Here is a 144179-nt window from a genome sequence, read left to right as displayed (position 1 = left end):
TGATGCAATGAAGCCAAGGGGGAAAAAAGATAAAGAAATACACAGCATTACTGAAAGGCCTTGGAGACCTTTTCACCTGAAGCAATACGAATTGCCTTGTTGTAAATTACTGTTTGGATTTTGAGAAATCATTTGAATTGTTACATGTTGTAATTGTGACTGTCATGAACAGAGCAAGGATGATGCTTCCAGGTGACATGATATCCCAGACTCTGTAGTTTCCATTAGTGGACTCCACTGTGCTTGTGTTGAGTTCAGGCAATTTGCTCATTAAAGAGAAATCAGTTGTAACATGTTATTGTCATTCCACAGCAGTTAAAATGGTAGGACTAAAACAGTATTTTATGTTTCTAAAGTTCTCTTAGACAAAGCTGCAGCAAGGAAAGAAAATAGAAGGAAAGTTTTTCCTGCCCGAAGAAAGTGCTCAGAGAAAACATAAGAAAATCCCGCTACAAAATATGGTGTCAAGTTGCACTTTGACTTTAGTACCTTTTGCTTCAGTCTGCAGACTAGAACAACTGTCTGAGAAATAATTGTGTTTTGGTGCTCTGTAGAATCTGTTGAGACTTATCTTTCCACATTCTGTATAAGTGGTTCCCTATGAAAATCATTATTTATTTAGCCTGTAACTCTTAAAAGATTAGCTTTTAAGGACGAAGTTAGTTTTCTATCCATCAAGAAGCAATTTGTACTGGCTTCCAGATGACGAAATGTAGGGCAGAAGCCATTTCGTAACAGTTTGCTAATTTCTCTTACAAGACAAAGGATAAAAGAAACTTGAAAAATGTGATGTGGAATCATTGGTGAAAGAGGGACGGGCCTTTCAGAGGAGACTTTCAAGAACTCTAGACTTCATAAGCATGTATTTAGTGAGCAACCAAAACCATGGAAGCTTTTCCCTCCATCCTTCAAATGTATGATTTCTGTTTATACAAGTTAGTAGTCCTTTTGAGTTCCAGAGACAGCCCCACATATGCAGCCATTCCTGTGAATAAATACTTTCAGAACTGATATTTCATTTCATACTAATTTGTTCTCCTAGAGAGGGGAGTTTTCACTCACTTGCTTGTTCATTGCTCGCACTGCTAACATAATGTCTGGTACTTGTAAGTCTGCCTCCAAGCTGAAATATGCACCCCATGAGGCTGAGTTAACCCCATTGATTTGTAACCTTTCTCATGAAAATACTTTGGCCTTTCCTTTTCTAGTTCTTTTCTATTTTCTTTTTTTCCTTTTTTTTTCTTTCCTATTGTGAATAGAGAATTTCTTATCTAGTATTTGCAATTTGTTAAAGACCATGTGCTGAAGAGTTGCTGTAAAATTATGTGAGCATGAAAGGAAGGTATGTTTAGCACAGTGACAAGTGACAAGGTGCAGATGAGCTACAGTAGTAGCTTGGTTTTAGGACAGGGAAGCAGCAAGTCCTGTCAACTTTCTCACACTCCTTCCCTCTGAGGCACTGAATAAATTGCTTCCCTGCCTCAGTTTCTCTATCTGTAAAAATGTAAGAACAATGTGATGACGATAGTTTGCTTCCCCCAAAGGGGTTTGAGTGAATTAGTTAGTTAATATTTTTAAAATGCTTTGAAGATGAAAAGTGTAGTGTAGATACAGTCTGACCAAACATTCATATTCATGAGAGTATTATTGTGGAAGTTCAGCACATGCAATATAAAAAAGTGCATTTATAGTGGTGCAGTTAGTTAATATTCGTGGCTTTGTTCTCAGTTCATAACTTTGCAGTGAGAATGCAAAGATGGGAAAAAGAATAAGGGATTATTGTAGAACAGGGCAGAATGCATGTTGTGGACTAATATAACAACTCGTTTTATCACTATGAAAATGTAGTCAGACAGCTGCAAGGATTTTCATGTGCAGGAGCTGGAACAGGAGAAAAGGAACAGATCTTGCTAGATTTGCTGCTGTAATAATGATAATAATAATAACACATTTTCCCTTCCAGGCAAAGCCTCAGGGCCAGACCTTGCTTGTTGTGGTGTTTAGTCACCTTTGCACTTTATCTCACCTGCAAATCTCAGGCTGGGAATCAAATTGCAGCCTCCTCAGCAGGTTAAGTCACTGTGATCCACCTTCTATTGTTAAGGAGTGATTGCTAAACTAAATGTAGGAGAAAAATTACCTGTCCTGGGGTGAAAAGCAGAGGCAATGTCCTTCCATCTTGGAGAACCTGAAGGCAATGAGGTAGGAGAACTCTGATTTTTTTTTTTTTTTTTTTTTTTTTCCAGCTTTTGGAACCAAACATGCTATTTTCTTTTGCTTTTTTTTTTTTTTTCTTTCACAGCAATATTTCTTTACTTGCCTAATGTATGGTCTGAAACCATTATGACTTCTGTGCTTTCCTTTGAGTTAATATTTAATTCCTTCTTAAACATTAACCTTGGCTAGAGTTGCTTTTGTAAAAGAGGACTGCTGAGCTAATAACACGAATAATTTCCTTTGAAAAGCATGGGAACAATAAGGAGCACTGTACATGTCTGAAAAGTAAACTGTCTTTTAATGACACGTTTCTGTTTTGCAACACAAATATTTTTTTTCTCTTTCTTCTGATGTTTACAAACTCTTCCTGCCCAAACTGCAATCCATGAATATTCTGTGGTGAACCCACCTCTTGTACCTACACCTTTGTTGTGGAGCAAAGCAGTAACGCAGAGATCAATGTCCTTTTACTCTCACCAGTTCATGTGGTATTAAGTCAAGTGCAAGTCAAATATGAATATATATGTAGCTGTAGCGACCAGATGAATGGCACTTGGCACAAACACTTCTCAACCACAGACCTCAGGAAGAGATTTATTTATTTATTTATCTATTCATTCATTCATTAATTTTAAGTTATCTGGTACCAAAGACTGCATAGTCAAATGCATATTAGCTGTTTCTGCAGGGATGCATGTGTGCGGTACCTTTGAAGTAGGACCCCAGCTGGTCTGATTCCCCCTAGGAAATGGGTATTCAGGGCCCAGGACTGTGGGCAGCAGATCCTAGAAGAACAGGAGGAGCTATTTCCAGGTACTCGCAGCAGGCATATATCTAGGGGAGGTTTGGGCTGGACCATGTTGAGTGCCTCTGTTAGGGCCCAGAAACCCCAGCTGAGTGGTATGAGGCAGGCAATAGCGCAGACCTGAATACAGGGCATTGCCATGCAACTGGGAAAGCTTTTCCCACTCGTGTCCCACTCAGAATTTAGTTATCTTTCTTGTCTGAAATATGAAATAATGTCAATTTTCCTCCATTTTCTCTCCTTGTTGACTAATGAGGTTCCTCTATAAGCAGCATTTTAGGTAATTAATGACATTAGAAGAACAAAAACATTTTTCCCTTCAAAAACCAGGCTGCATGTGAGCACCTTAACTCTTGGTTGATTTCAGGGATCAGTTCTGAAACCGATACCCTCCCTGTCTGGGTTTCGATTTCATTGTGTTACACTGGCTGTGTTGGGGAGGGACTCGGTGTTGGTCAGGTGAGTGCAGCAAGGGGGGCAAGGCTTGATGCATGCCCTGTGAAAGCCCCTGCCCCATGGAGCTTCAGCAGGAGAACAGCAAATTTAATTGCATTTGGGGTTTACATTGCTATGAACAGGAGTGAAGGGGTGTAAAACAGTGTCCTTAGGACCGAGACCCAGTCATGGCAGCTGTGTTGGTTGCTGCTGGCAGGCAAAGGCTTAAAGTCATCTCTACTAACATAACTGCCTGCACTATCCTGGACACCAGTGCTTTGGGCCACGAGAGCAGAGTGGGTGAGAGGTGCCAGAACCAGCACTCAGTGCTGCCGTCACCCCAACTCGCAGGGCCACATCTCCCATGCACGCTGCTGCCAGCAGTGCACCTGGCTGAGCAAGGGTGGCAGCAGCTCTGGACTAGCGAAAACACTGAGGACTGAAGGATACACTGCCAGGGTGGGCAAGGAGAAAGATGTGGTGTGACAAAATTTTTTATATAACTACTGCTCTGTGGGAATTTTTTCTGAAAGAAGGGCCATATGCTGCAGTCATGCATCCTTGCTGGATGCTGATAAGGGATGTTGAGATGCCACCAGGGCCTTCTTTGTGAAGCTATTAAACCCGCATATTCTGGGTTATTTCTCCTCTAGAGGATGAACGGAGAGCCTCATCAGTGCTGCAGTTCCAGATGTCTCTTGGCTGCCCATGAATATCTCTGCCTACACTACAAGCATGGGCAGTGTTTTTCTGTGAGGAACAGTGGGGCTATTGCCTGGGCTGAGAGAGGACAAGACCTCTTCTCCTGGAAAGAGGCACTGAGGGCGTGGAGGTGAGGTATGAAGGTGTATTCTGGGTGGCGGGTAGAAGGAATAAGAGAACTCTCTGAACATCCATAGCTGATGTACCTCTGCTCCTTTTATTGATGTTGTTATGAGTACAGTTAGTGTAGGCTTTCAGCCCTCTGCTGATGCAATTAACTTCTCCTAGATACCTTTTCTGCAGGGCAGGAATTGTCCTAATTATTTTGCGGTTCTGGCAAAATCAATTTTTGTTGCCTTTGCCCCTACATTTGCATAGTGAGCCGTGCTGACCAGTCAGAAGCTCTGCAGAAAGCATCCCAGAAATGCTACTCCTCCAGTTCTGCCAGCCTGGGTGACTGCTCAGTTTAGGTCCCTGGATGTGTCGGCCGCACTGAACTCCTCCATGCTCCTCTTCAACCTTTAGCTGTCCTAGGAGCAGAAGAGATCTTGGAACGAAGGGCTCGTTCAGGAGTTTGGTGCATACTGTTTTGCAGGATATGCGGGAACAGATTATGTATTTCAAAAAAGAGAAGAAAATGTTGAAACGTCCTTCTCCAAAAGAGCCCTGAAGCTTGTGCATTGCTTTGCTCTCTCCTCCTCCTTCTAGCTTGTGAAAATCATACCAGTCCAACAAGCTCCTTTACTCCTCCCTCTTTACTTCCTGGAAAACAAACACACACACAGAATTGGAAAGGACCTTTTGGATTAATGAGTCTAGGCACTCCTGTCTCAGCAAGCATGTTGTACTTGCATGATCCCTTTCTTAAACTTATGAGGTTTCTTCTAAAAGCCAAGTATGTTTTTTTTTGGAGTCAGAACCCTACTGGGAAGCTATTGGGCTAGCTTAGTGACTAATAGCTTTCTTATAATTTGTAATCTAACACCCCACCCCCACCCCCCCCAACATCCAGTTGGCAACAAATGTCAGCATTGTCCTGCAGTTTCTTCTGCCTGATGGAGGTAACCGTGCTATCTTTCAGCTTCCAGGAGTTGTTTTGCAGGGCTGTTTTTCTCCACGCCTAGTTGCACTTGGTGTCTGGGTGCCCCTTGCTCCCTGTGCCTGCTGCCTAGACGGGCTGACTCCCTGCCTGACCGAATTAGTATGTCACTGCCTCCACCAGCTCTCTGCCCTGACAGGCTTCCCCTTGACTCAGACTAGCCTGGTGCCCAGAGTAACAATAGGTAGGAAGGTGTGGAAATGTTTTTGAAGAGACTGGCATAAGAAAACGTCTTAAAAAGGACTGGAATTCGCAGGAGATTGAGGTAGGTAGAAGGAGAGAGGCCACTTTACCTACTGGAGAGGGCCTCTGCAGGATGTGCAGAGAAAAAATGAGAGAAAAATAGGAAAGAAACAGGAAACCAGAGTGGAAATAAGGACAGATGGACCTAAAAATCAGCCTTGGGGAAGAGCGGGCAGACTGTTGTTTATCAGAAAGGGACAAGAAGCAGAGGGGTGGCACAGTCAAATCAGTCAGTAGGCAAGGAAAAGGATTTTGACAGTTAAACCGATGTGTTCTTGCTCTGACAGATAGATTACTGTCATAGAGCGAGTTGTGTTTGTGTTAGGCAGCAGGTATGAGATGACTGTGCGCTGTGCAATGCTGAAGTATAAACTTGTCTCTTTCTTTGTATAAAAGTTCCAAGGATATCCCAAACACAAGATCCTGTATTGCAGATTTCTCTGTTTAGTCTGTATACTATAATTTAATCTAATATGACAAAATATTTGTAAGCACACATTTGTTTTGTCATGTGTGTGTCTTACTTCTGATCCAAAGCAGAATTAGCGTCTCACTTGTGATGCTCTTTCTTAAAAAGAAAGAAAAACCTTCTCCTCTCCGGTGTTGGCCTGATCTTTTGCTAATCCACCACGATCAAGCTTTATGACCTGGGGTCACACTAATCCCCAGTGGTCATGTAGTTACTATAGTTTCGCTGATAGAACAAGGTTTGTGCGCTGCAAAGCAATGCAGCGTCTGTTTCTGGCTGGGGTAATTCTGGATGCCTGCGCGGGCCATGCTCCGACCTCTCGGCCTCCTTTGTAAATAAATTCGGTGACTCTTTGAACCAAGCAACGCCCCTTTTCCGCTCATTCAGCTCTTTCTTCCTTGCTTGCACACTTCTTCGGTGTGTGTGTGTGTTTTAGTGTGGTTCTGGACTTAGTGTGACTTTGTAGTTTGAAGTTGCATGTTGAGGGAGGAAAAAAAGTTTGCTCAGGTTTTGTCTCACGCTTCATAAAAAATCATGTTGCTATTGACTTGCAGATAAGTAATCTTCCTAGAACAAAGGTTAAAGCAAAACTGTATAGCTAGCAAACTTTATGGAGTCAGTGGATGGACTCTGGGTGCAGGTGTTAGTAATTCAGTACTGTCTTAAAAAGTCAGCTTCTGCTTTTCTTTCTTCCCCAGTTAATCTCCATATACCTTTGGTTTCACTATGTGTCAGATAGGAATACTGACATTTTTTACTTACTTTATAAATCAGACTGATTCGTAGAAGACAGAATAATATCATTTAATTTGGGGCACGGCAAGATAAACCCTTGGAGATTCCTATCTGAAGGGCTTATCGTCTCACTAACAGATACACTATTATTCTGTTTGTTTGTTTTATGATTGTGAAAAGGAAAACTCCATCAAAAAGTGTGATATTGCTTACATAAGTGCTGCCATGACTCTGCTGGTGATGGAATGTTATTTATTAGAAACCCATACAACTTGTAGAGTTAAGTTGTGTTGATTTCTTGATCTGTTGCCTTAAAATATTTTCAAATTCAAATTCAGTGATTACAATTGCACTGAGATAATAAATATTCTCAATTGGTGAGCAATTTCCTTGTGCACCTTTTACCCACAGGAGGAAGAGCTGAAGGGCTTGGTGTGAAGCAAGGCAGGAATGATATGATGCATGACTATTTAACATGAAGATCCTGCTCAGTGCTGGGCAGGATTTACGGATGTTCATGTTCTCACCTTCTGTCTCTGCTCCGGGACCTGTGGAGGGGGAAGCTGAGCAATGCCTCCTCCTGTTTTATCTGCCCTGCATCTAAAGGATGTCAGTCTCCAGAAATGTCAGCCCAAGTCAAGCACCTTTCAGCAGCTCTAAATTTGCTAATGGAGTTAGTTTGCTTTAAATGCTTTTCCCTTTTCAGAGTCTCTGCCCTTTCTCAATGGGTTAGGACAAGACGGGCCTCCTTTTGAGTTTGAATTGTGAAAACCTTTCTGCTCACTTGCTAGACAAGCTTTACCTTCCATGCAGTAAATGCAGTTTGATATCTCCAGCAGACTGTCTCCTCTCTGTTGTGTATCTTATCCTGTAAACCCTTCTCAACCTTGAGGCAAAAGCTGAGATGTCACAAAGTAGGCAGCAGCTGCTTTTTCCTAAAACACCTGTGAGTCAGTTCCCAGTGGGCATGAAGATGAAGATAACCTGGAAGGCTTGCAGGGACAGGCTTCACTCATCACCTCGAAGTTCCTTGCTAATCTGTTTTAACCCTCCCAGACACTTTTTTTTCATCAGTCTTACAAAGCATTTCAAACTTCTTGTCAACACAGGAAGACTGTGTTGACCACTGGATATAGGTCTGGATATATGTTGGGTCTGGGAACATCTGACCTGAATTTTATATGGGCATGCATTTAAGGTGTTTATGAGCTTTGATTTTGGTGAATAATGGCAGCTATTCTTATTTCCATTACTGTGAAAGCAGCTACTGATAATGCATGTGGACACCTGGCAGTCCACAAACTGATATCATTGTACGTTGCCACCTCAGTGATGCACTTACCTTTCCGTAATAATTACACAACACTAACAGTGAAATAAAATTAACTGATAAATTATTTTGAGTATCTTGGTAAAAGCTCCATAATTGTCCTAGAAGCAACAGAAATAAAGTGTTCGTCTAAATAAGAAAATATATAAGGAGATTCTGTGCATGCACACCCACACCTTTTTTTTTTTTAAATACAGCATCTTCCATACTCCAGGTAAATGAAGGTGACATACTGATTGTTGGAGAAGAAACTATTACAGGTTGTAGAGTTACACGTTCAACATGAGCTCGTGCGTAGCTCTAGAGGCAAAACCTATTTACTGAGGATTAATATAATAATCCTTGCACATTTGTTTTAGTGTCTTGTCACTGAGCTGTCTGCTGGAAAGAGTGAAAAGAATTTAGGCAAAAGAATGAAAAAGTCTGGATTGCTTCGCCATGAAGCAGGAGCAGGCTGATGGAGAATGCCACTGCCTATTATATCTCTAGGCTGCAGCATCAGGCTGAGAGTGAGGTGAGCTGTAGTTTGCTTCACTTCGTGGGGCTTGAGGGGTTTTGTTTTATAGCTATACTGTGCCCATGGAAAACTTGATAACATTGCTCATATTTCCCATATTTCTTTTCTCTATGTATTTGTATTGTCAACCCCCCCATACAATTAAAAAGCAAAACCACCTCCTAATTATTTTTTCTGGTTTTTTTTCTTATTTTAGAGACTGTGAGGGTACACTCTTACTCATGTTTTTCAGTTATTTGCCACAACCACAAAGGCTATAGTTGCATTTGTTTAGAAACAATCTATCCACCCCCTCAAATGAAAGCTGAGTAGTTCACCTCATCATCTAGGTTGAGGGTTTTAAGACACTCCTGGAATAACACGAAAAATATTAAAACTGGGTAACTAAAACGAGTTTTGTAGTCAAGTTCATGACAAAACACCTGTTCTTCACTGTGAAGGCCCTGACAAGCAATAACCCAAATAGCCTGTACAGTATGAAAGATGTATTATAAATGTTCTTAAATAAAGTCAGCTAGAAGCGTGAATATTTTGAAGATTTTTTTTTATCTCGCGTTGCATTATTATATATGGAAATAAATGCTTTGTGATTTGTTCAACTGTTTTGCATTAACACTTTGTTAGAGAGTTATTTGGTATTTAGTTCCTCTTGTAATTTGGTTTCCTTCGCTAATGCATTCAGGGGGATGTGTATCAACAGAGCAGTTATATTATAAGCTTATTAACTGTTTATTTTTAAGGACATCTAATATTTTCCCGATGTTTGTTTCCTAATTAAGAATTACTGCGCTAAACAGAGTAATTGAATAAAAGTAAATACTCTCAAGAACAAGTAAAATGACAAAATTTGGTCATCATTCTTCTTTAGCTCTTCTGCTTTAGTCATGAACCTAAAGATATATTTAAGTTTTAACTTGTCTTAACAGTATGTGTGTTTCGGGAATGTGTGTAGTTACATCACTTACTCAAAAGTGTAAGTTAAATGACAGTGGATTTGAGCTCTCCTTTCCCTGAAGCTTTTTCTGTTTTAGAGCTCAATTCAATTTCCTTCAATATTAGTGTCTTTGGAATGCATTGTGATGTGGCCTCAAATGTTTTTTTGAAATGAGCCATGATTTTAGCTCCTAACATATATGTCCATGGTATTCCATAACTAAATGTACTTATTTGCTACAGGAAGAGTTGCTTTAAAAGTCAAGATCCTTAATACTTTGCTATAAAGTAAATTGCAAAGGTTTACTTTTTGTTTAGATCTGTCTATTTAGTTGCATTACTATGGAAGAAAGGAACATAATAGAATTATACCAAAGCTAAGTACAGAAAAAATGGTATGTTCAGGGTTGGTTCTTCTGGTTCTTGTTTGTTTGCTTGGTTCTTTGAAGATGGAAGATTTATCAACAAAATAGTAAGTACTGTTGTCCATTAATGAAAACATTTGATGTTTCTGTCATCTGAGTGGCTTCCAGATTGATAGACTTGGCAGATATATTGACTAAAAAAAGATTTTAAAACCTGGAAATGACTGCTGTAGCTAATGTAGCCTTTTTCTGTACATGGAATTTTGGGCCATTTTTGTAGCTCCACTAACAAGGACCTTCAGGTAGGTTGTAATTTCCTAGATCAGCATAGCTTACATAAGAGTAGTTTGTCCAGTTGACAAAACTAGGGTCCTACTGCAGTTGGCAATGATGATTTTTTTCCTGGAAATCACTCTTACTTTTTCAATGGTAGCAACTGCTAAAAGAAAGAGTGAGTGATATATTTAAACTCTCTCAAGCATTCTTTCAGACTAAACATAGCCTTGCAGAGAATAGTGAATCTGAAGGCATTCATAAATATTCCCTTTTCCCCTTGCTTTCCCTCCTAAATTAGAGAGAGTCTTGGGGAAAGGCAATAGGAATCATGAAACACAGGAAGAAGCATCTGAACAGTGCCTGGTTATAAGTAAATTCTTGACACTGCAATTGTCTTGGCTTTTTTAAAAAAGTATCAAATCACACATCAAGTACATATCCATCAAAATGAGTTATAGCGACTAAAAGAACTGTGACAAAAGGTAATCACAATTTACAAAGCACCTACTGTGTGGGAGGGTGAAGGAAAGGACAAAATTTCACTGGAGATGAGGCTTGCAATTTATTTTGTAAGAATTAATATAGAAGAATCTTTATGAGTTATGAAAAATAATGAAGTTCATTAAATAACAATTGATGCTAATAAAATATAAATGATCACTTATTATTGCTTTTTAAAAGTATTACCTGTGAGAATTTTCTATAAGCATATCAACTGATCTACAAAATACAGGAATCTTTTACTAACTAGTTACTCAAAGCCACTGCTTGTGACCCCAGACAACATGTGGACCATTTCTAGAGTGCTCTGCAATGAACCATTACTATTGTAAGCCCCTGGGCAGGACATGCCCTGGCATTATCACTTATTTATTTCATATGACCTGCTATGGAAACCTTCCTTTATGATATGAGCCATGATCTGCTCTTAAGGTTGTCCTGAAAATTCACTTTTGTCTGATGAAAACATACTGTTTGGGAGCAGCATAGGAAATACTTAACCACAGTCATTGCATTAGATAAAGACCTAGTCACAAAATGGTAAGTTTTTTCTGCAAAAGAAATAGCAGATATTGACAGGACAGCAGCTTACAGCTTTCTGTCACCAACATCTCACAGATGGGCAGATAGTATGGTGGTGTGTACCAGAGAGGATGCTTGGGACTGGTGGCAAATTGGAGACTGATTAAAGCTCTTGACCATCTCCTCCTTTGCTTGGCTGTCCCTATGGTTTCAAAATGATGTTATTCAGCAATTCCAATCAGGTGAGGATGGCCTTATGAGGGGGCTTAATATGTTACACATGATTGCGTCAGCTTGCATATTCGGCAGCCACCTATACAAGGAGTAGGTACAGAGTGTGGCACAATCCAAGCGATAAATTTAAAATACGGATTGCCAGTGGTGGGCCTTCGGTTTAAACTTGTTTGGTAAAAATCTGCTCTGTTGACCTCAGGATATTGCCTGTTAGTTGTAGGAATCTTCTCCTTTTGAAGAATTGTGTGCCCAGGTAGAGAAGGAGGAGAAATTGAGAGTCGTTAGTGGTGTCCTGCAGTAAATTGTCCATCCCCAGATTATCAGGTGTTCATTCCATTTCATTTCAAACTTCTTTCCTCTCTGCAGCCTTCTGCTGATTGCCTCTAATGATGTTAGTCATGGTAGATTTTCTTGAAAACAATTCTGCTTTTGTGTTTCAACCTGCTGTTTCATGTTGAAGTAAGCAAAAGCTAAAGGAACATATGAAAAAATTACTGAAGACCGTGAAGACAGAGGGGAACTTCCCTCTGAAACTCTGTACTTTGTGAGAATCTCTGAGGCACAGCAGGTATACTGCAACCAGGGGTAAGTCATAAGTTTTTCTCAACAGTTCTTCTCTAGTTAGACTGGCAGCTATCAGATGAAAAAGTTCAGACCTTGGTACCTTTTGGTTACAGCTGGTCTGAAATGCATGTTTCTGATGTTGTTCTGCCATGACTCTTGCAGAAATAACAGTCAATGTGCAGATACACTTGGCATTGCTGTATGAGCTGTGCTCTGCATCTGCAGTCTGTCTTCCAGCACAATTCAAGTGTGTGATGCTTTCTACTGAGCCCTTTGGCTCATTCCTCTTGTTTATGTTTTCTGTAAAACTATCTAAGGAACTTCTATGAGATGAGGTTCACGATGTGGGTTTTGCTCTCCTCCGCTCCCACTGCTCCACAGGTTCTGATCCGATTCCAAGTTTGCTGCAGCACAGAGGCTTTATCAAGGGAAAGCATGCTCTATGCAAAGTTGTTGAAGTGCCTTCTTATGAAATGAGGTTTGACTTTCTGTAATATCAAAAAGAACATTAAACCAGAATTTAATATATCCTGGGAAATCATATTTCACAATCTAACGCCTGGAGCCCTTTTCTTTTTAATTTGAGGATCAGAATTCTGATCTCTCTCATGGTTTGCCTAAACATTTTATATTAAATGACAGTTAGTTAATAAGTACAAAATAGTGGGTGTGGTTAACTACCATTTAGCAGGCTAACACTTTGTCTAGATGGAAAGCTCTTGGTATTAGATAAGGAGAGAATTTAAAATACCAAAACTAAATCAGTGTAGCCATGTCTTGTAGACACTCCTGTTTTGGTATTAAACTAGATGGGGTTATTTTAGCTTACGGTTTATGAAGTCTTTTAAACTAAAGAGTAAGTCTTACTCTGTCTTATCCTGGAACAAAGGTCTATCCACGTGAAGGAGTTGCGTTAACGCATCTCTAGCTGCTCAGCCATCTTGTTAGGATTGTTTAAAGCCTTTGAGGCAAGGAATGCTGCTGGAACTGTTGCCAAGTGACTTACTGAAAAGAAAAAAGCCGACATGTGCTAAATGTGCAGTGACTCCTCTGATAACACGTGATAGCGTGGAACAATGGAGTGGGCAAGCTCGATAAGAATTTCCAGTAGCTTTGCACTGAGGGAAAGGAACTGCGATAGTCACACAGAAAGCACTTTGTCATAGCCTGATGAAATGGCAACTTTTGTGAATTGAAAGGAAGGGAGTAAAAGCCTTTCACCCAAGCCAGTAGTAGGTTGCTGAAACCAGAGTGGAATTATTACGCTGAGACACTGCTGCAAAAGCTACTGTGAGCATTGCCTGCTCTTCCTGCAAGAGTAATGGTAATGATCGTAGTAAGATATATTCAGATGAGGGTGATGGTAGTATAAATGCTAATATCGTTGTTTCTAAGGGCTTTGTGAAAAAACAGTAAAAGCACTCTTGTAGAAGAGTTTATACTATAGGTATCCTCATGAAGACATTATAGCATCTCCTGTGGTCATACAGCATGACTCTGCATCACCTTTTCTCCATTATCAGAGGCTTCTGTATGGGATTGATAATAATTGCACATACTTTGCTCAGATATGAACCATGCAATCCTGCCTGACCTAGCAGTTAGCTGCAATTAAGTCTTTTGAGCGGTTTCTTTAATGAGAAAAAAATGGATGGTGAAGTTGGGTATGTCTTGGATTCAGGCAGTCCATAAACAATACCTGTATATCTCTGAATATGTTGTGTATCAATCAGCAGGAGAAAACTTCTTGGCTTTGGAGCTAAGCCTGTTCAACAAAGATCTCTGTTATTTTTTTCCCAAAGTGTTGCCACAAATCCTTCTCTGCTGTCTATTGGTTACTGTGCTTTGCTGATCTTCTCTCTCATACGTGCAAGGCTCCAGCAATCAGCATGCAGCTTCCAGCTTTACCCTTCTCTTTCTCTGCCTGACACACATACGTTTGTACTTAAATCCCATGGAAAACTCCTCAGGCTGCCTGGCTTGATTCCTATTTGTGCCTTTTTCACAGAATATTTTGCTGATGATTCCCATCACCTGAGTTTCCTGTTTCATTAGACAGCTTAACTGCTTGCCCTATCTAGACTGGCATTGCAGTCATCAGATTCAGTGGGCATACCAACCGTGTGCTAGTATAGCATAGCTGTTCAAGGTGAAAAGGTGAAAAATTCAGACCGTGGAAATACTTGAAGACCTTTCCTAGACTAGACAGAGAATTGTAGTGTCCTTGATTAAGGTTAGGGCAATCATGCGGGAACTGAATTTTTATAGAGACTACATCGCTACAGTGTGCAATCAAAATTTGCCAGAACATACCAGTGCTGTTCATGGGTATGAAAAATGAAGTGGCATTTAGGAAACGTTCATATTCTCTGTGCTTCTGTGCTGCATTGTGGAGTGGAATTAAAAGGTTCAGTGCAGCTCCATATCTGCTCCTGGGATAAATTTGGCTAGCTTTATGGGACTCCGCTCAGAAGGAAACACCTGGATCTGCTGTTGTGTATGTATAGATTAATTATATAAAGACTGTGATATCAGGGTTCTTCAAGTGTCCATGCCATGGTGCTATGTCTTGACTGACTCTGCAATTTACACCAGCAGATTAAATAAAATAAAAAAAAGGCATTATAAAAAGCAAAGTAAAACATTTTCCATATATTCTTTTCAAACTGCCTCAAGAAGGTCTAAATTATATGAAGCTGGCAGGTTCAAGTGTGACTCAACTCATTGTTTTCATTCTCTCCCTTTGGCAGCCTTCAGTAATTCCAGATGTTATTTCTCTAACCACATGGAAAAATTCTTATTAAAAAAGGGGGGTGGGGAAGAGTGAGAAAAACTGTTTTGCTGCATTTGGTACATTTTTTTAAAGCAATGATGATATTGCGTAGACAGCGCTCATATGCAGCAGGCATTAAGGCTAGCTGGAGGCATGCCTGGGAGGAGACAGCCCCAAGATAAAAGGCTCTGTGTTAAAGGGAAAAATGAGAAGAAAGCCAAAAGCAGCTAGTTAGTTCAATAAAATGGTGTTCTGTCATTCTAGGACTCATTTGTTGGCAATTCTAAGGACAGGACAAATGGGGAATTAACCCACTATATTGAGGAAGCTTGGAGAACTATAGTATCACATCAAGGCAAGAATGAATGTTTTTTCTTGCACTGTGACCACGGGGGAATAGATAGTTAACTCACAAATAATGCCTAGCTCTGAACAGAAAAAGGATTCATGTCTGTTTTGATGGTGTGCTTTTAAAGCACATGAATCCACTTACTTTGCTTGGCTCATCTAGCATTGCTCAGATTAGGGAGAAATGGAGAAAGCACTTTCTAATTTAATACAGAATGTAGACTTGTGTGTTGTGTTAACACTGCTTTGCAAGATGAATCCAGCTTGTCCTTCTGCATTTTGAAGTCTCCTTCAGGATCCAGGAATTCCAGAGGTCTGAACCAAGCCGCCCCTGTGCTAAAGGGGCTAAAAGGCAACCCTTTTCTGCAGCTCACGGCCCAAGATGAAAGAAAAAAAAAAAGCAGTGGACTGAATCACATAGCGATACTGCCTCTTGACAACATGGGATAATCCTCAGCTGAGCAAAGCTGAGCTCCCATGCTTGTGTCCCACCACGAGAGAGCCCTCATGGCGTGTTCAGAGCCCCCCCTATGGAGCCAAACTGTACCTTTTACCATCATTGGTGCCTTGCCTTTCTAATCCAGCAGGATGCTTAAGAGCATAAACACGTAAGCCTAGGACCCTTCAAATTTCTTAAAATAGTAACTTGTGCATAGAAAATCATCTGCTCTCTCCGAGCTGGCATGCAGAGTACCACATCTTATTAATAAACACCAGTCCAGTGAATGCACATATAGTAGCAGGCTCAGAACCAAACACAGGAGGAAAAAGCAATGTGCTTTTGAGAACTGAGAGTTTTCCCTGTTAAATGCAGCTTTAACATAAAAGGCCTCATTGACACCTCCTTAAAAGACTAAGTTGTAGAGTTGGTTTTTTTTCACTCTTGGCGAGAAAAAGAAAATCCTTTCACCGTGAAAAGAAAGGCCAGCCTTTCTAATTGATTGGCTTGTCATGGTTTACAATTTTTGCTGATGATGCTTTTTCTTCCCCCTTCAAATCCACAAGATGAGGCAGAATGGTGTGGTGCTGGCAAAAATAAAGAGAATGTTTTTCTATCTGTAGATGGTTCAGTACAGAGAGCCCAGAAAGGAAAAAAATAAAAATGCTCTGTTATGTCGTTTGTTGATAAAAGTGAGAACTGTTACTGGAAAATATTTTGGTTTGAGATTAGTTGGTGGTAAGCTATTACTAATGCTCATTGTGCCAATATGTGCTTGAGTTTGGGTTACCATGTCTCCCTCCTGGCTCCCTTCCTTGTTTTATGGAGATGATGGAGCCCACTAAAACTCATACTGTAAGGTCTTTGGTGCAGGGACTACTTCTGTAGTGTTTGTGTATTGCTTAATGCAGTGGGGGCCCTGGCTTAGGACTAAAGCCTTCAGGCATTACCATAGCAAAAATAGTAAATTCAGTGGTGGTTCTTGGTTGCAATGACCTTTGCAGCATCTGGGTCACTTCAGTTTGGGGAGTCTGGGGACCCAGGGCTGATGCTGGGTTTCAATCAGGGAGTGGAAGCCAAATCTCCAGCCATGTTCATTGTGAAGTTTTCAAATGGAAAACAATTGTTGATTCAAGTCCAAGACATTTTCTGGCTCTGGTAATCTTGTGTTAAGCATGATCACAATTAAATACATTCAGTATTGGTTTTAGGGGCTTAGCGGTATGTATTGTATTAGAAGCAAGAGAAAACAATGCATTTGTTACTGGTTTTTGTTTTATTTTAGGCATTTAGTTACTTGGTGTTCTCTGGTTTGTGGTAACCCCGAGGATCTTCTTGCAAAGCATTGATTGCTTTACTTTTCAGTAAAAACAAAAATGAGAAAGAAGGCCACATGTAGTTTTTCTCTCCTTCAGGTATTCCCAAAGGAACTTGCTCTACTAAGATCCATCTGGCAAATGAACAAAAATTTCTGTCCCCAGATGATCAGTGATAAGACACTATGCTGGGAAGTGCTGTGATGATGCAATTGCTAACAGCTAAGAAGTGCTTGTTCTAGTGCTGATTCTTGGTGACCTACACTGGACCAGATTCAGAAAGTACTGCTGTAGTTAACAGCAGCTGCAAAGTTATAACAGCATACAGTTTCCAGAGCATATAAAAGCCTGCTGGAAGGATTCACTCAAAATGAAAGGAAAGATGCTTGGCAACATTGCCTCTATCTTGGGCTTGTTTCCTTCTGTATATTGTAGGGAGAGGACACAAAAACTACACTGCTTGAAAGCAAGATTTGAAGAAGCAAGTGTCCATATAGAAAGGATTGATATTGCTCTGTTCCCAGGGAACTACTTAAAAAAAGGTATTTGTATATCTTGGTGACATAAATTAATATCAACCATTAAACATTGTGGGTTTTCAAGCTCCTGATGCATGAGACAAGGTAGAGAATACACTGAGGAAGTCAAATGTGCCTACCAAAATATTGGACCAACAAGCCAGGGAAAAGATGACAATATTGTTGTTAGCAGTATTTTTTCCTATAGGTTCAAATACCTGTAATCTTTAAAAATCTCTATGGATATCTTATAACGTCGGTTGTTAGGCAAAGGTCCAAGCTTTACTGAGTTCCCATCATTTTGTAAAATCTCCCAGAAGGAAGTTAAATAAAAAGGACTCCAGTTTAGAGTACTGTTGGCTGGCCTGCTGACTTCTGTTAAAGAGTAAGTGTTTGGCAGGCTCTGATTCATCCTGGTTGTTTGTACTTGGTTTGTAGATAGATGTTTGCTTGAGTAGCAATCCTGAACAATCAACACTCGCTGATTAGCCAGTTATACTTTTCTGAAGCAGCTGGCTGTCATTTTTCTACTTCTTCTCAAAGTATACCAGCAAAGTCTGATATCTGTTTCTTATACACAAAGCAGCTGTAAGGAGCAGCTCCTCAACTAGACAAAGGGTTTGACTGGAGAACAATAATTTGTAATTTACAGAATATGGTAAGCTTTTTTGTGTCTTTTCTTCGTGGTGTAGTGATGCCAACATATCATTCATGAGGTAAAGGTAAATAGGCAATGTTGTACCTTTAGACAGTGATTAGACACATTGCTAAAAATCAATATTGTTTTACTTAAAACCATGAAGTTGCTTCTGAACTGCTGTCTAAGATTTTTCTTGAGCCAAACATGCTTGTTTTTTCACCCACGGGGGAAGTTGCCATAACTTATAGGTGAAGAGGTAGGAGGATTGATAGTGCCAAGCACAGAGAAAATATTAAGTTGGGTAGTGTGGAGATTGAAGGTCCTTGAGGACTGTGTATACCCTAGTGGACTCTATTTGATTCCTTCATGTAGCTTTCCTTACTGCTTGCTTATGTAGAAAGCTGGTCTCCATCTCGAAATGGAAAGACTGTAAGGAAGAGGGAGTCATTGAGAAAGTAAATGCCAAGTACCTGTTTGCTAGGGATAAGTGAGAATGTAGCCAGTTTATACCCAAATGTCATAGGCAGAGGACTGGCCCTTTGAAAGCCTCTTAAAGGTATAATTGTAACTCATTATGGTGTTATACAGAAACAAGTATTATCAAATTCTAATGACTATGGAGGATAAGATGGAGAGTTTAGTTTTTGCATTCAAGGGATGCCTGCCAGAAGTAAGATTGTCTGAAAGCAGTGTGACTGTTTCTGGCAATAGTTAGTTTTGAAATACTTGACGTTTTCAGTAGTTTTCAGTTGACTCCAGCAGAGAAGTCTTAATTATGAAAGTGTAACTGTAGTTGGGGAAGCTCCATGCAGCAGTGAATAACATTCCAGCTTACACTGAATGTAAAGCAGGACACTTTTACACAGAAGAAAAGAGAAACGTGGCCACTGTACGGCTGTAGTGTTACTTTTGTCAGCCTGGGGAGCAGATGAGCCTGGTCAGAGGCAAGATTATGACTTGAGAGAGAGATACTGAGAGAAAGAGTATGTGAAATGGAAGATGCAGAATAATTCTCACTGACCAGACTCTGGTGCCAACAGAGAAGTTGAGCAGGGACTGAACTTGCAAGCTCTAGTTTGTCCAGCATCAGTCATTTCACTGCTTTTAGTTGGAAGTCCTTCACAGTGGCAGCACATCCAAACTGAGGTTATCACAGTTGTTTCTACTTCAGCAGATGTAGGAAGCACAAGAAGAATGGTGAAAAGCTGGGCTCTACTTAGAATACAGAATGTAATAACAGTATAAGAACAGCTCCCGTTGCCCTGCCTCTGACAGTGGTCAGTAATGAGCTGAAGGAGCAGGACAGGCTTAATGATGCTTTGTTAGTGCATTCTTCCAATTTTCAGCAGTATGTTGCTTTCTGGAGCCAGAGGTGGTATCCTCAAGGTTAGTAGCCCTTGATGGATCTCTCTTACATGGCTTTGTGCAATTGCTTTTGGACCATTTTCAATCCTGATATCTTATGGTATCCTGTGGCAATCTCAAAAATAACTAGTGCAAGAAAAAGTCTTTTTCCTCTTTGTTTCAGAGTAACCTTCTGATAGTTCCATCTAATGTGCCTTCTCTTATGCATTATTTCTCTTAGTGGTAAAAAATGGTTTGTTTTCAGATGCATTAATACCTTGATATCTTTTCCATGCAGCCTTCCAGAGTCTGACACTTTAAAGAGTTTGTCAAACAATACTTCTAGAAGGTCAGTGATGTTCATCTATCGTGTTGGTTGTGTGGTGAGATGTAGCAAGAATGATGGGACTTATTGCTGCTGACACCTGCAGGTCCTCATGAGAGAAATATTAGACCTAAAGGGCCTAGTAACTACCTCTAAAGTGGTCAGGCTGACCACTTGGGTATTGTTACATGTAGCTGAGAGAGGGAGATGTGGAATTTTAAGAGGACTTCCGTACTGTGCAGTTAGGATCCTCAATAAAACCAGCATATCTTAGAAATCTTCGATCTGAGTAGTTAGTGACCAACATGGTTTATTTAAAATCTGCAACTATGTCTCATCTGAGTATTTGTAAGAGGAAACAACTCAATCTGACTAAGATCTTACCCACTAGTATATTATTTAATCAGCATGTCAGACTTCAATTTCTAGAGAACTACAGTGGAATAACTGCTTCAGTGATTTCTGCCTGCTTAATACTGTTGCTTTTTATCACAGACAATGTAGGTCTTCCTGTTTACTTTCCCAATCAACAAGTCAGTCAAATAACCTTTTAAGAAACACTGCAGGTCACTTCTGAAGCATGTCTCACTTCATGGAAACTTTTATTGCTGGAATGAATGATATTCTTAGATATTCATGGGAAATAAACAGCAATAATCCTGACAGGAGGTGTTGGCAGGATGAAGTGTGAACAGGAAGCGATTAAAGATAAAAGGCAATCTCAGGAGTTACCTGTAGTTTGCTGTGTGATTATAGGTGTGGCTGGAACAGGTCACAACACGACACAGCACCTGCCGACAGCCAAGTGAATTTGGTTCCAACGTTTGCTCCTTTCCCAGGCTGGAACTGTGTTATATAACAAGGCTGGTTGCACCAAATAAAATACTTGGTGCTTTACACATGCTTTTTAGCTTTGACTGTGTATGTGTCTAGTAAAAAAAAAATTGTAGTGACCTCTAGATTAAGCTTCCAAGACATTTAACATGAAAACATTTACCTTTATTTTCATTATAATTATGCAGTGAATGAGGTAGGAGTCTAGGCAAAAACAGTGTGTGATCATATAATAAGGACTGCCTTATAATGACAAGGCAGGCATATGATTGTTGCACCATCCACCTTCATTAGTCTGTTTCCCAACCACTGTGAGTTTTGTGGGTTTTTTTTTCTTTTTTTTTTTACTTCTAGTTCCATTGGCCACCTTTACAGATATAGTGTAACTTTTAAATAATACAGAAGGCCACCCATATTATCTGTGTGTTTACAAAGTATCATTGGCTGGTATCAATTTTTTATATTTTTTTATTTACCTTGGGTTTTTATTTATGAATTACACGATATGTGTGACAAATGTGGGCCATCTATTTAGTGTATGCTATCTTCTACCATTTCTGTGTAAACAAAGCCTGAATCCTTGGACTTCCGAGAAGAAACAGAAAAGATGAAATCATGAGTAATACTTAGTGTTTTGATGGAACTCTACGAAGTTTCTCTTCCAGTTTACAACCTGGAATTGATGCCACTCTGCACCAGTTATGTAGCTTGCCTTCTTCAGCTTCCACAACCCTGACCTGTCTTCAGAGGAATCTTCTAAGTCAATCCAGAAGAGAGACGTTTTCCCGTGAGGAGCAGGATGTGCAAGTCTTGCATAGGGCATGCTCTTCCTGCAAATAAGTAGCCTTTATCTGAAACCTGTCATTTACATTTCAAATTATGTGGTCAAGAGGTGAGTGGACTACCTGGTGTAATTAGAAACTTATGTATGCAGGAGTTGGGTTTGCAGATCTGAATCTGAGCATCCCTAAACCAGTGGAGGTGGTGGTGGGAGGGGAAGATGGAGGTAGATCTTAGTGCTACATACCAAACCCTCTCAGGTCTGTCTCTGGTCCCTGCTCTCTCAGATAGTGGGTGATTATCACTCTCCCTTATTTATTCCTACCCTTGTCTTTCCTCTTTATGATTCCTTTGTGCTAGTGTTTGCCTTCGTTGTCAGATCTCAGCTTGCTCAGGCTTTTCAATTGTTTGCCTAGGTTTAGTCTTCTTTGAAAGGTCAATCTTCTGCTAAAGAAGGACGATCACTGAGTCAAGCACGGCAGTTTTGGGTATTTTGCAGCTCTGCAGTCTAGGGAGTTTACAATGTATACTCCTAATTTGCTAGAGCAACCAAATTTACTAGGAGTAGAATGCATTACTTATGCAAGCCTTGTGTAAGATAGTCGGCAGAACAACTTAGACTAATCATTGAGGTAAGAGGGTGGTTCCAGGATGTACCCACTGTTCTTAAAATATTAGCTCAACAAATCAGCAGTAGGTAAGCAAAAGGAGCAGACTAGTTAGCTAAGCAGATTTTTTGTGATGAGTGTCTCTAAGACACTGCCCCGCCTGTAATGAAAAAAGGCTGGTCTTCCATCTTTCAAACTGCTGCAGAGAAATTTGCTTAGACACCAGAAATGTTGCTGTGTTCCCTCACCTGGAGAGGGAGTAATTGTTTGGGATACACATGATTTGCAGTTCAAATTCCAGCTCCTCCCTGGGTAGGTCTGTTTACTTTAAACTGTTGCCTGGGTTTGGGTCTAAGGGCATTCACACACACAAATGGCAAACAGGTTTGACTTGACTGAGGACTTCACAGCGGGGAGGTTGGAGGCAAATTGCAAAGCTCTGGCAAATGAAAGACATGAAAAATGAAGCAGACTAGTTATGCTGAAAAAGTCTTACGTATCCAGCCTTTTGCTTCATTTACTCACAGCTTTGAGGGGAAACTGGCTTACATGAAAAAGAATAGCTAGACTGCTCCCAGTAGATGTGCATCTTCACCCAGGCTGTGTTGAGCAGAGCTTCCCCCTGTTGTTTCACTCCTGCATTGCGTAAGGCTAAGTGTCTTTACCCTTGGAGCTGTCAACTCTGGAAAGGATTGGGACCATCCAAACAATGACTAAACTATTTTTTCAAAGCTTTTAGGATCAAACACTGGTTGTTGGTCATGCCTCTCAATTGTTTATTACAGATACGAACATATGTTCTTTGAAAACACGGAACCGTAACTGCATGAGTTTTTAATTGCTCATGAAGTTAAAATTTCGTTTGCTAGCACCTTTCAAAACAATTTTTCTGTATTCTTTCTAATGTTGGGGTAGAATAGTCCTTACAGATGTAACCCACACATCTGAATGTATATGGCTTTAGAAGACATCTTTCACCAGCAGGTGGATGGAAGTATTTCTGATGTGAAGGAAGGTGAAGGAGTTTGCAGAAAGAGGTGAGCTCTGACTCACATCTTCAGAGCTCATCAAGGCTGTATTTCAAGTAGCCCCGCCAAGTATGCACTATTGAAGGCTTTATGCTGCTCCAGGGGTTCAGTGGAAGCCATGCCCAAGAAGAGCTTCCACTCAGGCATCAGGATATGGAAGCTGGTCAAAACACAGCTGTGAATCCCAACAGCATTCAGCAAAACAGTGAACTGCTGACTCGTCTTGCACCTACACTGACAGAGCTCTGCACCGCTGCAGTACCTCCTCGTGCTGCCCCAATCAACACCTACACCTCTAATTAGGGCTAGGGCCCAAAGTTTAGCTAGGAAAACAATGGTTTGGAAACTTCTGCTCTCAGATGTGAAGCAGAATGAAGACAATATCTACGTCTAAAAGGGCATGGTATGTGAAATAAAATGAGGTGTAAGATAGCGGGGGAGACGACGCTAGTGTTATTTGATGTAAATCATACAAAGCAACAAAAATATTGAAGTCCATCAAAAATTCATACAACTGATTCTGAGTAAAAGGTACATGAGGAAAAGCTATGTTGTCTAGTGTAAAATTTCAAATTAATTGACTTCAAGTGTTTTTTGGACTCTGTACCAGCCTTCAGTGAACATGCCTGAGTTTGAAATATGCTAAATTGAAACCCACAGCACAGGACTTCATATACAAATTTTGGAAGTGAAATGTAAATTTTCTTTCTACAACAATTAATATTCAGTGAAAAGAGCGGTGCTGTGTCCAGCACTGTTGCTATAGATTGTATGTTGACACTTGAAAAAAAGAAAAACTACCAAAACCAGGAGAACATGCACTGACAGTAAGACACAAAAGTTGACAGTCAAAGTGCTTTCTAGAGACACCGCGTTGAGAAAAGAGAGTAATCATGGGCCTAAGACTAGAAGTGGGAAGGTAAAGATAGATCCTGGGGTATGATCTGTAAGGTAATACAGGATAGCGATGCTACAAAAAGGGAAGGATCCTGCCCCCACGTCAGAGTTTATTCTGGGCTTTTGTGGTACTGGCAGCTCTTTTTTCTTGGCTGTTTGGTTTGAGGTATTTTTTTGGCTTATATTGGCTCTGTGACGGAAGAAGTGAATACCAGAGATGGTGCCCTTTGGGAGGTGACTGGTCCACATGGCTGGGACAGGGACTGGAGGGAAGTGCTTTCTTTCTGCAGTGTTAAGCTGTTACTTTGGGGCTGGCCCAAGCTAGAAACCACTGAAAGAGGCAACAGCAGCTGAGAATGCCTCTCTCCCACATCTGATTCCAGAGATATACCTAGAAAATAAGCACTGCAAGCTGGTATTGCAGGCAATTCACAGGTCCCTCAAGGCCCTTCATATGTACCTTTTGCTCTCTGATGTCTGTGTGCTGCCCTCATATTCATTTGTGAGGCATTTACTGAAATCACTATGCTTTTATTTTAATCCCGGGAAACATGGACTGATGATTTTAGGTTTGGAAACTAGTAGCAGAACCAACATCTAAGATACGTGCAATTTTCTTTGGGGAAAAAAGGAGGAAACGATCATTTATAACTTATGTGAGTCACTGCTGATATTCAAAACCATGTCCTGTAAATGTTTCTATTAAAGAAAAATTTGTATCTATTCACCAGAAACACTGCAGGCCATCCAGCAGCAAAACCAGTATTTCCGCTGAGGAGACGGAGGCTCATCTCCCTGAGAAGCCTTTCTTTTTTCTGCCGCAGTATGTATAAAAGACGTACAAAGCCAGCTGGTCAGATGGATTAGAAAGCACAGCACCACGTCAATGGGCACCCTTGTTTGTGTTGTTGAGAAGAGAGTCTTAGTTAACAAAGAAAGAAATGCCTTCCCTGTAATCTCCACTAACGAGGAGACCCTAGTGAAGTTTTTGTTTTTTAAAAGGCTTTGGCAAAAGAGGTTTTGGACACTTGGATTAGTTTATGTTCCCTCCCCCTCCCCACTTGATCGTTAAGGATTTGTCCGAGTCATGGATTTTTACTGGGCTTGTTAACTCTGTTGTTATTTTTTTTTTTTCAGCCAAGGGATAAAGAAGTCTTTCAGCGAGAGCCACTCACTGGGGATTAGCTGCGAGTGGACCGAACAACTCGGTGACTCCCCGGAGGGGGTGACCCCTGACTCCCGGGTCAGGTGGTGACCCATCTCTTGCCTCCGAGCTGAGCCAAGCTGAAGGCTCCCGACAAGTGTTTGCTCCGTCCTCACCCATCTCCCTCTGCACAGTGACAGGCAGCGCAGAAGATGGCCTCTTGTGTTACCACAGCTGCTATTCTGCAAAACCGGGGAAAATGTAAACTAGATAGAATATCAAAGGATATGGTAACTGTTAGTGGAAGGAAACCATAACCTCTTTTACCACCTGAAGGGACCTGTTTGCTTTCCTCTATAATTTTCAGAGCTGCCTTTCCAGCAGAGATTTTCCCTGCGCAGCAGCGGTACTTAATTCATTGAGGAACTGAAAGGTGGCAAGAGTGGCTTTTGGAAAATTTTCTGTTCTAGATGGTAATTCTTCCCAGTCCTGAAGGTATCACTGATGCTGCGGTGGTGGCAGTGGAGAAAGCTTTCAAGGGAGCTGTTTGCACAAGCTACAAGAATTGAACCCATTTACTTTGGTAGGGAAATTACAAGTGATGCATTTGGGATGGAAAACACAGTAGGAAGAGGAGCCAAAAAATTAAACTGAAACTTTACACGTAACAGAGGTCAGATTGTGTGTGTATGTAAGGCTAATATGTACATCAGTATCACTGAATAAATGAGTTATTCAGATTAACTCTGCTTTTGAGAAAATATGTTAAATACTATCCCATCCACTGTTTTCCACACTTTGAAATCCTGGCTGGTTTACCCAGCAGACAGCTGCATCTTTTATCAGGTTATCGAGGGCTTGGATCAATTAATGATGAATAAGTGTCCAACCTATCCTATTGAAAGGTCTGTCAGTCACTATACTGTACCAGCAGATTTTCAAGAAACCGCTGTGGCAAAAGAACTTTTCCCTCCAAGCTCTTATTAGAGGAAAAGTACAAATCACTTTCATTGTTGGAAGGCAGTGTCAGGTCAGACAGAGTCAGGTTTAGTGATGTGTTTTATTTTTTTATGCGAATAAACTAGAGAGAATTAGATGAACTTCCAGTGTATTAAAGCATTGCTCCTTAAAATGAGTTTTCCCAATAAGGCTAATGAATTAAGCTTCAGTGCAACTTAGATGCCCTGGCATACAACAAATGAAGAGGGGAAACGGTGATAGTAAATATACTGTACATATTTAAATATGTACTTATTTAAGTATTTGATACATATTCTTGTGCAAATACAAATGTTTTAGCTTTTTGCTTCCCAGCTATTAATTAGTAGTTGAATAAACGTGCATGGCAGAGGAATGCTCTTAGAAGCTTTATAAAATGAACAGGCTGTAGCAGCTGTAGAGGTATTTAGGGAGAGTATCTGTGCAGGAGGAGGCAGGTAAATAGGAAGAAGTTGTGCAAAAAGCTGGCAAAGAGCAGGAGTAATAAAGGAGGAGTAGGTGATCTGCAATAAGCATAGAAAAAGGAAGGCCTATAAGATTAAGAATCAGGCAAGCTTTGTGCCTTTCCAGCATCTCCTTTTTTACTCACTCTATGCAGACCTGTTTTTTTTTTTTTCCCAAGTTGGTTGCAGGTAATGAAATACCTCGTCAATACAAGCACTTTTAAAACTGTTGGCCGTTGGGCAACACAGAAAAGTGCAGTATGTATTTCTCTAGCAATGGCAGCTGTCGTGAGTGCATCAAACTTACTCTGTGGAAATCCCGGGGCAAAAATTATTAGATTAGGTTCAAAATCTCTCCTCTGGCTGTTGGGGTCCTTACGGATCTGAAGTAAGGGTCTGTAGCAGACTGCTAGGAGGAGCTTGAGGAGTAGAGCTGCAGCTGGTGTTTTCACTTCTTGGCTGAAGAGAAACCTCCTTCAGTTCAGATTGCTGAAGGTAAAGCATGTTTCCGCTAATCAAATCTCTTTGTACTGGAGACATCTGGTACCCCATCCTCATCTTATTCCTCTTCTTCCCTGCACTTGGCTGTCTACTCCCTCTCCCAGGCTGGCAGCAAATCTAGTGCTGGTGCGGCCCCGAGTAAAATGGATTCAACTCACTGGCCTGGAAGAAACTAACATGACAAAAAAAGTGAATTGTTTGCTCCTGGGTTAATGAACTGAATCGACTCAGTGAAGGCTCTGATGAACATTAGTTTGATGCAAGAGAAAGGGTGCGTTAGCATGACTGGGATGGAGAGAAGCAAAGGCAGGGCAGCAGTGCAGGACGTGCTACTTCTGTCAATGATGAACTAACTGTGAGAATGACTCAACTCTGACATGTAACTTCCGCCGAAGGGTTTTAATATGGGACTGTGAAACAGGAACTGCTTTTTTGCACAAGCTGTGCCATTGCCTGTCGTTGTCATAAACAGCCAATGTGTGCTATAACAAGAGATTAGAGTGCGCAGGCATGACTCCCATGTTCATTCAGAGGGAGAGAAAATCACACGTGATAATGTTGTTGAATGCACCACTGCAAGTCACTCTGCTACTGTAAAGGTGAAGGTTGTATCAGAATTTACTGGAAGGGGGAATAAGTAATCAAGATGAAGGGAGATTTATTCTCAATCACCCAATAACCATCACAAAAGCACTTCAAAAAAGAAACACCAGGTCTGTAGAATATGATGAAAAAGTGTTAATCATAGATTAATTTCCTTAGGTCGGTCTTGCAGGGTGCTCCAGGGTTCTCATTTATTTTGGTTCTGAAAAGCATTTATCACTGCTTTATTATGCTTGTCACATGAGCCTTTTTGGAAGCTCTGTTTCACATCAGCTAGCCAAGTTCCTTTTAGTCGTTGTGTTGTGCTGGAGGTCAGGGCTAAGACCTTTGCCTCACAAGATGACCCAAGAATTTGGGCAGAGAATTATGTTCTAATTTGTTGAAAGTACAAAGGAGAAGGCTTGCATTTCGTAGTGTGTTCACAGCTCCAGTGAGTTTGAACAATCAGGTCTCTAAGGAATATCGGTAGTAAGCAGTATGAGCAGAGGAAAATTTTTCCTTTCCTTTAGTAAAGGAAGAAGGTTAGAGATTTTACTCTTAAATGTGTTGCCCTTATGTCTTTTTTTCTTTTATCATTTCATCCCCACCTTGCATGCTTTCTTCTCATTGCTCTCTTTTGTTCAAAACATATAGCTAAAGTTAACAGAGAATAAACATGTTGCTTTATTTAGAAGGTTTTCTTTGCTCACAATGTAAGGTCAAACCATTTTCCAAGTAATAAAATTTTGTAGATGGTGAATTGTGGAAGTTCAGATGTGTATATTACTCTGGGACACGCCCTTCACCCCTTCCTAGCTTGCACCTGGTGTTATTGACATGCTTTCCAACACATCTGTGCTTCATTTGCAACTCTGTGTGGTCTTTGGCAGAAGAGGTGCAAGTGCTCTAACTCTGGGTTGACTGCACAGAGAGATGTATGACTCTCTCTGCTCTTCCTTGGAAAGGCTGTTGTACAGGTCAGCAGAATATGATGGGTCAGTCTGTGGGCTGGAGTTAGCTTTATCTGGATAAACCAGGACTGTTGGTACCAACTGACATCTAAGATTGTGAAATGGCAACTGAGGACTTGAGGTCATGACGTATTGCAGCATCACCCTTCAAACACCTAGCAGCTTTCCTGCTGAAACAGGACATCACACAAAGGTCTCTCAGCCCAGATCATATTACAGAAGGAATAAACCACACATCTCTGCGCTGGTCACGCTTCAAGGGATAGTCTTTAAACTTCTAAAAATAAACATTTTTGCATTTTTGTGCATTTTAATAAAGAGTGCATCTTCAATACTGTTTCAACTTAATTGCAGTATTTATTGGTATAACTCAATAACTGGAGTGTTTAGGGTAGAGACATCATAAAGAGCCAGAAACCATACAGTTGTCCCTGATACAGTCATTTCTGGCAAATTCATTATTTAGGTGTCTCCTGAGATCTTGCTTTGTCTTTAGGAAACCTTGGGCTTTGCCACAATTTAGTCACATTTGAGAAGTTCACGAAGTCTAAAGAAGAGTTCTGCTCTGTCCTGAGCTGGTTGTTATCTTTCACACATTATTGTTATTAGCATTGCAACTTCTTTCCTCAAAAGAAGTAACAGCCTTTCTTCCCAGGAGGAGAACTCAGTGGAAATTTAGACTCTCACTTCAGGATTTTCTTCTTTTAGTGGCAAATGCCCTTTGAAATAAATCTGCAAGTGTAAGATATAATTCAGATCAGCTGGAGCAGTACATTCTATGGGTCATGCACAGAAAATTGTAGGTGTTCCTCATATGTCATCCAGACTTCTTTTTTTTTTAATGTTCTTGGCTAAAACACGATGGTTTTGTGTGGATAGCAGAACTAACGTTCTGTTGACTCCCCAAACCGCTGCTAACCACCTGGAATTAAGTTATTTTTATAATTGGTAGATTTTCTATAAACAAAATTGTTCAAATTTAGCAGCTGGATAGAAATGCCTGGCATGCTTTCTGTGGTCATCCATGATTGCAGACATTACAGGATAAGGCAGATGTGCTGCGAACATGTGGTATGTTTGTGTCTTTGTGAAGGAATTGATGGCTGGCCTAGCTAAGTTATCAAGGCATAGGCCACCTAGTCTCCACAGTTAAGCCTTCTGTATGTCTTGAAGCTGCAAACTGGGTAAATTTGTGTTGAACTGGAAGTAGCCTCAAAATCTGAATGTAGAGCCCAATGGGACTTTTAGTCTGGCAGACTGGTTTAACCAAGAATTTCTATAAAATGCATGATGTACACTGATATTAGTTTCTCCAAATATCCTGTAGTTTTTCTTCAGCATTGTTAGAGAGGACTTTAGGACACTGGGGACCGTTGTGTGTTTCCTCACACCTATTTGCGAACGTGAAAATGGTCTGTTCTTCTTTCCTGCTCTACATGATTCCTTTCTGTTTTGTCTAAGCTCAGGCAAACTAAATAGAGAGTACTTTAGGTGTTTTGAGACAGGTTCCCCTGGGCCAGTGTGATTTCTGTGATGCTGTGACACCCTTGGATTTCTGCAGGAAGAAAGCAAATTGTGGCTTCCTGAGGTGCAATAGAAGGAGCCTATAGGAAAACTGGGAAGGGGCTCTTTATCAGGGAGTGTAGTGATAGAGCAAGAGGTAATGGTTATAACCTGAAAGTGTGGAGATTAGGTATTACGAAGAAATTTTTTACTGTGAGGCTGGTGAGGCACTGGAACAGGTTGCCCAGAGAAGTAGTAGATGTCCTGTCCCTGGAGGAGTTCAAGGTCAGGTTGCATGAGGCTTTGAGCAGCCTAATCTAGTGGAAGGTGTCCCTACCCATGGCAGAGGGTTTGGAACTAGATGATCTTTAAGGTCCCTTCCAGCCCAAACCATTGTATGATTCTATGTTTTTTCCATAGTCCACACAGATTAAGACAACTTTCTGCTTTTCATCATGCAAGAAATAAATTCTTTGGGTAAGCTAAGTGAACAGGGCCTCAGTAGAGTGAAGACATGGTGTCACCTTTGGTCCTGTTGCCTCCAGAGGAGCTGATCCTGAACGTTGGAGACTCCCATAGGTCCTTTTGGAGTAAGTCCTCAAGCTTGTGAGAGGCTGGCAGGTTGCTCTGTCCCAGCAGGCTGCAAGTCCTGGTGTTCAGCATTGACAGTATATGGTTTTGACTTTGCTGCGAGGCGGTCAGTCTTTGATCTTTACACACATTTTCAACAGCAGGGACAGGGTTCAAATGATGTTAAAAGAGATAGTGAGAAGCTGACAACTGAGTGTCAACTGAATCTCAGTGGTTGCCAGCCTTTTCCAGAGTCCAATAACTGTTCTGGTGGAAGCAAAGTCCAGCCTGTATATCCAAGTGTCTCAGCCTCTTGATGTTTTTCTGGATATTATTTACCTGTGCTTTATGCCAGGAACCAGGAAGAGTGGGGCCGTAGGCTGAGATAATTTCCCCGTTTCTCTGCGTTCGGCCAAAGCTGTGTGCACGGTCCTCTTTTTTACGTCAAGCTCCAGCAAGCCTTTGAACATGGGCACTGTTAAAGGGACAGGCCCAGAGTTTTAGCCAGGCATTTTTACATCTGAGTATGAAATCTGCTCTGAGCACCTTCAGGGAGCACTGCAGTTAAAAATGCCTGGACAGGTCTCCACAAGTTTTGTCCCTGTGCCGCATTTTGTAGCACTGTACTGATGTTACACGTGGCAGGGCAAGGAGGGTGACTTTCAGAGCAAGTATTCAGCAGATAGTCTTCAGAGCTCTGGGACCAGGCCTCGTTTCAAATCATCATTTTAAGTGGTAAAACAGGGTGTTGCTTACTGGCCAATGCAACATGCATTTGCCTGAGGCTGCCAGCACCTGCTTTGAGGCTTTGCAATACTTGTACAAACAATTTTCCTTCCAGCTCTCGCCCTTCATCAGTTCTTTACACTTCTTCCTTCTCTACCTTCCTGGTTGCCTCATGTGTCAGTGGTCTCTGCTCTGCTTGGGTTCAATTCCTGGGAGTGCTGCACTTCTGCACATTCCTGTATTGTTAGGAAATATCTAACCCATTACCTTTAAGAAATGGACATGTACAGTAGGAAAGACATTGATTTCAAAAAAAAAAAACACAGCACAGAGATCCAGACCTGTTCCTTCCTTGTTTTTTTAGGTCTGGGGCTCTGCTTTGATCCAGCCCCACAAATGCTAGGTCTGAACTTGTGCCAGTGTCTGATCTAACAATGTTTTGATTTGAAAAAACATGCCAGTTTCTTTGATTACTTTTTTTTTAAATGATTTTTTTTCCATAAAAGAATTAAACTTGAGCATTTTGAGGGAAATGATTTTAACTATTTGGAGCAGTGTTTGTGATATGAAAATAGTGCGGTCGATAGCTGTTGACATGCAAGTGGCAGCCAAACCCATGTGTCTGTGCTCAGAAAAGAGACTGAGCCCAAGACAGCTGGGACCATCCTCCCAGGATTTGCAAGCCCCTTCAAGTAAGTTCATTAGCAAGTAAAACAAAGGTAAATAAGTTTAAATAGAAAGCTAGGTTAAGGTGCATAGTTACAGAGGTGCCCTGGAGAAAGGTGTTCCAGCGCTTTGCGGTAGACCTGTGTTAGTCCCCCATCTCCAGAGCTGCACCTGCTGAACTTCCCACTCTCTGCCGTGTGCTAATAGAAACTGCTTGGACAGACTGCCTGGATCAAGGAGATGAGCCTTTTGTCCCCAGAGTCTTATTTCTGCCTCTTTTTCTGATCTGCGTTGGCAACATTTTGGGGAGATTTTCTAACCTCTCGAAGTGTTACTTTGGCCTGGCTTTGTTTGAAGGAAGAATTCCTTGTACTTAAGACTTTCCTTAAATAGCTCCAAGTGTTTTGGCAAATATAAATCATAGCCTGGTATTACTTACACCTTTTCATTGCTGTCTGCTCTTGACAGCTATTTCTGCTAAGAAATGCATTTTGAGAACCAAACAAATTTATGTACAGAGAAGCCTATCAGTAAAACTATACCCAATTTTATTTTTGGGTGACTGGTGTGTTAAGGCCATGGGAAGGCTTTGCAGACAAGAGAGTTGTATTTGGAGTCTAGAGTATGCTTGGCAGTAATATGAGTTGCCAAAGGTGTCTGAGAGAAATCAGTTTCCCTTGGTGTCTTGCTGATCTTTTTTGGTATGTGACATGAATCTCTGACCAGCACAGCAAGTGTTTCCAGCTGGCTGCTGCCCCCAGGCCTCACAGGTGCTGACCCTTGTGCAAAGGAGTTGCATGTTGAACAAGGAGGTTGTCGGACAATGCTCAACTACCTCTAAATTTCTAGGGTCCAAACATAGTCTCTGCTGTTTTATGAGTAGAAGGAGAACAAGTCCTGTGTGTGGTTGTTAATTTCTGGTGCTGTTGTCTTTTTAATTGCCTGGAGCTGCTACGCTCTACCAAGTACATACCCATCATGTCAGTCTGATCTGCCCATTTCTCCACAGCCTCATTCTGGAAATTTTATTTTTTGAATTTTTTTAAAGGAAATTTTGGGATGGCAGTTGCTGAGGCTGGGACCATCCAATTTTGTGGCCTAGAAAACCCCTTCGTTTTATGATGGCCACAGCCTTTTCTCTTAGTCAAGAACTAGGATATACTCCAAGTCAGATTATCCATCAGTCTCAGCATTTCCTTACCTCCCCTTTGCAGGAATATATGATTACCCCTTCTTTTGTACCATCACCAATGCTCACATAACTCTGCTGTACTCTTTCAGGGAGCTGATTCAGACAGAAAGAAATGTGAAAAAGAAGTGATGAGCTTTGTGAACCTGCTCCTCTTGACGTCATATTAAGTGTTAGTGCGGGTGCATGAGGGTGGGGAACATATATGCCAGAGTGAGGAAAGAGCTCTAGCTGTGAGTTGGAAGAGTTTATTGTGCATACAACCTCAGTGATTTGGATGGGAGTTATGAACTTATAACTGAGAGCCTTATCTCAGTCACTGACTAATTTTTAATATTACCATGTTTGCCCTGGAGTAAGTAATATCAGGAGGCTGCAGTCATGATAGGAGCACTGCTGTGCCTAGCTCTGTGTACACGCCAGTAGGAAAGCTGCACAGTGTTTGCAGTCTCCATAGATGTGACAGAAAAACACAACCAATGACAATACAAATGTGCTTTGTTCAGAAGGGCCATGCTGTTCCTGACGACAAGCCGCTCTCACCCCTGTTGCCCTGTATTCTGTCCAACAGGGGCAGTAGCTTTGGAAAGGGCACAGAAAATATGGCATGTATAGTGTTGCTATAAGTAGTACACTCTTGTATCTGCATGGAAGCAGGACCTCTGGGCTGTAGGTTGTCTACAGATCATAACAGTTAATAAGGAACTTGTCCTACAGGAGTTTGTCTGAGCTGAAAAAGTCCTGTCCTGAATGCCTCTGCAACAACTCATTGCAGTGGATTTCTGTCTTATCCAATGTTGTTTTAATTGTCTGCTCTTAAAAATTCACTGGATGTTCCTTGTTTCTTGTGTCTGAGATAAGATGAACAGTTACTTCTCATTCATCTTCTCTGTGCCAGTCATAACTTTGTCAAACAATGTAAATTGAGCTATATTAATTTTTTGAGTGAGAGGTGACCCGATCTTTATGACCTGAGCTGTTAGTTGGGAAAAAGTACAGCTATAAGGGTGGGAACTGCATGGTCTCCTTTTATAAAAGGGCTTGGATCTCATCACTCCCATGGTATGATCTGCTCTTAGTACTTCTGGGATTAGAGGTACGATTGCAGTTATATCTGCAAACTGAAGGAGGTAATCCTCTACCCATTGCTGTGGTTTTTGCTTTGCTCTATAGTAGAAGATTCTGAAACAAATGTATTTATCAGCTTTTCAGCCACTACTGCCTAGTGCCTCACATTTTAACTTAGCTACCACCTATTTTATGTTGTTACCCTGCCCTGTGAGCTGCAGTTAAGGAGCAGATATATATATAGACCCCATGACCGGGCAGAAACCTTGGGTGGAAGGGACAAGAGTAGGATCTGGTATCCTTTTCTTTTAAATCAGTACTATAATTTCTTTATTGATGAACCGTTTAAAATGAAAAGGAGTGAACTACAAGCTTTAAAGGAGTGTACCCTTCCTTCTTTTTGTGAGGAGCATGGTCACATCTCAGTTTGTGTCATAGATTTAGGGGCACACTGCATCAGCTGCTGCTGCTGATCATTTCCCTCCCCAGTCTTTGGTAAACTGGATTTGACACAAGACAAACTCTTCCTGCTTCCCACCTCTGCTTCTTGTGGCTGTTCCTGCACTGTAGTTTGTCGCTGATGCAGCTCTTTGTGGGGCTGTGCTGAAATGATCCAAGTCCACATGCAAAAGTATCCATCAGTAAAACCTTTTTCTTTTCTTATCAGCTCAGATCCGCAGATGCAATCTATTTTGTTTAATACACATCCCTCCACAAAGTTGCACTGATGTTAGTCAGGTGGCACTGAACTGTGGCATAGAGTACAGATGTGTGGCTTTGTACCCAGGGAAAAGAAGTGGCAAAATAGGAGCTTGTTTGAACAGAAGTGTGTAAACCTATGATACTGATAATTCCTGATGCACGCTGTGACCTGAGCCAGCTTCTGCTTGCAGTTCATATGCACACACAGAGACTACAGATGGAAGTGGCCTCAGCTAGTGGAGTCAGTATAGTAAGTCACTGGACATGACATTTAGGGGACCTACATAATTTTGAGATTGTTTTATACCTGTTTTTATATTTAGCAAGAAAGCACCTGTAGCCTCTCTGAGAGTCTGGTTAGGAACAACTGTATTATATATAAAACCCAAACTCAATAGAACCCTTTACATTGACAGGAAGGAAAATACCAAGCTGAAAAACTATACTACTTACTTCAGCTCTAACTCTCTGTGTGTAGTTGTGTTAAGTTCTCTGTTCATGCCTCAGCAGTAAAGCCAACTTAGATTTTTGGAAACAGCTAGAGGCTCTGAAAGTAAAGGATGCTATGTAAACAGAAAATACTATTACAAAATAGAGACAGCTTCTTCTGAAGACCACTTAGCATTTTTCCCTCCTTTGGTTGCTAGTGTGAATGATTTTTTGGAGGTGTAAAGCTTTTTCTCCCAGACAATGCAGTTTCTACCTCTAGCAAAGTGCAGTTTGTTTGACTATGCTGCACAGTGGTTCCAGCCTCTGTTTGTTTGAGTTCTGCACTGACATTTAATGACCAGAATATCAAGATGGTTTGGGTCTTTTAAATGCCAGGCCATGAAAAGCCATTAACTGTCCGTGCATTTTTGGATTGCATCCTGGTACCCTGGAGCTTGCTTAGGAGAGACTTCTACTTTTCCTCTATCCTCCACAGAACTGGCTAAATCTGGTTAACTCTGAATTTTGCCTGCTATGAGCATTGTCTAGAATTGATATGTAAAACCTGAAACACTCCAGAGCTCAACTAATTAAGAGAGATAATTATGAACTGGGTTTCAGCAAGCTCCCCTTCACTTGCAGCATTCTCTGTTTTTAAGTTCCTTCAGAGGAGATGTGGGGATAACACTCCAGGGTGGGAATACTTCCTTTTTAAATTACTAAGCACCATTATTGTCTTAAATGTAAATTAGATAATTAGCAAGGTCAAGAGACCACACAAAAGATTTTATTGGTTTGAATAAGATGCAGCCTGACATCAACTAGTAAAGTAATAATGAGATTTTCTGAGTAAGTATGAATCACCATATTAGATGCAATTCCACCTTGTGTCTTTGCTTACACATTCACTATGTTTCAAATTTCTTACAGGGCTGTAAATATTTAAATACATCTTTGCTTGCTATAGATACTGTATTACCTACTCCATTTCTACCTTAGGCCTTGGCTTACATTTCTTTTCAGTCTTTATTTTATACTTGATTTTAATTTGACTGCTTAGTGCTTTGTTTGTGCGTTTCGCATGAGGGTTTAATTATAAGTTATGCAGGTTATTTTTTAAAAAACATAAAGGCATGAGCTTAACAGATTGTAAATTATAAAGCTTGAGTTGTCTTTTTGGCTATCACCCATGTGTTTTGGCTTTTACTATCCATTTGGCATGCACTATTTTTTCGTCCAGATGTAAGTAGTGCTACTAAAGTGAAAAAGCTGTGGCTGCGTTATAGTGGTGTTTTTCTGTAAGTTGTTCTTGTGCTAAGGGCTGTAGATCCTCTTAGCAGAAGAAATTTGTTATTCTGAGTAGGTAAGAGACAAATGATGAGAGAAAAGATGCTGTATCATCTGGATCATGTGCAAAAAGAACAGGGTTATTGGGAAGATGAGGTGAGAACATATGTGAAGTTTATAGTAAGCTGGAAACTCAATCCAAGTCACATTGCTGCTGTTTTAGTGCATTACAAGTAAGAATTACCTCCCTTTCCTCCAGATTCTTCCATCCCAAATTTTGGACTAGCATGGTGGTTACAGAGTACTTCAAATAATAGTCTGTACATTTTTTACCTAAAGAGAACATGGAAAAATTTAACTAGATCCTATTTTCTGGGCAATGTGGTTTAAAAAGCATTGTCTTGCCTTTATTTACACATGAGAGACGGAGTTCCTGCCAGCCAGCCATGAGAGCAGGGCTTCTCCCAAGTGAAATCCACTGTGAGGTGTTTAAAGCAGCAGAGCTGGAAGGGAAGGGAGTTCTGGCCCTGCCAGTGCTAAATAAATTGAGCGCTTTATGCACTGGCAGGAGCTGAATCATGTGCCAGACAAAGCAGACAGCAGGCGTAAAGCCCAGTTAGCATCCACCAGTTATTAAGAAATATCTGACCACAGACACGAAGGTTGGATTTTAATTCTTCTCAGGTCTGTGAGGTTGCAACCCCATGGTTTTACTTAGACCATGCCTCTTTCAGGCTAGAACTGGAGCACAAGGCTGATGTGAAACCTCATTGTTTTCATCCCTCTTTGCAGCAGTATAGCTGCCAGCTTTAGCAGGTATGCTAGGTGTCCTTGTTACACTGGGTACTCAGTGTACTTGGTGAGATAGGGAAACATTATTATCTTGCATTTTATAGACAGTTATTGCAGCACAAAACAAACAAGGCCCAGACCCTCAAAGGTACTTTGATGCCTGACTGTAAATTATTTCAAGGGCATTCAGGCACTACGCATTTCTGAGGCTCGAGGCTGATGTGATTTTTGCATTGACACCAGCAGCACCGGCTTTGTCACAGACAGCACTGGCAGAGCCAGGATTTCTAGGTCCCAGGCTGGTGGCTTAACTGCTGGACCAGACTGCCCTTCCTAATCTGCTGTTCAGATCTTTGCCTTAAACCTGTCTGTTCTGCATGATGAAAACCACTGTGGTTTTTATGCTGAGGCTGTGCCTCTGAGCTCGAAAATACTATGTGCGTCTTGAGTATGGTAGGTCTGTTTTGTTGAACTTTGCTGCTGTGGGAACAAAAAGCCCAAGTTACAGTGCAGTAGTCAGCACACACTCACCCCAGCCCTCTTTATTGTTTAAATCCCACATTGTGAGATCATAGTGAAATAATAGCACAAATTATCAAAAAAAATTGGAGTGTTTAGGCAGTGTTTAGCAGGAAAATCTTCAGAAAAGAGTCCCCACAGCAAATAAACAGTGAAATAAAGAGAAGAGCTTTTCTACAAAGTCTTTGATTGCAAATACACATATTACATATGCATATTTGTGTTAAAACAGAGTTTAATAACAGCTGAGGTGAATTCCAGGTAGTTAGCAGACTGAATTTTTCCTTGGTTAGAGAATTTTGCTGAAGAATTGTTCTTTTTAAAATTATTTTTTCTGCTTGATGCCATGTGACTGGCTTTAAAAAGAGTGCAAAGCTACCCTTCGCTTGCTTTGAACCTGCCTGTGAGTTAAAGAAGACAACCAGTAGATAATTTTGATTGGGATTTAGGGAAGGAACAACAACAACAACAAAGATAAAGCCAACTGGGCACTGAGTATCTCTGTTCCCTCCCACTGCAAGGTTTATTGATGCTGTCTGCAGATTTCTGTTTGTTTTTGGCTGGTAGTTAGAACTGATGATCAAAGGCTACTATAGCCGTACCCATGAAAGGACATAATTGGCTGGACTCTTTGAGTCCTCTGTAACAATACTCAGTTTTGTTGTGTTAGGCAGCGCTCCACAAAGTATAAAACACTGTATGATTGCTGGGGCAGTTGGTCAAATGTTTTCTTCTCGTCTCAATTCATTTTATACAGGAAACCAACATAGCTCAGAGCCCAGGGGTGAAAGCTTTAAACCTGGAGGGTGCCTGGTGCTTCCTAAGAACCTCATGGGGGATACATACGGTCCCAAAACAGCTTTGCTGACAGATATATTTTTATAGCCTATTATTTTCTCTCCTTATTCTTTGCTTCATTTTAATATAATAGCCTCTTTGTTTTTAAATGCTCATCTGTTCCTGCTGTTTACATCCTCACTGAAAAATCATAATTCTCTAGGTTATTTTTGGGGTGTTTTTAGACATAGCATTTGGTTACTGTTGAACATATGTGCTACAATGCCTCTATAGAAGGGGCATTGTTTGTTTATTGAGTAATAAATTTTCCATTTTCCCTTCTGTCTTTTCAAAAGAATCCCATATTCCAATTTGAACCAAAAGGTTATAGATGTATTTATAGCTCTGAATTTTGGCAATGATGTAAGCGTGTTGTGTGGTTTTATGACTTCATGAGAGAAAAAGCTGGAGTTGCAGATGAACATGTAAAAATGTTATTTTTCTGGTTCCTTCTTTAATACATGAAGTGGAGAAAGTACTTCTCATGCAGCTCCTCCTGGGTATAGCTTGTATAATATGAGGACCGCTCCAGGTTCCAAGCAGAGAGCTGTCCATGTCTGTAAGCTACTGAGGCAAGTTTCCCAGTGTGTTCAAACATGATCATATTCAATGAAATAAAATATATGGAATGGCTTCATTGCCTGATAATCTTTAAATGTGGACTATGAGCCCCTTGCTACTAGTGAAGTTATTTTTCTCTTCCATACCTTCAAAATTAATTGTTTTGTTTAGTCACTTAAGAAGAACAAATAAAACTTTCCGATGTGATAGTTTTCAATTTAGACAAATAAGCTGTGTAGGGTAGAAACACGAGGTTTTAGAAAACATAACATTGCATACATACATACTGTTAGTAACAATTTGCCCAGATGTATTACAGAAGAATAAGCCTCTAAAGTCAGGTGATCTTAAGGCTGTAGCACACAGAGCACTATCACAAAAGTGACACAGTTACCTAAGCCACATTTGTAAAGCCATCCCACTGTGTAAAAGTGTTCAAAAAGAGATTTAAAATCCATGTAGGAGGCAGGCAGCATGCCTGATACTTGCATTCTTCATAGAAAATCCTTTTTAGGGCGCTTTCTGCGCTAGCCAGCCTCCCTCTGCTACTCCCCCATGCAAGCTCCCATCCTCTAGCCCTGGGGGACTAACCGGTGGTGTTTGCCCAACTGCCCTTTGCACATAGGTGAGGCTGCACAATATCAGGTCAGTGTGACATAAATGCACCACCTCTGACATGTTGCAGCAAACTTCATTATGAGTTCCTGCCCCTTGAAAGCAAAGCAGTTGGAGAGCCAGAGTCAAGTTTTGCTTTCCCTGCTGCCACTAGTTCTGAATTACTTCTGGACAAGTTCTTAATCTGGTTCTCACTTACCTATCTATAACTAGTAACTGCAGCATTTGTCTTGGAGGGTAGAACTGGTGGGGAAAAAAAGACTGATCTCCCAGAAAATCTGTCGAGATTAAAAGGCTATATATATGTACATATGTAATTAATACAGTTGATGCATATATGTAAATATATAAATTTAGTCTCCAATTGAATCATAATGAAAACCTAATAATGAAAATCTTCATTACAGAATATTTCCTCTTCACCAAATTTTTTAAGGTTCAGTCATAATGTATTTTTTTGAGACAGTTAAGTGCTTCATTGGAGTTTTGATATTCTGTGGAAAGAAATGATTTTGCTGAAGTGGGATTTGCTGCTCAAAATGCAGCAAATGCCTTTCTGTTGCGTAACTTAATGTAGTACCTGGAAATTATTATAAGCTCCTTACAAAAGAACAGCCAGAGATCTATTACATTATAATTAATAATTATAGTGCAATTAATAATTACTGTTATGGTTACTTAACCCTTTTAAGTACGCATGGTCATTTTGTGTGCTTTCCTCCTTGTGGATTGATCACCTTAATTGTGATATTTCTGTTTGCATGTGATTTAACGCCTATTAAAATGAAACTTAAAATGCATTCTGAAGCAAATCAGAAACTGCTTCCTATGTTTGGAGGACATCTCAGTGGGAATGGACTAGCTTTATTAATCTCCCTGGGCTGATGGGACTTGGACTTTGTGTTATGTCTTTTTCCCAGACCTTTGACAAAAAATGCTTTCCCTCTGTTCTCAGTATTTTGAGCATTACTGGTAATGGACTAATGATTAACTCCCGGTGTGATGGGGAACCAAATTTGTGCCATCATTCTAACATATTAAATTCTGCCAGCTCCCAAAAGAAGGAAACCTCTAGAAGTTTGCAGAATTAATACATTTTGTAACAACATAATGCATTTGTCTTTTAATTTTTCAGTCAATATTAAGGGTTATAGACTGTCACAGTTCACAAGCCCCTTGGCAACTGTTTATTCCCTTGTAGAATAAGTAACAATATAAAAGGATAAAACAACCTGTGTGGAGTGGTCTCCCAAATCTGGTAAGATTAGGCCTAAACTTGAATCTTACTATGCTGAGGCCCTGCACTGTTTGCAAAGTTCTGTCTACACAAGAAAGATGAGTTGAACTTTGTGTGCTTTGTTTCTTTTTCTTTTCTGGATGCAACAGGGTCATCTGACACAGTTACTACCCACATGCATACAGATGAGCTGTGCAGGAGTGGTGTATCTCTCCCCACGTGAGTGTTTGCAGGTGCATTTGTGTATCTGCAGGAGTGGTTCATGCCTGTTGAGCTGTGTAACTGCTGTGGATGTGCTGGAAGACTCGAGGGTCTAAAGCGTTATGCCACTCTTCCTCACATAAGCCCTTGCTAGCTGTGTTTATATTGGTACCTCCTGGGCAGCTTTCCCATTCTGCTTCAACTGCTTCTCTCAGCACAGCCTATTATGGGTAGGTCTCAAAACTTTTCCTTTTGCTCTCAGATTCAGATATCTGTGTTATTCGGGAAGGACAGCTGAGGCTTTGGAGACCTGGATAGGGTTTTTTTTCTTAGTTTTCTTCTGAAATCCTCTTTCTTCCATACTGAAGTAAACTACAAATACGAGCAATACTATTTGGCTGTCTCACTGGTCCATGCACTGGTGTCTGTAACAGTTTTTGAGATACTTGTAGGAGAGCACCCCTAGAATGTAAAGTGCTATTGGTGGTTGTAGTGTCATCCTATAATCGTGTCTGAAGCTTACATCATTTAAACATAATTCTTGAAATTTTCTGTACCTCAGCCTGAAATCAGTCATTATATCATCACTGGAATCCAGGTCTCTCTGTTCATCAGTAACATACCAGTTACGTGTCCTTTTCTTAGGCTAAAGGACAAGGAAGGAAAAAGCAATGGATGAAAGCTTCTGTCATGGATCAGAGCTGATATTGACCAGCTATTGCTTTCCTCCCTTTAGTTTGATAAGATTTTCCCGTTTCTTCAGCCTAGTTGCTTTTATGCTGCCGTATTTCTCATTATATGGTTGTTGGTTTTTTATTGCTGATAATAGCTTATTGAAACTTGAGGAACTTTATTTGCTTAACCTTGGATCTCTGGAAGAGAATTTAGTTACTTTGAACCTTTCAGCCTTTTGCTCTCAAAAGTGTTGAAAGAAGCAACTCTAATTTAGGGCTTTTATTGCAATTTAAAGCACACAAATAGAAGCCTTCACTCTTGCAATCAACATCAAAAGGCCAGAGAGTCTGGAGTGTATCAACCATATATTGGTCATTCACCATTAATCAACTTACACATGCCTATCTCTCTGTTGGGATCTCTTCTCCTTCCAATGTGTTCACTCAGCCCCACTGTTGGAGAAGTACAAAGTCAGGAGGAATCCCAGCAGACTCCAGTTACGTGCTATAAGTAAGGACAACTTAGCTTCCTGACACACTTTGGCACGCACATAGTGTTTTGTAACATGGATGAGTCCCTTTGCTTATTTATATACAACGCCATTTCACTTTAGCCATGGAGTTTAGAGTTTCTGTTTGTGTTTCTCACGAAGATTGCTTGAAATAACGGATTGTAGCTGTTGCAGACTAATTAGGCAATTTAATAACTGATAAAACCAATAAACTAATAAATATCAAAGTGCTTAGGTTCAAAGTCCAAAAGATGTAAAGAAAGAACAAATGTCTAAATGTTTGACAGTTAAATTTCCAACCCCTGCATACATGTGTATTTGAGTGTGTTATGACCCATCCCTTTTTTGCGTTGTACAGTCTGTGCGTCATCACTGCTTAACTCCACTCTCTGTGTTATGCAATTTGTTTGGGCTTGCATCTTACAAGTCAATATATTGGTTTTCATTAGTGCTCTGGGTCCATAAAGTAAATTATCTTTTGGACGGGAAATACAGCAAAAGAACTGATATGTTTCTTTGGAAGGACAATGTTTGTGTTTGTGCGCGTATTACTTAACAGAGGTTGTGTATACTAGACTACATGCCTTTTTTTGTGTTAGCCAAAATAAGATTTGAATGCATGTGTAATACATGGAATAAAACTTTAGAAGTACACTTCTACTTAAAGAAATGGAGTTAAAACATACATCTTTATTCTTCCCATTCTGATGTTTTCTCTCAACCCTATTATTACTTTTTTGTACTACTCTTATTACTTTTATGCAGTAAATATAAGCTCACTTGTCATATAAATCTAGTGACAGGAAAACCTTACCCTTGTACAAGGGCTCATATTCTTACTAGACAAGGTAATTATATGGAAAAAAAAAGGAAATGTTATTAGATCACACATCATCTGGAGTCATGCAGGAAGTATTTAAGAAATACAGAAATTAGCCCAAATCTCCCATATTCCAATTAGTACGTTAATCAAAGAGCAACTTTCCTCTGTTGATTCCCCCTTTCATGCTCTTCCTCATCTCAGATACACATTGTATGTTATTAGTCCCAATAATAGTGCATGACATTGAGATAATATATGAGATAACTGGTGTGGAAATGTAAATTCTCTCTTTTTTTTTTTTTTTCCTGCCAGCAGTCTGCATTGTGGCAGAGAAGGGAGAAGCTGCTGGGTGCTGTGGCTCAGGAGTGTTGCTGAGCAGATCTACTTACTCACCTTTGAGAAAATGGGCCCATCTCTCCCCTTTCCCTCATTGTAGCTCTGGTGTAACCAGGGCAGCCTGCTACACTCATTCCATTCACTGATGTGGCAGAAGACGTGTCCTGGGTAGTTTTTTGTGGATTACTGAACCAAACTGTTAAGGTAAGGGAGCCTACCAGTTCAAGAAAAGCCTAGGGAATTTCCCTTACGCAAACCTTTCCACTTCTCTGATTCACTGTCTAAATTTGCCTCTGGAAACAACCAGGAACTCTGAGAGAAATTATTCCATGGTGATAAATGTGGCACAACTGTTCTGTAATTTTGCTTTTATTCAGTAGATACAGATCAGTGTTGTTCTTTTCTCCTAAAGTCTCCTTTATGTTGTCGGATTGTCTAATGACAAGCTCTTCAAAGGAGAGAAACAATATTCTTATGCACATGGAAGACTTCCATTGTTTCCCCTGCTGCTCCTTTGGCTCTATTCTGTATTCAAGGAGTAATTGTGGGAAGTCAGTGCTCTTCTTCCTAAACATAAACTAGGTTGAACTGCAGTCTTCCTGTCTGCTATTGTTAACAAGAGCATTAGAAAATTGCTGTGTGCCATCAGTCACGGAAAATAAAAAGTAGGACAATTAGTGTTTTTCATGGCTGAATGCAGTGCCTATCTTTTCACCCACTGTACTAAGATTGTTTGTGCTAAGACTCTATCAAATAATCTTAATAAGAACAAAATAAAGCAAATAGATTTAGGTTCTGTTTTGTATTTTTTTTCTCAGCAATGACAGTCTCTTTCAGGCTACTGTTAGCTCATGAAGGGAACAGTTGCGTGATTGTTCAGCAAGCACTGTAAGAACTTTTTTGAAATGTTATAGTCTCTTTATCTAAGATAATTATTAAATAACTTGTCCTCAGCCTTCTCCGTATTGCCATAAAAGAAGTCAGTAAAATATAATCAGACTTAGAACCACGTAAGTAACTAGCTGCTATATTCCTTGGCGCCTTCTTACTTCATGCTGAGATTCTTAGGTCACAATCAGAGCAAGTGGAAAAAAACCCAGCAAACAAACCCCTCCGAACGTAGTGTTTATGGATATATTTATTTGCAGCAAAGAATTAGAAAAAAATATGTGTCAGAGAAATGCATTACACAGTTGCATACTATTAAGAAGACTCTTACAATAAATTTGTTCTTTTCAAGCCTGGATAGTTGGAATGAAGCTCTTCCTGCTGCTAAAATTTTCTCCATTGATATGTCCTGGGGATTTAGTTATTCAGTCTTCTTTCCAATGCAAGGAATTTTCACTGAGGTCAGAAAAATTGTTGGCTTTAGGACAAGTGTGAAATGTCACATGGGAATTCCTAGTATGGAAGAAATAATTTAATTCTGTGTTTGGAATTAAGTTCAAGCTTTTGTTTTTTTGTTGTTTAAAAGATACTTCAAGAACAATAGTAATTTTCTGAGCAACACATCTTGTTGCCAACTCTTTTGAAGACTATCAACTTTTAAAACATTCATCTTGTGACATGGTAGTATATTTCTAAATCTCAGCCATGGCTGATTTAGGCCTACGAGATTAGTCGACTTAATCTAATGTAACATTTTTGTTCCTTTTGTTCCCACTTCTTATAAGGAAGGAGATTTATATAGCATCCATATAAGGTGGAGACATGTATTGTTTAACAACATGATTTAGAGGATCATTTCATCCCTTTGATTAGGGTAAGAAAAATTTTCTTTTCTTAAATCAGAAGACAGTGAATGATGATAAGCATGCTGGAAAGATTTTTAGGTTAATGAGGCATGAATAAGTGTAAGCTTTCCATGTAGAGATGAATAAAGTGATTGTATTTACTGTGGCTGAGCAATGTACTTAAGAATATCTAGTACAGCTATTCAAAACTGCTCTTTTAATAAGCTTTTGGTGTAGAAAACTGTAGGCCCATGTGAATATCGCAGTCAAAGGTAAGGAGTCCTTTTCTGCATAGAAGTACCAGATTTAGAGCTGAGTTTGAAACTGCAAGTCTTCTGCAGAAGAAATGGCAAGACAAGGGTTCATCTGGCAGAAGGGGTGAAAAAGTGTTGACCTTGAAATGTGACCAAATGGCTTATGCTACAACAAACTTTACTGAGATACTCGGTAAGTTGAAAAGACTAGATGAATTTTGGAATAGATGCCCATCTTAAGCATGTGTGTTTTCATGTCCTTGTGTTCTAGAACAGTAATTGTTCTGGGCTGAAAAATGGTTTAAAAAGTTGAAACCGATTATAATTTTCTGCCAAAGCAAAGATTTGGCAGGTTTCAATCTAGAGAAATGAAAGCTTGGTCAAACTGAAGCATTTCAATTCAATAAAAGTTTTTGAAGTGCTGTTATTCTAAAATACTCTGGCCATCATGCATGAAGTTGCTAATACGATGTAATTGTGCTCAAGAGTCTGTTTTTCAAAGAATGATTTGAAATATTCTGATAGCTAAACAAAACTATCTTCCTTATTGTTCATGCTTTGAGGTGACATTTGGTCTTTGTGTCTTAGGGCCTAAAATGAACACTCAGCTGTTTTTGTAGGGATTGGAAGTAAAATTCTGGTCTAACTGAAGTCAGAGGTTTCACATTCGTCTCATTTTTGTGGCTCAAAGAGTTACAGTCTTTCCCAGGTGGTTAAATTCTATGTAAGCTGAGCTGGAAGAGCATTTCTTGGCATAGGATGAATAGTTCTGAAGACGTTTGTCCCATCTAAACTTCCTGGCCAAACTGTAAGGAACTGGAAGGGCAGGGAGAGGGTCGAGGGACTCCAAGATGAGCTGTTGGAGGCAAATGCGGTGCTTTCAGTGGTGCTAAAGTAACACCAGTTTTACAGCTATGGGACACATGGGATTACTTGTGAAATCTTCCTGACATTGGAAGATTTCAACATTATGTAGGTCAGATTTGCATGAGAGCATGTTTTATGTATGGGTCCTGTTGTTTTAAAGCCGGAGTGTAATGACTTACCCATTGCCCAGTTGAAGGCTCTTTTTTAATGTTAAACACTCATGGAACTGCGGTGGAAGCAGCCTCTGTTGGCCACTTTTCTGAGAAAAGTGAATAACAATAGCACATTAGTTATCCTTGCTTGCTAAAAACAAGAAGATGAATGAAAAAGCTAGCACAATGTAGAGCTCTCAAGAGCAGCTTATATTGAAAGAGCTGCCTTTTATTTTCCCTTTCTCCTCCCCCCGGCCCTCAAGTATGTGTGTGTGAAGACACTGTCACTACTTGAAAGCCTCTCGGTTTAAAGTTTGAAAAACTACAGACTCCTTGGGACTGCAGGAACTGTAGCCGTGGTTGATTCAGTCCTTTATCCTTTGGAAGAAGAGAAACAAAATTCTGGCTTCTGCCGTGGCATGAGTTATCTGACGTGTCCTTGAAAACAACAAAGTAGAAAAGGTCTGTCTGCTCTGTGTAAACATTCAAGAGCACATAGCATTTTCTGGGTGAGCTGGGTTTTTGTCCTGAGTCACTACATTCTTCTTTCTCCACTACTGTGCAATTAGCTGCTGCCTTCCAGCTTGTTACACAGTGCAGTTGCGTTGCATGTGAACAGTGTTTGGAGCACATAAAAGACTCTTTAAGTAAGTAATAGTGACCAACTGCACTACAGTGAATAAACGCTATTAGCCTTTCTCTATTTCAGTGTGCAACAAAGGGCGGTTTTCTAGGATTGATTAAATGGTCAAATGTCAGATGTAAGGATCCGGTGGGCAGTATGTAGATCTCAGGGAAAAAGAAAGACTTGGTGACATATGGGAAGATGCTTATAAAAGAAAAACATAAAGATGGTTTTATAGTCTCATAGTTGTTGACAGAAAAAAATATAAGGAAATCTAGACAAAAAAATTATTTGAGCACTGAGTATGTCAGCTGGGCCATCAGGATGAGAATGATTTCTGTTTCTTCTTGTAAAATAACATATCACTCAGATGTTAGCCAGCATTGCAGGAAAGTGGCAAAAACACAGCAGTAAAGTAACCCCAATATACGTACCAGGTGATGCTTATAATGCTGAAGGCACAAAGCTCATACCTGTAAGTTCAAAGGCTTAACACTTGGTCCTTCATTCCCACATTTGTTCATCTAGGTGCTTTGGTTGTCTGGGCAAAATTTCATTGTGGGAGTCGCTTAAAACTGGCTCATGAATTCACAGGGATATGAGGAGTTCTTTAAGAATTATAGGGGTTTTACATGTAATGTGATTTATAAGTTTGCTTTTTCTGTATTACTAATTTAATTACAATTTCAAGCTGTGATGTTACACAACAGAGAATCACTCTCTGCTGTTGTAGTCCCTTTTATTCTCTGCCTTTTATTTGGTTTGCCATTGAAACTTTAGGACAAATGCCTCAAGAAATGGTGCAAGAGTCTCTCTAAGGCTTTGGAGGCCTGGACAAAGCAATGGAGAGAACATGCAATGTGCAACTTATGCACTAGGGAATCATGAAGAAGACATTCAGTTATTGTTTTTTGTTTTCTGAATAAAATTACAGTTGTAATTAAATTAAAATGCAGGACTGAGTCTTATGAGGTGTTCAACACCCTTTGTTCCTTCTGACGAGAATAAGTCTGAAGACTGACAGTTCAGATCTTTTCTTTCATCCTCTCCTATGGTTGCACACCAGTGACATTTCTTCCAGTCCTGAGATGGAATTTAGATTAAATGTTTGGAATCCAAGTCTTGCTAACTCTGCTTAAAAGACTAACTCCAAGACAGATAATAAGGCTATGATGATAAGCTGATGCTTCAGATGAATGGAAATATTGTTTTCAAAAGACCTGTGTGTCATTGGAATTCAGGACTAGGTTTGGGGCTCCTTCCAACTACCTTTTAAAAAGGCTGGGTTGTTATTGGGCATGGTCTGTGTTTGTGTTACACTAAAATATAATTGACTATAAATGAATCTTGGCACATCAGGTTTTTTTAGGAGGTCACTACTCTTTAAAGAAAACAAGTTACAAGTGATGTGTCCTAAAATATAAATTTCTAATTGTGAATTACACCTCATGATATAAAATAATGTGGTTTATGTCCAAACAAATATTAGGACTTCCAGCTCACTTGTCTGATATTAGGTATTGAAGTAGGATTAAAAAACATGTCTTATGTGAATTCCATTCACTTAATTTTGAGAAGATGTGAGTCTTAGCTGCATGGCTTTGGTATGCCAGAATTAAAATGCAGTTCCCTCTAGAATGAAGCTGACAATAAAGTGGGTGATTAGGCAGCATCAGTGACCAATTATTTATGCATCTCACCTTAGAAGTCCACAAGCACCAAGGCAGCCCCACAGTCTGGACTGGAGCACCCACTTACAAGATTCAATCTCTATTACAGAAGAACGGAAGTCCATACGAAACTTGCTGGAAAACAAACAGGTTCCATAGGTATGTATATCACGTTGCCTCTAGTGTTGCTGGACATATCTCATTGCTGTTTTTTATGCCTCTGTCACTGAAAGTGAAAAAGAAGCAAGTGGGAATGTTGTGGGGAAGGGTTTACTTTCACTGTTCTCACTGCTTTTTGTGTGATCTTACCCTTCAATCCTGATGCTCAAGGAACTGCAGAATGACACTCTTGCTCAAAACTGTTTTTCTTCTTGGATTCTTTCCTTACTCAGATACATAGCTTTTAGATGAAGGAGAAAACAATTACTCCTTCTACTTAAAATTAGACGTCTGGATTTAACTGAGGATGCAGGCAAACTACAGAAATCTACTTAATGGAATGTGTCTGAGTTTCTGTGTCCTGTGCAGAAATGAGAAACCAAGAAAAAAATGTAGATGTCACACTACAGCGATGTGAATGTAGGAGATTAATTTCAGAGAATGACTGGCATTTTTTTAGAGGTAAGATTTTTCTTTTAAAATCTAAATTAAAATATGAGTGCAATTCCAAAGTAAACTTAAATCTAATGCAACAAAATGAGGGACCGAAATCTGGTCATCATCAATGAAAGTAAAAATAATTTCTGACACAAATGTTTTCCATTAGAAAACCCCTCAGCATGGTAAATGGATCTTGTCCTGTAGGTTACAAGACCAATAGGGTCTTGTATGTCTCTGCAAAATGCACAAAACTGAGCTACTAGAATTTCAGTACTTTTACAAAGCCTTAAAAAGAGCTGAAAATGAGGGAGTCCTCGCTCTAAAGTCAGCGACTTGGCAAGGTTTTGGACAGTTGGCATTAACATCAATGCTAGTATTCAGCTGACATCCTTGTTCAATGTATCTTTCTTACTGCAACTGGCAAGGGACAAGAGCTATTGTGACTGAAACTTTGAAAGCAATATTTAATTAAGTAAATTGATGTGCTCATTGGGAAACTGCAAATCATTTCTATGTGGCCTATTTTTCTCTATTAAGGGCTCTTGAAAGGAGGCTCTTTCCATTCAACAAAGTTATATATTTACAATAAGAACTTAGTGGTTTGCATGTTTCAGCTCTCTGCTTAGTGGGTATCAAGGCAGAGCTTTCCCTTTAAATCTATGCATTCTCCATCCACACCTTCAGGAAAAAACGCAACATTAGATGGTGTTTGACTTGTGTTGAAGGCATATGTCATCCCTTTTATTAAACTCTGAAATGTTGTTAAGTTCTGCTTAAGGACCCAAATTAGAGAAAAAATAATGTTTCAGTGTGTTGCTCTTTCCCCCTTCCTCCCTCCAAAAATATTTTTACATACACAGTGCTCATGGAAGTGAAAAGGAGAAAAATGCTAACATTTTGGAGGGAAAAAAAAATAGCAGCTTGTGCAGAGAGATGTAATCATTATCCTTTGCTTGGCCCCTCTGAAGAAGAGGGAGAAACCAAAATAGGAATACTAAAGAGTTAACTACAACATTGAGAGAGATTTGTCTATTGTTTCTCTATTAATATCATTCACCAACTTACCACTCATCACCTTTTCCAAGCAGTCTTCCTATATCAACGAATGGCGCCATAGACAAACCAGATGCAATCTCATCTCTGCTTTCTTTTCATAAACATTTGCAAATTTGCTAAAATGAAAAGTAAGGGAAAGCGTGAGAAAAAAATATTTATTTTGTAAAAACTGCTCCAACGAGCACTGAGATCAGGGGACTCTCTTTTTGCTGTAGCCCCCTCTACTATCTGACGGGCCTCCACATTTCTGCAGTTCGATTTTATTTCCTTAAAGGACTCACTGAAATGACCTAGATTCTGTGTCATTGAAATGAACATAAATTCCCTTCACAGCAATCTTGATGATCCTGAGATTATTCAAAATATTTAAAGCATGCTAGTCCAAAATTGGACTCTGTTCCTCCCCACCGTTAGTTTGCAGCTAATTTTCATCTCTTTGTTTAATTCCATAACACAGTATTAGTTTTCCTTAGTGACATATTTGCACAGAATTGTTACACACATGTTTTTTCTGGCTGCAGCATGATAACATGAATGCATGGATTGTTTTTTATTCCAGCAATGCTGCTAAAAATCTTTAAATTTAAATCTTTTCTTTACTGGGTAAATCTATTTCTTTTCTCCCTCTTTTTTTTTTTTTTTTTTTTTAATCTCTAATCTCTTCTCAGTTTTAACTGACTTTAAAATATGGAGAATGTTTATATTTTTTTCCATGGATGACAACCATATACTGTATTTGAATGTAGGTTATTTTCGTTTCAAAAAACACCCAAACAAAAAAACGCAGCCTGAACTCCAAACACTCATGGAGCCTTGAATGAGTGGAATTAATTTTTATTCCTGTAGGAAATACAATTGAGGCTATGTTTTGTATTTGCCACCAAGATGTGAAAAAAAAAATTAGTAAATAGAAAATCAACTTTAGTTCTTTCGTATCAATTGCACAACAATTATATTAAAGTTTTTCCCATCTCATTTGATGATTTGTAGATATGTAAGTGCTGGCTGGCCTATTTAAATAGTTATGGTAAGATTTGAAAAGTTTATTTCCTTATATGTAAGATATTTGAGAACTTCTGTCACCTCTTTGACCACTGAGGATCTTTGGCATATGATGTTACTGGACTAAGACTTTGGTGTTGGTAGCCTCTAATACTGGAAATCTGCTGAAAAGCTAGTCTGATTTCCCAGCCAAAGTTGCGTTTGAGGTATCTGTGGCTCTCAGTGTTGAACAGGAGAATAAACCTTATGCTTGAATAGATTTTACTGTCTTTTGAAGAGCATCTTCTCTCCTTATCTGTCACAGACTGTGCTGTAAACACTTTAACTACTTCCAGAGTTCCTTTCCACAGGCACAACATTTGGCTATGCCACCTGATTACCACCAAAACAGAGGAAAACAGTCTTACACGGTCACTTTGCCTGCATTAGACTATTATCAATCAGCCGGTGTTTACAGGATGCCACAGTTAACGTTGACCAGATGCTCCGTCTGTGGGACACCTAGAAACCAGGCAGCACTGACCGTCAGTATTTTCCACATTCAACTGTCTCAGCCCAAGTCTCGCCTGTTTGTGCGAGCTGGAGTCATCCCATGGCATGGTGTGCTGTCAGTTAGCCCTGACAGGAGATAGCACTGCTGAAAATGTTGAAGTTTGTGTTGTTTAGGCCACTTACAGCTTTTCAGCAAACATTTTAGAACAAAGTGATGTGGTTTCCCTGGCGGCTTGTTGACCTAAGAGTGTTTTTTAACATAAGACTATAGCAGGGATACTGCCCCTTCTCTAACTACAGGAACATTTTATGCAGTTGTTAGTAAAACACATGGTTATTTTAAGAATTGTGTGGTTTCCAGAACGTAGACTATAAATGGTATGTAACCTGTATTTTTCCTTGGTCATTATTTTTGTGTTTGGGTGTATTTTTTTTTCCATTTTACTATTCCACACTTGTGATGGTGATCACTAAAAATGGCCATATCAGGTATTCAAGGATCAGCTTTCTTAGGATAATTTGCTCGTGAGGAATACACACAAAAAGAACCGTTTTCTTGTAACAGATTTTAGAGAGCATTTATCACATATGCATACCCACTAATCCTGAGAACTGAAGAAGTAAAAATATTTTCAGCCATGCTGAGGGGACATTGGAAATAAAATATACAGTCAAACTATGTAGTGTTGTTATAAACTCATACCAATGATATTTTATTGAAAAAGGGTTAATATTTTTCATAAACATTTCAGAAATGGTCACATTCTGCCAAATGCAATCTGGAGTGTTAAAAAAAGTAATTAATTTGTAGCACCTCCATTAATTTCCTATGAATAGTGTAAAAGGCACAGAAATCTCCAGGCTACACAACTTTTAAAAATATATATATCTGTTATTATGTTTTTTTAATATGCATTTATATATCATCATCAATTTTTTGCAACTTTTTTTTGCAGCTTTTTCTTTTGAAAAGGGTTCTCTGGAGTTGTCTACTTCTATTTAAGAGAATTTGTTTATTTGTTTCCTGCAGAATTAATATTTTGCTTTCTGTATATTTTGACTTTCTTATACAAGAAATTTTTCTGTGCTTACTTTCAAGTCCGTTACTTGAGGCCCTACTATGCTTTTAAGTGTGTGAATAAACACTTCTTCCTTTAAGGGCTGGAGGTAGGGTTCTTTTAACTGCTTCATATCCACATTCCAAAACCTAATTAAAAACCTGAGTCTAAAGTCCAGCTGACAATGAACTCTATTTTCAGCTAAAACCCCCTCCTCCCCCACTTCACCACACACTGTTTCTGCTGCTGGTCCACTTGTGATAAAGACCAAAACTGTTGTTTGGCTGACATGCAGAAGGAGTTGTTTATCAAAAGGAGGCTATTCTAGGAGGATATGCTCTTTAAACAGAACAATGGGGATTTTGAAGATAACCAAATCAGTACTACATAGGTGTTAGATCTGTTTTAAATTGTTTCTGTGCTGGAAAGTAGGATGGCAGGCCCGGATATTTGGCTTTGAATCCCCGGCTTGCAAGTGTGAAATGGCTAAATCCAAATTAGCTGCCAACTGTGCTTTGTGCTGCAGCTCATGCGTATCTATAGGGCATAAGCACAGCACCTGGGGAGCAGGGCGATAGGGGTGCAGGGAAAGGGGCCTCAGAAAATCCAATTTCATTTTATGATCCAGCTGTACCTTGTGCTTCACCCAGGGGTTTTAAATTCATCCTTGATGCTGCCTAGTTCAAACGGCAGTTCCTAAAAGCAGATCTACGGGCAGAGTCATCTTTCACTAGTTAGATCAGGTTATAGGCACGTTCCCATTCTACTGATGTAAATTAAATAGCTGGTCAGTGGGAGGAAAGAACCTCACGGGAGACTGAGTTCTGTACAGGAGATCAGCAGATGTTTGTGGTGTATTTTTGTTTGCTCACCCCTTCTGCAGAGAGAGAATCTCGCCAAGAATAAAAGTGACCTTCAAAGGCAAGAGAGAGGAACATGCATTTTCTATCAAGCACTTATGTGTCTGTTTCTCTTTCTGAGCTATGAAAATCCCTAATTTTCTCTAATGAAGGCTTTTTTGTCAAATATTTTCTCAGATATTTGTGTCATTTTTCAATAATACCTAAATACCTGTCACCAGGACTAACCAAATATGTCCCTTTCTCAGTTACTTGCATTCATCTTTCGTGGCACAGTGATCTCATCTAAAAATCTCTTTCCAAAACTGAAAAAGGATTCCTAATAAATACCAACTTCCCCCTTCCCCTTCCCCCCCCCCCCCCGTTCCCTCCCCTTCCCTTTCCATGTTTCTCACTGTTTTCATGTATTACCTCTACAGAAAGAAAACTTTCTTCTCTGTTGCTGATCGTATGCAAGTGATTTATTTAAGGTCACACTGTGAATTGCTTGATAAAGCAGGATGATTCTCTCTGCCAGTTATCTGGTAAAGGTTAGCATGAATATGCTTGGATATTTGCAGGTGGTTCAGGAGAACATCTGGATGTGCTCACTTTTCCTGAAATGTCTGTTTTGATTAATTAGGGAAGGGGAGAGTTCTTTTGTATTCAGCTGGTACATATCTCCCGGCACCAAAATTCAGCAATAATCTCTATTTTCAGCTCTAAGTTTTCTACCTTCTCCCTCCTACAATACAAATGCAAAACAGGCAGCTTGAAGTAGGTGGTGACGCTTATAGCCAGTGGGAACATATTCCAGCAGTATGTTCCTGGACTAGGTAATTCCTGTTCCATTCCCTTGACTCTTGGCTACTCCCTTCTGGTACCAGCTCTTCTGTGCTTCTTTTATCCTCGTTTAACTTCTTCCTCTGAGGTCTACACAGGTACACAATTACATCTTGTTTACATCTCTCTTAATCCCACTTTGGGGGAGGGCTTCTTGAATTGTTTTGCTCTACTAAAGCCTCATCTAAAAGGAGAGAGATGGTTTGTCATCAGAACTTCTCCTGACCTCCAGTCCCCTCCTGTCAAGTACCTCTCTTTAACCTGCACCTTTAGTGGATAAACAGATAATGGGCTCCTGCTTTCCCAATGCAGGCCGTTCTTGCTGGAAAGAGATCTGTATGATATTTGGCAAATATGTTTTTTTTTTAGTCTTTGCCACTATATTATTTTATTAACATCGCCTTTTCCCAAGTCACAAATTCTGGCATATTTATCCACACTGGGTGACTGTTCTGTTTTCTCTTGATTTCTAAACCAAATCTATTAAGTGCTACAAAAAGTGTGTGTAGACTAGTACTTTCTGGCTTAAGTTAAACTGTAGGATGGATTTGTATTTTTCAGCATTTCCTTTGACCCACTTTGCTAAATTAGTTTCCAGATTCCTTGAAAAAGAATGTCTTGTCTCCTTTCTGGTTTTGTTATTTCCTTTTGTTGGCTGAAATATTTAGTAAAAAAGTTGCAGGAAGCAAAAAACCATGAACCAAGTGGAGGAAATTTCATTTACTGGACAATACAGAAGTTCAGATTTGGTGACCTTAATTTTTAAATGTATTTTCAGACCATCCTCGATTCCTGACTGAATACAATTGTGAAGCTTTTTTTTGCTTTGTTTGTTTGAACTATGTACATTACGCTAGATGAAGACAAAGCCTTTTCTTGTTCATTTTTTACTTTTATGATGTTTCTGATGATGTTTTATTTGCTCTTTGGTCATCCACAGAGTGTTTCATAGGAAACGTGTTGCCTAGTAATTAACCAGTGGACTCCCTCTTCCTGTACTGATTTTTTGAGATCAGAAAAAAGCAGCTTTCACATCTTTGTGCATACTAAGTTGTTTCAAAGAAGGAATAAAGGAAAAAGAGATGAATGCTCTCCCTGCCCCTTTGTAGTCATCTCTTAAACACGTGGTACTCTTCTTGGAAACAGTGAGTAATCCTTACTTACCTTCACAGCTCCACCAGCCTGGGTGTTTTAGGTGAGAAAAGAAGTGTTTTGCTGACACAGGGCCTTGCTTACTCCAGTGGGTTTCTCTTTGTGCCTCTTGAGATGCCAGAAAATCTAGTGCATAGGTCACACAAAGGGAAATTAATTTGGTGCCATCTCGTTTCAGTCCCTGCTTATCTTTATCATGTGCCTGTGCCCTGCTCCATGGGCTGGCAGAGGCTCTGTGGAGAGGCCGGTGACAGGAATAGCAGAGCTGCTTTGGGCATGAGCAGGGCTGGCTCCCCTGCCTTTAGCAAACTGGCTGGCTCTGTGCCTGCCCTTGCCACGTGTGCCTCGAGCCAACAGTGTCACAGTCCCCCTCCTCTCCCCTCAGACTCACAGTGCTTCTGGATCATTTAAATAAGATAGTCCTGAAAACCTAGCATGGCGGTTTTAGAGGCTGAGTAGGCACAACTCACGAGTTAGACACCAGATCCTACTCGTCTCTGCACAGGTATACCTGCTCTGAATTTACCTTAGCTGCAGGGAAGTGCTCAGATTTACGGATGTGACCGAATGAAAAAGGAATTGCCTGTGTTGATTGGAAGGGTGGCATGAGAGGGGCGTGCAAGGTGGTTGTGTCACAGTTTGATGTCTTGGGGCTAGCTGGAGCTGTATCAGCACACACTGTGTGTAGGAGTCTAGGACAAGTGTGGTGAAAGCCACAACAGAAAATCCTCTCATCTCAGCGCAATGCACTTATACTAGGATTTTGTGGTATTGCAGCTATGTAAGTGTGGTTCAGGCATCGTGAAACAAACCCCTTCCAGATAGCACAAATCATCCTTCTTTTGAAAGCTGTTCATTGTTTCAGTCTTCCCCCACCTCCCAGCCTAAAACTCCTTAGCACCACACTAGACTCATTTTTGATCTTGTTGCACACACTCTCTGTGCTATGGAGACCATAGCACTCCTTTTGTATTATTTTCCTGCTTCCAAGCAAGTACTTTCCTTATTCACACCATTACTCAAAAAGTGGCATTTTTCTCTGTTTGGTGTGAATTTGAGTGCAAAATGTGGGCACCAGAAACTTTAACCACCTGCTCTTTTCTCTCTAGTTTCCAGTAAGCAAATCCACTGTAAGTATTTGTGTCTCCACTTTGGATGCCAAAGAGACATTAATAACTTTTGAGCCAATTGTCTGTTGGTCTAATATGAAAAACAACCTCACTGGATTAGGAACCTTTTCCTTCTTTCTGCTGTCTCCTGTTTGAGAATTCATATTGTAGCTATGATAGTTTGGATATTACAACACTGTCAGAGCCATATGAAGGCACCTAAATTTGTCCCAGTCTTAGATCTAGAAACAGCTTAATTTCATAGAGGTAGCAGCTATAGCTATTTCTGAAAATGTTTAAACTCTAGACATATCTGGATAAACCTTTTTAGATCTTTCTTAGCTCTTGTTTTAGCAGTTTGTTTCAATGGCTGTGCTAGTGACCTTTTTTTATTATGAAACTTCACGTTAATTCATGGCAAGCCAGAACATTATTATACATCTCTTGATTGTTCAAATTTTTAGGGCTTTGAAATGTAATCAAAGGTGGATTTATCTGATACTAGGAGATGGAACAGTTACCAGCCCTAAGTTTCCTCTCTTCTATTTTTTTGGGAGGTTACTGCCAGGGTAAACTGAAATTGGAGGTGGTTTATGTTAATGCTGCAGCCTGTAGACTACACTTACTGAGGAGTTTATCCAGGAGGATCAGCTGATCCCGCTGCAGGATGGTGACCTCTGGCAGAGACACAGGACAAAGACAGCTGCTTCAGCTCTCCCTGCTAAACCTGCTTAAGGTGGTGAGTGGGAGTTGTTAATACCATTATTTGTTTAATTGTAGGGCTAATAGTTTTTTTTTTTTGGTGTGCTTTGTTACTATAGAATGCAAAAATAGAAGCAGAGGAAAAATTGAGTGTGCTACGTGGGAGCTGGTTCCCAATTATTATTTTTTTTTTTATTATTAACAAGAGTCTAAAATGAAAAGTAACAAGAGGCATACTTGGTTTTAAACTTTCCAGTTGTATAAAAAGACAGCCCACCCTGAAACGTCTGGTGCCATGGGGGTGTACAGTGCTTTTAGGAATACAGGGCAAGGGTGAATTTTTAATCAGCTTTGTCGTCTTATTTTCCTCCAAATATAGACAGGCACGCCTTAGCTTTCTCAGTTTTATTGGTTGAGAAAAGACAGCCAAGTGTGCTCTGGGAACTGTTTGCTAGGGAAGTCTGTTAGAAAAATGGGAATCCAAAACTTATTTCTATTTTAATAAAGAGAGGATAAAGTTTTTAATGGTGATAGCTTTATGGAACTGTAACCCTTTCCCTTCTCCAGCTCTGTAATTTGTTTTATAAACAAAACAGAGATAAACCAAATGCTTGCTTCACAAGCTACTGCAGAGATCACATTGGCATTGTGCAGTGAGTTGTGAAGTGCTGTGTCCTTGCTTCAATATACCTAAGCTCTTAGGGAAAAACATGTCCTGTAGGAGCTACCTCCTATGCTCAGACCCACCATGAATCTGCAAACAATGGTCCTCTCAGGAAAGAAGCTGAGGGCACTTGGCAGTGGAAACTATCTTGACCATACTGGAGATGGTGACAGAATTGGCAGTGAGAGGGTGACTAGTCCTTCTGCAAAGCCTGGTCGACGGCCAGTTTTCATTTTCGTCTTGTTCGCTTTCTGTTTTTCTTTCTCTCTCGCTTTTGTTATTTATACCAATGAGCAAATGTTGCTTATTTTTAGCAGCTTTTCCATTTTGCTCAGACACTGTTCCTAAGTAATGGAATGCCTGTGGCCCTCCCTAGGGCATCATCCCACCTCTAAGAAAAGCAGACAAATTCAACCTTTGGTGTAGGGAGTTACTGATTTGCTTCCAGGCAAGTAGGTGTGTGCAGTACATGTAAAAGATGCCCTTGCATACCATATATTAGCACTCTAACATCTTAGTAAATGACCTTGCATGATCTGCCTTGAGCTGTTAGTGAGAAATTATTTCTTTATGTTATGAAGCTCCATAAAACAAGCAGCCTTGCAACTTGTTTGTTTTAGAGCATATAAAACCAAAGGCAAAAAACCAAACACATACACCCATTTCCACAAACAGAGCAAAAGAAAAATCCTCCCTTGAGTGCAGACAGTTTCAGTTCTGGGAAGAGCAGAGTAGATGGATGAATCCATGGAAGCAGATGCAAGAGTTACATAGGAATATGTGATGAAGGTGCTATTTTTTTCCTTTTCTTGTCTAGATCTTGTGTCACTGGGTTACTGCAGAGATGCTAAAACAAGGGACAATAGTTCTGAGGGAAGCAGTTATGGGAGGACTTCCACTGACACGTGGATGTCCAGGGAGCCTCTGCCTCACAGATTACAGCTGACCAGCGGCATTTTCCACTGAGTGTCCTAGCAGCTTTATGTCTACTTTCCTACTCATGAGGCAAATGTATGTACCTTAAACACTGTGCCTCTTCTAGACCCCTTTAGGCTGGAAATAAAACCTAAGGGAGTGTGTATTTAACCTGAGTTGACAACAAAGTTTATCCTTTCCTATCCTTTCCCAAAAGTACTTCAGAACCAAGCCGGAGTTAGTTAAGAGCCTCAATCTTAAACTGCAAGATAGGAGATGCAGATTTTTATGTCTTGCCTATCCGTGCCAGTCCTGTATCTCCCTGAGATATGAGAGGTTTGCTGGGAGAAGTGCCTTTGGTCACCACTGCCTGCTTTGCATCAACAGAGTTTTGCTCCTCCTAGTCACTAAACTTTGTATTACTGTTGGTGGGATATTTTCAGGCTAACACCTATTGCAGTTTCAGCTGGAGGGAAAGCAGGTGTGGAGGTTGTCCTACACCCTCAGTGTAGGACAGTGTCACTGGGATCCCATCCAGCCTGCAGGCATAACTGCACAACTGCTTGGTTCTCCCAGTAGGGTCTGCCGTAGTTTAAACACTTTCTGTAGGTTTCTTTCTTCCCCATTTCCACGCCCAACTAACTCATTCTAATAGGGTTAGGGACTTATTACATGCATGCTTATGCTGGCAGAGGAAATTAATGTGCTGCTGATGGAGGAAGGCAGGAGGCTAGAGGGTATTGTATAATGAGAACAAAGTTTATCCTTACTAATCCTTTCCCAAAAGTACTTCAGAACCAAGCACCTGAATAGGTGCAGTCGGAACAGCTGGTGTCTCAGTGCTTAATTTGCTAATGCTATGTCTACTCAAGTGTTCTCACTTTTGCCACTGCTGGGGAATTACCGTTGATTCCAATTGAAGCGTATTGGAAACAGGAGGAAGGGAATAAACCTTGTTTAGGAAGCAAAGTTTTGCTGCTTTTGAGAGGGACCTTAATAACTTTTCTACCATGAATCTTTGTAATCCTTCCACCTTTTTCCTGCTTCAGTTGCTGCTAGTTTTAACCTTACTCTGGTGCATCTCTGTGATGAAGCAAGTCTTCTCTGTACCAAGTCCCCATCTTTTTTACTGTGAGTCAAAATTCAGCTTTTATTAACTATCCCAAACCCAGGGGAAGCAGGGAAGGTATCTATTCTAAAGCAGCTTTTTAAAATCCAGCCCTATTTGTATACTACGATCTGCATGCCTCTCTGCCCCAAAATTACTAAAATTGCAGCACAGTTGTCCAAGGCTTATTTTTTAGTAAATGAATCTTCTTACTGGCATTCAGATCAAGTACTATCCTAGTCTTAAATGCAGCAAGTCATTTAATGTGTGGGATATAAGACCCATCTTGAATAACTATAACACAGTGTCAGTAGATGTTTTCATATTTTCAAGTAAGCAGGCTGATGTTGAGGAAAAAGGTTGGTCTATTAACACCTCTATTGAAAGCAAACCAACTTCCTTTCTATATGGAATAATTTTTTTTTTCACATAAGCCCTATAGTGTCTCTGACATGTTTGCACTCAACATTATGGTACAGATCACCCTTTATGAGTGAAATCCGAGGTTATATGTCTGTATTTAAAATCCATTGTGCACGGGCTATTATGCACTGGCTTGTGAATTCTGGAGGTGTAGGGGCTGTGGGTCTATATTTCAGGTACGAAGAGAACAGGACCTTTTTTAGCACTTGAACTACAACTCACACATATGAGTACCTTCGGCAGAGCTTTATAAATTCTGTTTATTCATAGCTGGCATCTCACCATCTGTATGGGCAGAATTACATAGAAGTATATATGTCCTGTACATAAAAAGACCATTACAGCATAAAAGTAAAATGAACCTGGGCACAGAAGTTGTTATATCTCTGTGGAAGGTTTTCTGTGGAGAATATTAAAAGACCTTTTGTATGTCCTAGCCAGGGCTCACAAGTGATTTTAGGTGGCAAGTGATCCATGCTTCAGTTTATACAGTTTCCGCAAGGATAAAGGATCTTTAACCAAAGACAGTTGAGAAATAGTGATGGTGGGAGAAGTGATTGTAACCAGCAAGCCAAGGAAATGTCAGAGATAGGAAGGCTCCTGTCCTGGATCATGAATCCTGGGGCTTTCATGGATAAAAAGTTGCAGCTGGAGTTGGAGAGGGTGTAATGACACACAAATCTCGGATTTAATCATCTTCTAAAGTCATGCCTAGGGATGGCTTACAGAAGATGAAAAATGCTAATGAACCCTGAGGAGGACTGATCTGCAGCTGTCCTTGATACTTACTTGACAGAGATCTTTTTTTTTTGTTGCATATATAACTGCTGCACAATGCTGTTTCCAGCAGCTGTGTCTTGGCTACTCCAATACTCTCATTGCTGGAAGTTTCTGAAACTCTGGCCAGCACCTGAAAAAATATTGTTATTTAAGATGGCATTAACATCTATGTTTCAGACCTGATTTTGTGCTGAGAACAAAACAATTGAAATATGAGAGGCTGTTTATGCCCTAGAAAGCTTATTTTCTATCTGCAGATACTTAGCTTTAAAAGAGGAAATGGGTAAAGGTGATCTAGATTTTTTTCATCAATATGAACTGGCTAGACCAGTCAGTGAGATCCTTAAGAGGTGTTAGATTGCAGTAAGATTGGAGCACTCTGGCAGAACTACAGAAAATTTGATTAAAAAAAAGAATATGTCAATCTACACTCGCTAGCTAGGCTAGAAGAAGAACCTCAGGAATAAAGGGTAAGGCTGAATTTCAGCTTCTTTTACTATCTTTACCACCAAATTCTTGTGTGCCTATACACAAAACCTTTCACTGCTGTGCCAGGTACAAAATTCATAGTTTGTGTCCCTTCTCTCCCTTTCCTACCCCTTGTTCACTTCCCCCACCCTCCCATATTTCCAGATTTTTAAAATCAGAAATGTTTACTGTGGGGAAACTATTATTGAAGCCCAGTGGTATAGAGACAGGAGCGCTAAATGCATATAAATTCAGGAGCTGAAGGGGTACATTCAGAAGCAAAAAAGGGTGCATTACTGGCATTTGTTAACTAAAACGCAATAACTAGCTGGAGGTAAGAGTTTAAGACTGTCCTCTGTGTTAACAGGCCCACATAGAGAAACTGGGAGAGCCTGGGGTAAAAACTGCAAGCTATCTGAATGCATTATTCAATGCTGTGTCTACGTTTTTAAATTACTGCAAGTAAGGTGACTTTTTGTCCTAGCAAGGATGATGCGTTAAATTAGGTGTTTTGCAAATGTTTAAATATGTGCCTTTGTTAATATGTTGTTGACTAGTTAATATTTCGAATAAAATCATTGTGAAGGCTTTAAGAAGTAACTCTTTGCCACTGATCATTTAATCATAATTAAAGGCAGTGAAGGAAATCTGAAATATTGAGTAGTTTCAGCAGTAAAACTGAGGGGAGGGTATCTTCTGAGATTCTGATATTTCTGATGCAAGAACGGAGATGAGGAACTTATTTTAAGGAATTGCTTTTGGAAAAATTTCACTGCTAATAATTTTTTATTCATGGCTTAGCCAAAAGAGGGGAGAACTTTAGGGAGAAAAAACCCCCAGAATTGCAACTCACTGCTAAAGGTGTTAATATAATGCTAAGAAACCATAGCCTTTCCACGGCGTAGCTGGTAGCATTACCACCCATCTGTGCCGAGTGGGATGTGCAAGCAGAAGTCAGGACTGAAAACCTTCCACCTGTTTTTTCGGAAAGTAAGTGTGCATACACTGAAGTTACTCAGCGTATTTGTTCCGTCTTTGGCAGTCTGGATGATGTTGTTACTACTGCTTTTCTGCTGTCTCATATCTCCCACTGCCATGTGCCAGATGATAGGGGAGCTGTGACATACCACACCCCCGTGGCTGGGAAGGGGGTCACATGGACTGGTCTCATCCAGAGCACTTTAAAGAAACCGATAAGCTCTATCTCGTTTAACTTGGCCTTTGGAAGATGATTGTGGAAATTTCTGCAAAGGAGGTGACATCAGTTGTTGTCACAGCTGCTGTGTAAGTCTGCAAGACTGCGTCTGTTCAGTATCTGGCTGGCGTGTATATGTGTGTGCGAGTAGATATTGTTAATAGATTGCATTTAAATAAAAAAGCAGTTCATGTGAAGTAGATGAGGTGGTTCAATCTCTTAGAATATGTGCATTATCATCGAGACCTGAGGCAATAATGGAGCACATAAACTTAATAAAGCAGAGAGATGACCAGCTTTGGAGGGCTGATATTGCATTGGAAACAAACCCTCTCCCAGGGGAATTCCAAGTGTTAGCATGTGGGACAAACTCCAGCTGCTAGCGGCTCAGACTTAAAATAAACCAAGTAAAATCCCATATTCAGGCTCTACCAACCAAGGCAAGCTGCTATTTCAAACCTTTCATCTCCTTTTTTCTTCCAGTTGGGTCAGAATGACAACAAATATTTTTGAAAGAGCATTTGAACCTCAGTATTTAACACAGCTTTCCTTGTGCTTCTCTGAAGTGATGTGTTTCTCAACATAGTTATCTAAATTTAGCAAAGAATCTGGTTTGTACAGGTTGAAATGCTGTTCAGGAAAGGCTGGAATTGAGAAAGTTAGAAAGAATATTTCTACCTTGTGTGACAATGATATTGCTACCAATACTGCTTTCTTTTGTACTACTTTCTTTTTTTGTTCTTTTGAAATCACACCATGACTTCAATAACAGAGGGCTGTTCTCCTTATTAAGTTGAACTGGGGAGAACCTTTTTCTTAAAGAGAAAAACCTGTCACTTTAGGGGGATTTGCTTTTCATTTTTTTTCTTTACATATTGAAGATGAAATAATTTAATGTGTCTATGTAAGACATCATAGCAGAATTTCAGGAAAAAGATGGCTGAGAGACACATGGTTGTTTGACAACTAGAATATGAATAACGTTGAGGAGGTCTGAAAATAGACTACAGTACTTTTTGCTTTGTGTTGTGGTTTGAGATTGACTTCAGGTTTTTGGTAGCTTTTTTGTTTTTTAAAATATTTTAATAACCCTCTGGTTATATTTTATTTCTAAGATACTTAGATGCTTGGGAGGGGTGGGAAACAAGCAACTTAATGCAATCTATGCAAATAATGTCTAACTTTTTTTTAATATTATCCTATATGAAACTTCATTCATCAAGACTACTCATTTTTTTGTGATAAAACCTGTTGAGCAATGTAGTGCATGATGATTAGAAATTTGATGCTCTTATTGCTGTCAAAACACAGATATGCAAGCTCTACTAGTCATCTTCAAAAGTGTACAAGTAGCTGACACAACTTACCTTTCTGCTTCTTCTCTTCTTCCCTTACACAGACACACAAATTCTTGTTCAAACCAACAAGCTTATGCGGAATACGTTTACAAGGGTGAACTCTGACAGGCAATGGTTAATCACATACAGTGCTAGGGATATCTTTTGAAGGCATCCTGATCTCTGTGACGGAAGTATTTGTCACTCAAACTATTTATAATTCTAGGAGGTTGGAGGGCAGACAGATGTTTATTTTTTTATATGAAAAAGTATCTCTGCCTCTGTACAAAATAAATGGGCTATGTCTGTATGGAAACGTTGGGCTGATCTTGTACTGTTTTCAGGAAATGCCATGTTTGCACCCTGGATGCACTGCTGCTCACTCCATTAGCGTTTCTGTCTTATAGATTGTTTTGTAGCTCCATGTCAGAGAGTCATCCACTGGACTTCTGATTTCTGTGGGCTGTTGGAAGAGGTCAGTGCAGGGTAAGTAAAGAAATGTGAAGCTGTTTTCCATGTAGCACCTCCATCAGAAAATTTTTAAGGGCTTCCAAAATGAATAAAACTATGAGCCTCAGCTATGGTGCTAACTGAAATTTTGTTTTCTAGATGGTGTGCAAAATATAATAAAGCCAGTCAGCCTTTGAGAAATAAGGCTATTATTCATCATGGGCTTTTTTTCTTATTTTCCTAGCCACCTCAAGCAATTAGTTTTGAGGTCTTTTTGACAAAGTTTACATGCAGGTCATCTTTCTCTCCTGTTCTTGTTATGTATCTTGAATTATTCTTAACTATGTATTTCTGGGAATTATGGGCAATGTATAGACAAAATGCCTTCAACAGGCATGCAAGGAATGTTATGAGGGTAGCAAACTTCCCATGTCCCTGGTCACTCAGAAGATTTATGTGCCAGTATAATGAGAATGAATGATGAGCTGTTGTTCATTGACAGAGACCCTGTGGGTCCGTCTATGCACAAGAGGCTTTGGAAGTTGATAACCTTTGTGCTTCAGGTTTTGTTTTGAATAGATAGAAGAGAAGAATATCGTTATTGATGTAAAACTAGATGGATAAACACAAGGGTATTAGCCAACATCTAGCAGCAAAGGTGAAAATCTGAGCTATTTATATAGTTGGAAACAAAATTGGGGTATTTTCATTTTTTTTTTGGCAAACAGTATCAGCTTTTATAGTCAGGAGATGCTCCTGCCTGGCATTTCAGCTTCTACTTTTTTAGGCCTTTGTAAGACAATGTGATGTATCACAGCTTTGGTCTGGGCACTGGCCAAGTATAAATGGAGAGGAAGATGTTGAACTCTGAAACCGTGAAGTCTTTAGGTCACTCTGAACTTGCCTGGAGACACACCATGTTAAAGTAATTTTTTTGCTGTTCAAGAGCCAGATAAGATGTCCTTAGACAGAACCACTATTACTATTGTATAAGTTACTCATCTCAACACCTTTCTCATATCATAGCAAGTTAATGACTATTTTGTGCATCTGGTATACATCCAGAACCCCTGTTGCAATGTCAAGGTTGCGTGAGATATCCCAGTTTGCATTAGTAAATGCTATAGAACACTATATTATTTTGACAAGTATCATAAAGCTGTATAAACAGAAACCATACTTTTAAGATTTTTTTTTCTTTCCTAAAGGATATGAAGTAAGATTAAAGACTGAACTTTGATTTTCAGATATATTACACTGTCTCCCTTCTCCTCCCCCCATCTCACATAATAAATTCTTGGGAACCTAAAAGATAAGAGCCTGAATTTTTTTTTTCTTTTACACACCTAAAATGTAGCTATCTTTAACAGAAGCTTAAGTATTATGTCTATTGGAACAGCATTAATTCCAGAAGAAACATCTGTCTTCTCTGGTATTTATCATTTCATAATATCTACTTTCTTATAAATTTTGGTTGTCTCAAATGTTCCAGCAGCTCCAAATTATGGGCTCCTGAGGCTGATTTAAAATTTCACTGTGCATTTTTGCAGTGTGATAAAGAACTCAAGCCAGTTCTTAAGGGCTTAAGTCCTATTCAGAAGTTACCCATGTGCGTAAACATTATTCTGAAACATATGGGAAAGAAGCGGGGACTCTTTTGCACATGCCTAGAAGATAATTGGAAATCACTGTGTTCTGTTTTTCAAAAATAAGAACCATAATCTCCCCCTCCTGGAATGACATGAAGCATACACATTTTGTCTTTGAAAGGCGTTCCCTCAGCATTTTTATATGTACCTACAATATGGTGGTTGGAATTACATTGGGAAGGTCTCCTTAACAACAATCTCATCACCATCCTCATATCTTTGCTGGCTGTAGCAGAGACAGATTCTTACTTTCCCCAGTGTCATTTTATATAGCAACCCATGGAAGTTAGAGGCATAACTGCATACGTTGCTTAGTGTTGGCAGCCAGGACAGATACCGGCAATGATGGGGAGTCTTATGTATGCCGTGCAAAGCTATGGGCAGTGACACTTCTTGAGCCAGGGGTCTGATGGGCAGGGGAGGCAGAAGGACCGGCCAGAACAGCCCCATTCTCCTGCATGGTGCAAGGGGCAAAACTGTTCTTTTGGGAGCTCCATCTTTCGTAGGTGTGGGCCTGTGCTTAATTGATTTAATTCAGCCCTGATCTTGTAATGGAAAATCTTGCATGATTACAGCTTAATATATCATAGTCTGTATTTGTGGCTGAGTTGGCTTAAGTTTAACAGTACCTTTAGAGATGCTCTGCTTGCAAAACACGTACCACTAGCCAAAGAATGCCTTTTATCAAGATGAGTGAGGAATATCCAGTGCTTCCCTACAGGCATGTTGCTACCTGTAGCCGTATTTGTTAATAGTAGATTATTGTAGTGTGGTTTATACTGGCTTTTTTCTTCATTATTTTGAATCTATTTATTTACTTAATTTTCCTACCATCAAGACACTCTTCCCCCCCCCCCAACTATGAATAATTGCAAAACCAGGGTCAGATGGTGAAACTGGATTGAAAGAAGATATTTAGGTTCTTCAGATAGTTCTCAAAAGAGCCTGTGGGCTCAGCTATGCTACACAGCCAAGTACACTCTACAGGTCCTTGAGCTAATGCCATGATCGGAAGCTCTTTTAGTGTTGTTGTGTTCTCCCTGGGCTAATTAACAGGGGTGCCTCTCAGCATACCTAATTAGCTCCATTCCTGCAGCATCCTCAGGGGCAGGGCTAATTAGCGTGGGTGCTTTGCTATACAGACACAGCTATATTGCCTCTGGGATCTAAGCTAGCATCCATGCATGGCTTTGCAATGTACCATGTAGACAAGCCAGTTTCCTCAAAGCTACCTCAGGATCTCTAACAACCTCTTGCTGTGTAGACTTGCCTGATGTGTTAATGAGACCCCAAAAGCTTATGCAGGGAGAAGGATGGCAGTTCAGCATGTGGGCCAGAGGGTAACATTTTGGGAGACAGATGTGTTAAGGTGAGTCCCAGACTCATTTGCATTTACTTTACCTCTGTATCTACTTGTTACCTTTGGATTAAAGACAGTATTAAAAGTAAGCACCAGCTACAGTGAGGCAAAAAAAGTGGGGCCTAGATTGAGGTGTATGAAAGTCTGAACCTGCTACCTTCCAGCTTGCTGGTTTTTGCTTTTAGGTTCTTAGCTAAACTTATAGTTACTAAATGATAGTTATGAACTAATGAACTGAAGCATTTTTAAAGCATATTTCCCCATTGCTGTGGTCAAATAATAACAGTAAAGTATCATTTATGGTTTTACAGACCCTGCTCTCTCTGATCTTGAAGCGCTTTGCAAGCATGAGTAAGCACAGCTTCACATGAGCCCTGTGATGAAGCAATGCAATGATTCCCATAGTACAAGTAGTAAATCTGAGATGCTAAGACCAGCTAAAAGTAACTTGCATTTATTAGACAGAACATGTTCTCTCTGGTTTAACCTATTCTTGTACCATGCTCACCAGAATTATCTTGTACTGACATTTTTCTTATCAGCATTATTTTAACTCACTGATGTTAGGTGATTGTAGATTCAGTTTAGCTGAGCTGACCTGAAAATGTTGCCTTGCACAATAGAACAGCGGCAGGAAGGTAGCTTATTATTCACAAAGGGGCTGTACACTGCAGAGAACTGATAAACAAAAGATCCACTGTTTCTCTCTTCTCACAGTATCAATAGCAACAGGCTGCACTGATACCTTCCCTGATAGTTCAGTCTTGCACAGAAAAACAGTGCCATTTGTGGTTGCAAATTCTAGCTTCTGCATGGGATCCTCATGAGCTCGGCACCTCCTAGGAGTTCAGTGGGAAATTTTTCTTGACAAGTGGAAAGGATTCATCAGAGTTGGCCTAATACATCTCTTAATCTTGCTTCACTTTATTCTCATCATTCTAACAACCCTAGAGATACATAACATACAGCTATCCAGTTTTCTCTTCTTCCCACAAGGAAAGCCTGTGGCTACACCTACAATACTTGGGAGTGATCTTGGGAGTGGTCTGAAGCTTGCAATGTTTATTGTGTCTTTGCTGCACGGAGTTCAGGTTGCCTGAGAGTTCTATCTCCTCTGGCAAATGATGGTGATGTCCATTTATGAAAGACCCTTTCTTTACTGGGAGGACAGATTAGATCCAGGGAAGTGACCTGGTCAGACAAAGGGAAGTGGCTGCTGGAGTCCCTCTGCAGCCATGTGTGTGCTCTTCAGTGCCTTGGCATGCACAGATCAGCCCAGAATGCATACCAGCAGGTAAAAAAAATGTAGGCGGTCCTAACTGTGTTCTTAAGTTCAGCCTTAAGGATGAGCATTACCTAAAATAAAGAGTAGAGGTAGCCTCTCACTTCCAACAGGGAGGAACACTGTGAGCAATGCTGGTGGGAGAAGGGTCTTTTGCAGCCAAATCACCCTGTGGCTGGTTCCACATCCACCTGCCAAAAGCAGCAACCTACCAAACCCTGCTGCGGTGTGAAAGTGGCTCATCTTCCCTACTTTAGTGCTTTGATCAGTTGTAGTTAGGCTCAGCAGGCAAGCTTTTTAACAAAAGGTCAGCAAGACCTCCTAGTTAGACCTCTTTATAACACCCTCTTCAGAAAAATGACTTTTGGTTTTAACAAATTACATGCAGTTAGAAAACAGCATTGCTTACATATATGGATCCTGCTTCACCGAAGTTCCTGCTTGAGCTATGTGAAACGAAATCTGTGATTAAAAAAAGGCCTTATGAGCAAAGAGGAACAAGAGACAATGAAATGTGTGTCTCAGCAAGACTTACACAGAGAAGCCTCAACATGTGTACAAGGTGAAAAAAGAATAACAGGATGACTTCAGCGTTGGCTTGTGACGGGAAAGGGAGGGCCCTTTTCATCACGGTCTGGCAGAGAAATGTATAGCTTCAGAAGAGGGAGGAAGTGCAGATCCTTACTTCAGAAATATAAATCCTTTTTTAACAAGTAACTGCAGCTGTAGGAGTTCCTAAAGAAAGGTGGCTTTCCTGATTCTTATATCTGTAATTCTTTCCCTGCCTGATGGAATGCTGCTATTGCTTTCATGTTGCTGCTTTGTTCATCTCCTGGGTGTTTAAGGGAGAGAGTAAGTGAGTGAGCAGCGTTATCATACAGAAAGAGGTCTCCAAAAGGTCAAAAATCAACACCAAGACCTGTACCAGAAACAGTTGGAAGCCAGAGCAGCCACATTCTTACTGAATGTGATTTTGTGATTTCCCCCCCCCCGCACCACCCAGAGGCTTAGGTTCCAGTAACAGATTCATCTTGCCTATCTTCAGCAATGCATCTTGTCACTTAAACTGTGGTTTATAGTCAGTGAGGCTAAATAAGGATGTCCAGAGGGCAATTCATCCCACCTGCATTAATCTGGGGAGGTGGGTGTGGTGATGGTGGAAATAAGTGCTCCTGGGAAGGGCTTGCCTGCTCCAGGTGACTGCACAGAGAGTCTATGCAACTTTGTGGACTGTTTTCAGTCCATGGTAAAAGTCTGAGTCATGTAGTGCTGCTTATGTTTTTGATTTGTCTGAAGCAAGGAGGTACTAGAAAAATACATGAAAGAAGCTGTTACCTTGCTTTTCTCAGACTGAAGCCCTGAACATTAATCAGACGTCACAAAAGTGTAAGGGTCCAAACCTTTCAATAAAGGATGCAGATAAGAACACTCGCAATTAGAATATGCTTGTAATTGAACAATTGCTAGTGGGATCTGAACATGGGACATTAGGTTAGTATTTGCATGCTGATTTTGGTCTATTACTGTTGAAGTTGTGATCAGGTTTAGAAGCTATAATAATTTACAGAGAATATGATACCCTTGAAAATGATTTTGCAGCACAGATAAAGCATAATGAATCACCTACTGCCATAATGCAAATTTTTCCACTCCCCTCCGTGTGTTCTATTCTGATATCTGCAATCCAGCAGTTTAAAAAAAGCAAATGGATTTTGATTTATTTTGTGCAACAAAAGTCAAGGCTAATTTTCATAGAAGTATTCAATTTTAGTATCAAGATAAGAGTGACGGACTCAGACGCTGACAATTTTATCAGTGCAGTCTAATGTATAACTCCTATTGTAACGACACTTGCCCTCAATTAGAAGTGGGTATGCTAGCAGAGGCGAGAGATTTTTTCAGCCTAATGCATCTCGGATGATTCCAGCCTGGGTGTGTTGCATATCTGTGCAATGTAGGAGAGGCTGGCAACTGTATCTTGCTCTCTGCTGCTTTTATTGGAGCCAGTGGCCAGTCGAGGTGCTCAGCACCCAGCAAGGCTGAGTCTGCTGGGCTCTGGGATGGTGCATAATTCTGCTGAGAAGAAAAAGTCTCATGAAAGAAGCTTGATTCTGTGCTTTTTCATCAATAGATTACTCTGCTGATTTTAGCAAAACTGTTCTTAGCATATGTGTGTGGAAAGGCAGACAGTTCCTCCTTAAATGACTGTACTTTGTGTAAAGCCAAACCCAGAACAGTGGATCCCTTCCCTCTTTTCAAATTTCTGGAGCCTCACTGAGGAAAAAATAAATACTTACAGAAATATGAGGTTTATGTGGAAGAACAAATTTAAATAGGAAGCAAGTTAGCAGAAAGTTTCTTGCTGAAACTTGAAACTATACTGAAACATCAAATCTAATGTCCCAGAGCTGTTTTCCTGCCATTCTCTTTATGACTCTATTTATGAATTTATGCGTGCCTAACAGGTATAACCCTAGCCTGAGGTATATATTTTGGTTCAGGTGGCAAATCCTTCCTGTGCCTTTTCCCTACTTCTTCTGTTTCCTATGGCAGCAGAAAAATTAGGACACGTTTGTAAAAGTGCTGTTTTCCTCCTTGGCCCATCGTGCTGGCTGACTCATAAGCCAAACATTGATAATATCAGCTGGCAGTTATTTAAGCATGAGGTTTTAGGTTAAGGAGTAACAATGAATGCAAATCTAGGGGGTGAGAGACTGTTTGTAATGCACGTGTGTGTGTTAGTGCTTGAACGATTTTAAGGATTGTTAACACAAAGCCCTGTAGCACAAAATTATAAGACACTATATAAAGAGTCAATTCGATGGTTCCTGTTCATTTTCGTGATGTGAAGGTATACCTGCTTCTTGGCTACCTCTCTAAAAATTGCAACTTGTCTTTGGGCTCAACAGAGAGGACACCTACCGTTTTCCTTGCAAACACCACTTGTTAGCAAGAGAGGATTGCTGCTTGCTTGTGACTGCCTCGTGAAAGAGGAAGATATTGTATAGTAGCTTATAAAGACTTTAGCGTTGCATAAATACTAGCAACTAATTAAGCTGTGCCTAGGAGTGTTCCGATTGGTGGGCTGTGGTCATCTTTGCCTGTGACCCATTAGAGCATTCTCTGGAGACAGGGCATCCCAGAGACCATCCCAATTGGCAGTTACGTGCAGCCACACACTTCCACAGGCTGAGAGGTTGCTAACATAGACATGGACCATATGTAGCACAGCTGGCCACATTTCTCAGGAATGCCCAGAGACAGATTTCATGGTCTCATTCTTTCAATGCAGCAATATCAATTGTGATGCCGTTTCCATACTATGAAGTGTTTCCATTTAGAAAATGTCCTGATTATTTTGTTAGGGGGAAAAGAGGTTATTTACGCTCTGCACAGAGGTTTTTTTTTTTTTTTTTCACTGTGGGTGGATAGGTCGGTTGACATTTTCTGGTGCCTCCGTCTTTTCCATAGCTCCTCTGCTGTACTGTGGAGGCAACTGAGTTGCTGGTAAAGACTCCTGGATGAGAAAGCTCTCACTGAGTCCTAGGCTGAAGCAGCAAAACACCAGTGAATGTACAAAGCAAGCCAGCAGCAGACAGGAATAATCTTAATTCTTGTCCTTTCCTACAGTGGTGACAGGAAGTGGAAGAGCTTCTGGGATACGCCCTCACTCTTCCTCTTTTTACTTTTAAGTCAAAGTCTGTTCCTGTTTCCAACAGTTGTCCACCCTCCACTTCTTTCTCAGTCCCAGGCGTTTAGATATACATATTTTTTTCCAAGGCAACCTGATTGAATATAATCTAGATTATATTAATGTAGGGATCAGGGCTGCTTACTTTGTATATTGAAATAATAGTTCTGATGTTTACTTTCTGCGATGTGTAGGAAAATCAGTCCATGATACTCATGTGAATAATGCTATGGACAAGAAAAAAACAGAGGTTTCATATGAAGTGAGATTCTGCTCAGACAGTTTAGTAGATGCATTAATGACAGATGACAGCATTCGTGGCATCTTATTTTTAGTCATTTCTGTTTGGTTTTGGGCAAAAGGGGATCAAGTGTTTTTTTTAGTTTTGGAAATTCTAGTTAGAAATGTGGGATGGTATTGAGAGGAATAGTTGATGACTCTGCCTGTAGACCTTCTCCTGTATTTGTGATTTATTGGCCTATACCACTTGACTGAAATTATTTAATTGTATTAGTTACATTGAACTGACCTGTATATTTATTCAGGAGGAGAGGGGCTTTGATTGCATCGACATGTATTACCTTTACTGAGGATATTAAACTGAACTACTTAAAATCCTCGGAACATTTGTGAATAAAGTATATAAACACACTAAAACATCCTAGAACAATTTACAAATAGTTTGGTTAGTGTTTAGAATGGCTTACCTTTAGCACATTTAATAGCTAATTCAGCATTTGAAACCAAACTAGTTACGTGACAGACTCAATGCAGGAATTAATTTTGATCATGTAATTTCCCATTAGGTGCCTACAGTTCATCAGAGGACTCATGAAAGATTCATCATTCCCAGGAACAGGAAATTCTTAGAAAAAGCTGCAGATGAATATTGGAAATTGTAGGACAAAATTTTGACTTCAGCATGTCTTGTTTATACAAATCCAGTTCAGCTGATTAAATTACAAACTTCATTCCTCTTGTATGAGCATGACCCAACTGAGATGTGAAAGTGGAGCTATTTTTCTGAAACCCTGTCCCACTGTACCTCACAGCTGTGTCTTTATCTCCCACTGTGGTTTTGGACAGCCATAAATAGAAATCATAGAGACCTCAATCTCTAGTTGCTAGCTGTAACATCACAAAGTGTAAAGTGCTGCAGAATCCTGTGTGCAGCTGAATCACCCGAGTTCCTCTGTGTTACTTACTTTATATTACATATTCATAGCATTTTTAGGTGTTTTTTCAGAAATGGATCTTACTAGATTCACCTTACAGGTAAAAAAAAAAGCCACAACACTTGAAAGCAGACAAAGCCTCTCATGAAAGTTCACTGTACCTTCTTTGAAAACAAAATACTTTGTCTCTTTTTAAAACTTGTGATGAAACCCCCTTTCCAAGAACTTCATAGAACTTTGCAGCCTTCAGTCTGCATAATTGTAGATAGAAAGGGAAATGCTTTAATGACCTGGGGGTCATCAAATTTACTTATCCGAGTAAAGATCAAAAGATTGAGTTCTGTTGCATGGGATAAGTGATAAGAATAAGGTATTCCACTCAGGTGCTGTGAACAAGTTAAGTTATGCCTTCTTCCCCTGCAGCATCAAATAGTTATGCTGTAACCATTGCTTCCTATTCCAAAGTGTTTTGTTCTAGTTTTATGTACTGTGCAGTTGGGAGGATATTCTCTCCCAGTGGTGGGAAGGAAATCTTGTGTAAGCCATGTTTACTTCATAGAAGTTAAAGTTGTTTGCAAAGTTAGTTTCAGTCTGTTCTAGGAGGAAGTGGCATAAAGTATCTGTAGTGTATTCATAATGGATTTTAATGATGTTGTGTAAATGTGTCCAGATAGGCAATTTGGTTAAATCTTTTTCTTGACAAATTTAGTGGCCTTCCACAACAAGGTTACAGCATATGTGGGTAAGGGAAGAGCAAATGGCATCATTTACCTATGCCTGTGCAAAGCATTTGACACTGTCCAACACGACATTCTTGTCTCTAAATTGGAGAAACATGGATTTGATGGGTGCACCAGTCAGTGGGTAAGGAATTGGCTGGATGATTGCACACAAAGAGTTGTGGTAAGTGGCTCAATGTCCGAGTGGAGGCTGGTGACAGATGGTGTTCCTCAGGGTCAGTATTGGGATTGATGCTGTTTAATATCTTTGCGGGTTACACAGTGGGATTGAGTGCACCCTCAGCAAGCTTGCTGACCACCCCAAGCTCTGTGGTGCAGTCAACGCAATGGAGGGAAGGCATACCATCAAGAGAGACCTTGACAGACCTGGCAATGTGCACTTGCAGCCTAAAAAAGCCAACTATATCCTGGGCTGCATCAAAAGAAGCATGACCAGCAGGTAAAGGGAGGTGATCCTCTCCCTCTACTACACTCTGGTGAGACTTCATCTGGAGTACTGCATGCAGCTTCGTAAGAAAGACGTGGACCTATTGAAGTGAGTCCAGAGGAGGGCCACAAAGATGATTAGAGGGCTGGAGCATCTCCCTTATAAGGATAGGCTGAGAGAGTTGGCCTTGTTTAGTCTAGAGAAGACTTCAGAGAGACTTTATAGCAGCCTTTAGGTACCTGAAGGACACCTTCAAGAAAGCTGGAAAGGGACTTTTTACAAAGGCATGTAGTGATAGGACAAGGAGTAATGTCTTTAATTGAGAGAGGATAGATTTATATCAGATATAAGGAAGAAATTCTTCACTATGACGGTGAACATAGTCAGGCACTGGAACAAGTTGCCCAGAGAAATCGTGGATGCCTTGTCCCTCTGGGAGTGTTCAAGACCAGGCTGGACAGGGCTTTGAGCAACCTGGTCTAGTGGAAGGTGTCCCTGCCCATGACAGGGGTGTTGGAACTAGGCAGTCTTTAAGGTCCCTTCCAACCCAAAACATTTCATGAAAGTAGGAGACATGTTTTTCCATGATTCATAAAAACATAGTGATAGTTTTATATTTGTGTACAGCCTAGCATTCAAATACAGGAAAAGAGGAGGGGTCTGATTTGACAGATAAAATGAGTTCTTGTAAGCCCAATTTCTAAACCAAAGGAAACTGCAGACATTCAGGTAAACTACAGATGATATTTGAAGTTTCATTAATCTTGTTCATTAATCTCTGCTTCTTTGCCTCTGTTGCATCTACCATTGCCTGCTCTTCTAAAACATCTCTACTGTCTGCTTTTCAAGAACTTCGTCTAACAGAAATGCCCCTAAGAAGTGAGTCAGTAAAGTATTTACCAAGACACTCTTAAAACCTTCCATGTCATGGTGTGTAAATATCATTGCTCAATGTCCATGCAGTGTTACTGATGATAACTTGCTTAATTTAATTATTACAAACCTTTTTCTTGGCTTTTTATTGCAGTTCCTTGGGAATCAGAAGCTAGCAAGCTTCTCATATGAGTTCCCTGTGCAATCAGTAATGAATGGTGATGATAGCTGAAATAGAGCTTTCAAATTCTTTAGTGTTTTCTAATCGTATTTAATACTAAAGTTTTCCATTTTTTTTTCCTGAAGTAAGATACTGTAATTTCTTGTGTGTACTGCATGTCAGTAGTCACACAGAGCTTGGATCAATTCACAGGCGATTCATATTGCTGCAAAGGCTGCCCTTTTTCAGTAATCCGGTTCTCAGATGGGAAGAATCTTTCTATGTAATTTTGAGTGTCTTAAGTCACTTTTGTTTTCTTCATTGAAGGCCACTCCTGGAATATTTTTAGTTTGTTCTCCTGGCCTGGCTAGTGGGGATGTTGAAATAAAGGTGCAGCTGTTCATATGTTTAAATGGGGAAAAAAAATATTATTTTGAATAAAGCTAGATCCCCTCAAAGGCTACTGCTTCTCTGCTGAACTGGTGTGTTACATAAGCGGTAGACATTCCTCAGAAATAGTTGGGACTTCCAAGTTAATGGTAGGGCTATTGTGGTAGTGCAGGACCAGATTCCTAGCAATGTCTGGACAGGCTCTTGCTGTCCCCAGTGGGACCAACTCCTTCTTCAGCTCAGGGCTGGGGTGGTGAGGAGGAGAAAGAAAGGGCTTTGGAATAAGGAGAAAACAGGAATCGAGTGATACATGATATAACTGAATTTGGCCTGGTAACACAAATATGAACCAGAAGACTCTGCTGAACACTCTGTCAATGTTGTTTACATAGGTGGGAGCTCAGGTGCAGTGTCCATTAACTATAGGGGCTAGCATATGTGTCCCCACAGCAGTTGACAAAGAAAGGGAAGTGTAGCTTGCCCAAATAAATGCTAAAACAATTCTGCAAGCACAGAGTCAGGTAAGCAAGGGCAGCGTGGATGAAAAACAGGCTGGTTATTGATTGAGACATATGTATTGGGACACCAGTAAAGCAGAATGCTACATGGAACAGTGAATGTTGCCAAAACCACAAGAAAGAGTGCAATTTTAATAACAGAATACAATTGCATTGTGTTTAGCATGTCTGGTATAGTATTTATCCTACCACCTGCAAGGTTTGCTACCAACATAAAATCTGAGGAGAGATGAATAGGTGGTGGCAGTAAATGCTCTTTTTAGGACAGTAAGACCAATACTGATTTATTTACTGCTAATTAATGTACTGTCCAAAATGTATCGGGTGTCTTGCAAGAAGGCCTGAGAAAAAGAATAAATCCAACCTTTAAGACAGAGAGATTTAAATCCTGTTGTTTCAGACCTTTTTCACTCTCCCCAGTGTGCATTTTACATCACTGAACACTGAGTTTTGATTAAATGCTGTTCATGTCAGTGAGATGACTTCTGTTGACCTGTGTAAGGTTTCTGTAGGAATGCATCTTGCCATATTCTCTCACAACATTTAATGTTAGCTTTAGGGTCAGCTTTGGTAGCATCGCTTGACAAACAACAGGAATCAAGGCCTTATCCACCAATTTTTAAATATTCATGTATCAACACTGAATTTTGACCATTGTTTCTATCCTCTCATATCACCTGCAGTAATGTCAAGCAACTTCTCTATGCCACACCTGCAGGTGCTCCTAATGGTTCTTGTAGACTGTGAAATGATTTATTAAGATATGATCCATATCAGAGAGATTACAGATCAGAAGTGGTCTGATTAAAATATTTGGCAGGCCATGTTTGCTTGAAGACATGTTAAGAGACTAAAAGAATGATCTAGAAAAAAAGAAGTTACTGTAATGAGTAAAATATTTTTCTTCTTAAGTGTTTCTATGATCTTTTTCTAAATGATCCATTTCACCTCTTCAAAGATTTAAGGAATTACATAAACTCTTGAATATTTTCCCTTACAGCAAATCCTACAGTACCGTCAAATGAATTCCAAATATACCCTTCCTGTTTTTCTATATCTTGTTGCGTTTCAAGATGATAGCTAGTATGTTATGATCCAGATCATTGCTTCAAACGGATAGTTTGCTCTCTAGCTAGCTTACGTCTAAGAGACGTGCTGACCTGGAATTAAAACTGTAGCAAAAACTTATAACCTAGATGCAAAACGTTGGTCTTTGAAGAATTATTAAAGTTGCTAATAAATTAGTCTGTATCATTTTTCAGGTCTCACAAACCCACTTGAGTTTAGGTGGCATGAAGGCAACTTAAATTTATACAGGGCTCTGAGTAATTTCAAGGTATTTACACAAGTGCAGCTTAACTTGTGTTGCCTAGATTCAATGCAACAAACCTTGGAGCATGTGGTCACTATTTAAGACTTCTGCAGTTGATCAAGAGGCGAAGGCTTTGGCTGTGTGTCCTCAGGTTACTGATTAGGTAATATTTGTACACCTCTATGGATAAATAACAGGTTTGTATAGAGAAGTATGTAAGTATTGGGTATTTTGGTTATTAATTGGTTTTTTTTCCCAACTGATGTAACCTGTTAAATTCACTGCTGAACGTATTTAGCAGGCATTCCCGATCTGTGCTTGCAGCCCCCCCCTCTTCCACAGTGTCTGAGGACTTCATATTTCTTTAAAAGGTTTTGTGAAACAGGAACACTGTACTGTCCTTGTTTGATGGGAAGAATTGAGACTCAGTACTGCACTGAAAGTGAACTCTTCACCCCACACAAGTGAGCGTGTGTGCTGGCCCACAGTGTGGCACCACGCTTGCTGTGCACTGCTGTGCTGGGGAATGGGCTGCAGGACAGGTGCCCGGAGCCATCCTGGGGTCCCCTCACTGTGCCCTGTGCAGCACGACTGGGTGGCGGGCAAACTGCCTGTGGCTGCATGGGGCCTTGAGGGTCCCTAGGTTTTCTAGTGCTTGTGGGGAAGCTTTGGCCCATTTGTCTTCTTTCCTAAGGTGCTGCGTGGAGTGAACGCAGAATTAATCTGAGCAGCCACAATGCCTGGAGGAAGGTCGGCCATGTCATGCAAGGCTTACAAAATTGGCTTTTCTTTGGGCTTGCAGCAAGGTTTGGGCAGTGCAGAGCTTTGCATGCCCTCCATGGGCTGAGAGGGGCAGGAGTGTTTGCTGGCTGGCATGTCTCCGCAGCTGCTGGTGGCTTTGCAGGGAGAGACATTTCTGGTGCCACTTCTGTACACTCACCTTGCCTTGGGTTGGCTTTCTTTGGAAGGCAGCACCAGGCTGTCCGCAACAATGTGCCTGCCTCCTGAAATAAGGCTTTTCTCCATTTCAACAGACCTTAGTTTCATTTTTGTGATGAGCATTTACAGATTATACCCTCTAATAAATAATGCTTCTGTGGCAGCTGTTTTGTCCAGCTATCATCATGATGTAAATATTTTCACACAAAGATCCTTGGATACCTACTAATATGGTACAGTTTCTTATGTTTGCTACTTGCTATTTATTTGCCTGAGAAACTTGCTGAATTCATAATGTATTTTTTTTCCACTCTGCCTCTGTTTCAGAGTAGTGTTTAATCCACTACTGGCAATAGAGTTTTCATACTTGTCACTATAATAAATAACTAAACCGAAAGAAAAGTAACTAAGCTCCTTTAGCTTAAATTTGGCCAGCATTTGGTTTAACAGTGAATCTTAGAAAGCTTGTTTTTCATTTGTCCTGAAACCTTGCCCCTCCTGCCTCCCCCTTTTCATGCCAATAAAAGGTAACCAGAGACAGATGGAGGCTCTCTTTCTTACCACCCTTGAATGGGAGTGTCTTCTGAATGCCTCTTTCATGTACCTGCAAAGCCCCTGCTCTGCTAGCTGCTGTCGCCGAGGTTCTCAAAGATTGAATAGGTTTTCATTGCCTGCATTTCTGGTCTGAAGCAGACTGAGAGAAATGAGTGCTAAGTAAACGTAGTGGCAGCCCTGCCAGCGTCAGCATTCCAGCCCCCAGCGTCGCTCTGGACTGGGACACTGTCGGCACAGGCTTTTGCATATCCAGCTGTAGGGTGGGTTGTTTTACTTGTTAGCAGTTGAAAAGAAGAGGGATGTGAGGCAAAGCAGAGTGGCGAGTCTAGTTGTTATGAGGCTGTTTATTCTTTCTATAACAAGTGTGTGGTGCCTTACTGTTGTTGAATGGGAATTTAATACACTGATAAAGTAAAACTGTAAACTTACCAAGTCTGTTTTTAGCTGCCTTTGTTCTGTGTCTCCAAACATCTGCAGAAAATATATGTTCAACAGCACTCAAACACTTCTGTGAAATAGTATGTGATTTTATTCAGCACCTCTGCAGAGAACTGATTAACCTACTATGGCTGATTGAAGTCAATAGAAAATTAAGGTATCTGTCTGTCTTTCCATGCCAGGCCTTTCACATGTGAAGTCAGTGTCTGCAGGCTTTTCGGTGAAAAGAGAGTTTATTTTTAGTTTTCTGTCATAAGGATTTTACAAATATTCTGTTTTAGTTTAAAGATCAAGATTTAGGAAATACAGGTACATAATAATACAGGTTTTTGGATTTGGTGTTTTTATTAGGGGAAACTCCAAACATTCTCATGTCCAGCTTACAGTGGAAGTTAAGACATGGAAGGACTGTGCATTCACAACATGGTAATAACAATGTTAGAGTATTGTCTGTTGCAGGAGGCAAAAGAACCTGAACTGCATGAATTAGGGCTTTGTTTCCATAATACACCTAGGCATTGTGTAGACAGGAAAGTTTCTCCCTTATTTTGAAATAACCCCATTCCTTACCACACGTAGGCACTCTTATACCAGCTCAAGACCTTCCCAAGTGAAGACTGTTTTATTCAGGAATAAGAATGTGTGCTCAAGAAGTTACCTTGCTGTAAAGGTAGCCTGGGTTAAGCAGATCCTTCCAGGTTGCTTTCTTCCACTTGCTTCTCTGTGAGCTAGAGAGGTCACTCCTATTCCAGCTCCTTGTTTAAGATGTTTTGCTGGGTGATACCATTTCCTTAGCTCTGCAATGTAGTTGACTTGGACAATTCTCCCCTTCCTGTTGTACTTCCACTGAGTTGGTGGCTAGCATTGAGGGCACCTTGACACGTCAGCATTATTTAGTTAAGGTACTTAACGTGGGTGTACTAATGATGGTGAGAGCAGTGCTGTGGTGGTGTAGGTGTTGACTTCTCAGCCTGTTATGTGTGACGTTAAGAAGAAGATGACAAGTAAAAGGGCTTGTGGCTAGATTATAAATGCAGATGTAACTGTAGAAATAGGAGCTGGGAAGAGTTACTGACTTAGTGAATATATTGTTCTGCTGCAGTCTTGTGCCACTCATGGCTTGTGGCAGACACTGCAGAAAGGTCCTGCAGTGGAGACGGGCAGGAGGGCTGCAAACAGCCTCACCAAAACCAAACTAGTGCATCTTCATTGTGCCCTGGAGCACCACTGCTTCTAGGACCCAGAGTCCAGATGTATTCTGGTGGGCTTCTGGGTGCTCAGAAACATGAGCTAAAGTAACTCATCCTAAGAATTTTTAGCTATCAGTTCCCAGAGCATCTGAAGTCATGTTTGCAAAAATGTGTACACTGAGCTGCTAGCCTTCAACTGTTGGTCCCAGATGAAAATTCATGTATTTATTAAAGGAGTGGCTACTGATGCATAATGCTTTAACTTCTTGGGAACTGGATGTAAAATATCAGAAAGGTGTTTTTTCTGTGTGCTTGGAACCAGGCCGCAGGCACTTTAGATTTAAGGTAACAAAAGCCACAAGTTCTGGAAAATAAAGACCCTCTCCCCCTCTCTTTTCCTTTTTTTATTCACTGTTGCAACTATGTGTTACCATGTCATTAGGAATTTTTTTACTCCTAATTGATGGCACTGTTATTGAATAGTAATTATTTTCAGTTTTGTACATAGCTGTTTGTCGGTTTATTGAAATGAACTGCTACCCTTGCATCCTGATCAAAGCAAAGAGGACGAAATCCCAGTGTTGCACTTTTGAGAGCATCAACAATGAAGCTAACCTTTCACCTTTGACTTTCTTTTAACCCTAATATTGAAAGACAGTAGCAAACAATTCAGCTAACTTCTTAAGTGAAAGAATATTCAAACCAGCCCGATTGTAATGCAGTGTCCTTTTCAGTCGAATGGAAGATCTCAGAGTAATGCATACAAATAGAGAGGCTGAGTAAGTTCATTACTTTGGAGTTTCTGGTGTGGCAATAGTAGTGAAATGGTTAAAAGGTTGGCTTTAAAGTGGTCACAATTAGGCTTCAAAGTTAACACCCCACCCCACTGAGATGAATGGGAGCAGTTGACATTTCTTAGTGCTATTGTTTCAGTCTGGCTTGCTATAGCTTCTAAAATAAGACAACAGTACATCTGTTTACATTCTGCTTCCGCAAACCCAGATGGGCTAGAAATTTCATTGTTTTTTAAGTGGAAGCTTAGATTCTGGAGAATACAGCAATATCCACGGGGTATCTGTAGGAAGAAGAGCTGAAAGCCGCCTCAATCACAGACATCTCCCCCTGCCCTGTAAAATTCTATTGTTCCAGGACAAATCTCTAAACCACTAGGGGAAAAATAAAGTCATGTATATTTGAAGTACTTTTTACTTACTACATGACATGCACACAATAACTTCTCGAGAAATCCCTAGTGTACCAATTTTCATAAATGGATGTGGGATTTTGAACTTTTTCTCTTTTAATAAGAAGCGAGTGCAGTAAAATAAGGTAAAGGTCCTACTTTTACCAAATGTGGTAGCTTCTTTTAACATCTCCTAACAGAGAAACTTCTGTCTCTAGAGAAGACAGTTTCACCCAGGAGCGTTTGAGACCAGGTGTTACTTCCTGTGTTCACATGTGTAGAATCCTTTAATTTACCTCTGAGAGTGATAAAGGAAGAAATAAGATTCTTAAGAGATATTTCTTGCATTTTGTTGGTACTTTAATATGGCAGCTCCATTAACTGTAGTTAAGATCTTTGGAGCTGGAATGGATTAATAAAGGTGCAAATAGGGCCATAATTTGTAGCAGATGGTCTCTGTTACCCCATGCCTCCATTCGCGTAGGGAACAGTGTCCTCTCTGACTTTTGTTAGGGGGTCTGCACAGTGGCAAACTGCCCTCAGTGGCAGCCAGAACCCTATGAGAGCTTCTCTGATAAAGGCAGCCCATTAGATATGCTTAGGCTGTAGATTGAAACCAGCTGTGAATCTGTCAGAAAGATTTTCCTCATTGTGCTTTCATCAGGGTGGAAAGTTTGTGGCTTGTTCTGCATATATACTTATTTTGGGCTTCGTTGCTCTGACTTTCAAAGTCCTAGAGTCTGCCAGTGATAAGAGCTCTCATGCATACAGGCTGCTTTAGTTGCTGGCACCCATAGACCCTGCCTGCCTTTTGCCCATGGACAACACAGCTTGTGCTTCAGAAGTGACATTGTGGGTGCTTCCAAATGGTGTCTCCCAGATTTCAAGCTGTGGTGAATCGTATGGTGAAAGCAAGCATGCCATCTGTGGTTTGGGCATGCGAAGCTCATTTCCTGCCCAGTTTCAAGCAGCATTTTCTTCTTAGTGAAAAATAAAGCAGCCCTGAACCTAGACAGGCCTCCAGGTTGAGAAAACCATGGGATATCAGCTGTCTCCTCTCCTGCCCTTCTCTTCATTTCCTGTGCTAAGTGGGGAGTGCAGCGGTCTGGTCTGTTTGAAGAAAATACATGAGAAAACTGAAGAGGAATGTTTATTTTGAAAGCTTCTCTCATAAGTTTATCTTTCTATTTAAAACCATTTCTCTACAAGTGAAATAATGTTAAATCGTTCTGGAGAAAAGTAATTCCAATGTGGCAGAACTCCTGCATTGTGCAGCCTGAACCACTCAATGCAGCTATGGGAGGAAAGGGATGCTGTTTAATCAGAGGGCTAGAGAACAGCATCAAATATGCATTGGTTATATTTATTTCCACTTCCCATTTCCCTAGTCCATTTCTGACTGTGGATCTCTATGCTATTAGACAGTTGTGAGTTGTCTTGCACATCTTATGGAAGAAAATAGGTATCCTATTAGACTTTTCAAATATAGTCAAAGTGAGTTCTCCAAGCTTACAGTAGGTCAGTGGCAGAGCTTGGAAAACAAGTTAGAAGACCTGTTGGCTAGTTCTTTATATTAACTAGCAAACTGATCTACTTCCTTGTATTATAATAGCATTGTGATAACTATGTGTTCAGAAGCCTAAACTTTGCAATCTCCCCTAATATGTAGAGTTTCCTGAATAGACCCCAAGGCAAAACTACTATAGCTTCTCTATCACTTGCCATAACCTGCTTTCTGCCTCATATTCAAAGGTGATTTTAGTAACAGAATTACCTTTTAAGGAATATGAAGTACTGGGGATTCAAATGGACAAACCCAGACAGAGCAGGAATTTGCCATCATGATGACATTATAATATGACTTCTGAAAAATTAACATGTCATGAGAAAAAAAAAATTAATTTATTAACTTTGTTTTTTAACTTCTTATTTTTCTTTCAGAAAAGAAAGTTGCCCCTTCCATTTTGAGACTATTTAGTTTTAAATAAATTCTGTCTTTCTCTTTTGTGGTCTGTTTCTTTAGTTGATTTATAGTTCACATGCCTACTGCTCCCAGTGTCTTTGCTGGTCTGAGCTTGCTTGCCACCTGGTATTTGCCACTAAGCATCAGAATCCTTGTTTTCTTTGAGTAGCTTGGTACGTTATGGCAGTCATTACTGTGTAGAACGAGGGATGCAGATGATCACTCCTGTAGTTCTTATGAGAAATGCAATAGGAAGAGTCCGTCAAATTAAAACAAAAATTCTTAGATTGTAAATAATAAAAATTGGAATTTCATCAAAAAAAAACCCAAAGCTTTTTTTTTATTGGAAATTCTTTTTTTTAGAAAAATAAAAAAAATATTTACTTATTCATCTCAGTTTAGGAAAAAAACCCAAAAACTAACTACCAAACTATATTATAGATTAAATGTCCATCTTTTTTTAGCTCTAATTATCGTAATGGTGTACAAGAATTTTTATTTTTTTTTTCTCTCCTTCCTTTTTCCACCCTAGACAATGAAAATAATTTAATCTAACAGTTTTTACATTGTGGTCTGTGGACCAGAGCTGACTTGTAAAACTTTTTCTTTCAGTGATTTTATTGTTCAAGAACCGATGCTTCGAGTTACTTCTGGCCATGTGTTTTGATTTTGTGGACGTGTATGCTTAAAGAAAAGAAGAAGAGTACTAATCGAGCACATACCTTCTGTATAGCTTTACGTTCTAATTACATTCAAAGTGATGCCAGAACTGCAAAAGTAACAACTACTCTGAAAGATGGAGTGAACTGAAAAAGACAGAAATAGCAGCAGTCGATAAGAGAAATCTGGGACTTCTTCACTTCAGGCATTCAGTAAGAAAGAGGAAACAGCACAGGTAAAATATAACATGGAGTATTGGCTCTTACTGCACGTATTTTTAAACTTGCTGGCATAGGAACAGCGTTTTGGGTTGTTTTTTCAAGGAACAGAAAGTCAACAGGGTTCTGGTTCGTGGTGGGGACTAACAAATCAAGTAGTAATCAATTATGTTTTAAATAGACAAGTGAGAGCTACATGATCTTAGCTGCTGCATCATACTGAGGGTTTATTTTCCATATTGCCTGTTGTGGTTCTATTATATTAATGCTTAATTTTTGTGTAGTTTGAAGGTTGTTGTGTACGTGACTAGATTCACTCCATACTGGGATATACGCCAAGATTTTAAAAGTGATTGTTTACTTTGAGCACCTCTATTTTTAAGGGTGCAAACCTGAGAAGTTTTAAAGGAGTGCAAAGCATGCCTTTTCTAAAACTCAGTTGTCTGTGTGGTGTGTCAATATGGCAATATGTCAATGGAAAAATGAGAGAAGAAAAAGAGGATGCAATCAAAATCCTTGTTCACTCTTCACCATTTCAGTGTCTGATCTTTAGTTTGCTGAACTGAGGTGAACAAATCTGGGTGCTGTACTGTGCTGGAACCTGGAGCGCCTACCCTGCTGTTGTCCAGGCTAAAGGAAGCAAAGACGTGAAGTGTGACAACACCTGACTCCGTGCTTCCCTTCTGTAACATCCTAATTGCTCTAGGTCTTTATCTAAGATTTAGATGCGGTCTTCTGCTAAGGTGGTGGTGGTGAGATCAGTACTGACTGTACCATATGGGGAATAGGTGTAATAGCTACAGAATATATATTGTAATGCACATGTAGCCTATGATTCCATCTTTCTGTCCATTGTGTGGGTGAATCTAGCTTATGCAGGGGCAGCAAGAAGACAGTTTTTTTAAAAGGATGGCATGGACATGGGTGCTGACAGGATAGTTGGCTTAGGGTTAACTTTTCCCTCAAATTCTTTCTTGCTAATAAAGAATAGCAATGTTTGGGTTGCAGAAGTTAATTTAAAAGAAATACTGGTATTGAAAAAAAAAGTAAAAAAAAAAAAAAAAGGTCTCGGAAGCATTTCTATAGATTTTTAGCTTTTTGAATGCCTATTTTTAGGACTAGATTTCAGCTGACATAGCTCCATTAAAAAAGCACTTTGCATTCAAGGAAAGAAAATAATGAAGTGTAAGCTGTGAAGCTTTAATTGTTTAAAGTGCAACAATTGCTTAAAAACAGGCTGTAAAGCCTGCTCTCACAGCTGGAGAAAGGGATATTTTTTATTCATAGTCTCAAGGAATGGGTGCATAGGTCCTGAAAGAGACAGCAGGGTATAAAAAAAGTAGGCTTTTAGCGTGAAAATATTGCCAAACTCCCTTACTGAATAATTTATGTAAGGGCTTGTATCACATGGGAGCCCAGCAGTGCGGTGTCCCATATGAAGTTGTGACTGGTTGTTTATGACAGATGCAGGCTACTTCAATTTTCCTGTTATTCCTTAAAATAAGTCCTTAGGTAAGTTGCAATAACCCACTTAGAATTTGGGAAAGCCTTGGGAGCAGAAGAGCTGCAGTGCTAGGAAAGTTTTGATTTCATTTGAAAGCATATATCCATAAAATCATTTTAGCGCAGACTCCCCGTCTCATGCTGTGCTGACTCTGTGTGAGATCTGACATTGTTTTCCACTCTTTAGTCACGAGAGCTCGGGGGAGGAGGGGTGGGAGAGAGGAAATATAAGCAAAAATCTGAGCTTGATTTTTACCATCATACAAATTTAATCCAAGTTGCTTGTGCCAATCATAATCCTTCCTTTCAGGTTTGTCCTTTCCATGTGGGTCAATGACAACTCAATGCCTGATGCATCAAATCCAGAAACTTGCTGAGACTGTCAGTATCCCTGGCAGCATCACATGGTGCAGATGACACTTATTTTGACTGTGGTACATGACAAATGTATTCTCAGGGCCAGTCTTCGCTAGGGGCATGGTAGTGTGGCTTCCCTGCTTTGTTACTGCTCCCCTCTGCTGCAGGTGTGTTGCACTGATAGATAGTAGTGTTTGTCTTTGCCTTAGTTTTAACTGTGTTATTACTTTTTTTTTCATTTATTTGTTGTTTTGCTTTTCTTAAGAATGGTGTTTTCATTTTTCAACAGTGATCTTGATCATCTTCACTGGAGTTGATGGGAATCTGATCTCCTGCTACTCTGCAGCACACGTCCTTTCTAAAATATGAGTATGTTGGTGTTGGTTTCTTTCTGTATGCTGTACAAAGCAGGCATACCCTTCAATAGGTACTCTTTGTTTGCAAGGGGTATTGACAAGGTAAGTATTTCCTTGCTGCTTTTCCTGCACATTTTTCTCCATCCTTATTACCTTCTCTGGGTAGTGCCAATAACGAGAGCAGCAGAGCTGCCAAACTGCCATGTTGTTCAGATTTTCTTTGGGTAGTACAAGCAATTAGCTAGTTAGAAGATCAGCCCTGTATTCACATTAGTATTTCTGTACTTATAAGTGAAGTGAACACCTGATGGTAGCTGGTAGCTGTTGCTTGTGGCACTACTGAGGAGAATTGGTGCTGCTAAGGTGGGAAAAGAATTGCATTTCCATGAGATGTTTGGGATTTTGTCTGCTGGATTCTTTACTTTTCCTTTATGGTGCAAGAGAAATGTTTAAGGGGCTACCCTTTTACATACTGTGTAGGAACTTGTCCAATCTAGTCATAAAAGGAGGGTGATTGCAACTGCATTCATTGATAACTTCCAGGTTGAGAATCTGTTATGGTAGACTTTGTACAATGTGATTGGAAGGAAAGGTAAAGACAAATGTGCTTTGTTACAACCCAAGAGCATGTGACAGAAGAAAGGAGAACACCACTCCTCATCCTGTCCAAAGGGATATGTATATATATTGTTTCTATCAGCACAGCCTGAAGTCTGGTTGCATTTGCTCCCTCTGCTCAGGTGTGGTTTTGGTGAGAAAGGGCTTCCTTTCTTTCATACATCCTGTTTGTGAATGCTAAATAATGGTTTGATTCCAAATTTCAGCTGCTCCCTACTGCAATATGTTCATCAGAATTTCCAGTTTGATCCCAGGGAGGCCTTCCTTAAAGTTTTCTAAATGATGAAAACTTGATGTTAGAAATGCTGCTAGCCATGCATCTGATCCACAGAAAATATCACTTACGTTAAAGGAAATAATTCAACCTCCTTTGTTCTTTTTACTCAGTTTGAGTTTAAAGTGTGATGAGCATCCTGGCTATACTAGAACACATTAATTGTTCCTGAACATTATTACTGTTATATTCCAGGAGAAACACATCCGTTCAGGATCTACTTCTGATTTATTAGATTAGGAAAAAATACATATATAAAAGATGTCATATGAGGCTGAAACTGTAGCCCATCTGTTGGGAGATTTTTTGCTGCTATAGGAGGGGCATGGTGATGCTGTTCTTCCTGAAACAGCAGGACTGTTGCTTCCGCTGACTGAGATAGGTTCCCAACGTGTGGGGGCCCACATCTTGATTTTTTTGAGATAGGTGACTCTGAACACAAGGTTAACTCTGTGCCTTTCTCTTTACTGTTCTCGTTACTACTTTTAAACATCAGTTGCCTTCATGGATCTTTTTTTGTGATTATAGTTACTAAAATATGCAACTGGTTTGGGTTCCTCACCTAAATATTATAGCTTGATGGAGAATCTGTGATACTTGCCATTCTCCCTCTTCTTCAAAGCTAGACTATGATTAATGAAAACGTGCAGTTAGTTTAATACAGTTATTTTTTTCTGAGATTCTCCACTCCTCCCCTCTCCTTCTCCCTCTCTTGCTCCCTGCTTCCTTGTACTTTGTTTCTTTAAACGTTACTCAGAGTAAAAAGTAATTCTGCTCCTTACTTGGGCAAAGAACCTTTTGAAATAAAGTGAGTTTGCCTGTACTCAGCTGGTTAGGACCTTAGGGGCTTCTACTGTTTTTCTGTGTGGGAAGTGCCATTGCTGACAAAACCAGATATGATCTTTTATCTAATCCTTTAGATCAGCAGGTTAAATTGTGATTTTTGACCTATAGCAGTATCACACAGTCGTATAGTATTGTTGCAGTCTGACACTTCAGTAGAAAAAAATAGGTTTAGCCAGGGTTTGTGAATAATTGTGATTCATAGAATCATAGAATGGTTTGGGTTGGAAGCAATCTTAAAGATCATCCAGCTCCAACACCCCTGCCATGGGAAGGGACATCTCCCCCTACACCAGGCTGCTCAAGGCCCCCAGAATTATAAATAACATATAAGTGTTATTCTAACATTTATAACATATAATAAGATATAGATGTTATTTATTTTATTTAATGCATTTATATCAACATGTTATTTTATAAGTATATAGATAAATATAGAGTGCAAAAAACATATCCAAAGTTCTAGTGTCTGAGTGGAGCTAGGCTGTTGACTCTCATTTCTACAGGAATGGAGGAGATGGAAAAATACAAAATACCAATGATTCCACCGCAGTCTCTAAAAGCAGGACTAAACATGATGACATAAACATGAAAATATGTATATATAAATGACTATATATACTTATATATGTATATATGCAGTTCTGAGCTCCAACCTCAATTCATGAAGTTGCCAATATGCATGCCTTATCCTACATATCTACACATGTGATAAGCATATGATAAAAATTAGACACAGACAGAAATGCCTTGCAGAATTTGTGGTCTGAATGACAAGATTTATCCCATAGGAATGCCTTCAGTGCGGTGATTTAAATTCATTCCTCTGCTATCCTAGTAAGTGGTAGCCACTCTAGAAAGCTTCTAAGCTTTCCATAACCAGACATGTCACTAGTAGTCTTTCCAAAATGTGATGTCAATGGAGCTGCAGCTGGTTAAAGGGCTACATAGGGCAAAAAGTGGTATTAGTGGCTAATAAAGGCTAATTCTTTTGCAAGCAAAATTAATTCGCTTCACTAGCTTGTTATGACTTGAAGTGTCTGGCCATTGAACTATGCATCTGGCTCATTTGTTGCTCTCAAAGAGATGGTACCCTGACTGACAGCTGTACTGGACTGGAAAAAAGTAGCCCAAATGAGTAAGAACAAGGGGACTTTAGTTTGTGCAGCTTCAGGACAGTAGAAATCCTTACAAACAGACTTAATAAGCAAAAGAGATGAACCCTACAAAGAATGTGTTTGATATAGGTCCTGGCTCAGGGCACTAATTTTCCTTTAATAACTGATTCCTAAGGTAGAACTTGGGCCACAAATATTGCCTTCCGCTTAGTTTATATACAACTACCTAAAAGACACAAATGTCCAGTAAGTTGTTGCAACAACCCTAAATAATCTCTAGAAGCCTAATTTCCAGCATGTTCCAGATCTTCTCGTGGTGCTCTAAAGTGATTTAAGCTGCACCAGAATTGCCTGAGCTCTGTGGATGCGTATTTATTTTTACTCACTGATGTTTTGGGGTAAATGCCACATCAGAGTGTTTTTATTATCAAGTTCCTGTTCCTTCCCAGTGCAGCTGTACCTATTCTAAACTGCTTCATCAAAGGGGACCATTTCCTTCTTTTCTTAATCTCAGATCAGTTTACCGACAGCAGTTGTTCCCGACTTCCTTAAGCTCGCCCTACATAAAAGCTTTTTTAAAGTCTTCCCTGCGTCCTTTCTTTCCTTAGTACATACTTATAAACACACACAGACACACACGTGTCCATGCATATTTTAATCAGTTTCTGCTTCAGTCCTGTAAACTTGTGCACGGTTAGACTGGCAAAGGCCTCATGGAAAAGGTTACTGCTAGACAGCAGCTAAGAACATGCTTCCTTGAGTACTTCAGGTACTTCCAAATGGTTTTAATGACTTCTTTATGAGATGGTTCAAATTTCTGAACTCTGTGATAAGACCATGCAGACAAATGTTGCACTAAGGTCAGTACCGATTACTTTTTCACTGTGATATTATTTTTGCAGGTGATTTGAGACTCAATGTTAATGCAGGTCATCAAGAGTGAGAGGCGGGAGATGTTGCCTTTTGTGCAATTAAACCCTTGGATGTTGTTTCTGGATTGAAGGTTTATAGAAACCACATGGAAATATTGGTTTATATTGTTAAGTAAATTTTGGGTCCCAAACTTTTTTTCATTATTGAACAGTATTTGACTTAAAAGGAGAACTTGGACTAATGAATGGTTGAGCCTGGCTTCTGTAGCATGCCCGCAACATTGCTTTCCTTGTATCACGGACCCCTGTGAAGTGCTGCCAACAGTGTTTTGGTAGAGGGTGGAACATGAAAGGGAAATCTGCCAAGAGAAGACACACAGGTCCAACTCATCACCCCAAAAATGACAAAGGAGAGAACTATTAACATACAGAAATACGATGCTTGAAATTAAGCTTTTACATCTGTATTGTCTTGTTCCTGCTGAAGTTTTTTTGGATTAGCCGTGGTTGGGTACAGCTTGGGTGCCCAGCCCTTTGTGAGGCTAAGAGATGGTGAGAGACAGTAGTATGAATACTCTTTGCTTACTGAGGGTCTTGCAAAATCACACAAGATGAAACTCCTAGTGTTTTCTTTTCACACAAAGAGGGATTTTTCTCACATAGTAAAAAAAAAAAAAAAAAAACTGTAAAGGCTCTTTGATCCAGTGTTAGAAATAAGGACATTTTTAAGTATTGGAAGAGGAGCCTAACTTATTGTGTTTCATAAATGATAACTTTAGATATTGAAAAGATAATGAGAAATTACAAAAGAGAGATCTTGTTACAGAAAGGAGGGTAAAAAGGAACAAAACTAGTCAACCAGGAAAGCATTTGGGGAGATATGTTGCTTGCCAAGAGATACTGGTGCAGCACCCCCCACCCCCTGTTTAGGTGCCACCACAGTTATAATGCAGAAATACATCACTGCTGCTAACCATGCTTAGGCTGCAGGTGACAGACACTTCTGCTAATCTCAAATATAGAAGTATTAATAGATTGTATTACTGCCAAAAACTGCTAGAAAACTTCTAAAGATATCTTGACCCCACTGAAAAGTCGAAATAATCTGCTTGCTGGATCAGACACTTTCTCTGTAAGGAAGAAAAGTAGTACTGAAATACTGTGAGATGTGACATCTTCCTGCTCTTATTAGGTTTTACCATTGTTCTTCCTCTCAGTTTGGGTCCCCTTGTAAAATAAATCTCAGTTTTGAATCTGATATTGGGAGTAGGCTAGGATCCTTTTCATGTTTTTTCTCATTATGGGCTACACTGTGACCAGAGTTGTTACTTTTCTCCTTTGTCTGCTGAAGAAATTCGGCTCTATATGAATATTCTTGTTTGTGCTCTGCTGTTATCACCTGTATGGTTTCAGTTCTTCTCAGTCTGCCTTTATTAAAGACAAAAGTGCAGTTCAAACCTTTTTTGCTTCTACTGTCTCCCTGGTTTCTCCTGCTGTACCTCGACATCTGAAGTTTTTTTTCTCTGCTTTTCTGTCTTCTGTCTGCAAAGATCTTTATGGGTCCAAAAAATTACACCATAGTGCAGCAACAGCCAGCAGTATTGCAGTTGCCCCAGTGCTAAGCTGATAATGCAGACAGTCCTGAGGCATTCTACTTTTGTGCTTTGAACTCCGTCTCAGAGCTGGTTTCCTAATTTGTCCTGTTAGCACTGATTTGCTTTGTACTCCGAATGCAATTGCTCTGTTGGTAAAAGTTACAGCAACTAGATCTCCATTTTTTTCCTAGCATAGGCAAAGCAGCAGTGACAACTGCCTCTCCCTGTTTTTATCTTGGCAAACTTCCCAGCAAGATGTGTACTTAATTGTAATTTGCTCTCTGTGGTCAGCAGCAATATATCAGCTTTTAGTATCTCAGTAGTGTCTCTATATTTAACTCTGAATGTGTCTAAGGCCTCACCTGCTCTTATACAGAGTAACTGTATTACAATAAAGTTGTATATAGCAACAGAAATGATTGCATTTATTGTATTATTTTTGTGTATGTTTATATGTATTATTGTTAATTCCTCTTTCATTTGCTGCTTAATCTGCTTGCTGTGACTTCGAAACAAATCAATCAAACAAAAAACCACCCCATCATTATCTTTTGGAAAAACAATACCACTTTCTGGGGAAGGCTTCCTCTCCTTCCTTGTTAAGAATCACAATGCCTGTGCATGCAGTGTATGTACTAGGGCTGTTACTGAATTTTAGGCAGAGAAGCAATTATCTTTGAAAATGCTTCAAAAGAACCCACAAAATGAGCGGGCCATAAATCCAGGAGCAACATGAGAGCAGGAATATGAAACCTTCAATGTGCAATATGAGCCTTTTAGTCTAATCTCCCCTATTTCCACACTGGTGCTAAATATGCTGCTGATGTCCTTGGAGGAAAACAAATGCACTAGGCTTGGACAAACAGTATTTCTGCAAGGGCAGTGGGCACTGCTAGGTTAGGGTCAGTTTCATTTCTGTAAATTTCCTAGATGAAACATTGAAAAGAAAAGGCTAAATTCTTGCAACTGGATTTGTGTATGGTGGTGAAGTTTGGCAAATATTAGATCATCTTAATCAAGTTGTCAATGTTACATCTAGACTTTCAATTTTAAAATATATATATTTCATATAAATAAAACTGACAGTTTTCAATCCAGGTACATACCGTGCTCTCCAGGAACTGCTGTTCTGGATTAAGAAAAGTAAAATTTGCATTTGAAGTGCATTAATAACTGCTGTAAGGTAAGAAGATAATTTAAAAATGATTAACTTGCCTGTAGCATTTACATCAGATAAGTCAGCAGTACTTTGCTAGCCATGGTTGGATTGTATTTTATATTGGAGACAGCTAACCATCCCTGTGTGTCTTTGAAAGAGACTTTTCCTACTATTGGTCAGATAGTAGATTGTGTTTTCTTATGTCCAACGTCAGGTAATGTAAGGAAAAGTGATGTTGTTCAAAAAAGAAGCAGCTTCAGTTTAACTTGAGATTAAATTAAAAACTCAATTGATTTTGTGTGTGTTTGTGTAAAAATAGCATATCGATTGTGAAACAATTATCCAGCTTTTCCAGATTTCATGTCTTTCACCCACCACCATCTTTCCTGTCCTGTTTTATAATCCTGCTAGATAATTTCTAAAATTAAATTTTTTGAGAAATGAGTGATTTGCCACTTTGTACTCTTAGTACTACTGTTGATGGAAAACAGAAAGCCACTCAGTGTTGTAAATGTCACCTGTTCAGGATTTTTCACCTTCCTCTGAAATATTCTGCATTAATGACTGCAACTGTTGTTTTAAACTTCTATATATAACTCTGCTTTGTTTTACAATAGCTGACTAAGAATGGTTTATCTTAGAAACTTTGATATATTTTTGCAGCAAGCTTTTCAAGATCTCATTCAGAAAGCCTTTCTGTCACCATTTAATGAATAGTTCAAGTCTCTATAGATTGTGTCTCAGAATTTTCTAGTTACTTCATTGTTAAATGAAGTGTTTAATGGGTTTTAAATTATTACATGCTGGATATAAATTGCTTATGAAATCAGGTAGGTTTTGTTAATGCAATTTATTTCTATGTGTTTTGTATGGAAAGTATCTTTTACTAAATAGTTGAGCATCTTCACAGATGCGTAACTGTGTAATATTTTTTTTTAATGAGACTTAACTTGCTCCCCAAATGTGAATGGATTTCTAACATCTGAAAGTGATGCAAATCACAGTGGTAAGGACTGGCATATGCCACATGTCCAATGTGGTGGTTCATGGCTTGTGTGCAGGAGGACCCACATTAGGTTGTGTCTCACTGTGCTCTTTTCTCTCCAGGGACACAGTCTCAAGTGGCAGCAGGAGGACGATGGTGTCAGTTTGCAATGAAAGCATCCCTCTCCCTGGACTCAGGGGGAGAGTCATCCCTCTTCAGGGATCATCCGCAGAGATTGTTGCCTAAGAGAGTTACAGAGCTGTGAACTAGCAGTTGGGATCCCAACTTCAGACCAAGGAAGCAATACTACCCTGGAGATACATGACAGCAGCAATGCTGTGGTGCAGATTAGAAGGAGGTGATCAGAAGTGTAAGTCTGTTGTGTATGAGACCACATAGAATCATAGAATAGTTAGAGTTAGAAGGGACATTAAAGATCATCCAGTTCCAACCCCCCTGCCATAGACAGGGACACATCCCACTAGATCAGGCTGCCCAAGGTCTCACCCAACCTGACCTTGAACACCTCCAGGGATGGGGCATCCACAACTTCCCTGGGCAACCTGTGCCAGTGTCTCACCTCTCTCATAGTGAGAGAATTCTTCCTAATGTTTAGTCTAAAGGCTCTATCAAGTTTGGGAAGTGCTGTTTTTTGCTGACTTTTCCAATCTAGACCCTATAGAAAGCTTACCTTTGGCTGACTCTAGAGAACCACCTCATGATTCCAAACCATGAAATGAAGCATGGTCATTGTGATTATACTGCTTGCTCTTAATAGCAGAAAGGGAGTTGTTTTTACATTCAGAAAAAAAAGGAATGTTTTTACATTCAGAAAGAATAAAATGCTGTGAAACTAGTGGAATTGTAACAATAGCATGAGGAATGCTGGTAAAATACCAGCATGACATGGCTTGAATTAACAATATTATGTTTTTTGCCACATGTTAGGAACCACTAACCCTGGTGGCTACTGTAACTGATTAAGAATTGTATGGGAATCTGTTTTCAATATCTGTGATTTAAAAATATCTTGGAATATAACACTGGAAAAGAAAATATATTTCCTGCAATCTGCCTCAATGCCATTTTGTCGCTGTCTAATTTCTGGTTTTCTTCTATTGTTTTGTGATTTTTTTTTCTCTAGTTATTTATTATTTTAAATACCTGTTTTCATTTTCCCGAAAACCTGACGTAAATCAGAGGTCACGTGCTTAAAATCAGCTGTATAGTTATACATGCTCTTTTTTTTAGGGAAAATGTAAACATTTCAGGGAGAAGAATCTATTTGTGTTTCTGATTTTTATAAGATAAAATAGGAGTGAAACTTGAAATGGTTTCTGTATGCTTCTGTTGGATCTATTGATTTTTTGTTTTCCTTAGAAATTTAACTGTGAGAGCTGAAAGGATCTGATAAAACTCATTGATTTTTTTTTACAGTTCCTGTGATCTCTACTTAAACTTCATTAAGCACTTAAACTCAGCCTGACTAAGCTGGAATGGTTGCTTTAAAAGTGAGAATTATCATCCTGTTTTAAATAAGGAAATGAAAACTGTAGAGCTACAGGAATCATTATGGCCACTTTTTTCTTCCTAAACCACTCAAACAGCTTTAACTCATTGATAGTATAATTTTTGCTCTGTGGACTTGAAAGCTGAGTGAGGCAACTTTCCCATGCTGCAGGAAAGAACAGGATATCAACAATTCCAAGTCCAGTTTCTAGCTCTGACACAGACTTCTTCTGTGTTTTAGAACAAGTTCTTCCTCAAAAGTTTCAGCTTGTCAGCTATAAAACCTCTGAGGGGTATGTTCTTACAAAATGCTTTAAAGCAGTAAGGCGAAAGTTTAAAAATTCTTTTGAAAAAGTTTCTCTGAGACCTCAGCCTGCTTCTGCAGTTATCAGGGGAAGTTTTACCACAGACTTAAATGGTCAAATAAAGGTTTAGATGAAGTTCTGTTGAAATCCCTGCTATAAAGTGCTTGTAATCTTAAAGTATTGTTGTCAGCAATTGCATTCATTTAAATTAGTAACTTTATGTAGGTATTCATGTTAACAAGGTTCTAGTTTCCTTGACACTTCATTCAGATTAGAACTTAATTCTCCTAATCTGTACTTGGAAATATTCAGGCAATTAATTTAGTTGGCCCAAATCTCTTTTCATCCACCTAAAAACATATCTTCTGTCATCCTCAAAGCCATATCAAAGAAAAAACACATGCCTGAAATGTCACCATGTTTAACTGGTTAGATCTGGAAGTGGCAAGAACCAGTGTCCCTGAAACTCAAAAAGCGATGACAGCATTCAATTATTTAATAAGAGATTCTGGCTTTAAAGCCCTCACGGCATTTAAATGTGTTATGGAAGCAGGAGCAAGTGATGTTCAAATATCAGATCAGAGGACCAGAGGATTAGCTATCCCAGCTTGAGAACACTGAAAGCCTCCCAGTAAGATGTCTTGGTCAATAAGCATGGAACAGTATCATATACTAGCACCAATGACTGCTGCTGAAATTGATACTGTCAAGTTGTCCCAGGACTTGACAGGTTCAACATCTACCTATCTGTCTGTGGACTGGTGGTAAGCTGACTATCTCCTGCTGTTTGATCCTGGACCTCCCATACATCTGTTGGCTTCCTAAGGTGTGTAGTAGGTATATTGCTTTTGAAGGCTTGGGTAGGTAGCTCATATACCAATCTATGAGAGGGTTTGCCACAGCTATGCAGGTAGCCCCCAGCTGCTTCCTCAAGGTCACTGTGCTCAACTTCTGTTTTCAGTGAACTCCAATGAGCTTGCCCTGGTTTGTGCTTCAGTGTTTTGCTACTGGCTGAAGCAGATAGGACCAGAATAATAATATGCAGCAGCCCAAGACCACGAGGTTTCCTGCTGCCTTGCTTCATGTTGACATGGCCATGCAAACCTTTTAAGCAGCAATGATTTCAAAGTGGCATTTCTCTAGACTGCATGTCAATGGGAACAGTTCCACCGAGACCGCAGTTGGAGGTGATAGCAAAGCAGAGTCATAGAATCAATCATTAAGGCTGGAAAAGTCCTCTGAGATCATCAAGTCCAACCATCAGCCCAACAGCACCTTGCCTATTAACCATGTACTGAAGTGCCATGCCTACACATTTTTTGAACACCTCCAGGGATGATGTATCACTTCTCTGGGCAGCCTGTTCCAATGCGTCATCACTCTTTAGATAAAGAAATTTTTCCTAATAACCAATCTAAAACTCCCTTGACACAACTTGAAGCCATTTCCTCCCATCCTATCACTTGTTACTTGGAAGAAGAGACTACCACCCACCTTGCTACAACCTCCTTTCAGGCAGTTTTAGAGGGCAATAAGTTCTACCGTTAGCCTCCTCTACTCCAGACTAAACAGCACCAGTTCCCTCAGCCATTCCTCATAAGTCTTGTGCTCCAGACCCTTCACCAGCTTTGTTGTCCTTTTCTGGACACATTCCAGCAACTCAATGTCTTTCTTGTAGTGAGGGGCCTTGTGAGTGCCCTCATGAGTGCCAAGTACAGGGGCACAATCGCTTCCCTAGTCCTGCAGGCCACACTGTTTCTGACACAAGGCAGGATGCTGTTAGCCTTCCTGACTACCTGGGAACACTGCTGGATCATGTTCAGCTACCTGTCGACCAGCTCTCCCAGGTCCTTTTCCACCAGGCAGCTTTCTGGCCACTCTTCTTCAAGCCTATAGTGCTGCATGGGGTTGTAGTGACCCAAGTGCAGGGCCTGACTTGTTAAACCTAATACAGTTGACCTCGGTTCATTGATCCAGCCTGTCCAGATCTCTCTGTAGAGCCTTCCTACCCTCAAGCAGATCAACACTCCTGCCCAATTTGTTGTCATCTGTAAACTTGCTGAGGGAGCACTCGATCTCCTCATCCAGAAAACTGATAAAGGTATTAAACAAGACAGGCCCCAAAACAGAGCCCTGGGAACACTGCTTGTGACTGGCCACCAATTATACCCTCATTTCCCTTTGAACTTAGTTTAAAGCCCTCTTGATGAGCTCTGCCAACTCATGAGTGAGAATCCATTTCCCCCTTTGAGACAGCTGAACTCCATCTGTTGCGAGCAGGCCCCGTGCTGTGTAAACCTCCCCATGATCAAACCCCCCAAAATCCCACCCATGGCACCAGCCTCAAAACCAGGAATTCTAGCAAGGCAGAACTTTTCTCAGTGTCTGACTGAATCTAGTGGCTCTTCAACCTGGAAGCAATGCTGCCAAATTGTTTGTACACAGTAGTTATGCTTAGCAGCAAATTATTGAGGAAATAGATGGAGGCACAACAAACCCTTATAGTCTCAAGAAAACTTTCAAGTTCAGTATTCTGATTTTAGGGAATTTTGTCCTCAGTGTCAGGAAAAGAAATCCCTAGATGGGCTTTGTTGCTTAAAAATTCTGTAATTTTAATAAGGTTATTTTGGACACCAGAACTTGAACTGAAATGATGTAAGGTATTGGAATAAATGTGTATGCAGAGTTCAGTCTTTGTGGCTTTACAGAATTAGTCATACTTCCTTTATTTAAAACAGGAACCACATTTCCCACGTCCTAAAAGTAACAGTCCTATAGTGAAACAAATAATTTGGTAATCCTCAGGTTGATGATAGAAGTCAGTGAGATGCAGAAATGTAAGTGTTTCTCTAACACATTGGCCTAGATGCACATGCAAGGTTAGAGGGTTTACAGCTCAGAGGAAATGGTAGAGTGGCTAAAAGCTACCTGGCAAACAAGGTCAGCTCTGATGCTATTGTGAGTTTTCTACTCAGCGGCTGTAACAGTCCTACTCTAAAACAACTTATTTAATTGTCACTACACGCGATGAATGCCCAGATGAAGCAGTTCTTTTATGTTTGGAATTGGCTGAGTTATGTTTCATGGTTGGAACTGAACTAGAGAAATGGTCAAAAATATTTCAATGACTTAGCATGTTTGGTACTGTGTAACTACTGACAAAATGTAAACGATTACGTGGTAACTAGAAAGATGCCTGCCAGGTTAGTAATGTGAGAATGTCTTGGCAAATTATATTAATGACTGCATGGAAGACACTCTAGTAGAGCTCCTGTTAGTCATATAAGCATTTTTTATGAGAATGAGATGTGTCTGGACTCTTGAGCAAACACAATCTGAACCTAGTGTTCATCCCGTTAATAGAAAAGACTCCCAGAGTCATACTACCGTGATTTGTGTGTGTGCTCACACATTCTGTTTTCTGATCCATGAAACTGCAATGACCAATTAGGTCACTTGCAGTACATAGTTATAAGATACTTAGAGCAAATAGGTGTTTAGTGGAATTGCCAGCAGCTAGTAGATAATTACTACTTTTGATTTAATGGTGATTATATGCCAATCCAACCCATGGCTAGGTCCACCAAAGAACTTCTGTGTTCTAATAAGCCTGGTGGAATTTATCTAGAAAAGATATAGTATATTGTGGTTAGGAGCATGCCTGGGCACCTTCAGAGGGAATGCATGAAAGTCTGCACATACCAAGGAAGAGGTTGCTATTAGGTAGGAATTTTTTTTGAGAACAATAGGACTTAGCTTACTTCACCTTTCTCTATATTCAGGATGCAGTTCAGCCTCCTTCCTCACAGGATCCTCAGCCATGAACTGTTGTTGAGTGTTGTAGTTTGGCGCTGCATGGCTAACATAATCTTTTGTAGCTTCCCAATGTTCAAACAGATCCCCAAACTCTTTAAACAGTTTTAAACCCCTTTTCAGCTCCTAGAAGAGTGTCCTTTTCCCCTGACCCTGCTTAACTGTCTTGTAGTGGTTATAGAGATGCTGGCCTCCCATTTCAGTGAAATTAGCGCTGATACTGATCTATTCTACTATTTCATTTCTTCGCTGATTAGGAGTTTTCACCCCAGCTGTTGTCTCAATGACCAGCATCGTTCTTTTTGCAGCACTGATATTTTTCAACTCTACAAATTCTTACGTTTTCTAGCTGGATGAAAAGTCCACATAATCAGCTAGTGTAACCTTTTGCATAACGTAATCCTTGGAAATATACATAATGAGAAGGGAAATCTTTACTCTTGTTTATGGTCATGTACTGTAACTGCTTTTAGATATTCTGTTTTAAAAAAGTTAGCTAAATCTTGAGCTGTGTGAGAAAAGAGATAATAAGCTTGCAAAATAAGTCCCATGGTATAAAGTTGAGATAATTAACCATGTTAATTCTAGGATGTTTAAAGTGACTTCTTATTGTCCACAATAGTAAGGAAACAAAACAAGAGACAATATTTGATTATTCACATTAGTCAACAATAAAGAAAGAAAAAAAAAATCAGCCTAAGCATTGCAAGGGGAAAATTATAAATCAGTGAAAATTTTATAAAAGTAAGGACTCATAGGCAATGAAACCAGCTGGCAAATGAAACTTTGGAATCAGCACTACTGAAGGTATTCAGGGGTCAGCTAGACATCCATCTATCAAAAAAGGATAACAAAATGAGTCCAGCCCCAATGTATGGATAATCCAACAGAGTTCCCTGCCAAATTTCTACCCCCAATAGTATATGATTTAGATGGAATGGAAAAGCAAAGCACTTTAGCTTGCTAGTTCTTTAGCTAATATAATCTTAAAAGCACAGATTCTTCTGTCATTTAAGAAAAATAAATTCTAGTAATTTTTTTTTTTAAAAAAAAATTATCTTTACGGGAGTGTGTAGGCTGTGCTGTAGTTTCAGACAGCTTGATCCTAACTTGGAATATTGTTAAATATTCTTGCTTTTTTTAAACTAGAAAGATTTAAAATAGAAATCAAAAAGTAAAGATAAAAATGCCTCTTAGAATGAAAAATTGTTTCACATTATTATTTTTCACATAGTAATTTTCTAGACATTGTCAGATCACTCATATCAAGCTTGGGCTAAGACTGTCAGGAATATTTGTTTTTTTCTTTGCTCAGTATGAAGGATGGTAGGAGTCTAGGGTTTGGATGGTTATAATGGTATGGCTAGCTTTTTACCTCTGTGTAAGGAATGTCTCTAGTGTAGATGGGGTCGGTGGGCAGACTGATCTTGTGGGACTTGTCCCTGCCCATGGCAGGGGGGTTGGAACTGGGTAAACTTTAAGGTCCCTTCCAATCCAAACTCTTCTATGATTCTATGATTCTATGATTCTATGTCATGACTTCAAATACAGGCCAAGAAGGATATTTCTCATTCATTACTTCTGAGTAACTGTTCAGATGGGCAGTAATGACCTAGTTCTAGTAGGTAGGTAGGTAACATGCATACAGTACAGTGTTCAAGGCTGAATTTAGCTAGCAGGCTAAGACTGCTAGTCATCAAGAACTGAGGTCCAGAATTTTAAGGTTATCTAGGCCTTTAACATTCAAGTAGTTGCCTATTGTAATTCTGAGGAGTTTGAAAGCACCTTAAGCAAAAGTAAGTGAAGTTAAGGCACCTAAGCTCCTTACAGATGGCTTAGTATGTTTTATCTGGAACACTGAACACCTTTAAATTATAGCCTAGGATTCTCAATTTCCCTCTGATTTCTCCATTGTTTATACCAGCACATACTGTAAAAGAGATGTATGACAGTTCATTAGGTTTCAAGTACGCTACAGCGAGCACAGTCTCTTTTCACAGCAATGTCTTCCAAGCATCGGTCATATCAGAGATAGCTGGCTAGCACAGAGATGAAGGTGATAATACAGTTTTAAAGAGGCTGTTTCAGACGTAGAATTAGCCTTAAGTAACAAACGAATTTTCAGACTAATTGAGTGAGAACTGATTTTCTGCAGAAATGTAACGCGTAGAGTTTAATGTTTGCAAGCACAGTACTGTCCACACTTTGCATTCCATAATTGGTACTGTGGTAATTTCTAAGAAATGCTCTGGAGCATATCAAGGCTAATTTTTTGCAAAAGAAAGTCTGCCACATTGTCACTCTGCATTATGAACACGTGTCACATGATAGAAGGGATGTGTGAATATCTGCTATCTGATGTATGCAACTGAAAAGGGAAAACACAGAGTGAAATCATCAAGCCGCATTACCCAAACTGTACAGATAAGAAAGGGTATAAAACTGAAGTTGTAAACAATCAAACAGAGAACTGTGCATGCCTTTTAGATGTGAAAACTAAAATGTTGATAGCAGAAAATAAAAAAAATCTTGCACTGTTTATCACAGGAAGTGTTCAAAATGCTGTATGGATGGGGCAATAGTTGTTATGTGTAGAAGAAAAAGCTGCCCCTTGAAACTGGTGTGCAAATGACACAACTTGTAAGCAAGGAAACTAGCTGCCACTGGATTCTGATTGGGCTCATGTACTTGTGTGTATCCTATGACCCCACAGCCACCTTCTTGCCACAATTCCAACTGTCACTGACTGTGCCGCAACTTTTGCTTCTGCTTCACCAGCCGGGCCTGGCATCTAGCACACTCTTCTCAACTACCACAGGAAACAGGTCATGTGTGTGCTGCTCATCGCCTCGATCTTCCTTTCTGAACATTTCTGTGAAACCACATGTGCTCAAGTTTGTAAATATGGACATCAGATAAAATGCAAGAAAATCTCACTATCGGAAGATCTTACCTCCGAAGGCAGCAGTGTCTATTTTCCTCCCGCTCCACTACCAAGAGACAAACAATGACGACAGGAAGAGCACACCATTTCCTCTTGAAGAGACTCATTAGTGCTGTCTGTAGCACATATTTACCCAGATTTTACTCTTTCAGAGTTGATGCACTTTCAACTGCACAAAATAGGAGATTTACCTGTACATTTTAAGTTGCTTTAATAGGATGTTTTAATAGAGGAAACAATCAAATCAAGTTACCACATAGCAGGAACTTTTATAGTTGACCTTTCAGGCAGTGCTGCTGACTGCTGAGCTAGCTCTTAGTAAGAATGTGCAAGTTGTGCTATTTTTACTTGCTATGTGTCTAGCACTGGACTTGTTTGGAATAATTAATTTATTCTTGCATATACAGGTATATATCTACCAACAAGAGTTTAGAAGTTTCTGATGCTGATAGTATTCTCACAAGGCTTCCATTGAGGAGGGGGAGAGAAAACCTTGCTGAAAGAAGCTTTGAATGAACTTCGGAAGAAAATGTTCAAATACGTTTGATATTCTCAAAATACTCTCATTTTTACCTGTGGTGAGCTAACTTCTTGCTAACACTTTATATTTGCCTGCTTGTCTAGTTCAGTGGGTTTTATTCCCTGGTTTTCAGCCACTATCCTTTTCTAGTTTTTACTCTTTCCAGCTTGAGTGCAGACACCATCTGGCTTTACACATGGAATTTCCTGGACAAGGGCAATCTATTTAGCCTTGTGAAATCCAAACCCCGGGCAAAACAAAAACTGTAGAAAGCCTCCACAAGGCAGGCTTTCTCACTTCTGTATGTGAGACATCTACATTACATATAGCAACTGTCAGAACAGAAATCACATCTTGAGCAGTAAGTTATCTTCTCAACCACTTACTCTTTTTTCCTAACTTTTCCTCTCAACTTACTGGAGTTACTACAAGTCTGTTCCAGTCAAAAGAAAGCTTGACTAGTGTGTGTGTGCGCAATTACAGAGCTTGAGAGTAGGAGAACATGTAAGAAACTGTCTATAAAAGTGCTTGGAATAAAGTACATTAAGAACAGATTTACTAAAGAAATTAGGAAGTCATTCCAATGTTCTTTTCTGTTCTAAATAACATAGTGCAAATAAAACTCTAAGACAAGATTCTGGACAAAGATATTCTTTTGAAAAGAGACCACAAGAGTCCTCGTCTTCTTAATGGAGAAAACAAGAAAGAATTGGTCCTGGTCTAGGGCACTCAAGATGCTGATCCTTTTGAACAATATACTCAAATACAGATTATTGTTTGATATATTCATCTTTGAGCAGAAACAACCCAAATTTCTATGTGCTATGGCTGTATTGTAGGAGCTGAAAAAAATACCCTCCCTATCGTTTTTTTTTTTTTTTTTAATATTTGCTAGTTTCCAAAGTTTCTAAAGGAGATTATTTGTGCAAGCCATTTTGAGCTGTACATATGATTTTTCCAGAGAAACAAAGATCTGGTTGCACAGTTCAGTGGCTTGAATCCAGATATTCTTTTATTTCAGGCTTTGGGAATCTAAAGTCAGTAGGCAACTGCATATTCCTCATAGGTGCAATTCCCTAGCGCTGAATAAAGGGTGAGGACTGAGGTGAGTTCCCCACAACAACACAGCCATCCTAACTTTTAAACCATAAAGACTTTGGTTTTGTTTTTCATATTTTGTTGTATTTTATTGTCTCTCCTGGCCTAACAGCTACTCCTATGTGTCTTTGCAGGAAGAGTGCATACCATGGTTCTGCTCTGACAGCATAGTCTCAGTGAAATGAAGAAGATAAGCAAGTCTTCTACTGTTGTACACTATGGAAAGGTGTAACTGTAATCAGTCACTTTCTCTTCTTGGCAGTCACAATGTTGGAAAGGAGGGTGTATGTAGTGGTAGTTGGGGACCAGTGATATAGACAATAACTTTCAAGCTTGTAAAATGCTCTGTGAAAAATAGTATATATTGCTGTCTATTTTCAATATGGCTGAGGTTGTATGACATTTAGGTGATAAAAGATGGTCATGTAAGAAGTAAATGACATATTAGATGTGCTATCTTGGCTTTACAACGTTCCCCCATGCAAACCACAGTTTTAGTTTGTCTTAATGAGTATGCCCTGATAACAATACTAGGTTTACAGTTTAACATGATCAGAAGAGTAGAAGTAGACTGGCTAATGTTAACAGGAAGCAGTGTCTGTTATTAATTAGGTAGGGAGAATTTGGCAGTCTAGAACTGGGTTTTTGTTGCTCTTTGAGATTTCTTCTAAAATGGTGGCCTCTTCAGTCAATACTCTAGAGAGAAAAATCTTGCTGGTTGAAATTCTTGTGTCAGTTAACAAACTCAGTTATTTAGTCACAGTCCTAGAAGGGAGACTTTTAAAGGATATGAAATGTAAATTAGCAGTCCCTCTTTTTAATAACAGTGGATGCATAAGTTCCCTTTGAGACCTAATGAAGGAGTTTGGAGGTGGAGACCACAACATGTTTAAACTAAATTTGATGTTCGTTTTGCAGATTTCTCAGGTATCTAAGAAGTGACTAATAATAATAGCAGGTGTTCTCTGTTTCTCTCAGCACGTGTCATGAAAGTAGTGTGGTCACAGAGCTATGCATTATTTATGTGATGTCAACATGTCAGCAAGTGGGGTGACAGAGACCCAGATTAAATCACTTTTGTTTTTAAATGCAGGACACAGAATAATAGTGCTGTGTCAAACTTGAGGACACTGGAATCTGGCAAATCAGCAGGAGGTCAATGTGACAGGCTCATTTGAATAGCTTTGCTCCCCATTTTGATGAAGGAATCAAAATCAAGAGTCAAAAAAAAGTTCCCCATTCCCTCCCCACACCACCTTGCCTCTCCCCACACCTCCCTGAAGACAGGGATTGTATCCAGTAAAGAGACACTCTTTGATCGCTTCATATAATGATGCATGGGTCTCTGCCCTTATGTCAGAGTTTCTATACCTAAGAATGGCCAACCATGCTATGGTACATCTATTGTCATTTATCCTTGTCCCTATAAGTGGTAAATCTGTTTGGTATGATTACTTTCATTACCTTTTTGCAGCAGCTAGTGCAACAGGTCCACACTCGCAGTTAGTTAAGTGTATTTGTAATAGACAATCATGTTGTCTACAATGGGTGCTTTACAAGTTTGAAGTCTCCCATGAAAATCTAGGAGTACTGTTCTCAACCATTTCAGCTTCTGCACCAGCTCTGATTTCTGTATCACCCCTAGAGCTGGTTCACTTTGCCAGCTGGTAGAACTCACTCAGCAAAATTAGAAACAAAAAGTTTTCTCTTGGTTTGGTAACCCAATTTGGTTCACTGAAGAACCACGTGAAAGTCAGAGGTAGTAGAAGGGAAGGAATGGGCCTGCATACTGAGGAAGGAAGGATGCAGGGAGAAGTGGTGGGAGCAAGACTGTTAGATGAGCAGCTCCTGTGCATAGCAATTGTCTACAACAGCTGAAGGAAAAAAATGTTTAATGGGAGTACTGTAAATAGGAACCTCTGTCATGGGGTGTACCTTCAAATACTTTACCCAGTAAAGTGAATGTCAATGTCCTCATTTTATGTGTGGGGTAACTGAGGGTGTGATGCAAGTTGTTTGTGATGGCATAGTAGACATGGGACTAAAACAGAATGGTCTTGACTCCTAATCAATGACACTGCTTGCAGGCCCTCTGTAATGACTATCCCTAGGCAGTGAAGTCAGACAGCTGCTGAAGGGTGAGATTCGTGTTCATGGGAAAGACGAGACCCCAGCAGTGCACTCTCCTAGCTAGAGCTCAACGGACTTTTGGCAGTGTTGTGTTGTTTCCTGCAGTCAGCTCTGCCAGGAAATCATCTTTGCAGACTCAATCCTCAACAGCTTTCTTTTATGCATAGAGCCAAACTCTGTCCTCCATTGAAGCTGAAGAGTTAGGATGGGAGGAAATGGCTTCAAGTTGCACCACAGGAGGTTTAGATTGCGTATTAGAAAACATATCTTCACAAAAAGAGTTGTCAAGCACTGGAACAGGCTGCCCAGAGAAGTGGTCGCGTGACCATCCCTGGGGGTACTGAAAATACGTGTAGATGTGGTCCTTAGGGACATGGTTTAGTGGGAGACTTGGCAGTGTTTGATTTAGCATTGCACTTAGAGGTATTTTCCAACCTAAATGATTCTACAATTCTATGAATTTAGCAATACTGCAAAACCTCACCCTAGAACAGTTAATGCACAAGGAGAGAGCTGTTGAAAGGTTAAAAGAAGCACCCGAAATACTGGGATTCATTGTACCTTGTCACCATAATACCCTTTTTATGAAAGTAGAACTATGTATGCCCATAAAAATCTTTTGCTTTTTTTATTTTAAAGGATAATGCAACCATTGGAATCTGTGCACAGTTCTTTCAAGTTAAATGCTTAGTTCAACATTCCACTTCCATTTCCTGGTGGAAAATGTTTTATATGAAAGCAACTTTAACCTTTCAGAAGGGTTCATTTACTGTTATGTTTGGTATCGGCCTTCCAAAAAATGCAGTCTGCATTTGGTGTATTATAGGTTCTGGTTTTAATATTGTTTAGAAAAAAAAAGTCATATGCCATAAGTCAGAAATAAAATATCCTGCCAGAATTCTCTCTGTACATGAATTCACCCTGTGAGTGAGTGGTTTAATGTAAGTCTGATCACTTAAAGCCAAGTCTTGGGCTTAATCTATCCATAAACTAGCTGGTAACAAATAACACATTCAACTCTTGGTCACAGGAAACTGTTAGGTTGCCTTTTTATAGACAACCACAGCCCTACAGCTCCCAAAGTACAAGGGAATATCATACAGACTTGGAAAGTGTTGAACATCTACCATATGCACATAAAGAAGGGTAATAAAGATGAAAGGCCTGAACTGTGCTTTAATTCCCATTTTTCTGCTTTTGATTTATCTGCTGCTTCTGCATTGATATTGGCCTTATTCTTTGGCCAATATTCTTTGGCCTAAAATTAGGCAGAAGATGCTTGAATTGCTTAGTTTGGTCAAATCAGTCAAACTTAGGCTTCCCTCTCTATCAGGGTAAAAGATGATAAACATAAAACTTTAAAGTATTTTCTTGCTTTCTTTTCAGCATTATTGTGCATTAATTTCTGGAGTGTTGATTGCTGTAACAATCCACTGCAGTGGGCAAATTCCTGCCCATGTGTCACTGTTGTGTAAGTGCTGCATTCATGGTGAGATGGCCACTGGTAGAGCTGTATCGAGGTGACCCCGAACTAGAGCTAGGGCTGACTTGATTGGATATAGGGCCATAAAAACATGGCTAAGCTCCTTTTGGGACCTTAACAGCCTCTTGGCATGGTGCTGCAGTATGCTGTGGGACTATCTCAGCTGCCAGGTTTGCTCAGGAGTCTCTGTACTGTGGTCCATTGCCATGTATGGTTTCATTCCCAGTATTATCCTCTACAGGAATTCTGCCATCAATAAGCACCTCTCACAGAAAAAAAGGGCCTTCAGACAGGCCTGTCCATGAGTGAGACTATAAAGGCTAATCCTCTGTGCTGCTGAGTCTCAGCTTCTAATAAAGGACTCAGAACTTGTAAGAGTAAAGCTTCAAAGTAAGTACAGATTTACAGAGGGAGGGCAGATAAGAGGGTTGTAGCCCACCCATTAAGACCACCTGGTCTTAATATGTGGTAGCAATCAGCCTTTGTGTGACATACTCTTTCCATATCCTAACCCTGTTCCAGGGAGCGAGATTTCCAAGAATTCTGCTGGCAACGTACTTGTCAAATTTGAGTGCGCTCTGTGGTGCTAAGTCTGTCAGTCATACATAATAGTTTTATCACTCTTTGAACTATGGCAGCTAAATCTTATGTTGAAGAAGAACCTTAGTAAAATAACATTTATGACATCTAGTTTCACTAATCTTTTCTCATGATGAATGCACACCTAATTCATTGAAGATGGAAAGGTCTGCAAAAATGCAAACTATTATTGTATCTGGAAATGTGTTGTGTGGCATCCCAAAGAGTATTCATGTTTTATATTCCTTTTTTGTGCATGCGCAGGCGTTCTCACGAATTTTCAGCAATGACTCCATATGGGAATGATTTCATTGTAAGAAGAAGGCTTCCATTCTATCATGAAAAAAAGCTGCATGGAAATCACAGAATACAGAAGAAAGTGTCGGTCATTTTTTGAAAGCATTGTGGCATATGGAGATGGAAACCATGCAGATTTGCCTCCAAATTTATTAAGCTTCTAGAAAAATCAGATGATGAGGAACAAATGCAAAAAGCTCACAAAAGTAGTGGTAGTTTAAACAAAATATTCATAAAGCCCTATTGCTTTTATGATGAACAGACCTGGCAAAAAGGATATTAATTAAACTCAAACAGCATTGTTTAAGCAGGTAGAGTTATTCCCAGTATATTTGGTTGCCACCTAGATTAGTGTTATACTCTTCAGTTGCTAACAATGAAGTTATCAGTCACTAGAACAAATTATTATGAGGAATAGTGAACTTACCATTTCTTTAAGTCTTCAGGCTGAGAGTGGATGGTATGCTCTAGCAAACAATGGAGACACAGCTGGGTGAAATTATATGGTTGTATTAAAGACAAGGGAACATGAGAGATTCTATGTGGTTCTTTCTAGCCTTAAGAGCTATAGGTCTATAATTTCACAAATACCATTACAAAGAACTCCTTAGAAGTAGTGAGGACCATAGCAGCAACACGAGTCTGTCTCCTAATTCAGGGTAGATTATTCCAAAGTATTTTAAAAAATTACAGATTGTAGTACTGTTTCTACATATTCCTGTCACTACAGGTCATATTACTAGCATAATTTTATGATATTGGAAATCCCTTTTTGAGGACTAAAGAGACTCTTCCTGTCTTCTAAAGAGCTCAGTGTACTTTAGTTCATGAAAGAGTCTATAAGTAAGTAAGCATGCATGCTGCTGCTTTCCTACCTGATCTATTTCAGTCATTAAAATCTGAAATAAGTAAACTAGATGACTCAGTGAAATAAAAATCCATCTGTGAAGGAAATTCTAAGATACTTCTCATTGTTATAAACCATCTCTAAGCTAAACTTTATTTTTTTCCTCCTTGTTTGGTGACACTTTGTTTAAAAGAGGAACTTAAAAGATTTTTTTCCTTCATAGCTGTCTTCCAGTTGAGAACAGGTATACCATTTTTTTACCAGATTTCCGGTGCTTGGGGGCATCGGATGCTGCAGAAACTTAAATCTAGCAGGACAGTTGGAAGTTTAGGAAGATGGAAGCTTGTACCTGACTGAACAGCTGGACATGAAAATATATAGTTTGTCAATGTTAAGATATATTCTTCTTACTATAAAAAAAAGAGAAGGGATTAAGTGAACATGTGCTTGGAAGAAAGACCTTGCCATTTCATCATGCCTTTTGGACATTACCTTTATAACTCCACTGAACTTTTTCTCAGATAAAAAAAATCTGTAGCCCACACTACAAAGGGCTTTGAGTATGTGTATATAATATATTGTTATCAGCAATCACCACAATGGTCACAAAAGGTATTTCTTCAGTATGGCTAAACCATCTCATTAATTGTAAGACAAAATTACTCCTGTGCCAGTATGTCATCCACCCACAGACATGGGTTTGGCAGCACAGTTAGGACAGCATAGTTGGAATGTCCTAACTAACACTAGAAGATCTGAAAAAACATCATAGGATAGGTTTTCAGCTCTTTCAGGGAGAGCTGATGATTTTGTGTCCTGAATGAATATGCATAATTCCAGAGGCAGATTTTTTAGTTTTTCAGATTGTAGTCAATGGCTAGTTACTCTTTTTTCTGTGAGTGTCTAAGACTGTCTTTGTTTCTCACTCCTATATACGTATGTTGTGCTAAAACAAATATCTCAACTGTCCCTTACGGGAGGGCTGTCTGCAAGACACACTTTAGCTGAACACAGTGTGTTACTAGGGTACAATGAAGGGAGCAGAATATAAGAAAACTCAGAGGAAATTTGATAGTTGTCATATAGAGCCATTCATATTGCTTTATCAGGCAGTCTTTTCTGGTCTTAAATTCCATAAATTTATAACTTTTTCTGATTCAAATAAGTTCAACTTTCTCTTGCTACTGTGTTTTGTGTTCTTGAGAAAAGATGATTGGAAAAGCTGGATGATAAAGGAGTGATCTCTGACTGCTCTTAAGCTTTTCAAATATATTATCCTTTAAAAAAAACCAAATCAACCCAATTTGTCATAAAAATTTCAGCATGAAAGTGACTAATCTATTTGCCATGCAAAGGCCATAGTAAAATGCAGATATGTGTGTTTAATACTTTATTTTCATGAATCTACAAGAGCAATTTTGAGTTAAAGGAACTCTTCAGTTTTACTCCACTAAAGACTATCTCTGTAGCTTTATTCTAAGATGTATAATAATAAAAAAAACCAAAACGGGTGAGAGGAGTAAGAAGTCACTAAAGATGGGAAAGGTTGGAGGTCTAGACCAAATTTGCATTCATCAAGGTTGTTTTCAAAAGTAAGTTTTAGGCACACTGCAAGGAAACTGGAGAGGGCTTGAACTGCTAATGCCCCCTTTGTTGCATGGATATACAGAGAACACTTTTCTTGTCCTGCAAGGATTCTGTTGATTTTGAAATTTTAGGCCCAGCATGGGGCTCAGTGACTATGAGTAACTTAAGAAACAAATATTTCATTTTAATACCAAACTTTTTTTTTCCTTTTCTAACCTTTTTATATAAACTAAATTGTTTCAACAAGAGAAGATGCTTTTAACTGCAAAAAAAGGCTTTTTGTTTTAAAAATGTTGAAATGGCACATTTCTAGAATTTCAGAACCTGTTTTCCAATATTTTTGAGGACAGGAAGCTCTTCTGGGAATAATTTCAGTTTTGATGAATTGTCTGTTGTGACCATCTTTCCTCATCTCTATGAAAAAAACCTGTTCTCACTCCTAACACTAAACCGAGGCTTCCAATACCTACAAGAAGCCTAAGGTAAGATTGCATTGGTTACCTTACTGATGCATTAGAGTGAGACACAGATATTGGATTTGGGCAACTATCTTTATCCACTGGTGCAATAAGACAAGAGTGAGAGTGTTGTGGTGATCTTTACTGGGATTCTTTTTCCTCTACAAGTACTTGAGATTGATAACACTTCTGTGTTTCTACATTTCACATATGTACTGTATCATATCAATTATGTTCACAAATACTTGTTCACAATTTGTAAACAAGTAGATAGATTGACACATACGCTAGTAAGAAACTAGGACACAAATTGTTCTGCAGCCAGAGGACTCACTTGCTCTGCAGGCTGAAGATGGAGAAGGCCCCAGTGATGGAATGGAAGCACCAAAGGCTGGATAAAATCTACACAAATACTGCCAAACTATTACAGTGAAAATCCTTATGTTTCTCTCCTGTGTGAGAAGGGAAATCCAGGCTGAGATGTTCAGAGGGGTTGGTTCATTGGTATTGAATAAGGAAGTTACCAAAGAAACAAGAAGAATCTGAAACCAGAAAGCCCTTGCACTCAGCAGGGTCTTCCCTCCCCTCCTCCAACTGAGCACCACTGTTTAGTGTCTACCAGTTAGTAAATGTATGTTACCTTATATATGAACAAAGAACTGACATTTTAAACAGCTTTAATGGCTTGTAATCATGCTGTTTGATAAGACTTTAAATGTGTTTTATTAATAAAATCTCATGATTTACTTGGCTATACTTCCATAGGCATCATTAATGAGCACAGCTTTAGACAGTCGGGACCCTGGGTACACCAACAAGCCCCAATGTCCCTGCCCAGTTCCTGGGGTTGCTGGGCTGGTCTCTGGCTTCCCATAGTCCTGCTCTACTTGGCTGTGGGACCCACCGAGCTGGGTTCACCTACAGGCCCACTGCCCAGCCTGTCCCCAGAGTGTCCTGGTGCCTGATGCTGGGGCTGGAGCTGTCATAGTGCCCTCTGGTTGGGCCAGTTGGACAGGCTATGGCTAGTGAGACCCTGCCTTGACGGACACCCAGAGAGACATCCACTGGTACTGGTGCCCCTGCTCCAGGAAGCTACTGTCCCACACGGCACCCTGACATAGAGATTTTGGTGACCCCTTGCTATCCAGACTGGACAGAAGTAGTGCCATTGTGCCCAGATATGGCAGACACAGCCTTTTCTAATGATAGATTTGTGCGAGGCAAGATTGGCCTCAAGAAGAAAAGAGCTCCTCATGGCAGAGGTGGTGTCCTTCATTCTCAGAAATTAACTACTCTTCCCATAAAAGCAGGTATGGGAAACTGCCTTTTTTTCTTAACTTTGCTCTAATGCATTCCGTTAAAGAATGTGACTCTGGTGTGCTGTTTGACAATAATGCAGCAAAAGTGGAGTTCTCATTTGTCAGCTTTCTGAAATTAAGTACAAGTTCAGAACTTTTCAGACTGCAAATAGCTCCAGTGTTTTGTTTCAGGCTTATCTGACAAAAAGCTGAGATTTTCTAATGCTGAAAACATTTTTATATAATGTTTTATATCACAAGTTTTCCATCAAAAGTGGTGAAGGGTGATGTGGGGATGCTGAGCTTCGATGGGTCTTCCAGCATGTTATTCAGTCAGAGTATGTTCCAGCACAACTCGTTATGAAGCTTGGAGGGCTTTAAGGATACACTGTAAAAGTATATATGCATTCTCAGGTCTTTCTTTAGTCTTTCTTTTCTTTTTTTAAAGCAAAGTTTTGAAATCATAACAAATAGTCTGAGGTCCATCTAGAGACTAATTAACATTGGTTTTGGGATCAAGATGTCTTCATTACTAGACAGCTGAAGTGAAATATATTTTCTCCATTTCAGTGCATCTGTGATTCCTGCATATTATTGGGAGTAGTCTTCTGAGCTGCAGGAATTAGCAGAGGTCTCTGCAAAGCATCAGCACTTCTCTGTAGTCCCAGAGAGGGATGGTTCTTCATGATGCATCTTTTTCCAAGTAATAGTTTTGAAAGATGCATCCTGTTTTCCTTCCAGCCTAGGAAACCAGAGATCTTTTCTATTTTCTGTGCCAAGACCTCCTTCCATCTATATTGCAGACTGGCAGTGCACAAATTGCAGCTAGTAGAATATCCCATTAGCTAAATGTATCGCCAAAATTAAATGCCCTACTTGTGTATTTGCCTTCATGTAACAAAGCACTCTAAGCTTCATCTTTTGCTGTCTGTACTAGTCAGGAGTACTCTTTTGCTGTCCAGTTAATTTTGTATTGTTTCAAATCCTAAATTTGAAGCATGACGTTAGTGTTCTTTTTGGACTGACAGAGCGTATCTGCTTTGTAGAAGATCAATGGACAAATTTTGGCAGTGGCGTAGGGAGCCATGAGGTCTTGTGGTGCTGCCCTTTGTACTTGGAGCTGAGGCAGGAGTGGAGGCCGGAGTGTTCAAAAAAGCATGTAGATGTGGCACTTTGAGACATCATTTAGTAGGCACAGTGGTGTTGGGCTGATGGTTGGACCTGATGATCTTAGAGATCTCTTTCAATCTTATTGATTCTATGATTCTATGAAACCATGTACTTGAAGAAAGACCCAGTCTTTATGTTGGGACATTTTTTAATTTCCCACCTTTGACAGAGCATCTTCTATACTTCTACATTCAGCTCAGAATAAAAGTTGCAATTGTTGTTATCCAAACAAAGATATCTACTGTCATACATTGGTCCTGACCTGACTACATCATACCTCAACTCCAGATTAAATTCTTGCAGAGCCATCTTAGAAGTTTGACTGGAGAAGCCTCCTATTTGTAATACAGCTATGAAGGGCAGCATTTCATACTGACTTGTTAGAAGAAAAGATTTATTCTGGACTTTGAAGGTGTTACTTTTATGCATTCTTTGGAAAATTGAAGGGAAACAAATAGACTTCTACCTCTTTCCCCTTGATGCAAAGAATTTTGGCAGCTGTGAATGGAACAGACTGAAGCCATTTTGGAGATGGATATTTAAGTTGTACAACCTGGATGAAATTCTTTAATAAGTATTCTCTCTTTTCTTTCATTACGTGAGGTTCTGCTTTTCTTGGCTCACGCAGATTCTTGTGAAAATGTAACAAGCTATATTCTGAATATGTCACATAAGAAACAGAAGGATCTCTTTAAAAGATGGTCTATAAATAATATTAATGGGAGCTCATGGTTAAGGACCAGGCACGTCCCTTTCCTCTTGTCAGTCTTCTTGGCCTGAACAAAGAGGCTCTTCTAGCAACGACTTGCACATGGTAAAGGTGAAAAAGGAGGGTTTGGTAGCTACAATACAAAACATAGCATTTTTTCTCTTTTTGCAATGTATTTTTAATGTGTTGTACCCTCAGCTATTATGCACAAAGTTTTCTGTGGCAGACTGATTGAAACAGAAGGCTTGATCCTGTTGTCAATGTCTCTTTCACACCACAATTCAACTGGTGTAACTCAATTACCTCAGTGGGGTTCCTCTGACTTAAGTGTGTTCCTCCCTGGTTAATAGCATGCAGAACTATATTCACATGACTAAGCAAGAGCCTTCTGAATGAAGAAAATTCCAGCTGGTGTAGTGTACAATAGGATGTACCTAATGCTCAACTTATGCATATTAGATTAGAGCTTTATTTCACGTTTTGCATTATATTTCTGCTTTAGATGAAATAGCCTTGTACTCTCCTGATTTCTTGCTTTATGACAACTTTCTTGATAAAGAAACCTTAGTAGTAAGAATGACTAATTAACCCGTGGATGGCCATCCTACACTTCTTTATGAGCAGCAGCTTAGTACCACTCATAACGTATATTTCTGTATTATATACTCTCAAAACCTGACTTATCTGCTGTGCTGAAAGTAAACAAGAATAGCAGCTTCAGAAATGGCTGGAGTATGCCCTTTTGAGCTTATTAGACTTGAAAAGCATACTCGGTGTGTCAAGCCTTGGATTGCCTGTGAGAGAGCCAAGTGGGTGAAGGCAAGCGTCAGACAAACTCTGTGATTCCTGTAGCCACCCTGAGAGCTCCAAAGGGCGTTATGGGCAAAGCATGTTAGTTGCACAAAAGACGCAGTTCAGAAAAATAAAATAATAAATCTGAGATGTTTCTGTACTTCTGTTATTCTCTTTTACTTGGGATATTTCCAGAGTTCAGTGAGTGGGACGTAACAGTACTTGTTTGTTGATGAAATGATAACTTCACCTAGATAAAGCGCATACATACTGTTATTTTAATAAAAGAAACAAGTCTCACATTTAAAAGGGAAATATAATATGATAAACATCCTTTTGTACTGGCCTAGTTATTTTTATAAACTTGTGTGAGGCTAAGGTATTTGCCTTCCAAAACAGAATTTTTGCAAGAGTCTGCAAGTTCTGTAATACCTTTTTCAGCATCTGTTGAGTGAGCCAAAGGTCTGTGGTCAAGTGGGCATCTCAATTACAACTCTTTATTGAACATCTAATGCATTAGTCTTTAAATCCTACGGAACATTCTCTTCCAGAGCAAAGCTGTTGAGCATTTAATTTTCAACTTCATCCTAGTTCCAAGGAAAATACAAAAAAATGATGATATCAATGAGTCTTGGATGTCCATGGTGTTTTGATTTAAATAATTCAAAGTGATCAGGGAGACATTTTTATTTTTTATATTGATTTTACAACAACCTGAAAACACAGGGAAAGAACTTACATTTTTAGATTTTAACTCTATTTCCATCAGAATACTTTTTTTCAGTAGTTATTGAAGTCTTTTTAAGATGTCCTTTTCATATTTTTCTCACCTTTTTGTGCATCTGACCTTTAATGCTTTTTACAACGATTTTTAAGTAAATATTTGGCATATTGAGTCTTGTTCTGTAGATGTTATTACCACTGTTCTTAAACTGTAGCAAGTTACTCGTTATAAATGAGGTAGAGATTTGGATGAAGGTAGTTGTGAACGCTGCTACCCACAGCACTGAGGGTAATTATGGCAAGTTAATGGTCTGGGATGCTCCCACTCAGTAATAGCTTACATCAGTGCCTACATCAGTTTATTGCAAAATTTCAGTGTTTAGATGAACATGTGCCCTTGCTACCTTGTAACCTATCCCAGGACTCCAGATGGAAACAGCCTTCTTAGAGAGGAGAGGTTAGATTTGGCACTGAGAACTGGTGTGAAAATAACTCATACTGCCTTCATAAAGAGGTCTGTGTTCAGAAACAGTTTGATGTGAGGCTACAGGAACCTGATGCCACCATCTATGCTTTGACCTTTCACAATTACAACCTAATCCAGGCCTTCTGCACTTCTGTCTTCAGCATCCCTGGGAGCTTCTCAGATAGCTCAGAGACTGTTTGTTTATCAGGGACATCAATATGGGCTCCCTATAGGAGAGATAATGTTTTTTTTGTTTGTTTCTTTTATAGTTGGAGCAGATAAAGAAAGACCAGTAACTGCTTCAGTGCTTAGCTATGATGATGTTGGGCTTACTGTTCCCCAGAATGAAAGTATGTAGTAGGTTTGGAAGAGTAGAAGCATTTGCCATATCTTAAAAGGAAGAAAAGGGTGCACATGGAAAATTACCTAAGTGGTTTGTGTTTGGTATTTGTTTCCCATAACACCAAGTGTTCTGGTAGCACAAGCTAAGTTTCATTTAGAAACCATCTCAGAAGTATTCAGAATAGTTTGCCTTTAGCATAGATTAAAACTGTTTAAAAAAATGAGTTTCTGTCTTGTGGAATATTTAAGGTTTCAGAATATATGTAGTTAAGTTTTGTCTTGAATCCGAACAGAAAGTCAAAAGTGTTTTCAGAAAAAAAGTAAAAATTTTTCTCTGGTATTATCAGATCAAATATAAGAAAACAAAATTCCCATTTTCAGAGAATAATGCTGGATATTTGATGATGATGATGATATTAATGAACTTTGAAAATACATTATAAATCCAGGGCAATGTCAACATTGGTATTAGTGGTGGATAAGTTTGTTTAAATAGCATTTAAATGAGCTTATTCATGAAACACAATCTTTTAGATGGTTAGAAGTATCTTATTATATTATTATGCTTAGAGCTTATAGTTATTATACTTAGGGGTGACCTATTGCTCATTTAGCTGGAACTGAAAAGTTGTTCTTGCAGGCTGTCATATTTGCTTGGAAGGAAGAAAGACTGGCAAAAAGCCGCATTACTGATAACTGTTTCCAGTGAGGAGGCACCAATAATGTTTAGGTAAACATTCAAAGCATTAAACCTCCATCAGAATGATGTTATGTACCAAGATGTTCCACTGTCAGTGGTAACCAAAAGAATCCTACTTCAGTGTATCTGAACAATGCTTGTACTTTTCTTTTTTTTCGAAGAACAATGCTGGCCACATTTATCCATGGGGTAGTCATTAGTAGTTTGATTTGCATTGTTCTGAAAAATGGTCTTCAAGCCAAAGTCTAGAAACCTTCCCCTCAACCCTCCTCTGTGAAAACTATGCTAAAACTCTGTGAAGAATAATGTTAGTGTGCACACTTCTAGTTTTCATTTGTGTTTGTATAAAGAGGAAATCTGCAAAGTGACGAACATACTCATCTCCCACTAAGTTCAAGAAGCACCAATGTTTAGTTGGTCTTTAATATCTATTTCTAACAAATTTTCATTCAGAATTATCAAGATGGCCTTATCAAAATACTGTTTTTCAGCAATGAGTGAATGTGTTATATTTCAAAGAAAAGATTCTATGCCATGCTGATTTGCAGAAGCCCAGGTGATTCTATGGCTCTGAGAAATCTATCGTACATAAGGACCTATGTACTGTTTGGTGGGCATTTTTAATATTTAAAGCAATACCTTGGTCCATATTCCAAACAGAAGAGTCTTGGTGTTGCAGCAAGAGCTTGGTACTGAGACATGTCTGAATCTGAGCTTTGGTTGTGCCTAGTGGAAGAAGCATTCCTTTGCTTTATAAGTTTGGAGTTCATTACTGTAATTGACTCTGCAGCCCTATTTTCTGTTTCCAAGGTCACCACAACAAGAAAAACAGGTGTTGTGCTTTAAGTTAAAGTAGGATCAGCTTCTGACTCTTAATTCAGTTGCTCTAAGTAACTTCATTTTTCTGAAAACTAATAACTGCATGTTTTTTGGATGGTATTCTTCTCTCAAGTGATGACACAGAGCATTGCTATGCAGAAAAGCCAATGCTTATACTTAACCAAGGCCATCCTCAACCTAGTGGAAAAGGAGCTGTACCTGTGAGGAAGGGCAAATAGGGCAGGTGACCCTAAACTGACCAACTGATGAGTATTCCATCGTATATGTGTCATACTCGGTATAAATTGAGAGATCACAATGGTCTCGCTCTGTTCTGTGATGGCTAACGTCCAGTGAGGACCTTGTCTGTCTGGTTCCTCCTGATCCCAGATCTGTGCATTTCTGAATTCACTTCCTGAGTCCAAGTCTCTCCCATCTACGGATCCATTCCTTTGTGTCTGCTCTGCAGCATTTGTGGTGATGTATAGTCATCAAGGGGTGGGCTAGGGGACGAGCTCATATATTTTTATATATTTTATTACTTTCATTGTTATGATTAGCATTGCATTAAAGCTGTAGTTCTAGTTTCCAACCCATAAGTCTTTTTCCTCTCATTTCCCTCTCCCCTTTCCCTGCAGGAGGCAGGTGGAGAAAGGTATTTTGGACCTAACTGCAAGGCTTTAGCTGCTGAGTTTGGCCAAGTGAGGCTAAACCGTGAAAAACAGGAAAAGTCAAGACTAGTGCTTCTGTAGATTATGAAGTACATTAGATTTCCCTGCTTTTGGTTTGTGTTACAGAGGTACTAACCATCATCCACGAGAGCAGACCTGAGAATTATAGGATACTTCTCACCATTTCTGTAACACGTATATGTCTCTCAAGGTCTGCAGAAAATGAAATTTTCTGCCAATGGTGGATAAAAACATAGGTATGGATCCATTATACTCTGAATTTTTAATCATAACAGATGAAGATGAGTGTGGAAAATATAAAGAAAATTTAGCTAGTAAAGTTTGCTTCTGTGTTTCAAGGCTGGAATAATTCCTGAGAATATTGAAAGATGTGCCTGACAGGCTACTCTATATCTGCTACGGCGGTAAGCCCTGTGCTCATGCCATTGACCACATCATTGTCACTTGGCAATTCCTGACTTCTGTCTATGGACAAGACATGATATCATGAGGTTGAGGGCTGGAGTCCGTGGAGGAGCATGGAAAGCTGTAGCTGTATAAGATGGTTGCCCAAGCTATCTGCAGAACAGTGATGTATGAAGACTAAGGGTGGCCTGTCTGGCTTACCCTATCTATTCCACAGGAACTGAAAATATGCACATCTCCACCCTTTCCGCTGGAGATCTGGAGAGGCTTCTATTAACAAGAGAGTGTTTTTCTCCCGGAATCTGTAAGCCATTGCAAAACAGTTCTGCTCTTCCCGTATTCTTCAGGGATGGCAGATAGGGTAGAATGCATGACATCTGAGCTTCAGTGGCTTCTTTGTAGCTGTGGAAAGCTGCTTAGAGAAGACATCTCTTCTAGCTTGAAGAGATTACAAAAATGAGCGGACTACATCTTTTTCCTCAGTGACCTTGCCTAGTCTCTTTCTCTATATCTCTGGTGCTGTAGACTGGACTCAGAGCAATGCCACACATCTAAGACCGAGCGCTGCAAGGATGTGCTATGATTTTGTTGTAGGCCAAATGATGGTGTTAGGCATAACCTTCTTAGAAACAGTTAACCAGGTAGAAACCTGATTACCTTAGAAACAGGTAACCAGGAAGGAGCAGAAAGTCTAGCTATGATTAGCTAAAGTCATCAGTGACTGGAGAGTTGGAAATGGAGAAGTGAAAGAGAGAGGCAGTGGACACTTATCTCTACGTTTTTGATTGTATTCAGGCAGCATTGTTATAATGATGTACATGACAACTTGGATGAGGCTGAAAAACTAACTTTTCTCAATGAAGTTAGAGAGACTTGTTTCTACGGAAATCGTGCAGAGATGGAAAATTATGGCTGCCTTCCTTACTGCTAAGAAAAGCTTGCAGTCCCCAATAACTGATCTTGCAGTACTCACTTCAGTGCCAACGTCTTACTTGTGTACCCTGTTTTGGCAGTCATAGATAATTATTTGAGCTGGAAAGCTAGGGTAGCAATGAGGTGTCTTTTTGTGGTTAGGACCTGGTTTTTTTGCTTGTTGCAATGTTAAATTATGAGTATTATTAACCTTTTTATTCTTCTAAATTACATACTTAAACAGCAAAGATCTGTGAGTAAAAGATCATGTGCCATCAAGGTTTCACTGTAGTGCTGCAATAAGCAGGTGAAATAGTTTGTGAAGTGTTGTTAGACTTATTGCAGGGTGTGGGGAAGGCACAACTATTTTGGAGCATCACTAGGCTTAGGAGCTTCCATGACTGAAAGACAACATGAAATAAGACTGATATATTTGCAACTCTGTAAATACATCCCCTTTCCTGTTTTTGCCTGGACAGATTGCTCTGACTCATTTGAATTGTAATGAATATTCTTGGCTTCTGTATTTGCTTTGCACTTAATCTCTCTAGAGACACACAGGTCCCAGATATTTGACTTGTGACCTACCATGCCTTGGGCTCCTATCCTATTCCCGTCTGAAAGCTATATCTGTCCCTGGATATCTGCCATGTCTCCCTGCTTCCTGTAGGTGCCCATAAATTGAGAGACTTATATGACCATCTTCCTGGATTATGCATGACCAAGCTCCAAGTCCTTCAAGACAAAGCATTGTTTTGGCTTGTTGTCTTGCATGTAACCTTCAGTGTCTGTGGTTTGGTCTGATAATGGCCCAAGATCCTGATGGTCCACATGGCATATACTGCGTGTAAATCAGCTGTATAAGCCCTGCTGCTCTGATCCAAATCCTGAGCCAAAGGAAATGAAGATTCCCCTGGGACCACTCTCGCAGTGAGACAGATCAGACTTTGTAGACTGCAGCTGTGGCCTCATAGTGGTCACAGAGATGAAAGCATAAATGTTGCTACAAACGGGTTAAGGGCTAGAAGAATACTGCGGAGTTGATTGTCCGTTGAGTTGCACTCTGTAGGTACTTGCAGGTGGTAGCAGCAGTATCCAGTGAAAAATGGCACTTCTTTCTCTGGATTGAGTAGTAGGAAAGGAACCTTGAGCTTAGAAAGGAAGTGAGACATCCAGCAAAATGATTTCCAAATCTGTCATGCCTGGAGAAGGTGAAGAAAGGCCTCCAGCTGGGTACAAAGGCAATTCAGGCCACGCTAAAGTACACAGATGATCCTAAGTTTTTCCTGAGCGTTCTGGGTGTTCTGACTTCATCTGAGATTTAGACTGGGTTAAGCCTGAGCTGCCAGAGCCAATCTTTGGTCTGTGTTATGGGTCAGTGACTACTTTTAGGTGATTTTACTGAGAATTCTATCATTTTATGAATCAGACAGTGTGACATTATATGTGTGCGAAGATTTCCCTTGCACAAATCTTTTCAGCAGCCCATCAACTTGTCAGTCTGGGCAGAGGTAATGTGATGTCAAAAAGGCACAGCTTTATTAGGCTCTGTTAAAATGGCAGGGGATTTCTTTTCCAGCCAATTAGTAGTGCAGAAAAAAAAGCAACCCTCATGTCTTTCTCAAACACAGCACACCATGTACTTCTTATTAAGGACAATATGTGTGCTGAGTGTCACTTTTCAAACTTCATCTTTTTTTGCTGTTGCCCTATTAAAAAACAAGCAAGGTTAAAATTTCATTACAATAGGGAAAGTATGTGTGTGTATATTTGTTTCCTACTGTTCCATAGCAAAAAAGCTGTTGGGAATTTGCTCCCATTTAAACAAGATGTACTAGTGTTGTGTTTTGATTTGATTTTATCCTGAGGCATAAAGAAAATTAGCTTCAAAAGTGGATAAATGTGTGAAACCAAGAGCCTAAGGATGAAATTAGTTTCCAACTTTAACCAATATCAGTGCTATTAACTGTGATAGTTGGCTAAATTCTTCAGCTAAGTATTTCAAGGTACGTAAAATTAAGGATATAAATAGTTTATGTATTTCTGGAGATTCAACAGAGATCAGACTGTTACATGATGCAGGATGTTACTTCTTTAAGTAGCTTTGTGGCTTCTGTGTTTCATTGCAGGAATCTTTGTGGCTGAACATAAGGCTTTTAGGGCACTCTTACATTATTCCAACCACATTATGTAGGGTGAAAGGGTTAGTGTATGTGTCTAATTTGACAAGACAGATGAAGTGAAGGAACCAGTCTTTATTGTTAAGATAGGAAAATGAGGTGAAAAAGACATATGCCAAAGATCAGTTAGATTAAGGCTAAGAACTGAGGCTGTGTCTTACAGTTCCCTTAATGATAAGAAAAAGTATTTCTGCTTGATTATGGCAAACTAATGCAGGTAGTGTGCTGTACTGACGTTCTGTCTTTTAAGGTCTTTTGGAATTCTCTTATCTCCTCCCCTGCCTATTCACAGCAAAATGTATTTTCACTAATAATGATTCTGCAGTGCTTTTGTACTGTATGTACAGGAAGCTGAATGAGTGTCTGGGGACCTTTTAGCTGGATCTATAAAAAGTCTGTGTCAATAAAATGCTATCAGATCTATCCTTCAGAGCTGTGATTACAGAAGAGGAAAAAGAAAGACATTGCTCAATGTGATTGTGGTATTCCTGCATGTAATCTTCTCCCATGTGGTCATGTTTCCTCAGATAAGAAAAATTACCACTCCAGTGTCAGTGGGGATGGGGTCACTGAATGGGAACAGAAGCATGTTTGGTTTTTTCACAATGGACAGTTGTTTTGTGTGTTTTCCTGACTGGATAAACCATGTCCATGGTTACTGAGCAAAGTTTATTTCTGTAGGAAATAGGTAACCATGTTTGTGCAGTGGGGGTATCAGAACACAGAGGATTTGAAAGCAAAGGTCCAGAGGTCATCAGCAGAGGGTATGTGATGAGGAAATGCAAGGAGATATATTGTGTGGATTCTGGCATATACTTCATGGGATGCTTCCTTTCAAGCACTGGTGAGTGAGAGAAGGGAACAGAAGGTCTTTGATAATACAGCAGCAGGGTAAATTCATTTCAGGGCCAGCTCTTCACCTTCTATAAAATAGTGCAACTGATTTATGCACACAGGGATTTGGCTTGAAGCTTTAATTGTTTTCTTGGCTAAGTTCTGTTTTCCTTATGTGTTCTCAGACTATCAAAATAGTGTTAAATGTCATATTTCACCAAAACCTGTTGCTTTTGCCACCCAATTTGTTCATTATGTTCTCCTGAAGTAGTGCTGCAGAGTAACTTTATTTCATAGCTCCAATAAAAAACGTATCCAGAACTACAAATGGCTTTTTGAATGCTAACAGCATTCCTAAATTGTCCTTTCTTGTTAAGTGACCAATGGAATGTGGATAACTGTAGAGTTACTTTTACCAGATAATTTATGCCATTGCTACTCTGTTTGGGTCCTGTGTTTCCACAGTTTCCTCGTTGCTTCAGGTATAAGGCGCGCTGTGGCCTTGTGTATGTAACATTGCCTAAAGCACCAATTAAGCTGTGACTGCAGCTCACATAGGTAGGAGCGTAAAACTGAGCGCTGCTGGAAAGCAAGAAGTGTTGCTTAGAGCAGACTAAAGACCCTGCACAAAACTGGGATAGAAACTCAGGCAGTTGGTTTTCGCTGAGTTCTATGCAGTTATCCTGCCTAAATTTAGGATCTAAGGTCCTTCTAAATTAGCGTCTGCTTGAACTAGATTTACTCTTGAATACTATGTAGCTCCTGCATGGAGAAGGTGATGGTACGTTTTCCAAAGGGCTGACAGTATAAAAGAACAATGGCAAACAAATAGTGGGCAGCAAAAGGGACATTTTAAAATTACTTTTGCAGGTAAGAATCAAATGCATAGAGGGACTGAACAATTTAGATAGGGTCATGTTAAAAAATGTAAAAACTACTTTTGTTTCACTGTTGCTTCGTGTTTCTTATGTACATAAATGTATCCATATCTTAGTTATCATAGAATCACAGTCAAATATTCATAGTAGAAAATAAGGCTGTGGCAAATTCAGATGTGACTGTGTCCCTGCCTTCTTGTTACCATATTGCTTAACTGCCTGGTGGAATGGGGTGCAAGAAAGTGCCTCATCTGCTGCAGTGCAGAAGCCATCTGTGCCTGGTTTAGCAGGGAGCTGGTTACCTAAGGATGGGTGGCTGTCGTTATCGTAAAGCAAGTCAGAAAGCGTTCACTGAGACTGTTTCCAATATAGTATATACTATGATCATATACAATAGGTCAGAAAAAATGGTACTCATTAGAAAACTCATCATCACATACCTCAAGTCCTTTAAAAGATATCAAAGTTTTAAAATCTTTGATATCTCTCCAGAGGTGGGTAGAAAGATGCGAGATTGCTCATTGCACTACATTCATAGTAAAAGGTCATTTTGGCATGGGTGATGTACCTATCGGAACTGTAGCACACTTGTTTTGTTACCTTTTCTCTCATTGGGTGCATATTCTTCATATTGGGAGGCTGTAATTTATGTAATCTGATGCTAGACAGTTTGTGTTGTACAATCAATTCACTACTCATATTGCCATAATAACACCTCCTAGCTGGAGCATGTTTTTATGCAGCACAAGAAAGTCATTGGTCCCCAGAGCATGCCTGAGGTGCTGCTGGAGGCTGTAATGTAAGAAAGTGAAATTAGGAAGTAGAGTAATTTTTTGGTTCATGCAGTCCATCTGAGAGAAGCAGAGACTGGAGATGCCATGTTGGTGGTAAACCCTTTCCTTGATTGACACTCATAGAGGAAATGTCAGCTGAAGCTCTGAGTGGGCTGAATGCAGGAGAAAATATATGATGATTTGTATTACAGATCAAGGATCTACTGGAAATAAATAATAAGTGTTCAGTCTGAGGTGGAGGCAGCTTCAAGAGTGGACTACCAGCAGTCCCTTGGTGCCCATGGAAAGGTTATCAAGGTGGTGCCAGGCTATGCACAGCAGCACATTATAGAAACACATATTTATTGAAACAAGAGAGGAGCAAACTATACACAGGGAGGAACCTCTTCTCCGTAAGGGCGATCAGGCAGTGGAACAAGTGTCCAGAGGGGTTATGCAATCTCTGTGCTTGGAAGGTTTCAAGACCCAGTTGATCACAGCTCAAAGCGTTCTGTTCTGTCCTCATGACTGAGCCTGCTTTGAAGTTGGACTAGAGACATCCTGAGGTCCCTTCCTAAAGTTTCCTCTGATTGCATGACAGCTCGCACAACAGAACTTTACCATCTAACTTCTTGAGGAAGCTGATATGTTTTGTTTTAATGGAATCATACATCTCTAAGAAATTATTTCAGCTTTGATTAAAGAATTCTATCCTATTATAACTGTTGTTAATTTTGCTAGCAGTTTAAAAAATAGAAGACAGTTTAGTTCAAAACACTCAATTTCAGAACTCATAGTAAACAAAAGCTCCTACCCCTTCTCTGCTTTTCCTCTCCTCCTCCTTCCTCTCCAGGAAAATTCCCCAAATAGAATTAAAAAATCCCCTGATTTTTAAGTGAAATATCATTATAGAGGACAACAGTTATAGATCCAATCTTTAGTTCCATTTCAGTGTTTTTGTTTCTGTCGTTAATTAATGGCAACATCTTTTGTTCTCATTCAGAGAAGGTTCTGCTAAGTCATTGGGGTATATCACGCAGAATAATGATGAATTGTAGGGCACATTTTTTTTCAGACATACATGGGACTGGCAGCTGGAAGTTCCCATTATCTCATTTTAGGGGTTAATACTGAAGAATATCCAATTTTTTTATCTGCAAAGGTCAAAGAGGAAAATATTCTTATATTCTTACAAGTGCTATCTTATGCTGCAGAAATGAAGTTGCAGAAACTACAAGAGGAGAATAAATAGCATGACTTTATTCCAAGGTATTTATTAGGAATTCTCTGAGTGAAATCCATACTGGAAATTCAAGCATGCCTTTTGTTTACCTCTTAAAATGATTTAGTGCACATGGCGCAGTTTTTATTCACCATGTGCAAGATTGGGTATATATTGAAGTCATGAGTGAGAGGATAAGGTTTTGAAAACTTTGTCTTGTTTTTGGCTTTTAACTGGAAGAACATAATGATAGGAATAATACGTGGTATTAAAAAAAAAGAATAGGGTTATATCATACTGTCAACTCTGCCAATTTTATTTACCCAACTCTACAGCTAATGTCACTGCTATCTCAGTAGGGCTATTGATTTGGTAAAGGAGGATTTAGGCAAGTAGTGGTGGCAGAAGCAACTTAAATTTAACTTGTTTGTCCCTACACTATGAAATAAATTCCTCCTTAGCAAAGGCTCATCTCCTGCCTCTCTTCATCATTCTCAATGGTGTTGTACTCCAACTGTAGTAAGGTGTTCAGCAGTGAAAAACAAGACCAAGTAAGGAATGAATTGATATCATATATTTTAGCTCTTTAAAAGCCCACCACTCTGAAGCAGGTGCTTTGGCTACTTCTAAAATTGAGGCAAAGTAATAGGTGTTCTATCAAAGCTCTTTATCCCACTGTAAGAATATCTAGTTGACTAACTTAAAGTTTGTTCACTTTTCAGTTAGTTAAGGCTAAATGAGATAAACCCCACTATAAGTACCATAGAATTTAATGTTCTGTTTGCAGAAGTGGTCATGTTTTTATATATTGATCTTTCTAGGTGGAGCTGAAGTAAGTTAAGATGGCATTCTAGTATTCAAAACAGTCTGTGAGTCATTACAGTTTATTATATATTCTAAGAAACCTATATTTTCCCAGGTATTCAAAATAATATTTTTATTGTCTGAAGAGACAATCATCTGCTGTAACTTGTGTATTATGTAGAAGATTCACTACTGCTCAACAGCTTTCACAGCAGTCACTTGCTTTACTGTGCCACGAAGTAGGATGCAAGCCAGAAACACGAACAATGTAAAATAACTATAGTGGGTACTAACCTATCAGTAGTACACCCTCAGCTCAAATATTTACTTTATGTAATGCTTCTGGTCTTGCAGTGCACAAAGAAACTTTTGTTCAGATAACCAATAGAAATTCTGGAGAACCACCTTAAATTTTCTGGAGGAGGCCCTGAGATTAGCCAGAGTAGAAATATACCAAAGTCCTGATTATGGAAATTCAGAACAAAGGTTTTGCTTTTATAGTTGTATTTTTTTAACAAGTACACTGTTTTTCAGACATAAGTGAAGATCCCAAAACCAGATATGGTCCTAAACACAATTCTGCACCAGTTTGCCCAGTCTCTTGGCCATATATTTAAAGTGAGCATGTTAGCTAGGGATTACTAAACCCAGTAAAGACAATGTGATGTTAAAGGTGGTAGAACTACACAGTCAGAATTGCAGCTGAAGAATTAATACACCTAATGTGTTCTCTGTTCTAAGATCTGAAAGGGTTAGTTATAAAATGGGTTAGTTGTTAGTTATGAATTAGAAAGAGTTAGTTATAAAACCTTGCAGTGCTGACTAAGATGAATACAGTGCTTCACTCACACTAGTATTTTTTTCACTACATCTGTTCTCTTTGGGAAGTATCTGGACCTTGCTCATGGTCAAGTGGCTGAGATGCACAAATAACTTGCCCTACATGAAGTAGGATGGGTTTATTTAATTTTTTTTTTTCAACATGTCTCCAGACAACTTTGTGCTTGGAACAAGATGAGGTCTCCTCTTCCATAGGCCCCCCATATCTGACAGTTGAGGCTGAGGCTGACAGGTACTTGACATACTTGCAGAACGTAGTCCCCTTCTGTATATTGCTACTAGGTCCAGCTTTCAGCAGACTGTGCTGGCTCTTCAGATGTTTTAAAGAGAACAAAGCATTATTCATATGCCATAATATGAATGCATGGTGCTTCCACAAAGGAAATTGCTTCTACCTACTTCTAAGACTTCTCCCATTCAAGAAAATTAAATAAAGCACTCGGAGATGTTTTTAATTGCTTATGACTCAGTTGAGAAACTTCTAAGAATGAGTTTCTTTTTGTAATGTAACTTGATAGCTCATTCATTGAATGTAATTATGCTGTATGATGGATTGGGAAGTATAACTGGAGAACTAAATAGGATGGAGATGACAAAATAATGGTAACAAAAATAATGGCGCTTGGGTTATGTGATACTTCCTGACAGTGTACATCACCACACTGTCACTGTCTTTGAGTAGTAATGTAGGCTTGTGGCTTCTTCCTGTAGTACATATTTAGCAAATGGCATGTATTGTCTCTCTTCCAGACTTCAGTGTGCAAATGGCTTGACTGCATGCTTCGGAGCTCTTTGGAGAGGTGGGAGTGAGAAAGCATTTTGTCTTCTGAATGGTCCCTTGGGAACATGGCAAAGAGGAGTGAGGCAAAAAGGAGTGGGGCACGTTAGTGTAACGGGTCAGTTTGAGTGGCAGTTCGAACAGGGAGGGTGCAGAGAGGAGCTGAAGGCTGGCCAGAAGGGACCATGGACCATGGTGGCTACTCGGCAGAAGATTAAAACTTCTCCAGGTGCTGCAGCAAGCAGGATAGATGTTGCCAGCTGGACAGAGCCTCAGTGGATCCATGCAGCTACCCAGACCCTGGGCTGTAGGCAGTGCCCCCTCCTATACTAGCTCACGCCTCTGGCACTGGCTCCACTTGTGGAAGCTGTGCTTGCATGGGGGAACTCCGCATGGTGGCAGAGCTGAGGGAGGAGGTGAATAGACTGAGGACCATCAGAGAATGTGAGAGGGAGATAGATCACTGGAAAACTTCCTTCCTTGGTCAAAGAGACAGATTATTACCCTCTGGTAGTATTTCAAATTGGCAATGATGACATACAGCGCAGAAAGCTGAAATCCATTAAGAGAGACTTCGGGACTCTAGAGAGAACGATGGAGGGCTCTGGGGCACAAGTACTGTTTAGTTCCATTCCAACACTAAGGAATGAGGAGCAGGAGGTCAAAGAGAGGCAGTTAATTAATGTCTGACTCTGAGCCTGGTGTGAGGAGAGAGGCTTTGGGTTCTTTGATCATGGGGTGACACATGGATCCCCAGGCTTTTTTACTAGGGATGGGACATGCTGGTCTCCTAGGGGGACTAAAGTCCTTACTAAAAATCTAGCTAGGCTCTTAAATTGAGCTTTAAACTAGATGTGAAGGGGGAGGGTGATGAGACCAGGCTAGTTGGGAGTGAGCCTTGAAGTGGGATTCCAGTGAATAAGAGATGGTGTGCTGGAGAGGACTGCCAGTACATCACCACAGAGCAAATGGGGGCGATTACACCTGGGGACAGTAAGGATGAAACTGGCACTGTGGAGTTAGTTATTCCAAGGACCAGTCAATTGGGAATGAACTGTATTCCCTTTATGAGGGCTGCAGGTTTGCCAGCCCAGCTGAAGTGCATTTACACCAATGCACGCAGCATGGGCAATAAGAAGGAGGAGTTGGAAGCTATTGTAGGGCAAGGTGAATACGATGTTGTTGCTATGACGGAAACATGGTGGGATGACTCATATAAGTGGAGTGCAGCCATAGGGGGGTATAAACTCTTCAGGTAGGACAGGAAGGATAGGAGAGGAGGTTAGAGAGTGCTTTGATACCCTTCAGCTCGATTATGGTGAGGAAGGGACTGAGAGCCTGTGGGTTAAAATCAGAGGTGCCCACAAGAAGGCAGACATTGTGATGGGAGTCTGTTATAGACCATGCAGCCAAGAAGAAGCAGCTGATGAGCTCTTCTATAAACAGCTGGGGATAGTCTCTAGATCGCTACCTCTTGCCTTCATGGGAGACTTCAATCTTCCTGATATCTGCTGGAAGTACAATACAGCAGAAAGAAAGCAGTCTAGGAGGTTCCTGGAGTACGTGGAAGACAACTTCCTCACACAATGGGTGAGTGAGCGGACAAGGGAGGGTGCCCTCCTGGACCTGCTCTTTGTGAACAGAGAAGGCCTTGTGGGGGATGTGGTGGTTGGAGGACGTCTGGGACAAAGCTATCATGAGATGATAGGGTTTTCAGTTCTAGGTGAGATGAAGAGGGGGATTAGCAGAACAGTCACATTGAACTTGCAGAGGGCAGACTTTGGACTGTTCAGAAGGCTGGTTGGCAAAGTCCCATGGGAGACAGTCCTTAAGGGCAAGGGAGCCCATGAGGGTTGGGTGCTCTTCAGAAATGAAATCCTAGAGGCTCAGGAGCAATCCATCCCCATGTTCTGGAAAAGGAGCCAGGAGGGGAAAAAACCAGCTTGGTTGAGTAGGGAGATCTGGAGAGGCATCAAAAAGAAAAGGAATGTCTATGAGCTTTGGAAGAAGGGACAGGCATCTTGGGTGGACTATAGGGAGAAAGTGAGATCGTGCAGGGAAAAAATCAGGAGGGCTAAGGCCCAACTAGAAATAAAACTGGCTAAGTCTGTGAAAGATAATAAAACATCTTTCTACAAATACATTAACAAGAAAAGGAGGACTAGGGAGAATATTCCTCCCTATTGGATGCAGAGAGAACAACAGTGACAGGGGATGGGGATAAGGATGAGGCACTTAATGCTTTCTTTGCCTCAGTCTTTAATAGTAAGGAAAGTTGCTCCCTCTGTGTACAAACCCAGGAGTCAGAGCAGCAGAATGAGGCTCCCATGATCCAAGAGGAGGTGGTTAGAGACTTGCTTGCCCAGCTAGACACCCACAAGTCTATGGGGCCGGATGAGATCCACACAAGAGTATTGAAGGAGCTAGCGGATGTGCTGTCCAAACCCCTTTCCATCATCTTCCAGCGGTCCTGGCTGACTGGGGAAGTTCCACTGGACTGGAGGCTGGCTAATGTTGTGCCCAACTACAGGAAGGGCTGGAGGGAGGATCCAGGGAACTACAGGCCTGTCAGTCTGACCTCAATGCCAGGGAAAGTCATGGAACAGGTGATTTTGAGTGCTATCATGAAGTACATGCAAGAGAACCAGGTGATCAGGCCCAGTCAACATGGGTTCATGAAAGGCAGATCTTGCCAAACTAACCTGATCGCCTTCTATGACAAAGTGACTCAACTACTGGATGAGGCAAAGGCTGTGGATGTAGTCTTCTTGGACTTCAGTAAAACCTTTGACACAGTTTCTCACAGCATTCTGCTTCAGAAACTGTCAGCCTCTGGCCTGGACAGGCACACGGTCTCCTGGGTTGAAAACTGGTTGGGTGGCCGAGCCCAGAGAGTGGTGGTAAATGGAGTTAACTCCAGCTGGAGGCCAGTTACAAGTGGGGATCCTCAGGGCTTGGTAGTGGGTCCAGCCCTGTTCAATGTCTTTATCAATGACCTGGATGAAGGCATTGAGTGCACCCTCAGCAAGTTTGCGGATGACAGTAAGCTGGGTCGAAGCGTGGATCTGCTGGAGGGTAGGGAGGCTCTGCAAAGGGATCTGAACAGGCTGGACCACTGGGCTGAGGCCAGTGGCATGAGGTTTAAGAAGGCCAAATGTTGGGTCCTGCACTTGGGGCACAACAACCCTATGCAGTGCTAAGACTGGGAGAAGTCTGGCTAGAAAGCTGCCTGGAGGAAAAGGACCTGGTGTTGTTGGTTAACAGCTGAGAACATGAGCCAGCAGTGTGCCCAGGTGGCCAAGAAGGCCAATGGTATCTTGTCTTGTATTAGAACTGGCGTGACCAGCAGGTCCAGGGAGGTGATTCTCCCTCTGTACTCGGCACTGGTGAGATCGCACCTCGAATACTGTGTTCAGTTCTGGGCCCTCACTCCAAGAAGGATGTTGAGGCTCTGGAGCATGTCCAGAGAAGAGCAACGAAGCTGGTGAGGGGGCTGGAGAACAAGTCTTATGAGAAGCAGCTGAGAGCTGGGGTTTTTTAGCCTGGAGAAGGGGAGGCCGAGGGGAGACCTTATTGCTCTCTACGACTACCTGAAAGGAGGTTGTGGAGAGGAGGGAGCTGGCCTTTTCTCCCAAGTAAAAGGGGACAGAACAAGAGGGAATGACCTCAAGCTCTGCCAGGGGAGGTTCAGGCTGGACATCAGGAAAAAAGAATTCACGGAAAGGGTCGTTGGGCACTGGCAGAGGCTGCCCAGGGAGGTGGTTGAGTCGCCTTCCCTGGAGGTGTTTAAGGGACGGGTGGATGAGGTGCTGAAGGGCATGGTTTAGGGATTGTTAGGAATGGTTGGGCTCGATGATCTAGTACGTCCTTTCCAACCTAGTCATTCTATGATTCTGTGATTCTCTGTGGAGTGGCTGCAGACCTGCATCCCTGGGATCAATGTGCTACCCCTCTCATTGGTGAGAATGAGTGGTAAATTTCACAGTTACAGAAAGTAGCCCTGCTGAGAGGCTCAGCTGGAGTCCAAGACAAAGCCTCCAAAGAGCTGTAAAGACCGCTGGGTGCAGACCAATGTGTGTAACACTATAGTGACCCATATAAATCACTGAAGTTGTTTGCTACTAATGAAACCTCCGTAACTTTTTCAATAGCGGTGTTAGAAAAGGTTTTATAAATTCTTTAACACAAAGCTAACACATTTTATCAGTCACATGAATGAATGTGTTCGCCTGTCTAAACTGCTGTATGGTACCAGGGCTGTTCCTGTTAATCTGTAACCAGGAGGCAGGCTGGAGAAGAGTCACTTTGCTACCTCAGTTAAGTGTTCAATGGGACCTGCAGAGGAGGAGAATAGCCCACGCTTTCATAGAAAGTAACTGATGGAGGTGGCTGAGGTATAGCTTCAAAGATAGAACAGGAGCACTTCTGAACATGAGATGTGGGTAGTAAGGGCATATTGCTGAACATATTTTTTCTGAGTGCTAACTTTCGCTGTAACTTAAGAAACCAGACTGCATGTGCTTTCCAGACTCCCTGGTTTTGTCTAGTGAGACAAATCCAGCCTTTCCCACTCTTCTGTTTCTCTTTTCCCGCCCTATTCCAGATGTGCAGGCTTGCATAAATCAGCAGGATTCCAATTATAATGATACTTTCCCATTCACTATTAATCCAGTTTTTTCTTGATGTGAAAATGAAATGTGACCCAAAATAACCCAGATGGGGGGGAAATCTACCATTATGTACATGTGATTTATTTTTCCAGAGTGTTTTTTTCTTTATTTTTTTTTCCAAGTACTGAAACAAAACAAAAAAACCACAAACAGGAAGAACAAAAAACTGGATGTATGCAGGAGTCTCCTATTCAAACCAATGGCATCTGAGGACAGGAATTATCTCCTAGATGGAACAAATGAGCAAGACTCTGATACATAATGATTACTAATTCATAAAAACAATATCAAGATGCATAGTAATGAGACACAGAAAAATTACTTTTACAAACAATACCAGGATTTTTGCTAGGAGGATACGGGTGAATAATAAGAAATATAAAGAGCAAAAACCCTTGAAACTAAGTCTTGGGGCAAAACTTTAGACTATCTCAACATCGGCTTTTCCAGAATCATGGAAATATGGAATAATAGAGAATTACTGGAAAGTTAATACTGTATTATTTACCCCACTCTTAATACTGACTAAGGGATTGTAATGCTGTTCTGTTTTTCCTTTCCAGGTAAGATATGAGAGCAGAAAGAATGCATTGCTTTTTGTTGTGCAGTTTTTGCATCAGAACTGGGATGTTTGGCAATATACAGACTAAAGAAAAAATATCCAGAGGCAAGCTGAAGTATAAGTCAGGAACGCAAGTTTCTCTCAGCTCCTGTCCCTTTTCTAGAAAAAAAGAGCAGTTTTTGAAGAGTAAGCCATTTTATTTTGAGTCTGAGAGGAGGCTGAATGAAGGTATGAGGACTTTGAAAGAAAGGACAGAAAAGCCACCCTTAGAGAAGAAAGTGGAGAACCTGATACAGCCTGTGGTTGTGTATATCCAGAAAAATGGAGTTGATGGTTTAATATCCATTTCAAGAAAACATGATTGGATTTCTTTGGCTTTCTTTTGCTTTTTTTTTTTTTCTTCTGAAAAGCTCTGAAAAGTGCTTTCTTATAACAGCCTTATGGGTTTTGTTGAAGACAAAATCTTTACAAAACTTTTCATGAAAGAGTCAATGTGGAAGTTGATTTGATTTTTGTTGCTAAACAATCCAAGGTCAGGGAAATTTTGTTAACTGAGTTACTGCTCTGACAATTAAACTCAAGAGGATAAATAAGAATGTGCTGAACTATTGTGAAGAAACTATCTTCAAAATCAGCTGTTTCCAATGACTTTGGCTCTCAGGTGTGGACGGCAACCGTCCTGCGGCCAAGCTAATTCTTAATCTTTGCAAAGGTTTCAGGAGTTCAGAGGAGAAAGTAGTATCTTGATGTAAAGCCCAAGGGATCCAACAAACCTCACAAAATAAGGGAGAATAATGGAGTTGGCTGCATATCTACAGAGCTGTTCATAAGTTACTAAATATTTTAATAGAATTGCCATTCTTTGCCATAATTCTGGATACAGGACTGTAGGATCCAAATAATGCCATATTTTTTTTCCAGTTTTATTTTATAATTAATATTTTTTCCTGGAGTATTTTGCTTGTAAAACACTAGAGTATAGCTGGAAATTTTTTATGCTTCTCTGCTTGGCTTGCCTCCAAATTAGTGCTAATCTGAGCCTTTACCAGTTTAAATGATTGGACTTTTGTAGAACCTGATGCTCTTACCAGAGTGGAGACATATCCAATCATACACATTCTCATGGCCATACCTATATAATTTTAATAAATTGGTTTGAAATCTATCTCTTTACCATTAACACAAAAACTGGGCTTAGAAGTTGTTATTCGTGTGAAAATTCTTGATTATTCCAAAGGAGATTTCCTAGTAGAGGGCTAAATTATAAACCTAGAAATAACTGAGATTTGCCTTGCAGCAGTTATTCAATGAGCTATATAACAAAATATGCCTTCCTGAATTCACAGGAGCCAGAAGAGTTGTCTATTAGTATTAATACTCACCTATTCTCAATGGAACCTGCTATACTAATCTTTATTTATTTTGTAGATTAGAAAATTAGTATGAAGGTTGTATAGGTGAGAACAGAAAGTCATGAAGGAAGTCTACAGGGTCTTTGTAAATGCAGCCTCCATCTCCTGATATGGAGGAGAAGCACAGCCTTTTCCCGTTCTGGCTGACAGTACCAGCCCAGGAATTCTTTCATAATGGTATATGATCTCTCTTTCATTCATCCTACTGAAAAATTTCTTCCAAAATTAAACAATGCATATTCTTCCTTGGTAGTTTCCAACTGGTGAAACTCTACTAAGTTTGTGAGATTTTGATGGCTGACAACTGGTGGAATAGGAGAAGAATCAGGCTCACAAGTTCTACTTTGGAAGCCTGGTTGGGGAAAAAAAAAAAAAAGTCACATTGAAAAAGGCTGAGCACTTGCCTGTGCACTTGACAAGATTTTAAACAATTAGGCATCCATCAATGGCTTCTGATCCCATGGAAACAGCTGTAGAAAAAAAGGCTTTACTCCACTGAAAAGTGGTTAGTTTAAAGCATTCTGTCCCATTTTTGGCTGTCTGATGGCAGTTTCCACGGGAATAGGAGTAGAGGATTGCTGAAGTGTTATTAGAACTCCTGCAAACAACACAGATGGATGTTAAAACATGTAAATTATACTTCAACAGCACCCATAAATGTATTAATTTTGGGAGATGGAGAAGGGAAAGACAACAAAATGTTTCTCCTCTTTTTTCATCTGCAATACACCTCTGATGAATGACCCAACTACTCAGAATAAAATGAAATTACCTTTTTGTCCTCTCATTCATAGTTCTGCAATGAAGTAATATTTACTTATTTGAAAACATGATGAACAGGGATGTCAAGTTTCTTTAGAAGTAGATATGCTCATTTTATAAATTGGACAACTGAGCCAGGAGGAAGGCTGAGTGATTGAAAGAAAAGAATTGGGCATATTGCTGGAAAAAACACTTTTATCATTTCTAAAGCCCTAAGTAGGTCCTGCCTGGACCCTGAGTTGCCTTCATGCCTGGTTGCCCATGGCCCGGGACCCCCTGTCAGCCCTCCCTGTCCATTAGCCCTTGTTCCAGCAACACCACAGAAGAGTTGGTCTCTGGCTCCCCATGGCCCTGCCTTGCTTGGCCGTACATCCACAGCCCAACTTGGACCTGGTCCCAGCTCATCCTTGTCCTCAGGGAAGTACCTGATGCTGCCCTCCAGGTGCTCACTCCTAGCTGGGGCGGTGGGACAAGCCATGCCTGGAGGATCCTCCCTGCAAGGTTTTAGCTCAGGCAGCACCCTGGCAGAGAGCTCCAGGCAAGGGCTGATGGCCCTGAGCTAGGCTGGGATGGAGTCCTGGGTAGCAAGCAGATTGGGGGACATCATAGGGGGAGCAGGGGCAGCACAGGCAGAGCAGCGGGTGCCCTCAGGGGGAACCAGTGACAAACACAAGAGTTTTCTTGGGAGTTGATTTTTGAAACCTTTCAGCTCCAGCAGTCCTGAAATGGAAAAAGTTAGTTTTGTAGTTTCTGCAAATGATCTCAAATTGAGTGCTGCGCCATCACAGCTTTCTAACATTTCACTCATCTGCAATGTGGGGAAATGACGGCGCTCGAACCCTGTGCTCTCTCTGTTTCAGCTGACAGTTGGGCCTGAAACCTGAAGGCTTTGAATTACTTCTGCTTTGATAATCTTTGCACTCAAACAGATACCTAAACGGAATTTTGGAAAGGAGGAGGGGAAATTTGGAAGGGGAAGAAGAGAGTTAACGATTTTCAAAGTCCCAAGCTGCAAAAAGCTCTTTTCATCACCTTTCTTTTTCTTTGTTTTTCTAGTTGGTAGCATTGAGTATATAGTTAGTGACTGTGAGTTGTGGAGTGTCTGCATGGAGATTAAAATCTTTTCAATAGATTCATGATGTGAAAAAAATTACTGTGTGTCTTGCTCATGGAAAATCTAATTTTAAACAGTGTTGCTTAGCTGTGATTTGTTGCAGAGCTGCACGGCATTGTTAATCTGGTCTGATGTGATGAACATTGAGGTGCTACTATATATTCCTTACTAGCTCGTAATTTCCTATGAAGGACATAGGATGCACTGAAGAATAAATAGACTGACCTCTGTTTAATGTTGTCTTAGTACTCCGTTATGGAAATACGATTTTTTTTTGCCTGTGGGTATTCGTGGCAAATACACAATTCAACTATTATTAGTTTCAGTTTCTTTAAGAAAATATATTTGTCATTTTTAATGCATTTCAGTTTATCTTTACTCTTTTAAATTGTGCTGTGAAACTCTTACAGTTACGCCTGAATTCCATTTTAATTTCAAGCTGACTCCTAACCTAATCAACATTCAGTGCATTGCTGTGGTCTGCCTAAATCTATTTAAATGAGGAAAATATTCTTTCCACTGTCCTATTTGGATAGGAAAATATATCAGTCATTTCGCAAATGGTAAGAAACACAGAGAACAAAGGTTTAAAGGTGAACACTACATAATTACTTAGTGCATGACTCTTGACATGAGTGATTTGTGTCTATTCATTTACGTCCATGTGCAGTTTTATGACTTCATAAGTCAGTTTTGTTAGAAAGAATCAGACTTTGGAAGTGTCATTTGCCTAAAGTTCAAGTCTGAATTTTAAGTTTTCTGATTTTTTTTTTTTTGACAAGTACTTAAATAGTGAAAAGCTTTTTTAAAAATAATATAATTTATGAATTTACTGAGCAACAAATGGTACAAACAATAACTAAAGAAATACCTGATGTCACAAAGATATCCAGAAATTTCAGAAATTCTGTGAAGAGGACAATCACAGATTGAAGTGCAGAGAGTGTATTAGGGAGAAAAATAAGGAGATCATTTGTGTTTGGAATTGCTACAGAAAGGAAGTAAACCCATTGGTATTTCAGTGGCTGAGAATGTCTGAAACCAAATCAAGGAAGGCACTCACCTATGTCTGCTTCAAAAATTAGCCTTTATTTCTTTAATTCTCTATAAGTATGAGGACAAGAAAACATCGAAATCCATACTGCTTTATAAAAATCCTTTGTGCTTTTAAAAAACCACTGATATTCCCTCCATCATCTCCAGCTTCCATTGTGTAGAACTTAAAAACTGCAATTGTGTATCCTTTCTTAGTAGTCAGAAGCCATTTCTATGAGCTGGAAGATATTGTAATATTCTTTCTATAACTATGGGGATGTGCTTTAACACTTCTTAGCTGCTCGAGGTAAAATGCACATTGAACTTAAATCATTTTGACAAACTTTTGTCACAAGCTATTCAGTGTTGAAAGATGACTTACTGATAATGCAGTGGCTACTGGTGGCTATTTAACTGAAAGCAAATATTTATGCCCATTTTCAATTAATTTGTAGGCAATTTGAGGAACTGTTAATGGTAATACAGCTACCTATAAATGGCGTCACACTGTCAAAGTTGAACTAAGTGGAATTTTGTCATGTTATATTTTCATATATTTTTAGTTACATTCACTGTTGACTGAAAATGATCAAATTGAGAATCAGTTATGAACCTTTCATGTGTGTATTAATACAAAAGTTCCAAAACCACATTGAGATTGTTGTGGCTGGATACCTCAGCCACATCAGAAAGTTACTCTCTGTTAAACTAAGTTTTTAGTTACTTACGCTGCTGAAAGGAGAGCTAATGTGATGCTCAGAATTATAAACTTCCTTCTCTTAGGATAAATAATTTAAAATCTGGTGAAACTTGCAGAATTATATTACTTAATTTACTGTTGCAATCAAGCGGCTTTTATGAATGGTGTAAGACTACACTGCGGTTCATTTTTATTGCTTTTGTAGCACTTAGCTTTCATAAAATTTAATATTTTTGAAAACAAAATTAATCTGTTCTTAGGGCCTAAACGAATTTTTTTTCCTTTGTTCTGATCCTTGTCCTTGAAATTCCGCTGTGCACAACTGAGAAACTGCTGCACAAACTGCAGCCCTATGGCAAATATTTGTTTTTATTGAGCCATGTGAAATGATCTTCCGACTCACTCTGGAAAGAACAAGTTGTCTTTTTAGGTTTTGGATGTTGGTGGGATGTAATCATTAGAGTCACAAGCATGTCTATGATCTATGAAAGGAATGCAGTAAGCTAAAAATTCCCAGTTAGAGCCAACCTTTGGTCCCAATCACTTTGCTCTGTACTTTCAGTGCATTGGGCCAGTAGATTCTAGATGCTATGGAGAACCTTTCTCACAGAAATTAGGCAAGATAAGTCTTCAAATATTAAATGATTAAGCATATGAGAAAATCCTGGCTACATTAATTTTAAGGCAGATTAGAGCTATTATAGAAATTTATTTCTCACTTCTTTTCCTTTGTATTTCAGTGTCATTTCTAAAATGAATTAATAAAGTAATTCAGAATATTTGGATTTTAGGGTACTGACAAAGTGTAAACTATTCTTTTGGAGAACAAGTACATTTGAATGAAGTTTAGACAACAATTCTTTCAAAGTGGGTGGAAATTAAAGTTACAACGTTTAGAAATATTGAAAGTAAATAATCTATGTATGCATAAGTATATATGTAGTCTGCATATATATTAATTCCTTCTTCCTAAAATATCAGAAGGGTCTTGTGTTCTGAGACTTGCATATCAAGGGCAATGAGAAGCACAATGAAAAACTTCATTGGTGAATTTATATGATGAATCCTGGCACTTGATACAAGCCAACACTTCTAGAAACAATGTATCACTAGTTGAGCGTAACCCTCAGTACAGTAAACTCTGTTTACAGAGATTTCTAAATATAGGTGTAGTAATTCAGAGTTAGTTATTGTCAGTCAAATCAACATAGATATTAAAAATGTCTGAATCTATTTTTGATGTTGAAAAATAGGAGCAGTTACTGAGATTTCAACAACTGTGTGTTGTGCTTCCAAGAACTTCTGTGACTGTTTATCCATGCCTTAGTAGTCTGTGATAGAAATTGATGTTACTGTCCTGATATCTGCATCTCTATATTTAATATATAACCCCCACCAACACATTTTTCTGGTCTAAAAAAAAAATGCTATCTATTGCCATGTTCAGAGCATGCGAAGTATTTTGTGCAGCTGACATTTTCCTCCTCATGTAGGAAATGCCTTTTTCACTGTATAAAGCAATAGAGAGACCTAATGTGCATCAATATATATTTTGTCTCTTTTACTTTTAACTTGTTTGTTTTAGTGCCGCAACACTGTCTGAATTGGACTTGTGGCTGCATTTTATGAACACTGTAATTTTGGGGGGCTGAAAATCTGGTAATTATGATGATGTTTATTCATAATATAACCTAAATCTTCTCAGAAAAACTACAGGCATTTTTTATTAAGAGGAGAATGAGCAAGAAAGACACAGAAGGCAGAGCAATGTACAACCATTATTCACTCCTGATGATTTTCTTCTTACAGCTTAAACACTGATTGTGTGCTATGTACTCTTCCATCAGATCAAACTGGCATATGGGATTGGGTAGAATTGAATAGAAAGGTTATTCTAGAGTCTGTGAAACAATTCTACTGTTGCTGGGGAAAAGGAAAAAAAAAAAAGAAGTGTTAGCATATTTAGAGGAAGTTTTCATCCTAGGGAAACACTCCAGTGTGATTTCAATATGCTATAATTTCCCTTACATCTGTTTCTATATTTTCTGTGGAATGTCTATTAATTATAAAAGCTGTTAGTTGCACTAGCATTTTTCAGCCTCTCATGTTCACCATAGCCCATCTGCTCCACTCACAAAACCAGAGTCCAGAATAGTGAATTGACTGTGTCACTGTTGCTTCTCTAGCAGCTAGATGTCATGTGAAATCATAATGTTTGGCTGTTGAGTGGTCTTTTTAATCAGAGAGGCTACGGTTCTTCAGAGAGAATGAGCTGAACTGCCCAGTGTCCCCATGGAGAAGATATGGCTATTGACTTCAGACTGGAAGCACTTGGTTAAACCGCTGTAGTTGGGAGAAATGTAATCAAGTAACTGGAATGACATCATAAAAAAAGTAAAAATAAAAACCCAAACAAACAGAAAAAGCATTTTAAATGGGATCAGACCCAAACAGTTTACCGTGAGCAGTGTTCCATTCTGGGCCTTATATTAACAGGAGGTGTAGTCAGCCTCAAGGGAACCTTTACAGGAATAACGTAGGTATTACAAGTATCACCATGGGGTGAAAGACAGCTGAAGCACAATGTAGCAGTTCATAAAACATTTTAAAGACTAAAAATTCTAAGGATAAAGAAGCTTTACTCTGTGTAGCATATGAAAGTTTTCAGTATAACCTGATGTTCTGTGATTCTTCGGATTTTGTTTTTCACTAGACCTGGCATTGTAAGCTATTGTGTGACCCTCTCTCCAGTAGGGCAGGTCAAGCTTCTAAAATCACGTATGTTCAGTTCAATCAGAATGGAAATAACAAGTCTCGTGTAAGTGCAAGAGTGAAAAGCAGAGGATCTCTGTTTACACAACTGTGAGAGTGTGTGCACAACACAACAGAAAAAAACATTCTGAAAGTTACAATGATTAAAGGCAGAGAAGGAGGTAGACTAGATGGTTTTAAGAGGTCATTTCACCTCTAACTTGTCTCATAATGACTAAAATCATCCTGTGTTCATATAATACTTTTTACCTATGAGTTCAAAGTGTTTTTAGAAAGTCGGGTAGTGCTGTCTTCATTTAAAGACAGTGAAATTATGCCAAGATTCAGAACAAGGAGGGAGTCTAAGATAGATATGTATTTTCTCACCAAAAACAGAGTCGAAGAGCTTCATAACAGAATTTTGTAATAAATAATTACACTGTGAGAGCCAATCAGAACAAGAATCTAGGTTTGCACTCAGGGAGCATTTCCATGCAGCATGTCCCCACATTCAAATTTAAGTTTCCATTCCACTGCCCTGTAATGAGGAATAAAATCTGTCTCTGTCTAAGACAGCTGTAGTGGACAAATATTTGACCTTTCTAGAGAATGCTTACATTCCCTGTAAAGAATTATAGAATGATAGAATTGTTTAGGTTTGAAAATACCCACAAGATCATCAAGT

General features: G+C 39.8%; 2 long non-coding RNA genes across 11 annotated transcripts; both read left to right on the top strand.

Moving 5' to 3' along the window:
• Nucleotides 1-5226: 5226 nt before the first annotated feature.
• On the top strand, nt 5227-28661 carry LOC128851643 (uncharacterized). Of its 2 annotated transcripts, XR_008449022.1 has the most exons (4): nt 5227-5523; nt 7117-8549; nt 24529-24620; nt 24935-28661. It is a non-coding gene; the product is annotated as an uncharacterized LOC128851643 (long non-coding RNA). The 2 variants fall into 2 exon arrangements; XR_008449021.1 differs by having other exon boundaries at nt 5229-5523; nt 24529-28661.
• Nucleotides 28662-57755: 29094 nt separating this feature from the next.
• LOC128851641 (uncharacterized) lies at nt 57756-114022 on the top strand. 9 transcript variants are annotated; one of them, XR_008449013.1, is made up of 10 exons: nt 63363-63480; nt 65136-65214; nt 85636-85918; nt 86441-86607; nt 87715-87928; nt 88051-88219; nt 91873-95951; nt 104560-104730; nt 105694-105777; nt 105905-109119. It is a non-coding gene; the product is annotated as an uncharacterized LOC128851641 (long non-coding RNA). The 9 variants fall into 9 exon arrangements; XR_008449009.1 differs by lacking the exons at nt 86441-86607; nt 87715-87928 and adding an exon at nt 110227-114022 and having other exon boundaries at nt 105905-105996; XR_008449010.1 differs by lacking the exons at nt 86441-86607; nt 87715-87928 and having other exon boundaries at nt 91873-94620; nt 95704-95951.
• Nucleotides 114023-144179: the final 30157 nt, after the last annotated feature.

The sequence above is a fragment of the Cuculus canorus genome, chromosome 3, assembly GCF_017976375.1.
Source record: "Cuculus canorus isolate bCucCan1 chromosome 3, bCucCan1.pri, whole genome shotgun sequence".
NCBI classification, from domain to species: Eukaryota; Metazoa; Chordata; class Aves; order Cuculiformes; family Cuculidae; genus Cuculus; species Cuculus canorus.
This window is presented reverse-complemented; position numbering and strand designations above follow the sequence as displayed.